The sequence below is a fragment of the Pteronotus mesoamericanus genome, unplaced genomic scaffold (genome assembly GCF_021234165.1).
Source record: "Pteronotus mesoamericanus isolate MK-2021 breed Mesoamerican mustached bat unplaced genomic scaffold, CSHL_Meso_final scaffold_54, whole genome shotgun sequence".
Lineage (NCBI taxonomy): Eukaryota > Metazoa > Chordata > Mammalia > Chiroptera > Mormoopidae > Pteronotus > Pteronotus mesoamericanus.
The window spans coordinates 21,605,700-21,749,072 of NW_026555321.1; the positions used below are offsets into that span (position 1 = coordinate 21,605,700).

The following is a 143,373-nucleotide window of genomic DNA, read 5'->3' on the forward strand; positions in this document are numbered from 1 at the left end:
GCAAGTAGAGCAAACAATCTGCATCAAATTTCTCATTAAGCTTGAACATTCCTCTGTGGAAACTATTGGAATGATTCAGAACATTTTGGGAGATGATGCAATGAGTGCAGCGCAAATAAAAGTGTGGCACAAACACTTCAAAGTTGGTTGAGAATCTTTTGAAAGTGCTCCACATTCTGGAAGACCTGCAACAAGCAGAACACCTGAGAATGAACACTTACAGGCTGCAATCAACAAAGACTGGCGACTCACTGTGTGAGAACTAGAAGCTTGGGCAATTCCAAAAACTACTGTGTCCGAGATTTTGACACAGGATCTTGGCATGAAGCGTGTCATGGCAAAATTTGTTCTCCAGCTTCTGCTAACAGAGCAGAAGGAACATCGTGCTGAAGTTGCTAATGACTTGATTCAAACCACTACCAGTGAACCAGATTTCCCCAAGAAGGTCATAACCAGAGATGAATGGTGGGTCTACAGCTATGATCCAGAAATGAAGGCCAAGTAATCCCAATAGAAGTCTCCTGGTTCTACACACCCAAAGAAGGTGTGGTAAAGCTACAGCAAGATCAAGACCATGTTAACTGTGTTTTTTAATTGGGAAGGTGTTGTCCATCACAAGTCTGCCTCTCCAGGCCAAACAATTAATACGGACTACCTCAGTGTTCTTTGTCAGTTGAGAGACGCAATACACAATACAATGAAAATGGCCACAGCTGTGGGCAACTGGTGATTGGCAGCTTCAACACAAGGCACCTGCTCATGCATCATGTCTCCTGCAGTTTTTTTGGCGAAATATCAAATCACCCAGGTGATTCAGCCCCCCTACAGCTCAGATTTGATGCCCTGTGACTTCTGGCTTTTCCCAAAACTAAAACCACCTTTGAAAGGGAATATATTTCAGACCATGGATGAGATTCTGGAAAATACAACAGGGCAGGTGATGGCTATTCCAACAAAGGATTTTGCAGAGTGTTTTGAACAGTGGGAGAGAAGCTGGGAGAACTGTGTGAGGTCCCAAGCTGCCTACTTTGAAGGGGACTGATGCATCCTTGCCTTGTGTACAATGTTTCTTGTATCTTCTTCAATAAATGTTTATTTTTCTTATTACACAGCTGGATACTTTATAGTTATATAGATATCTTCTGGATGTATATTTTCAGATTTAGTAGATATTCCCAAAGTAGTTGTTTTAAACACCAGTGATATATGAGAGTTTGAATGTTTCACATACTTGCCCACATTTAATATCGTAAGTCTTTTAATTTTAGATATTCTGGTGGATTCATAGTGATTTCTCGCAGTAGTTCTAATTTACATATTTGAAACCTAGGACTTAGAGAACGTGTTATCTATCTCTAAGTAGGACTTGCATTGTTTATGCCAGGCTCTAGGAAATTCTAGCAAGCTGGATTTTTTAAAATCCAATTTCAGAAACTGAGATGACCTGCAGCTGGACTGAAATCTCTGTGAGAGCAGGTCTACTTGCAGCCCAAACTTACTATGCTAGTTATTTGGGTTCTCATCTCAACATGAGTCCTAGGCTCTTAACTTTTCCCCCCATTCCTTTGAGATTAGCTAAAATCCTGCTCAGCCTCTCAGCTCCCTTGTCCAGAATTATTAAATGCCCCTAGGGCAGCACACTTCTGGATTCCCATTTTCTCTAAGATCTAGGCCAGCTACTTGACTACATTGTTCTCTTTCCAATATCCTAAGTACATTTTTTAAAAACTGTGCCTACTTTTTCTTGGTGTCCTGAATGAATTATTCTTCCATCAGAAGAGGCATAGGGTTCTTTTTATTACTGCTTCTGGTTCCTTCTTCATGTTACCATTATTCTCTCATATATTTTGAATATCTTTGTTATATTTATTATACTTATTTTACACTCTTGATCTGCCTGTGCATTGGTTCAGATCCTTGTATATATTTCATGGTGGTTTTAGTCCTCAGGTCTCTACTGATTTTGGCTTGTAATCTCGTTTCCCTTGCGGTTATCAGCTGCCCAGTCTGCTAATGTGTAAGGGATACAGCAAAGGTCTGTTTTTGTCCCTCCTGTGATTACGAAGAAGGAACGGGGATAAGCTCCAGGATGGAGAGCCTCAGGTACCCCTGAACTGCTATTCAACCGAGAAATTTCTCTAGTCTGGGATTTTCTTTAAATTCTTTGGTGGGAGGAGGGGAAGCCAGCACTTAAAGAAGATCAGATCTTTAGAATGGTCAGCCACCATTCATGAGGTCACTGAACATCCATGAAAAGGGTCATCTGCCATCCATGAGGATTCGAAGGAGAAGGAGGTGAAGAGTAAGTTCCCCGGGCATCTGGTCAGCCTTCATTTGTTTCTATTAGACTCTCTGCTCTGCGTAGCTCTGATATTACTCTGCCATTCCTGAGCAGCAAGCTTTGGCCACTGATTTCTTTCTTCTGGTGGCAGGAGCCACCCATCATCTTCCCTGGGGTGTGTGGGAGGGAAGAGTGAACAGAACTTAAAATCTCTCCATTTCCCTTTCTTCCCACCTCGGTATCTGCCTCCCCCACTTCAGATTGCTACTAACTTGTCGTTAGTTCACCCCAGCTTTAGTCTTCTCAGGGCTTAGTCATAGTTTTATATTAGTTCCTCCATCTCGTTTCTGTGATTTCTGCATTGTTGGGTTTTGGGGGAGGCAGCCAGAGACAGAGCTAGTTCACTTTCTTGTCGGGGACTAGTATTTCCCTTTTTCCTCCTTTCGCTCCTTATCATTATTATTACTATTCTTTTCTTCTCCTTTTCTCCTTTTTCACCTCCGAATTTGATTATAGTTTCCTTATTTTTATTTTGCAAATTAGTTTGCAAGAAAGTCTTCAACATTTATTTTTATTTCTATGCTTTCCCCTCTTGGTTTGTTTTGATTTTTTTTTGTGTGTGTGTGAATAGTCTTGATCTAATCATTCTAGGTGTGAATCACTCACCCGAATAAGAAACTGAGTTTCTCTTACTCAACTTCTTACTGAGGTCCATTGAACTGGAACTTCCAAGCTGTCTAACCTATAACAGAGGTGGGGAAAGTAGATATTAAACTACTATAGGTGTAAGTTGACAAGTTACATTCAGTGTTGGCTAGATGGCCAGAGGGCTAAGCAGTGGATGGATTGATGGAAGATTGTGCCCACATAAAAATACCAGGTCAGTGATGGAGAAGGTCGAAAGAAGTCCAAATATGGGCAAAATTTCTGCCTCCTGGAATGGGGCTGTAATCTTTGCTGATGGTTCTTCAACAAAGAAAGGATTGGTTACAGAAAGAAGGGGAGAAGTTTCAACAATTGGGGAGATTGTTAACAGAGGTCTCCATGTTTAATAAGATACCTTAAGATCCATAGTCTCTGTTGTAAGAATTTTCTTAAGAATGAGAGGTAATTAGGGTGTGAGTTCACAGGCCTCCTTATTGTGCTCATGGAGTCCTTTTGATGGCTGAGAAATAGCATGAGATGAGAAAAGAACCTTGGAAGACCACTCCCTATTCTATGAAGTCTGGGTTTCAGAGCTGCCAGTAATTGGGTAAATTGGTAAACTGGTTGGATGAATAGATGAATTGATAGAAAGGATAAAAGGGTCCATGGCAGATGTAATGGAATGATTTGTGAATGGGCAGCTCTTTGCAGGTGAGTAGATGGTAGTGAATATCTAGATGAGTGGATGTATTTGTGTATGTATCTATACATGGGTGAGTAGATGGGTGTTGGAGTAGATGAATGTAGAAAAATGGATAGACATGTGATTGGAAGGATGATGGGTAGATTGGTAGATGGAATGTCTGGATCAATGAATGGCTATGTATGTACAGGATGGGACAAAAGTAGGTTTACAGTTACAGAGTTTATTCTTGTATTATTATTTATTAACTATTGTATTATTTTCCACAAAAAGAACTGTAAACCTACTCTTGCCCCACTCTGTATGTATATAAGTTTGCATCATATGTGTGTGAACAGAGTAATGAAGAAGTAGGTAGGTATATGTCTGATGGAGAGGTGGGTGTAACGCATAGGTAGATGGGGTGGGTGATGGATAATGAGCAAGTGTGTAAGTAAATGAGGGCAGTGGATAATGGATAGATACAACAGGGTGAGCTTTGAAATTAGGCTTGTATTTGCATCCTATTTTACACAGTAGCTATGTGACAGTGGGTAAAATCTAATAATTTCTCTAAACCTTGGGGAAAAAATTAAATATTTAAGAAAATAAGTTACAAGATAGTGTCAATATTTTAAGGGGAAATCTTTTTGAAAATAAGTACTTCTGAGAATAAAAAAAGATTCAATTTGATGTAGTCCCATTTGTTTATTTAGTTTTTTATTTCCCTTACCTGGGGAGATATATCCAATAAAAAATTTCTACGAGCAATGTTCGAGATTTTGCTGCCTAAGTTTTCTTCTAGGATTTTAATGGTTTCAGGTCTAACACTTAAGTTTTTGATCCATTTTGAATTTATTCTTGTGTGTGGTGTAATAAGGTGGTCTAGTTTCATTTTCCTGCACATATTTGTCCAATTTTCCCAACACTATTTACTGAATAAACTGTCTTTAGCTCATTGTATGTGCTTGCTTCCTCTGTTGAATATTACTTGACTATAAAGGTGTGGGTTTATTTCTGGCCTTTCTATTCTGTTCCATTGATCTATGTGTCCATTCTGTATGCCAGTACTATGCTGTTTCGATTACTATGGCCTTGTAGTGTAGTTTGATATTAGGTAACGTGATTCTTCCAGCTTTGCTCTTCTTTCTAAGGTACACTGTTGCTATAAGGTGCCTTTTGTGGTTCCATATAAATTTTTGAAATATCTGTTCTAGTTCTGTGAAACATGTCACTGGAATCTTGATAGGAATTGCATTGAATCTATAGATTGCCTTGGGTAAAACTGACATTTTAATGATGTTAATTCTTCCTATCCATGAACATGGTATGTGTTTCCACTCTTTCTATCTTCTTCAATTTCTTTTTTCAGTGTCTTATAATTTTCCAAGTACAAGTTTTTTACATCCTTGGTTAGGTTCATCCCTAGATATTTTATTCATTTGATGCAAATGGGATTGTTTTCTAAATTTCCCTGTTATTTCGTTATTGGCATATAAAAATGCAACTGATATCTGGATATTAATTTTGTATGCTGCTACTTTGCTGAATTCATTTATCAGCTCTAATAGTTTCTTGGTGGAATCTTTGGGGTTTTCTATATACAATATCATGTCATCTGCAAATAGAGACAATTTTACTCCTTCCCTTCCAATTTGGATGCCTTTTATTTCTTCTTCTTGTCTGACTGCTGTGGCTAGGACTTCCAGCACCATGTAGAATATGAGAGGTGAAAGTGGACATCCCTTTCGTTTCCAGTCTTAAGGGGAATGCTTACCGTTTTTGCCCACTGAGTACGACACTGGCAATGGGTTTGTCATATATGCCCTTTAAAAAGTTTTTGCACAACAAAGAAAATCATCAACAAAATATAAAGACAACCCACAGAATGGGAGAACATATTCACCAATACATCTTATAAGGAGTTAATATCCGATATTTATAAAGTACTTACAAAACTCAACACCAAAAAAACAAACAACCCAATTGAAAAATGGGCAAAGGACCTGAATAGACACTTCTCCAAAGAGGACATATAGTTGGCCAATAGACATGAAAAAATGTTCAACATCACCACTAATCATCAGAGAAATGCAAATTAAAACCACAATGAGATATGATCTGACAAATGTTAGAATGGCTATCATCAACAAATCAACAAACAACAAGTGCTGGCGAGGACATGAAGAAAGGGGAACTCTTTTGCACTGTTGCTGGGAATGCAGACTGTGCAGCCACTGTGGAAAGCAGTGTGGAGATACCTCAAAAAAATTAAAAATGAATCCACCTTTTCACCCAGCGATCCCACCTCTGGGAATATATCTGAAGGAACCCAAAACACTAATTTGGAAGAACATAATCACCATTATGTTCATTGCAGCACTATTTACAAATGCGAAGATATGGAAGCAGCCCAAGTGCCCATCACTAGATGAGTGGATAGAACAACTATGGTACATTTACATAATGGAATTCTACTGGGCTGTAAGAAAAAAGAAAATTTTACCCTTTGTGACAGAATAGATGGACCTGGGGAACATTATGCGATGTGAAATAAGCCAGTCAGAGAAAGACAAATACCACATGATTTCATTCATAAGTGGAATCTGATGAACAAACTGAAGTAACAAGCAAAACACATAGACTCGTAGATTCATAGATGGAGAACAGATGACATTTAGTGGGGGGGATGAGGTGAGGGGGTGGAGGGATTGAGCAAAAAGGAAAAAGGACTCATGGACGTGGACAACAGTGTGGTGATTGCTGGGGGAAGGGGAGTTTAAGGGGATTAAATGGTAATGGGAAAACTTCAATAAAGATTAAATCAAAGATGTGAAAGATAAACAAAAAAAAGGATTCAAGAGATAAATATCATGCATGAGCTGAGAAGGGTAAAGGTCTTATCTGAAGTTAAATTTCTGTAAATCAAAATGAAGATTTCAGGAGTGGAGAAGCTGTGGAAAGACTTGGAAGTATTCAACTGTGAAGTAATATTAATATAAAACATTTCACAAATTACAGCTACAAACTAAAATATAAATACTATGTGTGTTTAAATATTAATATCACAGTATGTGAAAGTGCAGGAAAGGGAAAAGGAAGGTTCTGGATCTAAGGTCCTGATTTCTCATATCAGGGAGTCAAATGATAATGCCTGAATTGACATATAGAATGTAGCACACATGGAATCTCAATGTGTTTTTTCCTTCAAAATCTCTTTTGTAATTATAGAAGAATCTTTAAAAATAAACTCTCTTGAGGTGAATAAACATTTATTTGAAATTTCACAATTCTTTCAGATTCCTTTGGACTTCTTTTTCAAGTTTTAAATACAAATGAAATTAAATACAATAATATATATCTCTCTCTCAAAATATTTCAATATATCCATTTAGTCTTTCTGGAACACATTCCTGTAAAGCTTCTAGAATGATACCCTTCTAACTGCTAATTATTTATGAGCAGTGGCATTTGAATTTTTTAACCTCAATGAGTGCTTGAATAATTTATAATACATATGCATTCCTTTTACGAAATTCATACTGGTTTTTCTTCATATAAGAGGGGCCATTTTTTAAAAATTAAGTCTCTGCTTACCCTAATCTTGTCATCATGAGCTTGAGTAGTTTATTGTAGGAATCCTCTCTAAACTTCCACAGTTTAGGTTTACTGTTAATTCTCTTTGGAATGTAACCCTTAATCTCAAGACCATAGAAACTGCAAGCTTGTTTTATTTTGTATGTTTGTTAGAAGGAAAGTGTAGTTATCAAGATGCTTGTTATAAAAACATACATAACTGTTCATTTAGAGTTGCCAATTCTATTTATGATAGGAGATTAAATTTGCTCACGACCCCCTGACAAGTAACCCTTGCCTATGTCCTCTCTGACCTTGTTATTAACCTGAGAGTATATAAACTAAGTCGAGTCTTTGGAGAACAAGATATTTAATGGTAGGCTTTTTTCCTTAAAAATATTTATGCAAGAGTTTGTAACATATTCATGTGTAAGTAAAGCATAGAATCTCTTTTATGAAATTATGGACTCACGGAGCGCGGGTCCCTGGCTGCCAGGCGTGGAGCTTTTCCTGGTGGGACGCTGGGAGCCCAGCGAACTCCCTCGCCAGCTCAAAGCTACAACGGAGCTGACTTTACCTTTTAACCACTAAATCGTATGTAGAAAGGAAATGCCTTCTGCTGGCCAATTGGATCAAGAACCAAATTTTAGAAATCTGTCTCAAGGAAGTTTTCTTTAAGAATTTAGAGTTCTGGTGGAGAGGGGGTATATTGGCTTCCCATGGCTGCCGGAACAAATGACCACAAATCTGATCAGAAGTTGTTCTGACCCATAGAGAGTAACAGAAATTTACTATCACCGTCAGAGAGGCCAGAAGTCTGCCAACTGGGATCGGGGGGCTGAAATGAAGTGGTGGGCAGAACGGGCGCCCTCTGGCGGCTCCCAGGAGAATCTGTTCCTTGCCTCTTCCGCTTCTAGCGGGTCCTTGTCTCGTGGCCGCTTTCAGTCCAGTTTCTGCCTCTGCGGTGCTATTGCCTCCTCCTCTTCTGTGTGTGATCTGCCTCTGCCTCCCTCTTACAAGGCCACTTGTGATTTTATTTAGGGTTCACATGGATAATCCAGGAGAATTTCCCCATTTGAAGATCCTTAATATTGTCTGCAAGGTCTTTGCCACATGGAGTAGCATTCACAGGTTCAGGGGATTAGGGTGTGGACATACCACCGGCTTTAAGATTAAGGGAGAGCTAGAAAAGGTTCTCTCCCCTAGCACTGTATAAATTAAGGGTTCCATCCGAAAGCTGTGAATGTGTGAATTTACTCTGACCTGAATGCGAAGCTCCCACCCGCGAGGTTTCCATCCATGTCCCAGCCCAAGGGATAGGCCCGGGCTCTCCTCAGGGCTCCGCTGGCACCTACCGACCTCCCTTCTTGAGGCTTCTCTGAAGCTATAGAAGAAAAGAAGAAAGCCTCAGTCCGAGAAAATGCCCGTGCCACCACGTCGGACTGCTCTTTTGGACCCTCGGTGAGGACCGGAAGGCTGAAGGGGTGTGTTGATCCACGAACGGCCAGCCTAGGACTTCTTTGCTTCCAGCCCCTCCTCGTTTAACTGGGAGCCGGCCTGACCACAAATGTATATTTCTTTTTCCTAACAGTGCAAGGAGTGTTCGCGTGGAGCATAATTCACATTTAAACAATGAAGCCCACTATTAATTAGTAAGAACATAAAGGAGGGGCTTGCTGTGTGTCTCAGGATACATAGCCCCTCTTTGGCCGTTTGCCTCTTGCTTTGCAGCCCAGAAGAATCACCCAACTTGACTAAGTCCTGGCAGCACCGCATGGGTTGAGAGGGCCACCTGGGCCCTCCACCTGCACCAGGGCCTTGGAGCTGTGTTCCATCGTTTCAGGGCCAACCAAGTTCCTCAGGCGCCGGAGGTGGGCGGGGAAAGGAGGCGTGGCTTCAGGGATTCTTGCTCCGCCCACATGAATCCTGACCATAGGAGCCTATGATCCAAAAACGAGGAATAATATTCCAGGGGTATTCAGATAAACAGCACAGTGGTTTGTAGATTCCTGACTCGTTGCCTTAACAACAAAAGGTTTGAGGAGCATTTTCATTTCGCTCCTTCCCCGGCTGTCCACAGGCCCCTCCAGCCTCAGGGGTCCATCTCTGCCATCTCGCAGCTGAGTGAAGAAGTGTGATTTTTAAGTGCTAACATGTGTGTAAGCATATTAAGAGAATTTTTTAAATTCATGGATAGAAGACTACGCTTTATTAAAAACACCCGAAAACTTTGTTCTTGCAATAGGTAGCTTGTGAATATAAAACTGAATTATGTATTAATGATTAAGCATTCATCTAAGCAGATTTTGGGGGGGATAATGAATTATGACACTTTATGTTCCATATGAATTTCAAACAATAAAGATGAAAATGTTATTATAATTTATGCTGAATGTTGAAAATGATAATCCTATTTTTTTCCCCACATAATTTGATTTCCCCCTGTCAGGCAGTGCAGACTGAGAAAGGAGAGAACAAAAGTAACATCTTTTTTATTTTATTCAGTTAAAAATAATCAGACATTTGATTTGAAGCCATCTCTGTCTAAAATAAGTTCCAGGGCAGGTGGTACATTGCAGCATGGTAATATTGGCCGTCATTAAAAATTAATAAATATAAAAGTAAATTGGTAAAAATTTTATGATTGGAAATGCTTTCCATTTGAGGGCATGTCAATACAAAGACCACTTATTTTAAAAGACAGGAACATGTTACTTGACCATGAAATTATTACTCAAAAATTACTCAAAACTCCTAATTAAACTTTAGCAATACCACATCTTAGGTGTGACTTTACTTTAAGGATAATTTTGTGTTTAATCCCTGGGGTGATGGTGCAGCTTTAACAGTGTATGCCTAAATGAGATATTCTCAACATTTTGACACTCAAAACTTTGAACTATAATACAGAGTACATAAGGCGGAACCATACAGCTCAATGAGTTATCATGAAACAATGAACCCACCAGGAGTTCAAGAAGTCAAACACTGCCCCAATCACCGACACCTCCCTCATGCAGTTACTAAGCCTTCCTTCCTTCGGAAACATAACCACTTTTCTGACTTATAGCAGGGCAGTTAAGCTTGCCTGGTTTTGGGATCCCTGGGTATGTATTCTTTTGTGTTTCAGTGTTTCATTCAATGAAATGTTTGTAAGATTTATTCATGATGCTGTGGTTACTATAGTTCATTTATATTCATTGCTGTCTGTATTGTATGTGTGTGCTCATGGATGTGTGTGGTGTTGTTTCCAGGTGGGACTACTGTGAATGTCGTCGATATGAATCACCTTGTACATATCTCTTGGTGCACATACACAATGTATTTCTCCTGAGCATACGACTAAGAGTGGCATTTCCCGATCAGATGACAAGTATGCGTTCATATTTTTTAGAAAATACCAATGTTTTAAAAATGATACAGCAGTTTACACTCCCACCATCGATGTATGAGAGTTCCTATTGCTTTATATTCTTGTCAACACTTATCAATCTTGTTAACATTAGCAATTCTAGTGGAGATATAATAGACCCATATTGTAGTTTTAATTTTCATTTCCTTGATGACTCATGATTTTAAGTACCTTTTAGTCTATCTGTTGGCCATTTGAATATCCTCTTTGGCAAAGTATCTTTTCAAGTCTTTTGCCCATTTCCCTATTGGGTGTATCTTTTTCTTGCTTCTGTGTACAGGAGCTTTAGGTACCAATTCTGAATACAAATATTTTGTCTATTGTATAAGTTGGAACTCTCTTTTTCTTCTCTGTGGCTTGCTGTTTCACTCTGTTAATGGTGTTTCTGATTAAGAGAAGTATTTAGTTTTAATGTAGTTCAATTTATCAATCTTTTTTTTATGGTTAGTTCTACTTGTACCCTACAGTCAGTGCTGACTCCTCACATCTTCCACCTGGCCATTCTGTAGCCCTACCAGTATTCCCTGGTCATTATTTCTCAGACACAGCCTTTATCTCCTTCTCTGGGCCCCCAACTCCTGCACTTGTCCTTCTCAACATTCACCTGGATTTCTCATAGCTTAGCTTGACTCTTAAAGGATGTGTATATATGAAAATTCAAATATGCACAGGGACTAAGGAGGTGATCTGGGGATCAGCAACCCTAAGAATACAGGGACCATCTGAAGGGGTGGCCTCTACCCAGTTCCAGTCCCCTGTTATTAGGTGGGAGTGCTAGCCCCAGGTTTTTCAAGAGAAAATTCATGATTCAAATTCTCCCAATTTTTGTAGTGAATTTAAAAACATAAATGTCATGTAGGCCAATTAGAACCCATATGCTGGGTCCAGGGACAGACAATACTCTTTGTAAAAGGTACACCCTGGTCCAGGGACCAGCTCCAGTCTGCCAGTGCTCCGGGCAGTGCCCGGATGCTCCCGCTGCTTGCTGGTCCTGCCCTGGCCTCTGGACCCACTGGAGCGTCCCAGCTCTGATCTCCAGCGCCAGCGCTCCCCTCTCAGTGGCCATAGTGACAAGAAAAAGGCCTCCCTCCCTACATTTGCCAGACAGACTCCTTTCTCAAGCTCCATAGGCCTTTTAAACCCAAAAATCTGGTTGCACCTTGCCTCTGTTAATAGGCTCCCCATTACCTACAGGCAGTAAGTATCCCAGTTCCTAGAGGAGGTGTTCATGGTATACCCTCCTCCTAAAGCCTACCTCCCTCTATACTCTCTTCTGCCAACTTGAAACTGTGTGCCCTACCTATCCTACCTCCTGTCCCTCAGGCAAACATACAAGCTTTCTCATCTCTGAGCCTTCATTCCTGCAGTCCCTTCTGCCCAGAACACCTTTGTTCTAAGGCCCCTGATGAACAAAATTGCCCCTTCCTTCAAGGTCAGCTGGAGCTCACCTCCTCTACCCCTGATCTGCAGTCCCTTAGGGAACGGGCCTTTATCACTTTGGTGACACCACCACATGCCCCGACTTACCCCTGCATTGTGATGTGATAACTCATTGAGCTGCCTGTCTGCACTTCTCTTCCTGGCACTATTGCACCTGTAATTGGTAAGCCCATTGCAACCATACCATTGGTGTGCCTTCTTGGTTATGTCTGTCTTCCCAATTCCAAGGGGGAAGGGAGTCTCTCTGTTTGGTTCACCCCACAAGCCTGGTTCCCAGCACTTGTCCAGCGCCTGCGTCTGGGGCAGGGTGGGCACGTGGACACATCCCGAGAGGGACAGTGCCAGGGATACAGACGTAGGTTCCTCGTTGATGACCGCTCCGACTCATGGCGGGGCCCCAGGAGGTGCTCTGGGCACTGGAGGAAGGAGGGACCGGAGGCTCCCTACTGTAGCAACCTAATGATGACAGCACACTGAGGCCTGGTGACCCTAACCCTGCCCATGACGAGTCGGGAGGCGTGGGGGGAAGCCACGCATTCCCATTGCCACTCTTGGTGCTTCCTGGCATCTTTTTCTTTACTTCCCTTGTTCTTTAACGTGTCTATTACACGTTTGTCATGTAAATATAGATAAACAGACTGGTGCTTTGTCGCGAGGGGGGGAAAGAGGAAAATCTTTCAAGATCCTGACCGGCGAGCAGCCGCAGGTGGGCCCAGATCCCGAACACTCTGGGTGGCCAGAATAGGGGGATGCGTGAGTGGAGCGGGCGTGGGGGTGGGAGTGGAAGCCCCGCAGGACCGAGAGCGCCGGGTGGGGAAGCTGGGCTGTCCGAGGTTCGGGGCCTAATAGCCGGGGTGAGGCTCGGGGGCAGCACCGCGCACGGTCGGACGCAGAGCCCACCTCCCCGGCGACCCTCCGCCGGCGGGCGGGCGTGGTGCCTCCTCGGTCTCACGGCGGGGTCCGTGCCGATGGCGCGGCGCCCCCTGGTGGCCGACTTCAACTTCGCCCCATCTGCAGCCCCCTTCTCCGTGGAGATGAGACAAAAGGAGCCAAGACTCAAGTCGGCTGTGCCACAGGTTCCTGGATTGTGAAATGGCGTGATAACTGCATCTCATAAGGCTATGCTGACGATTAAAGGCACAAACTTACAGACAGCACTTAGGACACTGAGCGCTCAGCATGCCTGAGCTATAGAAGGACTGCAGAAGCCATTCTGGGATCTCCATGTGTCTGCAGAGGTGGTTCGGGTGGAGTAAGTAACCAGTGCGAAAGGTGCCTCGTTCCTTTTCCAGTTGTGGACCCAAGCGAGAGCTTCTACCTCATCCTAACCTCCCAGGCTGTGAGGTGTACCGAGGGCCAAGTTTTAAACAAATGTTTGTACCCACCCGGGACCTCCAAGGTCACGTTTATGGATTTGGTGTCCACAAAAGAAGATGCCTGGTGCTTGGCACATTGATGGAGCACAGAGCTGAAGCATCGGAGGCCTGAACTGATGTCACTTTAAATTAGCTGCCCCACCCTGCCTGCGACTGAGACTTCCAGCTCCGAGCCTGGGCTCCAGCCTCCAGACAGGGGGAGAGAAGAGGTGGGAGGGAGAAGAGGGAAGGGGATAGAGCAGCCTCCACCCCACCCCGGACCGGGATAGCCTGGGAGCGCTGACCATGAGGGAGGCTGCCGATGGGAGGTTCCTGCAAGCATGTGAGATAGGGGCTCCCTGTGCTCCTCAAGGTTCTAGCACGGCCCGCTCAGGAGTCCCTCTGAGAGCGTAAGCTCCGGGAGGCAACCCTGAGCTGGGAGTGCCTGCCTGGGACTCATTGGTTGGGGACTGAGGCCCTTCTTCTAGGTCCTGGGTGGGAAGAACCAGCCATGGATACTGACCAGGGGGTGGGTCCAGGCTTGCCGCACCATTCCTGGCCTGCTATAAGCCAGCCCTTGAGACCCTGCAGGAATCTCTGAGCCTGAACCTGACTGCCTTGCCAGGCTTTACCTCTGTGCTCTTTCACAGTCCCTTTGTCCAGTGAATTCTCGGAACTTGCACAGGTTTTCCTGCTGCCTTACCTTTGCTTGGCATGTCTTCTCCTGCATTTTGGAGTCTCTTGGAATCCAGGCCATCCCTCACCAGGCTAACCAGGTTCAAGCCCCTTCTCTGTTCTCTCAACTGAATGACCTCATGGCACTTGTACTTTGCCCTCTGTTAAGGTCTTATTCTTGCTCCTAATTATATGTTCCCGAAGGGTACAGAGTCTGTATTTGTAATCTTTTGTCTTTGTACACATCAGGTACTAAATGAACAGATGAAGGCACAAATGACAAGGGAAGGGGGCCTCGTTTGTGCCATTTACAAACAGGACTAGTTGTACTGACCTTCCAGGGCTGGCAGAAGCTCTGGGTGAGATCCCTCCACTGTGGATCTGTTCATCCCCTCCTCCTTCTCGGAAACCTTGCTTCAGGCTCCTTTGGCTCCTCAGCCTCCCAGATCCTTTGGCCCTTGACCCCGACACATCTCTCCCATCTCAAGAGGACATTTCCCTGACGCTGCATCTCTCTTAGCCACCACCCCATCTTTGCTTCCTCTGAGGCAACCTTCTCCCCTCCTCCCCATCCCTCTGCAGACTGCCTGTGGACTCGACCTTGTCTGGAAATTATCTCACGTTGACACTGCCTACTTTGGGAAACTCTTCCTGGCTGTATCTTTGCCCCCAACAGCCTGGCAAAGCAGACCTCAGTGGCCAGTGGGCACCTGTGTCTACCCAGGTTCACCCCAGTGCTAGAGGATTCCAGCGCTCATCCTTATCTGATGTTTGTCTCCTCGAAGCTCACAGGAGGATCGTCCTTCCCCATTCCCATGCCAGTTATGAAAGGACACACAATTAGTTCTGGCCAATGGGCTAAGGAAGCATAAATGATGCATGTTACTTCTGGGCCAAAACATTTACTTACCAGTGAGCGACCTTCAGAGACTTCCTGCCCCTGCCTTACCAATCATGGCGGCATGTTAAGAAACGGAGGAACCTCAGGATCCAAACAGTCCAGATTATCGAGCCACCATTTGGAGGCCACTGCCCTGGAGACTCACCTGGACCCGCAGTGGACTTTAAGTGAGCAAGATGTGAACTCCCACTGTGTCGTGTGACAGATTAGTGAGGTATGGGTGGCCAAGCCTATCTTGACTTAAAGGAGTTGGTTAAATGGATGGGCTTTGTGAGTTGTAAAGATCTGTGCACATTATAGTTATTGTTTCCAAGGTGCAGCAGATGCCTGGGGAGCAAGGACTTCAGCAAGGTAGGGTGACTCCTGTGTGGTATGGCCACCCTGCAGGGGTGAGGATGGGGGCGGGTAAAAAGTCGATGAATGGCCAGGCTGTGTCCTAAGGGAAAAGCTTGCTTTCACGTTTTGTCAAGGGCTTGGCCAGGACCTGTTTCCATATTTAATCTCTGAGGAAAGGTTATAATGACTCTGGTGCTATTAGTAGGAGATAGACACTTCTCTTAGGTATTTAATTCCTGTTGTTGTAAAAGATAGGAGTTCTCTCTTGGATTCGCAAGATTTCTCTCTCTCTCTCTCTCTCTCTCTCTCTCTTGCTCTTGCTCTCCCCCCACCCCGCTCACAGACAGCTCCTGCCAATCTTTTTGGGAATCTGTAATATAATATTTTAATATTAATTTGATACTGACTGGATTCAGCCCCGGCTGAACTGTATCTATCCATCTTTGAGACTGGTTGGAAAAAAAAAAAAATCACAATATGGCTTTGTTTCCTAAGTAAGAATCTGCTAACCTGTCACCAGGTGGGCTGTTCCCTTGAGGGTCAGCCTATGTGTAGATCGCTTAGAGCCTTTTCTCCTGGCAGCCTTTTCCTCATTGTCCCTTTTACTTGCAACTGTCCTCTAACACATGGTGTGTAGGGTTAAAGTAGCCCTGGTTAGTGAACAGTCGTAATGATCTGGCTACTTGAAGAAGTAAGAAAATGGGTTAATAAAATATTACCTGGTTCTCCCCACCTCCATTACCTATGTTACATGGCCCTCAGGTTCCCCACCCTCCAACCCTCCCGTGGGCCTGTGAACACCAGTGGGTACAGGGGGGCCTCCCCACAAGTTCAGCGGGGGAGATAGAGCTGGTGCTGGAGCTGGACCAGACAGAGAGGACTGGACAGCCTGGTTTGAGTTCAAGCCTGACCAGTTATTATTTGCACAAAGTTAGCCACAATGGTTACTTCCTTGATTTCAGATCCCTCGTCTTCAAATGAGTTCTTAAGGTCAGTCTGTTCCCCATTGTGGGGCTATGGTGAGGATCACTCCGGAGAGTTTTGAGCCAAAGAATAATTTATGGAGTTACGGCATTTGAATTCTCACTAAATTTTCCCTCTCTTAATGCCAAGAATGTTCAAGGAAGGATGGGATAAAAGGGTTCCTGCCGACTTTCCTTTCCTGGCTTTTTCGGTGAGCCCTGAGGGACTGGGAGAAGCATGGAGCGGAGGGCTGGGCTTCCTAGGGTGGGCCAGGAAGGGCGGCACAGGTGTGTGCTCACAGGGACGCTGTTCTAGCCCTGGGGCCTCGCCTCTGCTGGGTCTCGGGGCTCAGGGGAGAAGCAGGGGAAGGGCCTCAGACTGGGAAAGAAGCAAAAACCAACAGTGGCAGGACCCAAGGGCCCGCAGATGGCCCTGGGAGCCAGCTCCAAGGATGACTGATGTGGGCTTCCCAGCCAGCCAGCAGGATGGGAGCTTAGAGCCAGACATAATCGATTTAAAGAAATAGCTGTGACACATTTTGTACTCTCAAGCTCAGAGGGCGAGGATTCCCTTCTCAGTACTGGTAAGAACCAAATAAGCATGTTCGCTCTTGGACTGTTTTACAAGCCCACGCAGGAAGTCAGATTTGTAGGCACCCAGGAAGTCAGATTTGTAGGCACCCCCTTCGCTGTGTCATCCTTCACTGACACTTGAGCCCACCAAAGACCTATCAAGTCTGTAAATTTCTCAGTGGCCTAAGCCTGGGTGGGCATCCCCAAGGCTGGGCTGCCCTGCCGACCCTCCACACAGGGTTTGACAGCCACCCACATCGGCCTCACACGAGAGTCCAGTTAAAAGTGCCATTACCGGATCCGCTGAGACCCCCATAAATAGATGCAGAGGATGAGTGGAGGGGGTTGGAAATCTACCTTTCACCAACATCCTCTATGAGAGTCTGACACTCAAGGAAGTTTGTCAAGCTTTGTTTGTAGACGTGAAATGAAGGTGACGTCATAGTCCCTGCTGGCAGTTGGAAGGAAAGATTGGCTGGGGGAACGGTAATGTTGGCTGCGACCAAGTGATCACTGATGACTGTGATATTAATTCTGCTTTGCATTCTAGACTTAGCTGTTTTGTGAAGAACCCCACTGCTGGATATAAACTCAAGGGCTGGAGTGAAGCTTCCTGAGAGCCCAGCACTGTGGGCCTTCGGCAGTTCCCCGCAGGGCTCCACGGAAGGAACAAGAAGCACCTGCTCTGCTTTGCACCAGGATGATGGGCTGAGAGTTGCATTTCTGATCCCCACAACCATGGGTCCATGTGGCTTGTGGCATGGACTCCTCCTTTGCCCAGAAGGTGCAGGCTCCGCCTGCTCTCTGACAGGTACACATGGCAGTACACATTCGTGACCAACTTAACATCAATAGCAAAATTATAATATATTAATAGCAATATCATAACAGAATCAAGGTTTGGGAGGGCAGCCAATCTTCCAGACTCTGAAGGTTGGCATTCACTGTTGGTGTGCTTAGCTGAAAGGCAGTGCCTTCAGAATTTAGTTACATTGCAGCAAGAAAGACAGACCAGGGTTAGCGGCAGGGAATCATTTTCCAAGCAGGACCATTTTAAATGCTGAAACTGGCCCCTGAGGTTGCATGGGGTCTTCCTCCCCGAGTGAGGTCTTTGGAAATAAGGCTGGTGGCTTTGGAAATAAGGCTGCTGTAACAGTGGCTTTCACAGAGTTCAGTCTCTTGGAAGTTTGGCCATTGTCTTACATTTTTTGGCCCTTCTGGAGGTGGCTTCTGATATGTCTTTGGAGGAGTCTCGCAAGAGGAGTGGCCCTCAGGATATCCCCATGTGGCAATGACCAGCACCCAGCTGCTCCGGAGGACACAGTGTAGCCAGGTTCCTGTCTGGCCAAGGGCCAGGGGCACGGTCCGTCTGAGGGGGGAGGCATGGATGGTCAGGTTGCTGTTGACAACCTCTGGGTTTTGGCTGTGCCTTCCCCATTCCCCCCCTGCCCATGGAGCACACTCCGGGAGGAGCCCTAGTGTAGATGGAGAGTGGTGGGATCTCCGTGAAGCTCAGTGGAGAACCATGTACTAGCATTGCCTTGCACAAAGTCCAATAAATATATTAATGGATAAAGGGCCTCCTTTGTTGGCTTCTCACTCGGGGCCTCTACCACACAGCTGCCGTGTCTCTCCACTCAGGCCTATAGAGGGCGCCACCTCTGGAGGCTGGGTAAACGTCCATGAATATTAGGGTGCTTGAAACCCTGAAAGTAAACCTCGCCAGCCTCTATTTTGTGGGCTGCAGCTCACCATCCAGTTTGGTAGCATTTGGCCTTCCCTTGGCTTTGTCACTGGCTTCGCTGGCACCCCGGGCTCCTTCTCTTTATTTAGTGGCACCTGAAGTCCAGACAGAGAGGCTTGTGTGAAGCCGCCTCCTCAGCTCCCAAGGAAACTTGGAGAAGATCTTCCCATCCCTTTGCGATGAGGAGTATTGTCCCCGCATTATGGTGGGGGTGGGCAAGAGGTTGGATGCCACGGCAATTTCACAGACTTCTTCAGGTCCCCACCGTGGTGTGGCTTTCTTAGTTTGAAACACACCCCCAGAAAGACAGAGACGACCATGCACAGACCCATGTACAGAAGGATCTAGAATTAATGTGAACAGTGTTTGGATGACCTGTCCTTGGGGTGTCTTGGTCCCTGTTCCAGTGGGGGTAATGAGAGGGGACCCGTTGGGCATAGTTCCCCACATGGCAGCTTCCAAAATAGCCTCTTGGGGCAGGAGGCATGGATCTGAGAGGAAGGGAGCCGGCCCCTGTTGGGTTCTGTGCTGATGCTGAACCCAGATACCAAGGGGGCTACAGCCAGGCTCCCCCATCCCCTAGCTCACTCAGCCCACCCCCTTCTTTCTCTGGACAGATACCCCTTTTCTCTCTCCACTTAGAACCCCGCCCCCAGGACTGGTCAGGGCAGGGGCTGCCTGAGGGGGCATCCTCACCGGAGGACCCAGCACTGAGGAGAGTGTAGGCATGTGGGGGTCCCTCCCAAGCAGCCAGGGAAGACCCAGCTCCACAGCTCTGTGCCCACCCAGCCCAGGAGCACAGCGGCCCTAAGGAACCCTGAGTGGGGGCCTTTGGGAGGAGGCAGGAAAGGCAAATGGTGACTGGGGTTGTTTTCTTATCTAAAAAACCAAAAGGAAATGACTTATTAACATTAGTAAATACAGACAGGTGTGGAAGGGTAGGTCCACACTCTGAAGCTGGGGTCACCAGGCCAAGGGTCAAGGGTCAGATGAGGCCTGCAGCCTTCTCCTGCACATTGTATTCCTTGTTCTTCTTCACCCGCCAGCTGACGAAGAAGAGCAGCAGTGTGCCCAGCACCTTGTAGCCCACCTGCAGGCCCAGGTACCTGTGGGGCAGGAGGACACAGGACTGGTGAGGGGCTGTGGAGGCTCTGGAGCCTGTGTCCCAGGGCCACCAGGAAGAGCAGCAGCATTCTCACAGTGGACCAGGGATTGTGTCATCGCCACTCAGGGAAGGATCTGTCACCATCCAGGTGGGGACCATTTTCCTCATTCCTTTGAGCCGCAGGGATACAAGTCTCCCAGTGAGTAGATAGAGCCTAATTCACGGGTCCTCATCTTTGCACTGCTGCCCCCTAGAGGGCCAAAGGCAACACTGCAGCCCCAGCTAGCCTTGAGGGTCCTGTCCTCCTAGCAAGCCACAAGAGGGGCACCTTCTGGCTCCCTCTTGGTCCACCCCTCTCCCAGCCTTCTGTGCCACTTTGATGTTCCCAGACCCAACCAGCTCCCTCAACCCACTCTCCCCACTGTTCCTGGTCTGTGTTATGATAGCAGCAGGTGAGGTGGCTAGAAGGGGTACAGTACTCCGTGGCTCTGTAGCTGGGCTCAGACCCACTGAGGCCTGTCCTTGACCTGTTCTAGGAGCTGTGATGGGGCCCCCTCTCTCTGAGCAGGGGGAGGCTGGCCTAGCATCATCATTCCACAGCCATGGCCTCTCCCTTGGACTCTAGCCATCTCCTTTCCCTTTGACACATTTCTTTCTGCTGCTGTCCCTCCCAAGGGCCTGTGGGGATTGCAGATTGGGGGCCAACTCAGAGCAGGCCCTGGGCCTTGTTACTTGGATGATGCTCTGTGAGTGCTGAGGTGCCCATCACCAGCGGTCCCTGCTCCCTGTCTATGGCATCACCCCTCTGGTCTTCTGTCCTGGACGCTTAGACACCCCCCACAACAGCCACCAGAATAGGTGACTGCCCTTTGCTCAGGTTTGGGGCCTGGCCTCCGGGACACACGGCGGCTGGGCCCTCACCTGTCTCGGAGAGCGTCGTTGTTGTAGTAGGCACAGGCCCCTGGCCGGCCCGAGCACTGCGAGTTCCACCGGATGCAGGAATAGTCGATGGTGAGGCCGTAGAGGGATGGGGAGGGCAGCCAGGCTGGTGCCGGTGGGAAGAGAGTTCAGAGAGCTCAGGTCACACAGAGAGACAGGCAGAGGCGCCCAGCAGGATCGGAAGCCAGCCCCCCAACGCCAGTGCAGGTAGGTCACAGGTGTGAGAATAGCTCTGCCCCGCCCCTAGGAATCACAGTGACTTTGGGAAGCAAAATAGCTTTCTGTGAAGCCTGAATTCCCCCTTTGCTAGAGCTTAGAAGAGAAAAGGGACCTGCATGACCCTTATAGGGCAGAGGAAGTCACAGAGGTCACCCTGATCCTGCTTACAGACAACACAGTTCCCACACTTGGGATTGGTTCCAAGGGGAGGTGGCTGACCTCCACTGCATGGCAGGAGGCTCTTAAGGGCGTTGACTCCTCAGGGTCTCACAACAGTTGGAAGTGGGTGGGTGGGTGTCCTCATTTTAATGAGGAAGGTGGCTTGGTGAGCTCACCATCACAGAAGTAAGAGGAGGCAGGGCTAGACTTTGAGCCTTAGTTTACAGAGATTTGACTCCCAGGCTCACACTACACCTCCAGAAGAACCCCAACACCCTGGTTGCTTAGAGCCTCAGTCCCAGACCCCCTGAACTTTCTCGAAGCTGAGTGGTGACCTGGTCCAGCAGGGCCAATGCCTTACTGCTGTTACATATTCTGGAATGGCCCCTCTATTGTTAGCTACAGTTCTAGGCAGTCTCTAGACTGGGGAGGGGCCCCCCTAGGATCCCCACCCCGGCCAGGCCATCCCATTCTCAGGGGTCCCAGACGCTGCTTAGGGGCCTGTGAGAAGCAGCAGTCTTCTGCTTGTGGCTCCACCCATAAGTGGGAACCTTCTGGAACCTACTCAGGTGAATGAGAGACTGTAACTGGCCACAAGGGCTGACTGATTTCCCATGATGTTCCCTAAATAGAAACAAAGTCCAGAACATTTTCAACCAAATGCCAGTGGGTAATTTGAAACTAGCCAGGGTTCATAAATACAAAGTCTTTTTTTTTTTTTAAATCCCAGAGTGGAATTGCATTCTTGGGTGATGAATGCAATCCCCGCCCAGGCCTGGGCTTTCTAATAGTGGTCACATATTGAGTTATCTGAGCTCAAATAAAGAAACAAAAGCCATGGGAGGGCAGTTCTTCTGCTGGAAGAGGCAGGGCAGGGCTCTTTGAGCCCATCCGCTGCTGGCTGTGCTGGGCTGGCAGAATGCAAGGTTTCCTTCCCAGTGGAGGTTTATGAGCAAGTCATGAATGAGTTATAAATGAAAACAAGCATGACCATAGCGCTTCCAGAACAGGGTGGATCCCGCTGTCCTGCATCCTCTGTGCTCGTAATACAGGGTTTGAAGGGGCTGTACTGGGACTAGAGGAGCAAGTGGCCCGAAGCCAAGAAATGTCAATAAAGTTGATTCATTCTTCATCATCAGAACTTCTCACCCAACCTTGGCTGGTGAGGACCCTGCAAAGGCTCCCACTCAGCAGGCCCAGGAGGTCACTTCACCAATACACCCCAGAATGAAAATGGAAGACGCTACAGGGCCAAGCGCAGACGGAGCTCCTGGATAACCACGCACAGTGGGCTCTGTGGAAGCTCAGCGTTTGAGGTCAGGAAGTGCATCCTGGTAGTAACTGAAGTCCCTCCGCGGCAATTGCCATCCTCCCCACTGCAGTCCACACCCACCAGGCCCTTAATAAACACGTCTTCAGTTGAATCCAGTCCCTTTACTTGGTGTACCTGTCACTGCAAGGGTCTCCGTGTTAGTGCCATGTGTTTACCTAGTGCCAGGGTGTGTTAAGAAGGGACGGTTCAGCACACGCAGTCTGGGAATGAGCCTGCAGTGTACTAGTGAGACTCACACACAGGTGCCTCCCTCCAGGCCACGCACCGGGGAGGGCTGGTGTGCCGTGCTGCCTGGAGTTGGCTCACCCTCCCGTGTGCGCTGCTGACCACGTGTGTGCAGCTCTGAGCTGCTTGAGGGCCGGCAGGGTCCCCCCCGCACAGGGCCCCGCATGCACAGAGAAACATTCGCTGAATGGCCGTAGCAGGAGTGAATTTTGTAATTGGGAGGAAAGATTTAAAAACACCTGCCTTTAATTCTCTATTAGGTATGTTCAGTTGTGCCTGCTTTTCTTACATGATTTTGTTTGGAATTAACGCCATAGATGAAATCTTTTTTAACCACAAGTAACAAGGAAACTGCCCATAGAGGGTTTCGGCATTTGGGGTGGGGTTGATCGAGCACACCTTCTCTTTACAACGGAGATGAGAGGGGACTTTTCCCATCCCCACCCTGCACCGCATCCCCCTCAGAGGTCCTGGGGCCACTCCTCCAAAAGGGGGTGTCTCAGACACTTACCTAGCAGGCGCATCAGTAAGAACTGTACCCCAATGGCAAATGACTTCTCATCCTGGTTCACCACACTGAAAAAGGAAACAGGAAATGAGCAGCAGGAGGACTTGGGGCTGTGCCTTCCCTCAGTCAGGGGCAGCCAGCCTCAGCGGACTGGCAGACAGTGTTCACCCCAGCCAAGTGCTTCTGTGGTTTGTATCAGTGGTTCTCAAAGCTTGATCACTGGACCAGCAGCATTGGCATCCCCTGGGAACTTGTTAGAAATGCAGATTCTCAGGCACCACCCCAGACTTTACAATCAGATACCCTGGAAGCGGGGCCTAGCTATCTGTGTTGTGTGAATCCCTCCAGGGGATTCTGATGCACCTCAAGTTTGAGAACCGCTGGTCTCTCTGATTGTCAGAACTGCCTTGAGCCCCCTTCAAGAGGTAATGGGCAGAAGGGGCTGGAAGCACAGAGGATACTGAAGCACGTTTTCATAGTAGCAAGTCTGAACGACCTGTTTTGCAGCAATAAAAGGCAGCCCTGATACAAAGTGTAATTAGGGCCCCAGGGCTGTTGGCTTCTGTTTGCAATTGAAAGAATCCTCTATCTAGTGACAGCTTTGTGGGCACACAACCTGCGCAAAAGGTCCTCCCCTCAGAAAAGCCCTCTGTTTGGTTTAATGCTCTGCTGTGGCTGTCTTGAACTTCTTAATCGTTTTGGAGCTGGGAGCCTGGCGTTTCTTGCAAATTATGCAGCCAGTCCTGCCTCTCCCCTTTCTTCCTACAAGAGGGGAAAAGTATTTGGCTGAGGAAGGAGATTGGGCCGGGGGAGCATGTGGAGGTGGTCTTGCCCCACTCTGACATCCCAGAGGATGTGGAGCACTTCCAACTTCCAAGTGCACCATGAATTCGTGGTGGGCGGGGCCTCCTTTTCTGGGGACCTCCAAAAAAGGGTGAGAAACCAGGAGCTGGCCCGCAGGGGCACCTGGCTTCTCTCTGTGTGAGCACACACATTCCCCTGTGGGTGTTGTTGGGGAAAAGCACTGGGGGCTCAGGGGACAGCAAGGAAGGGAACTAGAAGTAAACGGGAAAGGGACCTTCTTCCAGTGTCTGTAATGGGTGGCCTAGTGAGAGCAATGCTCACTGGGGTGTAGCAGGGGACTGAGGCATCTGTGGGCCTCCTCCCCAACTCCCCTGCAGTGGAAAGGGTCCCACATCTCAATCTAAAGTCTGCTCCCTTTGAGCCTACAGATCCCTCCAATGGCCCGATCCATAATTGATGCCTTAGTCCTTATCCCTGGGCAGACTCCCCTAGTTTCTCAACTAAATGGGACTTGGGCACCTAGTTTGGCTTTTGATCGAAATCTTGAGACCTTTGGTCTCTGTCCCCCTAAGCCCTGAATTAATGCTGACTTTCTGGCCACTCTCTCTCCTTCTATATTTTCAGTGAATCTTCTCTCCCAGCCTATATTCCTATGCCTAGCTGGGGACCAGGACTGATACAGCGCTGCTTGGGTTGCCTACAAAGTCATCTTCAAGCCTCACTTTCTTTACATTAAATAGCATCCATTCTTTCAACCTTCCCAGTGGGATTTAGCTTTAATCCATTTTGGGGTCCTGGAGCCTCCTCTCCAGCTTTGCTCCAGCCCCTGACCAGACTTAGAAGGCAGAGATTTTTCTGGAAAAGCCCATCCTGTGGTTGAAAAGATGCTTTCCCCCATAGCTTCCCCATCCCTGGGGTGTGACAGAAGTCCCCTAGGATGTGACCTCCCACCCCCTTGAAATTTCCTCATCTTTTTCCCTCTCCTTGTCGTGGCCACCCACAGATCTTTCTCAGGGTTAGAGTGTCTCCCATGGCCCATCTGACTTGGGATATAAGAAGGGGTCCCCCTCAAAGGGCTTAGGTGAAAGTGCTGGTCCTTTGAATGCACAGGATGGGGAGCCATAGAGAAGAGGCAGTGGCAGTACTAGGAGAAGCACGGGGCTCTGAGCATCTCTGCACACTCTGGAGGGGTGTGCTCAGGAGACAGAGTGCTGACGGCTCCTTTCCCAGACTGTTTCTCAGGGCTGTGGTTGCAGTGAGCAACCTTGAAACATGAGGTAAAGTCTTGTCCTGGACCAAGAGCAGGCTTGGTCTATAGAGTGGTGGCTCTCCCAAGCTCAGTGTTCCTCAGCCATGACATAAACCACTGCACAAGAAACATGCAGCTGGGCACCTCCATGTCAGCCCCCAGGACTTGAGGGGCAAGGAGAGATGATGCAACATGAGGTCCATGCTGCCTGTTGTGCTACGAGTAACAAAGTCCTTTGACCCAGGAGTCTCCTGCCTTCTGCCAGCATCCTTGAAACAGTAGTAGAAATAGGAGCTTGGTAGTTTGCAAGTTAACTTGTAAAGAGGGTAGAATCCCAGACCCTGACAAGTGACTACTTCTGCTTCCTCCTTATCACCTAGGCTTCTGGGGAAAATAGGTCATTGGCACCTAGCTAGCTCTTAATAATAATAATAACTACTATTATTAGGTGGTTAATAATGATAATTAACCAATATGTAGAGCACCTCGTATTTACAAAGCAATTTGCCATATAATCTTTCCCACCAGTTCTTTGAGGTCAATATCATTAACCTACTTTCATAAACGAGGAAATTGAGACTCAGCGAGACTGGCAACATCCAAGGACATTGAACCAGTGTATGGCAGAGCGGGGCCTTTGACCCTGGGACCCAGCATCAAATTCTGTGTTTTTCACTCTTGTTTGTGAGGCAGGTGAGGACAGGAGGGAAGCAGGGAGGGGTGGGTTAGGTGAACTATGTTGAAATGTTGTTTTCTCTGCAGAGAGTGAGGTGAAGGAAGGGTCATTCCCTGTCAAAAGCTCAGAGGCACCGAGGTGCCATGGCAATGGGACACCACTGCCCTCCCCTCCTGCCTTGGCCAGTCTCTCCCTTCTGACCTGGGTCCTGGCTCCCAGTCACTAGCTTTTTTCATTTTCATCCTTTCCCATAGCTTTCATTCTGTTTCTGGAACTGTCCCAATTTTCCATCCCCGATTTCATGCATCCAACTGAATTCTCCTCCTCCTCTCAGTTCTTTTAGGATTTAAAAATAAGTGAATTGACAGGCATTTCCGAATTGTGGAGCCAGGCAGCCTGGCTTTGGCACGTGGCTCAACTATTCCAGCTCTGCCCTCCTGGGCGGGTGGCCTCCCACGTGCAGAACGGAGACACTCCCAGGGCGAGGAAGGGGAGATGCAGTGGGGAGGTCTGCAGCAGCCCGGCATGGGCGGGGCCCTGGCACTGCTGTGTTAGCGTCATCTCCCCATTTCACCCAAAGAACATTGTACATCATGTTCAAAGGGCTCTGAGGACCAGGAAAGGGAGTAGAGCTGACAAATGGGCGGCTGGACACAAAGCGAAGGCAAAGGCAGGGAAGGAGAGGCGCGCTCACCGCAGAACCATCATGTAGAGGGGGTTGTGGGAGATGCAGGCGATGAGGGACACGAAGGAGATGAGGAAGATGGCCGGGAGCAGGAAGTGGGCACAGGGGATGGGGCATGATCCTGTCTTTGCTGAAGCAGATCCCCCGGTCACACAGCTGCAGTTCAAGTAGGTCTTGAAAAGGGGAGAGAAGAAAAGGAGGAAATGTGTCATCATTACTTTGCCTGCACACATATCAAACGCCTGCACGAGCTCTTGCCAGACAGTCCCTCAGGTTTCAACCCTCTGTCCTCTAGGTCTCCTGGGGAACTGGGTGAGGCTGGATTCGGGCATGGGAGAGGAGGTCAGCTCAAGCTTCCAAGGTGTCCTGTGGATCCTACCTCTGACCACAGAGACAAATAATTTTTGTGTTTGGGCGACACAAATAATTTTTACGGAAACCAGCTGCCCAGCGTGGGCTGGGCTTCCGCAGCAGTTACGCCCACACCAGTCCATGCAGGATCCTACTGCCAGGGGAGGCACACCCCGTTTGGGACAAGCGTCTGGGAGGGCTCTTCTCTGCGCCAGGCCACCCTATGCATGGGCAGGCCATGGTTTGGTGAGTTGTTTTTGCTGTTTGTGTGTTTATTGCAGGGAGGGTAAGGAAGGTATAAATAGGAAGAGATAACAGAGGAAACACAATGGAATCCACTGTATTCTTCACCTCTCGGGGCCTTTGCCAGAGAAGAATTCCTCCTGCCTGTAAAGGCCTCTAGAGAAGCAGGTCCCCATCTCAAGCCTGCAAGTCCACATGGCTCAACACTATAGTACAACTCAGTCACCACCCGCTCCAAGTATCTGATGGATTAGCCTATGGCCATTTAAATGTCAAAGCAGCTATAAAGCCAGGATTGGGACTAATGAGGTATGTGGTTTTTTCTACCAGACAGCAAGAACTATGCACCTTCTTTATTTCTGCTGCTAGGAAGCTCAGAAATAAGTTATATACAATATGGCCACTATTTCCATAGACTTTTTTCCTTATAATTTACTGTTTTTTTTTCTTGATATTATGCTAATGGATGGTGATTGTGTTGTTTTTGGAAACTTGTCAAGATTATTTCTGCAAGTAGATGAATCAGAGGAAAGTAATAAAGATAAGAAAACCACAGAGGCTACCACAGACTCCTCAGGCTAGAAGGTGACAAAAAGAACACCTTGTCCAAGTTCCTTGTCCTCCCTCAGCCCAAGATTCATGGTCCTCTGCACATAGAGGTGGCCATGGAAGCAGCTTTCCCTTTCCTTGGAGAGGAGGATGGTAAGTGAGGGCTGGCCTTGCCCCTGACCTCCACGCAGCCTCAAGGGGATAGGGTGCATTCCACTCCTTGGGGGAACTGTATAGGCTTCCCGCTGCTCTTAGGAAAAAGAACACCTAAGCCTGGCCTGCCCAGCTCCGGCCCCTGCCAGGTCCCTGGCCTGGCTGGCTGTGACATTCCTCCTCTCTCAGTGCCAGCCTTTTCTCCTATGCCCAGCTCATTCACGCCAGGGGGCTTTGGGCTTGCTGCTCCTTTAGTGGGAATGTTTCACCCCCAGGTCCTTTTGGGGTTTTCTTCTGGCTGTTCAGTCCTAAGGTCACTTCCTCTGGGAGGCCCTCCAGGCACACTCTGTCCAGTAACTTTCTTGATGGCCTGAGTTACTTTCGAAACCTATCTTGTGCATTTATTTGATAGAATGCAAACTCCATGAGAGCAGGACTTGTCCGATGGGTTCACCACTAAACCCTCAGCATGCATGGCTGTGCTGGGTGCTGCCTATTTGTTGAACAACTGACTCATGTTAGTTTGTTGCTGGCAGGAGCCATAGCACTCAGGGGTCTGATAGGACCTCTCCAAGTGAGCTAGTGAATGTGGGTTGCACGAGTGGAAGGCTGGTGGCCAGGAGATACATGATCTTGAACAGAAGAGCCCCCACACTGAGGCAGGGTCCTGGGTTGTAGGCTCAAATGTGCCCCTAAATAACTGCATGACTTTGGACCAGTTGCATGGCCACATCTGGGAGCTGAGGGGGTGAACCTAATGCCCTTGATCACTGTTTCCAGTGCAAACCTTCCAGGCTCACATCTCAGAGGACCCCCTGCCCTTGATTTTTCTGGACCTGTCTGTGTGGCTTTAGCACACAGCCAGGAGGCAGGACCCAAGGATGCCCATTAGGACCGCTCAGGGTGAGGCTGGAAGGCCTCAGCTGAAGGAGTGCTTTGGTTTCGGCTTCGAGCCTCAGGAATGAGCATTTGTTGAACACCGACCAATCTTTAACTGACTTTTGGTTGTAGGCGTCTGGTCCTGACCTTAGGGAAGGGATGAAAGAGAGAGGGTGGGTGTGGCCCGGTGGCCAGGACAGAGTGGCTAGGGGCCTGCCCATCCTGGAGCTGACAGACATCTTTGAGGGCACACACTGAGTGCGGGGACCCCGTGGGGCCCCTCCTGCCCTTACCCGCTGCTTGGAGGCTATGGTGCTGACGTTGACGTGGCTACAGCCTGCGTGGCACGGGGAGAGGTACTCTACCCCGTTGTCTCCGCAGACCGGGTGGAAGATGGAATCCGGGCACGAGCAGCCCCTGCGGCAGGCAGGCGGCGGCGGATATATAGAACTTGATGTGCTGCCAGAAAAACAGGAAACGGGGACTCAAACAAAGCCAGGCCGAAGAAAAACCTCTCCGCTCCAGTCCAACGTGAGTTTCCACCGGGCCAGCGTGCCTGTGAGGCTCTGCCTTGGGCCAGCCCTTCCCCCGCCAGGATCTAAAGTATGCCTATCGGGGCCAATGGTGAACTGGCTGCTGGTCGGTGCTCATGGCACCTCTCCATTTCTTCTGCCACTAGGGGCCCAAGCCCACCAACTGCTAGTCAGAAAGGATTGGTCGGCAAACCCCCCACTGCAGAAGTGGTTGAGACAAATAACCAACCAGGACTCTGATGAGAAGGCAGCAGATGCTACGCAAAAGTCACAGGCAATATTTCTCTTCCCTTCTCTATCTGGGCTCAGGCTGAGGGACAGGTTGGGGCCCCTTGAAGCAATCCAGGGTCTAGATGGCTCCTGTCTCTAGGTCTGTGCAGACATTGCCCAAGGCCCTCTATCTCCCTGAGCTTCCACCAAGGAGACTTCAGTGGCCAATCTCACCAGCCCACCATTCTTCATATCTCATATTCACGATCTTCTCTGGGGAGGGCTGGCATAGGGCTGACAAACCCCAGTCCAGAGCTTTGCTAAAATAATGATACTGATGATAGGTAACATTAACGGGGCATCTCTCATGTGCCAGGCATGTCATCACAATAACTCTGTAATTATAATGCTCTTTCTATGGATAAGAACACTGAAATTTAGATAAGTTAAGCAACTTTCCCCAACTAGTAAGGGCAGGGATGGAACTAGAACCCAGTCTGATGACAAAGCCCGGTGTGAACTCCTAGTGAAAGCCACCAAAAGGACCGGGGCCTGCTCAGCTTCTCGCAACCCACAGCCAGCCTGCAGAAGACCAACTGCTTACCCCTTCTTCCCATCCCCCACCAAAGACAGAAGAGGTTGTTTCAAAAAGAAAGACAGAGAAAACACTAAGGCTGAATGGCAGAGCATCTCCAAATGTTGTAACGTCAACAGTGAAATTTAAAAGAAGAGGTGACTGAAAGGTGGCACCCAGAAAAAACCTAAATGCTCCCTGCTCAGCGTCCTCCCTTCACGAGGCTCTAAAGCTCTTCCTAAACACAAAGCCAGACTTAAAACTTAGGACCCTGTTGCTTTATGCAGACTGACAGGTCTACTTCGCCTGCCTTCTTCCTCATCTGCCCTTATTTTTAGGTCTGCCATTACTTTCATTGTTCTTTTCCAGATCTTTTCAAGTCTCATTCTCTCATCTTTCTTCAGCAGCTCCATGAAACACAGTGTATTTCCTGGTTCCTGAGGCTCACAGCTCTACAGATTCACCCTGAGACTAAACTAATTAGGTTTTGGTACTTAAAAAAAACCCCAAAACAAAAACCAGAACAGAACCTCATGGCCCGCTAGGACCATGATTTCTGATTTCTTATAATTCAGCATTTTATTCAAGACCTTGTTTTCTAATATCCACATGAGAGAGCAGATCAAAAAGTGAAAGGAGAGAAGAGAGTTGAGGAAGCAGAAAGGAAGAGGTATGGCAGCCAGATCCAGGCTCTGACCTCTGCAAAGGGTACCTTCTCACCCCTCATTCCCATTACCTAGGCGGGTAGACCTCCGCCACGATGGGGCTGGAGCATCCCATGAAGAAGAGAGGGACACAAAGAATAATGGAGATGGTCATGATGGTGGCAGCCACACGGGGAATGGTTTGCAGAGAGAAAACAAAACGCTTCATGAGGATTCCTCCAAACAGCATCCCCAAGGCTGCAGCGGGGAGGTTCACAGCACCTGGGTGGGGGTGGGGGTGGAGAGAGAGAGAGAGAGAGAGGCTGGTCTGTGTGCACAGGCCTGGGAGGGTGTGTGGACACAGACATTGAGGTGGGCCACGAAGAAGTGGCACAGCTTCCTGAAGGAACATTTGATATGTTGCATTACAATATGATACCTCACATTAGTTGAGCATTGACTGTTTGCCAGGCACATCTGCAGAGTGACCTTGACCTAGGGGATTACCTTGTCTGTGCAAAGGATAAAGAAGGAAGTGGAGCCCTTGCAGCCAGATGGATGTGGGTTGAATGCACCCTTATTTACTGCCTTTCCTTGCCTGACCCTTCATTGCATCCTCACTGTGACCACAGGGCAAAGGAAGGACCTGGCGGTGCCCTCTCCCTGCTAGTCAGAGGCCTAAGGCTACAGAAGGCCACAGCCAAGGACCACACAGGATGTCAGGGTTCACACCCTGACCGCTGTGTCCCATCTATACAGTCAAGCTCACCAGTGGATTGGGCCCAATAATTCACTTGGATACTTGGTGGGACCACATCAGTGCTTCTCAACTTCACTGGCAAAAAACCCCAATGCCGGGCCCCACCCAGGGTCTCTGATTTCATTGAGGGGGGCCTGAGCATCTGCATTATTTAAATCTCTGCAGGGGAGCCCAAAGTGCAGTCAGAGCTGAGAATCCCTGGGTCACATACTCCCTCCCCAAGCAAATGTATTCAAGTCCTTGAGAAGAAGGAACAAAATCAGGAGCATTTCACCTAACACCAAACTGATGCCCTCTCTCACCTCTGTTGCCCCTGATGATGGGGGGATCTGTCAGGCTTCCAGCCGCTCTGACAGGGAGGAAGGCAGCTCCCAGCTTCTCCCCACCCCAGCCTGGGAGGATAGGGATCCCAGATATCTGCTAAGAGCACTCTAGATTGCTGATCAAGAAAATTGTCCTTAAAATTCTTTCTCCTGGGCAAGTCCTCCTCTGGCTCCTGGGTGTCCGGTCTGTCCAGGACTCACCAATGAGGAAGTTGGCGTAGGCTGCGGAGGCGCCATACTGCTTCTCCAGGAACTTGTTGAGGAATGTGGAGAGACCGGCGATGACGGAGGAGAAGGTGCACTGAGCCAGGACCACCAGCATGAAGAGTGGGTTCATTAGGAGCCTCAGGAAGATGCGGGGAAACCCTGCAACCAGACTGCGGTCAGGGGCCAGGCCTTCTTGGGCCGCGGTCATCACGCGGAGTACGGTGAGACTGGCCGCCATCTGCCTCCTCCCTCCGCACAGCGCTCCTTTCTTCCTCAGGGCAGAGGCTGGGGCACCAAGGAGTTCAGAGGCCTGTCCAGAGCCACAGAGCCTCTCAGATCCTCACTCAGCATGCTCATGGGTTAAATAAAATGAGAATGTGTCAGGAAGAAATCAGGCAGCGGGCGATAGGTATAAGACTAACAGTGGGGACATTCGCCTCCAATGACTGCACCCTCCATGTGAAGGGAGGAGAGAGAAGAACATGGGCTGGGGCTAGCTCTGCTGGAATCTGTGTCTCCTGGTGGAACCCCTCCTGTGAGATGGGCCAAGTCATAGACCACCTGCCCTTAACGCCCTTACCACACACAATACCACATGGGCTTGGGTCCTCCTCGCTGCCGTGCCCCCCACCCCGCCCAACCTAGGGCTTTGCCAGGTCAGTCAGTTACGTTTAATGAAATCCACCAGGGAGCCTCCTGGCTTGACTTTCATCTTGTTCGCCTCATCCACTACGGCAGAAGACCTCTGAAGGCAACAAAGGAGATGAGTGTTAATGGCCCAGGCTCCCTGCAGCCACGCTTCCTACCCTTCGGGTCTCAGTGGCTCAGGGATGGGCAGCAGTGAGCAGCCCCAGGTGTGAGTCGGGGACGTCCAGAGGACACTCTCTCAAAGTAAGTGCCACCTGCCTGTCAATGAGCCCAGGGCTTTGGCTGCTGACCAAAATGCTTCCAGGCCAATGCCTCTCAAGATACCTCTGGGTATATTATTTCCTATCTAACTTCCCCACGACTGATGCCAAAAAGGGCCTGGCCAGATCTCACCCCTTGCTTGTCTGTTGTGGCTACATTTCTTCCCTGTCCTCAGATTCCAGGGGCCGTGGGCTTCTGAGACACTCTAGTCTAGAATGACCTCTATGTCCAGCTCTCTTTTTCTATATCCCTATGGGGTCTCTTCTTCCTTCTGGGCCTGAAGTTGAGTCCTGCTCAAAGCTCTGTCCTGGCCCTGTGCCCGAACTTTCTGTGCGTATCACCTTACCTCAGTGAACTCACCTACTTCTTTGGACTCGTCAGGCATAGCTGCGGACCACCACACAGACACGAGGCCCCCGAGCCCTGAAGCCATTAGGCTCTCCCAGGAGAACTCAACCAGGCGCAGGAGCCACCCTTCATGAGCACTTCCCCTACGCTGGGCACTGTGCCTAGCGTTCCGCACACATGGTCCCACCCCTCACAACCCCCTTCTGAGACACCTACTCCACCTCCAAGATTTTGAAGGAAGGGAAGCTTAGGAACGAGGAAACTTGCCTGAGGGCACTCACCTAGTTTATAAGCAGCAGAGCTGGATTCACACTCAGGTTTATTTGACCCCAAAACCACCACGATGTGCTGCCAACCTCTGAAATTTTTCCCCAAGACAAGCCCAGATCCTCCTACCCACTCCCCCACCCCCATCCCCAAGGCTTGGTGGAGATCTCACACACCTCAGTGCTGAATGTCAAGTTCTGCGTCTGGTTCAAAACCTTGGTGCTAACTGTAGCCCCTCTTCCCCAATCCAGGTCACTGCTGAGTCCTCAGCACCGCCTCCGAGAACATCTGTCCTTGCCCTGGCCTCAGTGGCTGCAGCCTTTCTCCTGGCCTCAGCCGCACCGGCCTCTTCAGGTTTCTAGTCTTCCTTCCTGACTCCCAACCTCAGCCTGACTGCCATGTTGCCACCTGACTGGTAACCCCATCACTGTAGCACCCCAGAACTTATGGGATCAGAACAGGTCTAGACTCGTCACCCTAACATCAAAGTCCCCGCCTAGATTTCTTGTCCCTGTTTTCCATTCTCATCCTTCTCTGATTTCCTTCCCCAACTGACATGACTGAAAGATGTGCGGAAGGTCTGCTCAAACTATGCTCCTCTCTCAGCCCGCCCTCACCCTCTTTAGCGCTAGGACTCTCTGCTCACTTGGTCCTTCAGGCTCAGGCATGATGGGTTCTATGCAATACGAAAGTCAACACGCCAGGTCACATATTCAGTTTTTATTGGATCTTCACTCTTTATCCCAATTTAGATGAGCTTGGTGTTTCCTGAGCGATATCCCTGGATGCTACCACAGGAAAGGCACACTGATGAGATGGCACCTTTTGTAAATTCGCCCACACTCTCACTTCTCAAAGCCTCTGAGAAGTCCTGCGTCATGAAATTCATTTAGATTTCACCCAGAATTTGCTTAACTTGCTACAGCTTCTCAGCTGCTCTCACCTCCCTTTCTTAAACTGCTATAGGCAGAGTTATGGGCTCTCCAAACCTTACCTCCACTCCTCTGGGCATTGCACGAGGAAAGAAGAAAAAGGGGAAGGAGGTGAGAACCAAGAAGCCTGAGGAAATGAGCAGGCCCAGCCACCAGGCTCCAATCCATCGAGGGTCTCCGGGGCTCAAGTTAACTAAGGATGAAAAGAAAGCAAAGGACACAAATGTTTGTTGAATGAATGCATGATCTCATCTTACTGTGAAGAGACCCTCTGGTCAGAGGGACCTTTGCCCCATGATGGAGAAGAGGTAAAGCCATGAACTAGGACCTTGGTCAAGATCCTATCCTTGACATTTTCTATCCTGGCCATTCTGGTCTTCCTGGAAAACGGAGGCCACTGAGCATGAAGTGGAGCACCAGAGAATCCCCAGGCTGAAGAGATCAGAGCCTTGGCTGCACTTTAATTTATTCCCAGTCCTTGGCAGTGACTCTCCTGAGTCTTACCATGGGCCAGACACAAGATCACATATTTATGTTTCTTATCCTGTTGGGTTCTCCCGACAAGTTTAAGAGGTAGGAGGAGCTACATCCACCTACTTCCAACCAATCAGAAAACTGAGGCTCAGAGAGGTTAACCTTGCCTTTGTCTAAGGTTAAGGTTATTGATCAAATTCAAACCTATGTCTTCCAGGTGTCCAAATGTGAGCTCTTAACCACTGAATGCTACAGTTGCCCAGTTGTATTTGATCCCTAAGGAAGGAGGCCTCAAAATCCTTGGGAGCCCAAGGAAACAGCCCCCCACAGAGTCAGATGCCTGGCCTCCAAGAGAATGCTTTCTCCTAGCAAGTCTCCTGTCCACGTCTAAGAGTCTGTATTGCATTTCTCTCTGTAAGGAAACTCCCGAGGCATGGAGGGGAGGAGAAGGAGCAGAATGGTCCTCAGCCAAACATTGGCAGGCATCCCTGGGCACAGCTCCTGGTGTACTGGGAGCTTAGTTGGGGATCTTTTGATTAACCAAGAGTCAGGAACCAATGCAGGATGTGCCAGTAAAAAGTCAATGATGGCTTGACCCTGAGGCACGAAGCTCCCTCTGGCTTTCCCCTGCTGTTTGAAGTAGAGGCAGAGGACACCACGCAGGTGACATCATGGTCTGATGGTCGCGGAGACAGGAGTCTGTAGGCTCTGGCAGCATGGGCAGGTTTACCACCTGCCCATATTCTTTGTGAGATGGGCAGACTCTGATCTGAGTGCTGGGCACAGGCAGGGGTGTCACTGCTGAGGGTCTGGCTCACACCTGCTTTCCAGCCACGTCTGACTGGCAGGAATGATTTTTAATCACCACCATGACAGGCAGCTGTAGTGGCAATATCTGGGGTCCCTTCTTACATCTCAAGGTTTCTCTGCAGGTGACCTGAATTGCACATTTCTTGGGGACAGAAAGTGTGGTTTATTTTTTTCAGCAGTGCACCTGCCTTGTTGCTAGCATCCAACATGTGCCATGGCGAGGGGAGGCACATGCCATCTGCTCCTGGCCGTCTGAAGGACAGCAGGGTGCTCACACAGAGCACGTAGGGCTCACATAGAGCGGTGAGCATTTGCAGTTGAAGTTTCATTCTCTGCCCTGATTGGCTGGAGGTGGAAGAGGGGGAGACAGGGAGGTCGCTTCATGAAACTGGCGATGGGATGGGCATCATCACACACACTCACCTGTGTCCACCCTGCCATAGTCCACAAAGATCTGCAGCATGACAGAGCCCAGCAGGTACCCAAAAGCCGGTCCAAATACGGAGATGGCAAATAAGATGGCTGGAAAGAAGAGCAGGGGAAAGCAGGCTGAGGGGGACCGAAAAGGTGTGGCGGCCTCAGGCTCTTTCCCTAGCTGAAGGATTCCTGAGCTGTCACCCCATCTGTCCCTGACCCTGACAAGTCCACACCTATGGCATTTCCCACAGACAATGCCAGAACCACTCAAGATCCTAAGATGTTCAGAACCAAAGCTGTTTCTCCTCCAGGCAGCTGCCCAAGAGATCCACTTGCCAGGAGGGAAATGCCTCCCTGGCATGTACAGATGCCGGCCCAGAGAAGTGCTGGTGGGCAAAGCTCTCTGCAGGGACAATGTTGGAGGCCCTGGCAGGAGCCTGTGAGGCCACAGAGCCAGTGGGTATAGTCTGTCTTGTCCAGGGTATAGGCCCTGAGGATGCTCAGTGTGGCTTGAGCTAAGAGAAGGATAGGAGCACTCAATTTCACATGTGCTTCTTTGAGGCCAACCTGTCCATAAGTGGATGGCTCTTATAAGTGGAATGACATGTGTGCCCTGGCCTAGGCCTGGACGACTGACCAGTACCAGTAGCTGCTGCTGGATGAGGAGCGCCCCTCTGCCCAGCATGGGGTTAAATGGTTACAGACATGACCTCAGGTAATCCCACAGCTGCCCTGTGCACAGATGCTGTCAGCCCCATCCTGCAGACGAGGAACCTGGGGCTCTGGGGCTCAGCCAGCTGCCCAGGTCACGCAGATGGTAGTTAACAGAACTGGCATTCAAACCAGGTCTATCTGCTCCCCAGGCCTCTGCCCTCATTTGCTGTGTTGTGGGGCAAAGAGGGTTAAGACCTCGATTCAGCCCCTCAGCACTAGGTAAATGTCACACCAGCACCCCAGCCCTCCTGCAGCCCCCTTCACGCCGGTGACTCACAGATATACAGGGGCGAGTTGTTGGGCTCCGAGAAGTCATCCACGTAGGAGATCCCAAAAGGCTGAATGGGCACTGTCCCAATGCCCGCCAGCAGCTGAGCGACCACCATGAGCCCCCACATGCTGCTCGTCTCCTTCCGGGTGTCCTGGGTAGTGCTGTGGCACTTACTGGGGGACAGGTCCTGCCCCTGCTTCTGGCAGAGCTCGGTTTGGAAGAGGCTGCCGTTCCCTGCAATGAAAGTGCCAGCCTGTCACCATCACCCCGGTCTCCCGGTTCCACCGGCTGGCCTCCGGACCGGGCCTTTCTCCCAGGCCTTTGGGGAGCGACTCTAGAAGCGAAGGTGAGGGAAAGGTGAGAGCATGGGCTCCCCACTCCAAGTGTAGCCCTTCTCGGGGTGGGGGGCAGGGAGAGGGCTCTTCCTCCCCTGGGTATCCGTTCTTCCTACTCTGCGGGTCCAGGCAGGGAGCTGAGCATGGAGGGATCCATCCCTTCTGCCCTGGATGAGGGGACCACCCAGCTGGAAAGGGGTGACCGAGATAAAAACCCAGGCTTGTCAGTGCCTGTGCTCAGCCTCAGGCTCAGGATCACAGGATGTGGTCCTCTTTAGCAGGACAGAAGCCAGTCTGTCCCACAGAGGGCGGTGTCATCCCTGGCCTGGGATGTGTCCCTGCTGGGTCATCCGGCGGCCTGGCTCCTGGATGACCACTGCTTCACACTGGAGAGCCTGCTGCCAAAGGCCTTTAATTCCCTATGAAACCTGGGCAGCTCCCAAGAATCAAGGGATACTGGCAGGGACTTCGAGACCCTTTAGTTCAACCCATCCTATTGCAGTTGGAGAGCTGAGACTGCACCCATAGGAGCCAGGCTGCACCCTGAGAACCTCTGTGAGGGTTCCAGAGACCTGCAGTGTGGTCTGTGGGCACCATGATGCCTGTGGCTGCGGGGACGCAAACAGGCTGTTTTTAATTTGGCTCACGCCAAACAGTCGGAACTGTCAGCCGTCCAAGATCCTGAAGGTTCCTGAGGGTCCCTTTCCATGAGGTGCCTTTCTATCCAGGCCAAAGGAAACCACTGGCATTACTGCTCTTATTCTTTGGCTTTTTCCATTTAGCACTAACAGGATTCAGTTTCATTCTCATCTGGTGCTCCCAGGGAGAGTATAGCTCTGAACTAGGTAGGCCTCAAAATGCCACAGAGAACACTGAAGGCTGAGAACTAGATCTGCCCCTCGCACGGAACTCTGCCCAGTGCTGCTGGGCCGCCCTGGACGGCGGGGTGGGGAGCTGGGGGGAGGGGTCGGCCCTCCCCCTGGTGCACGCGCTGCCCCTGGCCTGGCTCCACCATCACCTGTCCTCTCTACTGGCGTTTGTACAGGACTCACTGGAAAACTGCTGGCCTAGGGGGCTCCCCCATGGGCCAGAACGGTTGGGAAAGGCCAGGGGGGCCAAAACACCTGCCTGGTCAAGGTCATCCAGAGCTGACATCCGCTGTGTGCAGAGAACGGAGCACCCAGGAGAGTGACCAGTCCCTGGACTTTGGTTAGGGTCCCTCTGTACCTTTCTCCTCTCATCCCACGCCCATTGTCCCACCTCTCAATGCAGAATTCAGAAAGAGAGTGGTCCAACCTCATGGTGAAATAGGAGGCAGCCTCCTAGAGTCAGGGTGGAGATGTAGCCTTATTAACATGAGAAGACAGCTGTAACATCTTATAGGTTCAGAAAAATAACTTCCTGCCTGGAGAAGAGTATACGCCCTCATTTAGAAAACTTACGGGGACTAACTGAATGTGCAGAGAAAAACTCAGGAAGACTCTGGCTCTCTCGCATGATGGGGCTGCAGTGATGTGTGTGTGTGCACCTCTGTATTTCCTGATTTTTCTATAAGGAACACATGATACTTTTAAAATAAAGCAACAGCAAACGCTTTTAAGTTAAAATTTTTCATCAGTACATATAGCCAAAATTTAACAACATCTCTTCCCGTCTTGTGTCTTCGTTGCCATAACCACTGCCCTTCCTTCTGGCCTAGGCCTTCAGTCAGAGCTGTGTTTCCCTGTCCCCCAGCCCACCTCCTCTCCCCAGTGGGGCATTGAACCTTTCCCCAACTTACAGGCTCTACTGTAGAGACCTAGTTCTTGCGCCAGGAGTTTTAAACATGTACTTATTGCACAGGCAGACTCTGCCAAGGCTGTGACGTACATTGACTCCTGCTCACAGCAGTTACTGGTCTACCCAAGTGGCTGGTTGAAGGCAGAGCTGGCATTTGGACCCGCACATGTCTGACTCAAAGTCCACAATAAAGTCGAACCTGAAATGGTGGCTTTGCAAAGACACAACACACTTTATGCAGGGACGGAGGAGCTTGGCCTGGGGAGAGTTTCCCTTGCCTGGCTATGTTCAAACACATGGGCTCTCTGAACTCCGTAGGTGTCTGGGGCCCTACACTTCCTTCCTTCCCAGTAGAGGTATCCTAGAAAGGGGCTGGCTGCTGGGAGTTCTGATGAAACCTGAGACAAGACAATGAGATGAAACAAACACACAGTCTAGGGAGTCAAGAAAATGGTTTTAGTGAAATAAGCCAGACACAGAAAGACAGTATGATCTCACTTAGATGTGGATTCTAAAAAAGTCAAACTTGGAGAAGCAGAATGGTTGCCAGGGGCTGAGGGGAGGGGAAATGAGGAGGTCAAAGAGTATAGAGTTTCAAGTATGCACGATAAATTCTGGAGGTCTCTGATACTATAGCTTAGTATTGCATTATATACTTAAAATTTGCTAAGAGGACAGATCTTATGTTAAACCTTCTTTACCCCCCTCTACCATGCACACACAATTAAAGAAGGGGTAGGAAGAAATTTCGGGAGGTGGTATACCTGTCTATGGCCTTGATGGTGGTGATAGTTTCAGGGGTATATACTTATTCCCAAACTCACTGAATTGTATGCATTAAATACATACCATTATTTTTTACATGTCGACCATGCCTCAATAAAGTACTTTGAAAAGAAGAAAGAAATTGGTTTTAACCCTAGGTAGCTGTGCGAACTCAAGCAAGTTTCTAAACTCTTCTGAGCCTCAGGTTCCCTTGAGGCAGAGCCCACATGGTGGCTGGATAGGGAAGCTCCCCATGAGTCATTAAAGAGCTAGAAGGCTAAGGGTCCAGAAGGCAGTGCAGGCATGACAGCCGGGCCCCGCCGGACAGGCTGCAGGTGTGACAGCGGTGCCTGTTCCCTCGAGGGGAGGCTGGTGTGGCTCAGTACCGCTGCGGGGCCCGAGTCCTGGGGCAGGCACTGAGTCTGGCAGCACAAAACTGTGAAATATTTCTGCTGTGAGAGACACCATGGGGGCTGTGTAGCTCACTCCCCACCCCACTAAGGAATCCTACCACCAACGCTGACCCGTGCCCAACACCCGGAAGCAGGGGTGTGGTGCTGCAGACTCACGCTGTTCTCCACAGGGAGGCCCAGGTGGCCCTGGGCAGGCAAGGCCAACAGATGTTGAAAGGACTGGATTGGGAGCTTGGGACCTGGGTTCTAGTCCTGAATCCATGACTCCCTGTGCCAGTGACCTTGACTTAGAGAGACCTCAGAGGATTCTAGGGAGGGCCCAGCACTGCAGAGAGTGGGAGTCTCCCGGAGGGCCCAGCTGGCGGAGCGCCAGGCCCCCTGCTCACTCCCTGCCCTCAGTGCGCAGCCACGCGGGACACCCCAGGTGCATGAGCGTTTACACACCGTGGGCTCTGCTGGCCTTTAGAAAAAGTGATGGGCAAGTCCTGAGACCTCTATGCCCTTCTCAAGACCAAATGGCATGTTCAAGAATGAGGGTATAGCTGGCTGCCCGGCCTGGGAAACCGCCCTGACCCCCACCACCAACTGACCAAATGCTGCGGCGCAGTCACTCAAACAAATCGGCACACACACACTTGTCTGCTCACTTCCCTAGGCCAACTCAGTCTGAGTTGATGCATTTCCAAAGGGCCCATAAATGCAAGACATGCTGTCAAGTTTTCAAATGGCATTTCTTCCCAGAAAATTCAAACAATTTTGAGCATATTTCATATAAGGAAGTGAGAAAAGTTTGAAGTTCCCTAAAACCGTGGGCTGCTGTAGCTTGCCAATGTAGGTGACTGAGCCGCCTGTCTCCTCTGTCTAGGTGTGTCACAGCGCCTCCCTCCTGCATGTCTTTTTGTAGGTTGGGAGGTGGCAAGGCCAGGTCAATGTTAGGTGCAGGAGTGGTTTAAAGGTCACCTGAAGGCAAAAGCATTGTCCCTTGCTCCCAGTTCAGCCCCTGAGGGAGCACACCCAGGTCCGCCAGAGCAGAGTGGGTGATGCCTGCTTCTCAGGGGGACGGCTTGGATGCTGAGTTCTGAAAAGACGCCTGGACCGAGTTTCATTCATGCTCGGTTGTTCGGCTACTTGGCCGTATTTGACTGTGGGCAGGCCCTCCGCTGGGGCAGGAGGCGTGGAGCTGACTGAAGCAGTTGCAGGGGCAGGTGATGACGTTACAAACCTTCAGTCTCCTGTGGTACACACATCGTCGAAGAAGCCACCGCACTATTGCCTGGTCCAATCAAAACCACAATGAGATGTCGCTTCTCACCCATCCGGATGAGTATTACCAAAAAACAGAAAAGAAGTGTTGGGTAAGATGTGCAGAAATAGAGCCCTTGTATATTGCTGGTAGGAATGTAATATGGTGCAGCCATTGTGAAAAACTGCATGGCAGTTCCTTAAAAAAATTAGAATTATAATATAATCCAGCATTTACTCTCCTGGGCATGTGGCCAAAAGAATGGAAAGCAGGGACTTAAACCGGTATTTGTACACCAGTGTTCATAGCAGGATTATTCACAATAGCCAAAAAGTGGAAACAACCCAAATGTCCATCAACGGACAAATAGCTAAACAAATTGTGATGTATATCTATATATGCAATGAAATATTACCATTCCCTTAAAAACAAGGGAATTCTGACACATGCTGCATAAAAAGTGGGTGAACTTTGAAGGCATTATGCTAACTGAAATAAACCAGATACAAAAGTACAAATACTGCATGATTCCACTTATGAGGAACTTAGAATAGACAACTCATAGAGACAGAAAGTAGAAGGATGGTTGCCAGGAGCTGGGGGGAGTAGGTGGGGGGAAGTGGGGTTCAATGAGTACAGTTTCAGTTGGAAAAGATGAAAAAGTTCTGGAGGTGGATAGTGATACTGGTTGTACAGCAGTGTGAATGTACTTAATGCCACTGAACTGTATACCTAAACACAGTTAGAATGGTAAGTTTTATGTTATGTATATTGTATCATAATAAAAAAAACCCAGCACGGTACACACTGAGTTGAGAAAGAACAGGGTGTGAGGGAGCATGTGGGAGAGCGTTTGGGAAGATTCCTGGAGAAAGTGACCTTTGAGCTGGGAGGAATGAACAGGAGTAGACAGAAGACTGGTGGTGAGGAGGAGAGAGGAACAGCATACGAAGGGGCTCGGGGTGTGGGAGGCCCCCTCAATAACACAAAATGAAGTTCAGTGTGGTCGGCAGGAAATTCAGCCAGGGCGAGGCACCACCACTCCTGGAGGGCATGTGTGTCCCTGGAAAGGGCCTGGATTGTATCCTAAGAAAAATCCCAGAAGGGTGACAATCATCGGGGAGGAGGCAGCACAATGAACCCACTGGAAAGATGAAGGCCAGTTTTCAAGGCCCATGAAGTAAAGAGGGAAAATGACCCAGTCCAGAGACATTCCCATGGTACCACAGGTGATGCTGTGCATTGCAGGAGGGGCAGGGAGTGCTGGCTGACTCCACGGCTGTGTGGATGGTGATGCACAGCCCAGAGCGGGTGTGTGAAAGATGTGCAAGGCCAGGCCTGTCCTGGGAGAGCGGGAGAATCAAAGGGCCGGAGAATAAGTGTTGCTTTTAAGAATTCTAGTTCCTGCTTTTGCTGATTCTTATTATTTACTAAATTCTCATTTATTAGAACATCACTTTTGGCTAAGCAGGCTAAATTTTATATATATATATATATATATATATATATATATATATAATTTTATTTATTTTCAGAGCAAGGGGAAGGAAAGGAGAAAGGGAGGGAGAGAAACATCGATGTGTGGTTGCCTTTCATGCGCCCCCTCCTGGGGACCTGGCCTGCAACCCAGGTATGTGCCCTGACTGGGAATCAAACTGGCAACCTTTTGGTTTGCAGGCCCGTGTTCAATCTACTGGTCTACACCAGCCAGGGCTAAATTATATTTTTTGTGGGACATTTAATGGTCATTGAAGATCATGAAAATGTTGACTGGCTTATTAAGTCTTTTTTTTTTTTTAAGAGAATTTTTATGCGCTCATTTGAGCCAAATTGATGACATATGCCAGCCAGTAAGCAAGATCTCAAATGCTCCTTTATTAAGTCTTTACATGGCATGTTGCGTGGTCTGCCAATGCCAGAAAAACCTTCATGTAATTTCTCTTAATGAAGTGTCCAGGAGGCCAAACTCTCGGGAGACCATTTAACTGTTATTAACTTTTTAGAATTGATTTTCTAAAAGGAAAAATCCTTCCTCTTCTTAAAAAGAGAAATAGGAAGGGAGAGAGATAAGAAAACATTGATGTGAGAGAGAAACATTGGTTGGCTGCCTCCCGGACCAGGCACAAACCCACAACCTAGGTGCCCTGATTGGGGATCGAACTCGTGAATTTTGGTGCATGGGACAATGCTCTAACCAATCGAGTCACCCCAGCTGGGGCTATTATTAACTTTTAAAATGTCAGATTATATGTCAGAAACTGCCTTTATTAAAAGTATGTATTTTAAAACACAATTGTCCCAATTAAATCCAAGTCTACTGAGTTCCTCTGGCTATTCTGTATTCCACATTGGCACAAGATCTTCCAACAAACTCTCTTTTCATTATGCCAGCCTTGAATGCAGCTAAATCCATCCCAGAATCTGACACATGTGGATGGGAAAAGGGCTTTGATCACCTGCAGAGAACAATGCTTCTTTTACTTGGGAGTACTGTCCTCGGGGAATCAGGGAGGCAGGAAGCCTGGGAGCCAAGAAGAGCAGGGTTCGGCAATGGGTAGGACCGGCAGTTCCCTGGCTTGATGTGAGGACAGGGACAGGCATACCTCAGAGATAGTGTGGGTTTGGTTCCAGACCACTGCAGTAAAATGGGTATGGCAATAAAGCTAGCTGTAATCTTTTTGCTGATGGAGGGTCCTGCCTTTAATTTCTAAAAAAAATGCAACATCTGTGAAGCTCGACAAAGTGAAGTGCAATAAAATGAGGTATGCCTGTATTTATGTCAGAGACAGACACTGTGTGGGCTCCCCATGAACTCATGCCTGGGGCTCCCTGCAGTGGGTGGCTGTGGCCAGCTCATTCTGGGGAGAGTGAAGTTTTCTAGAATGTAGATCCTTAACTAGACTCTTCTGATAAAAATAAGGGGACAGGGAGAGGTGAGTCCAAGGCCCAGGAATAGGAGGAGAAAAAACCTGTGTCAAGAGCCTTCCGCAGAATTGGTGGGGTGGGCTTTCTTTGCCCCACTCTACCCGTCTCCTCTCTGGAGTGGATGGCTCAGATTTCTTCAGGAGCTCGGCCCATGTGAAGGAGCAAGAGCAAGCAACCTGCCCCCACTTTGCAAGCATTCTAGCAAAAACCTGGCATCCAGCTACTCTCCATGGACTTTTGGAAGCACATCGCCCTCCTTCCCAGAGGTGGCTAGCTCTGACTGGCCCCCTACCCCATGTAAACTGAGAGAAATGCCTGACTGCTTCAATCACCAAACTTCAAAGGCTGCCTGCTCACCCAAGGCCACCTGCCCAAGGCTGCCTGCCTCCATCTTGGAGGGCCCTGGGAAAGGCAGGGAGGGGAATCTATTCACTGGCTGGATATCAGTCTGTTTCTCATGTTCCCTGAGGCAGACTTCTGGAAGGATTAAGTTCATCAGAGCACATTCTTTTACCCGCAAGACACCAGAGGTCTGGCTGTGCCAGTTTTCACAGGGCTATGAAATGCTAACTAGAAACAGGCTGGGACCTCTTCCCTCCAGCTACCCCAGCTGCACAGAGTCAACCCTCTGACTCATCATCCCACAACTTAACTATGCAGAATTTCAGTTCTAATTTCTGGACCCCTCGGTGGGTTTGGAAAGCTAGGGGACTGCTCCCTTGCCGTGGTCTACTTCCCTAGAATGGAATCCATGGAGATGGGGCAGACCACAATCTGGCTACACCATTCGGTTCAAGGGCACATGTTCCAGGTGTGGCCAGGCCGCGGCGGGCTGGAAGGCTGTCAGGGTATAATAAGAGGTCTCTGCACAAAGTTCCAGAGTTGGGGCCAAGAGAGAACCCTAGAAGGGTCAAGCATCGTAGTAAGGCCACGGCAAGTGGGCTTTCCTTTGCCTAGTCATTCTCGTCATTCTGGTAGAGGAAAGAAAGAATTCTGCCAGGAAATAGGAGGGCAGCAATGACTTCTCCTTCAAGCCTTGGTTCTTGACTACCACCGTAACCTCTCTGATGAGAAGGGGGCATGGCTTGTGAGTGAGTAGGATCAAATGAGGTAGAGGTTAGCAAAACCCACTCCTCAGAGGCAATCCATGAGAGAACAATAGGGAAAGGCAGGGGTGCTTCCGGAGAATTTTCTGGAATCATGACCAGGGTGCCAAACCTTTGGGCTATCAGCAACCTCCTGGAACACCATTCAGAATGTTCCACTCTGAAGGACCTATTTCCTCATCCTTCTAAATCCGGCTACTCAACAGTTTTACCAGAAACTCTGGCTACTCCCACCAGCAGGCCTGGAACAGGCTGTCCCAAACTCACTCATAATTTGAGATCTCAAATTTGTTTGTAAAGAGGGCTGTTTGCACATCAGAAGTGACTGAGTTCCCAGTGGAGTTCACCAAGACTTACTAATCCATAACATGCCTGTAATAACATATGTTCTATGCCAACTAGACTAAGCTTCCACTTATCATTTCTATGGGCACGTGCATTCTGAGTTTCATTTTGGGAAAGTAGTAGAACGTACTCTTCTGTACAAGCAGAAATCAAAAGAGTTGAGATTGACAGCCTTGGTCACATCATGGAGTGATGGAAGGAATTCACATTTTGAAGCCAGACAGATCCAGGTTCAAATCTAGGTTCTTTTGCTCACTGGTTAGGGGCCTCTCAGAACCTCAGTTGTTTTCATCTCCAAAACAGATAGAGTAGCCCTGCCCAGCGTGGCTCAGTGGGTTGGGCGTCGTCCCTGCTGGTTTGTATACCTGGTCGGGGCACATGCCTGGGTTGCAGGCCAGGTCCACGGTTGGGGATGTGTGAGAGGCAACAGTGTTTCTCTTTCTTTCTCCCTCCCTTCGCCTCTCTCTAAAAGTAAATAAATAAATAAATAAATCTTAAAAAAAAAAACCCCAGATCTAATAATAGCTACCTTGCAATATTCTTATTAGGATTCAAAATAATGAGTATATTGTAACTTGGAATATAGTGATCATACAATATGATCAATTTTCATCCAAAGAGGCCAGAAATTTTGAGAAATTTAAATGGATAAGGGAAATGACAGAACCCTGGAGACAAGCAGTGTTGCCCAGGTTTTTAAGAACCTGGGGACTGGGTTCAGAAACTAGAAAAAGTAAGATCAGCACTGATCAGCAGCAATGCCTGGATTGTAATAAAGGAGCTGTGAGGCACGTGGGTTACTTGAGAGGGCTCATTCACATCCATGCAGAAAAGAGCAAGTTCAGGGGTGGCGGCAGAAGGACAGAGTTCCTCTGCTCTGCTCTCAGGACTGAGTTTCCAAGGCTGAAGCTGGACACGCCTTCCCACACTGCTACCGGGGCCCTAGAGGGGGCGATTGGGGAAAATGCCTGTTGTATTGAGGTGTCCATGTGACCCACGAGACGGGTGTCAGAGGGCGGTCCATGGTGCACAGTGCAGCACGGCTGGGCATTACACTGCTGGCAAGGGTCTTTCCCCACCACGTGCCTGCACCCTGAGGAATCACCACTAGGCCAAAGAAGGAGGGATTGCCTGGCTGGGCTCATCATTGAAATTGTTACTTAGAGCTTAATTCACACCCCCCCAGTAGGGAGTGAAGCAGAACTTATTGTTCACCAATTTGTTCAATAGGTCTGATGGGGAGCTCTTTGAAGAAGAAATAAAGCAATTAGCTGAGCCAACATGAGTTCATCAAGAGCCATTCGTGCCAAACCGGCCTCATTTCCTTTGTTGATAGGGCTCCCAGACCAGCAGGAAGCTGTAACACGGTGTTACTTGACTGAAGGAAGCCTTTTGACAAAGCTTGTTATGATATCCTGGTAGACAAGTTGTGGACACGTGCCTGGAGAGTCCGCTGGGAGAACTGGCTCAAGCCATGCCCAGTGCAGGAGTTGATGGGCCAGTGTGACCTAGAAGACAGCAGCCAAACTGTATGCCTCTCATCATTGTCATGGACTTGGGTGAAAGTGGGGAATAGCTGACACACTTATGAATGACACAAAGCTGGGAGGAATGGCTAATAAGACAGTCTAGAGGCTGGAAATTCAAAATTAGACCCAAGACTGTAAGAAGGGGCCTCAACCAATGAGAAGGAATCTAATGGAGTCAGTTTGGGGTGCTGTACCAAAGAACCATAGACTGTGTGGCTTATAAACAACAGGAATCTATTTCTTATAGTTCTGGAAGCAAGAAGTCCAAGATCAGGGTGCTGGCAAGGTCCAGTTCTGGAGAGAGCCTCTTGTGGGTGGCAGGCTGCTGATGTCTTTTTGTAACCTCACATAGCCAAAAGAGAGTGACCTGGTTTTCTGGCCTCTTCTTATAAGGGCACTAATCCCATTCATGAGGGCTCCACCCTCATAACCTAATCACTTCCCAAAGGCCCTGAACTACTAATACCACCACTTTGGTCCTGATTTTTCTTTGCTCTTTTCCCCATTTTTAGATCTCTGAGCCTCACACCTCTCTGATGGTGGCCAGTCCAAACGCTGATTTCTGAAAAGTCCTTTTGTTCTTGAGAATAAGAACCTGCCCCCACTGGTCTCCTGCCTCCTGGTGAGTAGCAAATTGCCCAAATGCGTCTGGTGGTTCCCAGTTCAAGCCTTTGGTCCGCAGGAGGTATCTGGGCACAGCCAGCAGCCTTGGCTCTACCGGGTGCGGCAAGAAGAGCAGACAGTTCCTCCCTGTGTCCTCTGGGGAGCCTTGGGGGGCCCAAGGCCTCTTGCAGGAGGGAGGGATCAATGGTTTCTTCAAAACCCCATTCCTGCCCTGGCAGGTGTGGCTCAGCACTGGCCTGAGAACCGAAAGGTGGTAAGTGTGATACTCTCTCCGGGCACATGCTTGGGCTACAGGCCAAGTCCCCAGGTCCCCAGTTGGGGCCATGTAAAGGGAGGCAACCGATTGATGTTTCACACATTAAGGTTTCTCTCCCATTCTTTGCCCCTCCCTTCCCTTCTCTCTAAAAATAAATAAAATCTTAAAAAAAAAAAACCAAAAAACCAAACCAATCACATTCCCCAGAAGGATAGGGGTATGCACCCGGTTTCTGCGGGCTATTCCCCACTGTCTAACAGTTTTTCTGGGGCACCCAAAGCCACTGGAATAGTAACCAGCCTTCCTTTTCCACCCTGGGTGCTGACTCTCCCAAGGAGACCCTCCCCACTGCCATAGGCGGGCCCAAGGCACACAGTCTGCCAGGGGTCCTAGAGAAGTGACTGTCCGCAGGGGAGCAGGACACTGGAGGCAGCTTGCTGCCTAGGCCTCCCTTCCCCCACCAGACCCCAAGTGGGCCTGCCTCCCAGCCTCACTTCTGAGTGTGGGAAATGACCAAACAAGCTCGGAGGGGCCGACAGAGAGGGGGAGCCGCACTTACGTTTCGGCTCAGACCTGAGCTGGAGACCCAGAACACGGGGGCACGTTTCTAGGCTGGCCAAGGTGGGGATTGTGACATGCCCACAGAACAGATGTTAGAAGAGCCTAACAGAGCATCAGTTACTCTCCTGTCACAACTGCTGGGGCCTGCGGAGAGGCTGGGCGCCATTGCCATGGAGACGACCTGGTCGGCGGCCGAGCTCCAGCCCCTCTCCTGGCCTTTCCCGAATGTCCAACCACAGCAGCCTAGTGCTTTCTATCATTTCTCCATGTTGGTTTCTATTCTTTCCTACACTATGCATGAAAAAACATGTTCCACATCAAATCGCATTAGGCTTTGTTGTGCTCATCTGTTCGAGGCTATTTTTCTCTCAGTTGACTTAATAATACCCATGTGTTCTATAATTTTTTTTTTTTTGTACCCCTCTTGTTTTCGTTTTCAGGTTAAATAGATCCAACTGGCCAGGCTGTGCAGCTCTCGCTCTGGCCATCCTCCACCCACTCACCTCCTAACACGCACACCCACGCTCCCCTTCACCCCCAAATTCACCTCCGCCTCCACGCACACCCCCAGCTCCTGCCACACACACCTTCCCTCACATACACCTTCCACAACGTTCCCACCCACACCCACACACCTAGTTATCTCGAATTGCTGCCCATCCCTACCCTCCCCATCTCCATATCCCTCTGCCTCCTCTCCACACCTGCACTCCTCACTGCTCCACTTCATGCATGGAGAAATGCCTCCATGTTCTCTCTCCATGCTCTCTCTCTCTTTCTCTCTCACGATGGACCCATAAACACACTCACACTTCCCTGCACACAACCTCTGAGCTCACTTACCTTACACCTCGGCTGAGCGTTCTCCATTGAACAGCCCTGAGCTCACTGTCTGGGAGCAGTTCCCTCAGTGGAAGGGCCCTGCGGAGCTCCCAAGGGTCAGTGGAGTGCGTTCTGCCCTGGGGGTTGGCGGGGCTGATTCCGGGCCCTGTGTGTCCTCCACTGATGAAGGGACACAGGCACTCAGGAGCCCGGGGCTGCTGACTCTCCCAAGGAGACCCTCCCCACTGCCATAGGTGGGCCCAAGGCACACAGTCCCTTTCCATGCCCTCCACCACCCTCCTCTCCGGGGACACCCTCGGGGTGAATGAGCGTGGGCGAGGGGCTGGCAACTTCGTGAATAAAGGACTAGAAAGTGACTCTTCCCTCCCTTTCTTTTCTCGGCTGTTCCAAAAATACAGTCGACTCCCTCTCCTGCTTATCCTACAGGAAGCTCCCTGCCTATGCACGTCCATTGTCTGCCTGGGGAGAGACTTCCCCCTGGACTTGGCTGAGGAGCCTTCGCAGGTTACACCTAGTCCTCCCAGACACTGGCTTCCGAAGACACTTCTCTTATCTCCTGGGAGAGCTGGTCTCATGTTGGCTTGTTTCCCATGCACCAAAACCTCTGGGAGCCTTCCAGAAGTGGTCTGAGAGACTTTGGCTGTACAGTTTGTCTTTTCTCTAAATAAGCCAGCAGGACACATTTCTGGACCCCACAGACATTTAGAAAATCTAAACATTCATAAATGTCTGCATGGCCTTTTCAAAATTGGCAATTAGTTGTTAAAGGTCTCCATGATTCCCACAATGTTCAGCCCCTCTTTAATTATTTTTTCCTAAAACACACAGTTACTCTTCATTTCCCATGTTCATTTCTGGCGTGTGTCTGCTCCAAGGGGAAGAAATCCTCAATCAACACATGATAATAATCTGGGGGTCATTCCTTATGAGTAACAGATCTCAAATACCACAACAAGGGGAGAGGAGGGAGGTATGTCAAACAGCTGACATGGGACAGGCACTTGACCTAAACTGTTTTGTTTTGATTTTCCCCTCAGAGCACCCTGAAAGCGAAGGGATTATTGTTCCCATTTTACAAAGCGGAAACAGGTTCAGAAAGGCAAAGCAGTGGCTTGCCTGAGGAAACTCAGCAAAGAAATGGTTTGAGCTGGGAACTGATTGTCAAAGTCCATGTTCTTACACGTCATACCAGGCTCATCCAACTTGAGGATCTGGGAAAAGAGCAGCCGAAGCTTCCACAGAGAGGAATCCCACAGACTCATCTGTGAGGACATGGCAGGGCACTTCCTCATTGGCAACCCTAGTTTACCCAGGGCAGTACAGGTTGTCCCTACCACCGCCAGTGACAAGAACCACCACTTAATGATTGCTGCATGGACCAGCCACTAGGCTAAATTTTGGATGTTCATCCTCTCAGCCCTTGCAGCCTTGCAGGAGGGGGTCTGTCTCATACAGGGAGAAACTGAGACTTAGAGCTGCAAATAAAGTGCCGCAGGCCATGCTGTTGGGGAATCTCAACGTGCAGATTCAGACGAGGACCGCCTGGCTCCAGATGACAATTCAGATTCATGACACCATCTGGAGGGTGCTTTTAATGAAATGCGTCTGTTCTTGATGATCTTGCATAATTCAAAACTCAAGTTCTCAGAGGAGTATGTTTGAAGCAGGAGTCACATTTCAAACTCTTCCCCTGAAGTGAGACTGCGTGAACATTTTTGTTTGTACATATTAGCAGAGCACGCACCTGTGTTGCCCCGGCACCCGGTGCACAGCCCCAGCTGGGTCCCACGGACATGGTTCCTGGGCCCAAGTCCTCCCCGCCCCATCCCCTAGCACCAGGAAGATGTCCTGAAGGTAGCGCAACCTTGAGCACTTTTAGCTGCTGCTCTGATCCCAGTCAAAGTCAGAGGGACTGCTGTGTCCTATTGTTGCAAATAGAATTCACATAAACAAAAGGAGCGACACAATGACCAAACTGTTCCCTTTCCCAGCCAGTTTACCGCCCTGCAGGCCCAAGAGGCAAGCCATGGCCCCCCTCAAAGTCCCCTTGGGTTTCTCTCTCTGTGGGGTTTGGCTCAGACCACTGAGGTCAAGGCAGGAATGGCAAAGGGCAGGAAGGGTCATGGTAGGCTGAACCAAGTTATGGAACCATCCCTAACAAGGCAGAATGATTGCTCTCAAAGCCCCCCACCCCCTGTCTCTAAGCACCCTCTGTGGTAGCTGCTCTGTGCGTAGCACATGTCATTGGGATGAGGCCCAGGCTGTGGGGAGCCAACTCATCAGGCTCAGCTGGCCACCATGTGTGGCACCTGGCAGGATGCCCTCCGCTTGGCCTGGCCAAAGTGCCCTAGGCTCCCTTGCTGATTTCATTATGCTCGTCTCCACGCTGCTGGAGAGAGGCAGGCATCTCAGGTCTGGAAAGATGACAGTGCAGCAGGCCTGCCTACCGCCTCTGAGAGGGTGGCCAGCAATTCCTGACTCCCCTTCAGAGCTGGCCTCACACCCCCACTCTGTGTAGACCAAGGAAAAGAAAGAGCATGTCAGGACCCCTAGGCTCAGGTGTGTCTTCCTCCTCTGCCCACTTGAAGCAGGACTCTGCCCTATGACAGTCCAGAAGGATCCAAGGCCACAGTGCACAGGGAAATGACTAGTTCACAGGCGGTTTACAGAGAGGTGGAGAGAAGATTCCCATGACCAGAACCCAGATGACACTTTGTCACTAGACATCCTTGTTCCTGCTGCATCTTTTTCCATTCCTGCCATCAATCTGTCTCCCCTGTGGGTCTCACAACCTGTAAAGGAATCTCATCTGTCATTCTAAGTGCTTCCTCTCTTGAGCCTGATCTGTACATATGACTTAAAAAAAAAAAGTCTGGCATTTACATACACAGGAATCAATTACCCCCTCAGCACATCCCTGGGTGGCTCATTTATCTGCAGACATCTTCAAACTAATACAGTGGCCCAAGGAAGAGCATTTACAGGCTGGGCCTGGAGGGGTTGGAGGCCACTTACCGACGCTGGCCAAGGTGTACTGGTAGGGCTCTGAGAGGAAGTGTGGGAGGGTGAGGACAAAGGCGCCCGAAGCCAGCAGGAGACCCCCAATGCCAATCAGCCGCGGACGGTGCACCCGGCTGCCAAAGTAGCTGACGAAGATGATGAGGATGGCGTTGCTGATCTGTGGAGAGAGCAGAGGGGCCAAGTGAGACCAGAGACTCCGTCCTCACCCACCCACAGTGGAGACCTGACTGTACCTTGTCCTGCAAAATCTGAGAGGCAAGAGGCTGCCCAGTGTCAGGTGGGGCCCAAGCCGAGCTCCAGGCCAGCTTTGCCCAGAGAGCCCCGCAGTGGGCCAGGCATACGTAGCGTCAGCTTTTCCCTCTTGTCAGAAACCCTTCCCAGCCTCAGCTTTTAAGACTAAACCAAGGGAAGTATCGAGAGACAATGAAATACTCATAGCCTTAATTTCAACCACCTTAGGCCCAAACCCTTTAGGGGAGAATCCAAGGATGCCTCTAATTCTGGCTGGCCCCTGGAGATAGCATGTGTTCCCTAACTGAGCCCCCTAAAACCTTGGGCTTGGTAGTCAGGATAACCATCAAGCAACACGCTCCATCTCGTTTCATCATGCAACAGTGCTCATTGTACAGATGACAGAATCGGGGCTCCGAGTGTTAAGTAACTTGTCCAGGTCCATAAGGGTAGGTGATGGCTTGAATAGCTACTAGGTTTTAACTAAGCTAGTCTACGGCCTCTTGGAGGAGTGGGTTTTTGTCCTAGGAGCTCTGCTACTAACATGCCCCTGGCCCTCCCTGGGCCTGCTTCCACTTCTGTCAATGAGGGACGAGGACTAAAGCACCCCGAAGTCCTTTTCTGGTTGGACACACCAGTAATTCCATATTGCTGGTGCTTGTTGGAAGGTTTGCTCTCTGAGCCCCACCCAGAGCCAGGGAAGGGAACCCAAGGCCTCAGCTTGGGGAGCAGGGCCATAAATGGGGTGCTGGCAGATCTTCTGAGTACAACTGCATACAAAGACAGGAGCCTCGGTCCCAGAGCATTCGTTTACCTGGATCTGAGGAGCTCTGAATGTCAGCACCCACACAGCCCTTGCCCTGGCCACACCTCAGTCTTCTCCTGGATGGAAAAGCTGGGGCCCCTGTCTCAGGAAATAGGGGCCCCAGGCTTGGTACATGGCTCTTGTCGAGATCACCAATGGCCTCCTCTTTGCCAAATTCACCGGTCAGTTCTCAGCTCTCTTCCTACTTGACCTCTCAGGTCCATTTGATTCAGGTAACCCTTTCCTTCACTTCTTTCACTGGGTTTCCATGACACCACCTTCTCCTAGTTTCCTTTCCCTGGTTGCTCCTTCTCAGTCTCTTTGACTGAGTTGCCCTCACCTCCCTGAACTCTCAGCTCTCAGAGCTCAGTGCCTATTCCTCTGCTCTTGTCTCGGTGAACTCGTCCAGTCCCGTGGTTTCACGTGTCCTGTATACTTCTAATTCACACCCCAAATCTCACTCCTCATCTTTGCCCAGAAACCTGGTTCTGCCTCCCCAGACCTCCTCATGTCAATAAAAGTCACCTCCATTCTACCAGTGACTCAAGGAAAACATCTGCACACCATTCTTGACTGCTCTTTCCCAGCCACATCCAACCATCAGCAAAGCCCACTGACTGGACCTTCAACAGCCACCCAGAAGCCGACCACTTCCCATCACCTTCTCATTGCTCCCACATCAGCCCCATTATAACCTGTCTAAATTATTGATGTTGCCTCCTAACTGGGCTCCCTGCCTCTACTCCTGCCTCACTGCAGTCTATTCTCCACCCAGCAGCAGAGTGATCCTGTTGAAGAGTCAGACCATGTTCCCTCTGCTCCAACCTGCAAGAGTAAAAGGCAAAGTCTGTCCCAGAACCTGCAAAGCCGTGCTGAGCCTGGCCCCCTGCCCTGCTGTCGCTGTCCTCTGCTCTCCTCTCTTTGCACGTCTTCCACCCTCCACTCTGGCCACCCTGTTTCCAGCTGCTCTTTGAACACAGCACAGGAATGCCTCCCGCAGGCCTTTTTACTTGGCTGCTTCCTCTGTCTCCCTTCTCATCTCACCTACTTTAGACCTTTGCCCAGACTGAACCTCTTGAAAAACAAGGGAGTATTTGAAATGGGTGAAGAGAGTCAAACGTTACAAATTCCAGTTATAAAACAAGTAAGTCATGGTGACTGTAGTTAATAATGTTGTATGGAATATTTGAAATTTTCTAAGAGAGTTCTTAAAAGCTCTCATCATGAGAAAAGAAATTGTAACTATGTGAGTGCTGGATGCTAACTGGACTTATTGTGGTGATCATTTTGCAAGGTTTACAAATACAGAATCATTACGATGTACACTTGAAACTAATATAATGTTAAATGTCAAGTATATTTCAATAAAAAGGAGTTATTGAAATATAACATATTTATAATAGTTAACAATAATAACTAATTGTTATAATATGTCAATTAATTAAGAAAAGCCACTGCTTCACTGGGCAAGATGCCCAATGTCTTCTCCTGTCACCCAAGCTCCTCTTCCTGCCACTGGCCTTTTATACCCAGCCCTCATTTCCCCTTTGCCTCCCCGCTGGGTGTCCATAAGGCTTTGAGATGGGCTGCAGCCTGAAGGCTCACATGCCCTGGAGGCTGTCCTACTCTCCCGGTGCCCAGATGGCCTCATCTTCCCCTCCACCAGGCCTGGCTCTCATCTCACACCCCTCAGGCTTCTGACAGGCAGCCATCTTGTGGTCTATAATACCTTCAATCTTGTACTCAAGCAGCTGCCAAATCCTGCCTTTTCTCCTTTTGGAGTATTGCTGGGGTCCTCTTCTCCCCAAATCTCTCAAGCCTGCCTTAGTGGCACAGCCTCCAAGCCAGCCAACTCCTGGGTGCACTGTCCTTCACCTCTAGTGTCTCCCAGTGTTTTCTTCCAGAGAGTTCATCTTCATGAGGCTGTTCTTCCTGCCACAGCTCTGCTCAAGAAGCCATGGTAGTTATTACCTACCACAAAAGCTGGGAACCTTGCGCTTGACTTTGAAGGTGCTCCCTGGTTTAGCTGCCCTTTCTTCTCCTAGTAAGACCTCTACTTTACTACTTGGTCTGTTTCTAAATGCCTGGGGCAGAACCAACAGGAAAATAGAAAGCTCTATGGCTAAATTCCTATCCTACCTTTTCTACATGGCCCCATAATAGACACACAGAGAGGCACACAGACATAGACAGATACACACAAGACATGCACACATAGATACACAAATACATACACATACACAGATCACAGGTACACACACACAGTCATACACAAATACTCAGACACACACAGATAAAGATACACAGACAGATACACAGTCACACAGAGGCACACACACAGGATTGTTTGTCCGAAGAATGAACTTTCTCATGGTATTTGTCTAAAACCATACCCATAGGCATGGTTTAAAACCAGATTCTGGAAAAGCTCATCTGAGTTTGGGAAAGATAAGAGGTAATGGGTGAATTACTTTCATTTTTTATTCAACCAGAGCCTGGGGAAATATTATGTCCCTTATTTGTCTAATCCTGTTGTAGACTCTGCCACATGTCCCAGCTAGCCATTCCCTGTGCCGCTCCCTCCCCACTCCCGGAAAAATCCAATTGTTCCTAGGCCCACGTTTTTGCTCCAAGCCTAGAAAAATATAAGTGAAAATTTAGGCATGGAAGATCATTGATTTGTTTATCATCTAAGTGATCTAAGTATCTAAGTGATACTGCAGCTCTGACACTGATCAGTAGAGGTGCCTAGGCCACTCTGTTAAGAAGGATTCAGAGTTTTAGACTCAGGAGGAAAAAGTACTGTGGTGGGCTTTGGTTGGTGTGACTCAGTGGATTGACAGCTGGCCCATGAACCAAAGGGTCACTGGTTTGATTCCCAGTCAGGGCACATGCATGGGTTGTGGGCCAGGTCCCTAGCAGGGGGCATGCAAGAGGCAACCACACATTGATGTTTCTCTCCCTCTCTTTCTCCCTCCCCTTCTCTCTAAAAATAAATAAATAAATAAATAAATAAATAAATTTTTTTTTAAAAAAGAAAGAACTGTGGCGTATTAGGGATGCCTTCTAGGGTAATGGGATAGGATTATTGTGACACAAATATCAGAGATTTGTTTTCCCTGCGTTCTTCATGAGTGAGGACAACATGTACCAGGGGCATTAGCAAAGTCATAGGCCAACATTCAGGATTATGTGTGAGGGGTGCCAACCTACCTTTACAGGACAGTGCAACCTACCTGGAGGGGCAGACCCAGTCCCTGAGCCCCCAAAGCTCCAGACACACACTCAGAGAGACAGAGATATGTGCATGCTTACATGCGCATGCGCGCACACACACACACACATACATACACACAGAGAAAGCAGTGGAGGCATACACATGGGCCTGGGTGTTCAGAGGAGGGGGCCTGAGGCCCATTAGGTCAGCGGGATGGGCCACAGGGCTCTATGTGTACAGGTACATGTACGTCACAGGTGTGGGGGAATAGCCCATGGTGGGGAGTGCGGGCAGAGAAGAGTAGAGATTCCAGCAATGTGTTTGGAAGACAAGATTTGTGGTCACAGGTCTGGGAGTGGTAGTAGAAGAGGTAGGTTAAGGATTCAGGGGGAGACCTTAGCATGTGGCTGTCAGGAAATCCTGGGCTCAGATCCTGGCTGCACTGTATACACACATGAGGCCAGCCTGGGAGGGGTACTTAGGCCTTCTGAGGCACATTTCCTTGTCTAGAAAATGTGACTATGAAGAAATGCCCCCTCCTAGGATGAAGGGGATCTGGCACAAGGGAAGGTTCCCAACGGGTGAATGGCAAAGGAGCGATACCAGCTGGGAGCAGGCAGGGGGATGGGCAGACTGCAAGGTGGTGGTTGGAGGTGGGTGTTAGGAGACATCCCGCCTTCTTTATAGCTCCATCTTAGAAGCTATCTTGGGAGAGCCATGGTCTCTAAATTACTACATTGACCTGAATTTCATTAAGTCAAGAGAAGATTTAGCTACATTCCAGAGGAACAGCTGGCCTCCCGGGATGCGGAGGCTGCCGCCTCCATCCCAGGACACTGGGCTTCGTGAAGAGAAGCTGGACCTGGGAACCCCATCTCCTTACCTGGAGCTGCCAGTGTTGCTGCCATGATGCGGGGCTCTGCTGCCTCCCACGCTTCTTTCTCACTGGCTTCCAGGGACTCCTAGGCACCCTGCCCTCTCACCTCCCACCCCGACCTCTCGACCCACACTATCTTATCTAACTTTGATGTGCAGTCACTGGAGAACAGTGTGAAATCCACATTGCTGGGTGGCCAGAGAGACCTGACCTTTCTGAGGGCCAAGGCCACTGAGCAGCTCTGTCTGGCTCCTGTAATGCTCTTAAGACAGGAGCTGCTGGGCTTGGTGTCGCTCTCCCAGCTGCATGTCTGGGGCTCATCTCCTCCTGGACTGGGGATGGGCAGGGGTCACATAAACATGTGGGTGGTCATAAAACTCAATTAGAAACCCAGAGTTTGGAGGCAATAGCCCTGCATACCTGGCACAAGCTGCTGCGCTGGCTGAGCCGGTGCCCTCAGGTATCAGGTGGGAGGAGCAAGCCAAGCACCTGCTCACAGGGCCGCTGCGAGGAGGCCCAGGTCAGGGATGGCGAGGCCCCTGCCTCCATCCCGGAACAGTGGACCTCATGGAGAGGGAAGAGAGGAGGTGGGCCTGGGAACCATCTCCTTACCTGGAGCAACCGGAGGCCCTCAGCTCAGTGCCCGGTGCCGGGAAGCCTCAGGAAAGGTAGCTGCTTTCACCATGCTCATTGCATCTGGCTGTCCCCTTTCCCCATGTGTCTCTCCGAGATCCCTTCTCCTCTGTTCTTCCTGGAACCCCTCCCAGGCCCCGTAACCAGGGTGCACGAGTGCGGTCTGATGGGCCTGAACGTCCTGCTTACCTCATTCAAGCTGGAAATGAGGCCCGAGGAGGAACTGGAGAGGCCGAAGCGCTTCTCAATGGTGGTGAGGCTGCTCTTGAAGTAGGCGCTGTACAGGAGCTGGCACAGCTGCAGGAGCCCATGGCAGAGCACGAACACCTGGGGAGACACCGGACAGTGAGCCTTGGCCGCCCACCTTGGGCCTGGCGTTGTTTTCTCATCCGTTACTTGGGAAGGCTGATTTTATCAGGTGGCTCTGAGGGTGAAATGCCATCGTGGTTCCACCGGGAGTCACTCAGTGCGTCATCAGCCATCCAGTTCCACCATTCCTGTCATTCTTAACCCTGTTGCCATCAATGGTCCAGTAAACCACAGGGCTGGAGAAGTACCCCCTGGGAAAGGCCTGACTAATCAGTCGCATTCTTGACTTGTTTTCTGACAACACCACAGTGCCCTGTGGGTTGCCGTGGTGTCCTTCCTCCCGTCCAAGTCACTCCCGAGGCACGGACACGCCCAGGCCCCATTGCTCCACTCCTTTTGACCTGCTCTCCATTCCCCTGCCTCCAGCAACATCTATCCACCAAGGCCCACCTCTCATACCCCAATGACTCACCAGGATGGGTTCCCGAGTCACCTTGTTTTAATGAATGCCCCCAAGCTTGTTATCACCTCTTGTTAAGGATCTGTGTGACTGTGCGGCCTCCTCCCTGGGGTGAGTGATAAGGCCTGGGGAAGGCCCAGGCCATTGTCTCTGCATCCCATCCTGCCCCGTAGACCCTGTCATGTGGGCATGAGTACATATGAATCTTGTGATTGATGGGGACAGATACACAGCAGGGAGGGTGGAAAGGAGCTTGTGGCATCTGGAATCAGCTCCATGCTGAGCTCTGGGCCCACCTGCATTCTTAGCTCTTTGGCTGGGACACAGGAGGTTCAGAGCCAGGAGCTGCACGTCCCCGAGCCCCCTGGAAGGTGGCCCTTCTGGAGACTGTACTTTTCTTCCAAGAAAGGGCGGGGTGCCATTGCGTTCCGTAGTTTGCCAAAGGTCTTCTCTTAATTGAATGGCTGGCGTCTCAGGAGAGCAATTGGCACTCCACTTTCAATTCTATTTCTTTGCAAAGTTAATCCCATGCCCTCTGCAGGGGCCCCACTCCATGCTGTGGGGCCAGAGCTGACAGTCCCTCTTCCACCTTCCAGGCCAGAGTCTCTGTGAGGCCAGCCCAGGGCTCCCAACAGACAGGGAGAGGGAGAGTGACAGGGTTTGTGCAGGTCAGATTGTTTTTGGTGGACACAGGGCATCTGAGCACACTCAAGCCCTGAGCCCCTGGTTCAGGCCAAATCCAGGAAAGAGGCAACTGGATCTCGGATGCCTTGTCATCCCTTAAAGGCTAATACCCACAAAACTCCGTCTGCTGAACATGTCCATGTGAACACTTTCAGACCCTACAGACTGATCACTTCCCAAATAGGGTTCATCATCCTCCCTCACAATCCTCTCCTGTTCTTTCTTCACCCCATCACCTTCACTCAGTTCCCAAGCCAGAAACTGGGACTCCTAGACATCCTGTTCCTCACCCCCTGGTATGTGGTGCCATTGCTAAGCCCTGTGATTTCTCCTTGGTGTCTCCCAGTCTTGACTCACCCTCCATCTCGGGTAGCGCCTTTCCTCAGACCCTCCTCTCCCTCCTCTCCCGCCGGTTCACTACGACAGCCTCTCGCAGGTCCCCTGTCTGCCGCACCACACCTTCCACTTCCCTCCCCAGGCAGGGCTTTCTCAAACACAAACCGGGAGCAGGCGACACCTAAATTAACACCTCTCCCTGGCTCCCACTTCCTACAAGATAAAAACCAATGCCCTTGGCATGGTATCCAAGACATTACAGGTCCTAGACCTCCCGGGACTCTGGCTCCATACTTTGCGTGGTTAATTGTATTTTACAAAGATGGCTACACTATTATCTCCTGTCCCATGTACATCCCCTTACAATGTGACAATGGCATTCCTTCATCAAAAAATGGAGTCTCTGTTCCCTCCCCTTCAACATGGCCAGTCTTAGCTGCTTGCTTCTAATGAAGAAATTGAAGCAGAAAAGACATTGTGTGACCTCCGACGCTAAGTCCTGAAAGTCGGTAGAAAATCATCCACCTGGCTCTTTCTCTGTTGGGAGGCTCAGAACACAGATATCACATTGTAAGGAAGCCCAGACTTTCCCTTTCATGGAGAGGTCAAAGGCTGGTGTTTCAGCTGGAAGCTCCAGCTAGTTTCAGCCTGCATCATGTTACTGAGCGAGCTCTTGGAGGATACCAGCCCCAACCTCCAATACCAAGTGGAGCAGACATAAGCTGCCCTCACCAAGCCTTAGATGGCAGATTAGCAAACAAACTAAATGTCATCATCATTTTGGTTTTTTTTTTTAACTCCTCACCTGAGGATAGGTTTATTGATTTTAGAAAGAAAAGGAGGGAAGGAGAGAGAAGGAAAAAAAAATCAGTGTGAGAGAGAGCATCGACTGGTTGCCTCTTGCATGCACCCAGACTGGGGATCAAACTGCAACCTAGATGTGTGTCCTGACTGGGAATCGAACCTATAACCTTTTGGTGTAAGGGATGATGCTCCAGCCAACTAAGTCACCTGGCCAGAGTAATGCTGTCATTGTTTTAAGTTTGGGGTCGCTTCGTTATACAGCACTAGATAGCTGCAACACCTGCTGCCACACACCTTGCCCTTCAAACTTCCTCAAGGTCAATACTACTCAGGTTCCCCACAGCACACATTCATTGTCTATGTATTTGTGCTCACAGTCTGCACAGGATCATCCTCCCCTTTTCTGTCTGGAAAACTCTTCCTCGCCCTTCAGGGGCCCTCTTGCCCAGCATGGAGTTCAGTTATGTGTCTAGTTCAAGGTTCCTTCTAGAAATCCAAGCCCCCTCATGCTGACTTCTGCACAGGGGCATCTTGGTGGCTTGGCACTTGGCTGGCATTAAGGGAAGCATGCAGCAGAGGAGTGAGGGCTATCTTAACAACCTGGGAGAGACACAGTAGGAGATGGACCAAAGGCTGGGAGAGTGCGGATTTGGGGAGGGAGTTCATAGGAGCTCTCAGAGAGGCTGAGTTGACAAGGCTGTCCCTGATTCGAGGTGGAAGAAAAGGGACAGCGCTCCAGCCTGAGGGCAGGAAGGGGGCAGGGCCATGTGTGGAGACAGGGGGCCCAGGAAGAGGCAGATATATGGAGAGGGAGGACAATTTTGGAACACCTGAGTTTCTGACCATGAAGCTCAAAAAAAGACCAGTTTTCCTCTAAGTAAATCAGTAATGAATTAACAGGAGTGACTAATCCTGCCAAATTCCCCAGCAGTCTCATGAGAGGAAGGTAAAGACAGTGGAAGGAAAAAAACTGTCTCAGAACTTTTCCTGAAAGACATGCCTTTGCTCCTTCCAGTAAATAAAGAAATTCCCCATTTTCTCCCCACAAATACTAGGTGGAAGACTCCACCTAGAGTCAGCTGGCAACTTTCCACATCCCACACCCCTTCATAGAACCGGCTGCATCGCCAGCGTTAGCCACTGAGGTCCCGTGAGGTCTGGGCGCCTTATGGGTGCCCTGGCAGAAGCACTGGCATGTATCTGTGCCCCCCGTTTCCAGTGGATTCAACAGATTTGGGGGAGCAAGGTTCATGGCTACAGGGAGGGATGGGTGGAGAGAAAATGCCAGGAAATGAGAAAGATGTAAACGGATAGTTCCCGTAGAGCTTTCTGGCCAGGGCCACACAAGGTCATCAGAGCCATCTGACCCCACCTACTGACCATAGAGCTTCTGTGGACAGGACCCTGGGACCATGACCCAGGCTGCTCGAACTTACTGAGTTCGGCATGAGACGAGCATGAGACAAAGTGACAAACACCTGCCACAAGCAGGACTAGAAGTCCACCCCTGGGGACCATGGGGTTTAAGAGTATATGTAGAGGGAATGGCAGGAGAAGGAAAAGGTTTGCTGGGTGGGTTGCAACCCACCCTCCACCGCCATTTAGACAATACAGTGTTGGGGTTTCGATGGTTTGGGCTTTGGAGTAAAACAAACCTAGGTTGAAATTCTTACTTTTGGCTACATATTTGTCCTCTCTGTTGGTGGTTTCCCCTGTAAATGGGGGCTATAATAATACCTGTTCTCACGGCTGTTGTGAGGCTTGCTTGAGAGCATGTGTCTAAGCACCTGGCATTCTTCCTGGCCCACATGCTAGAAGGACTTCCACTGTTTCCTCCTGCCCAAGTAACTGAATGTTTCTGATGTTTTCAAGTCTCCTGTGGCATGAGAACTCGGCAACAGAAGTTCTCACAACGTGCACTTGGAACACCACCTGCTTGCGGTTCTCCAAGCTGAAAGGATTCCCAGGAGAAGTAACTCAGGATAAGTTTGCATATTATAATCTTCCCACATGTATATTTATAATTCACATTAGCATATTAAAGACTGAGGAAACCTTCAGTGAAGACCTGCTTAACTTTGTTTTATCCAAATATCTCCGTAGTTAACCATGGGACTCCCTACCTCCATATATATATATAAAAATATAACAGAGATGAGTACTCTGCAAAAAAATACTTTAGGGAAAGATACCATGTCCCTTTTAGAAAGTAGCTTATGGTGGAATTTGAGTCTTGTGATTTCTTCACAAAAGGAAAAGAATGAAGATATATTACATGGGCAATATTATCTTCTTTAAAATAACACACAATCATTCTCTATCTCCTCACTCTACTTTTTTTTTTAAAGCACTATTGCTTACTACAATTACATCATACATTTGATTTCTTCTTATTTGACTTCTCCCCCAACCAGGGTATAGACTTCATGGAGGAAAGATAACGTGTTTTTTAGGATGCCCCCTCCCTGTTTGTCACCTAGTCTAAACTGGGGCTCAGTCATTACCAAATGAATGAATGTGTCTTTAAATACTCTAACTGATGGACCCTTGCTCCAGAATGTGCACCCGCCAGAGTAGCTGTTCATTCCAACGATCTGTCCTCAATCATTTATGGATTCCCCCTTCAGTGTTGCCTTCCACCTGTCTATGAGCCATGGAATTTACAAGGCACAAAACAGCTTTTTTCAGGTTAGCTGTCCACTTATTTACTTGGCTCAACTCTAACTTATTTTTGGATATTTCTAAACCCAAACTAAAAAGTTAAAGATTTGTATTATGTATGGAGGGACTTTCTGGAGTGGTAGAAATATTTTATATTTTGATTGTGGTGGCATTTGTACAGGTATATACATTTGTCCAAGCCTATCAATCATTTAAAATCTGTGCACTTTATTTGCACTTTATTATATGTAAACTCTACCTCAATAAAGTTGACCTAAGGAAAAATTAATTTTAAAAAGATTTGCAACCATGAAGGTATTCAAAATAATGCTCCGAGGCTTTGAAGGGAATTCCACAAATCTAACAAAAAAAGAAATATTAGGAGCATTGGTAACGTCATTGGAATAAATTTATTTATCCAAAGGGCCCACCTTGAAAGAGTCAAAACTATGTAAATGTCTAAGTTTGTATGTGTGTGCGTGCGTGCGTGCGTGCGTGCATGCGTGTGTGTATTAAAACTACATGTCTTAGGCACACGTTGTAGAAGGAAGCTGGGAGAGAAAGCTAAGGTTGGGGAACAACATTCTTGCAAGTCACAGTGGGCGGGAAGCTCTAAGATTTCAAATGCTCAGGCCCATGGCTCCATTCTTTCTCCAAACCTTGGGACATGAAGAGGAAATCTGGAAGGGAAGGAAGCGGGGAAATTGGATTAGTCATAAAGATCCTTCTTCTAATAAAGAGGGATCTTTTCTCCACCTGTGCCACAGAGCTAAGAAAGGCTGAAAAGATGCTGAGAGACCGAGTGGAGGTTCAGAGATGTGAGTAGTACCATAAAGGGCAGACCATAAGGACAAGGAGGGAAACAGTCACAGCTCAGGATGAATGAGAAGTATCAAAGGGCAGACCTGGTTTCCTTTGCTCTACATGTTTGTGATCCTTTTTTCCAAACTAAACATTGGTATTATGACCTGAGGCATCTAATCATAGTGATAGGGACACTGGGCAGAAATTCTGAAATGTGATCCCCACAGGGTTATTTCCTGTTTGACCGCTAATTCGGCTGTTAACCAACACTGATTTTGTCCACATGCATCCTGGAGGAGGCAAAACTCTAGAAAAGTCACCTCATGTCTTGTGTCCACTAAAATGTGATGTCTGAGATAATTTAATACACTGGAGAGCCCAGGAGTCAGGAGAAGACCATTCACCAGCAGGAGAAGGGGCTGGACTGTGACATAGGCTGTGACCTCTTAGCTCGGAACGACTGCTTCTACCCATTACTGACATCTGTCCGCAATGTGAATGGCACTATTCTTCAGAAAGAAGGAAGGAAGGAAGGAAAATAAATAGGTAGGGATGGAGGAAAGAAAAGGAAAGAGGGAGGAAGAGAGAGAGAAGAGAAGAGCAGAGCACAGTGGAACCCTGCTGTCACCCTCCCCAGGAATGCAGGAGAGTCTGGTGTGGAATGTGTGCAAAGGGCCACTGCAGTTCTCTGGGTGAGGGAGGAGACTCCAAGGTGCCTCTCGCTTTCGTTTCTCTAGCCTCTGGGGGTCAGAATCTGGCCCCTGAGCCCATTCTGTTCCTTCTCTCTCTAGGCTGGGGCTGACTGCACCCCAGACAGGCAGGCACATCTCCAAGGCTCGCATATCTTGTGGGAAACCCCAGAACAGCACAGCCACGCTGACAACTCAATTCGAGCAACACTCGGCATTCAGAAGCTCCTTTTCACAGTCAGCTTGAACCCCTCCTGTGTAATCATAAATCCATTTACATTTATTTTCACTGTTTCATTTTCTTCCCCATCAATGCATTACATGCATATGTCTTAAAAATCAACTCATATGAAAGGGCTTAGAAGGGCGAGACTCAGCCCTACACTCAGCTCAAGCCTACTGATCGCACTGTGACACACCACCTCCATATTTAGCTTTTCTGTTGCTTACAGGTACGTATCTCAAAACCATAAGCTTGTTCTGCAATTTCTTGATTCATCCCTTGTGATCGAAGCCATTACAGAAGAGGATTTGGGTTACTTGTTCTTGCATCTCCCACCCCTCTCTCTACTGCTCCCAACTTCTAATCATTCTGCCAGTATTTGTACCATGACTAGATGGCTTCGCTTTGTGGCAAGCAAACTGGGAGCCAGAAGGAGCAGGCTTCCCTCCTGGGTGCACACGTCCTCGCTAGCTGACTTTTCATCCACTGATAATCTCTCTCCCTTTCTTTTGCTGTTACTGGTTTTCACCACTTTTTTCCTCAAAATACTTCCATTATAATGAGGGTGTTGGAGATAAGGGAAGACAGACATGTGCCAAGTCTGTCGCCTTGACTTATAAACCCGATCTATTTCCTGATACTAAGTCTAGCAAACAAAATAATTATGTCCCCACTTTTTCAACGGGGGAAAAGAAAGTAGCATACACTTGTCAGTGGACTAAGTAGTCAAACCAAAAAGTGTACGTAAGTCCCTCTCCACCACCCTCCTTCCGCTCCATCCCACTGTACTTGTGCATCCTGGTAACTCGTTTATTTGACTTGAACCTTCCAAAGTGGTTGGTGTGTCTCCAAGAGAAGGCATATGGCCAGGGTGCTGCTGGCCCTGGGTGTCTGCCCATCTCCACTTACATCTCTATTTTTCAGTATCTCTACCCTCGTAGCCCATTCTCAGTCCTGGCTGGCAGTTCACCAAATGGGAGGGGGAGCCTGGGAGGGGGAGTCTGGGGCTCAAGAGGCCCTGATGCAATGCAGACAAAGAAGGGAACTTGGAAAGGGTAACCGCTGGCAGTTTCCCAATGACCTCAGAGAGGCAGGCATCTGAAAGGGGCGAGAGTGTCTGGGTTGGCTCCTTTGAGGCCCACCAGCAAGGCCCCTCAGAGCTGCAGGGAAGAGGGGGACCCTTTTCCCCTGTCCTGTCAAAAGAAGAAGAAGGAGACCAAGCAACGACTCAGATGTGTCCCGGAAGGAAGGCTTCCTTCAACCAGTCAGCCTGCTTACCCTCTGGTACTTTCTAGAAGGGTGTGACTTTGGACTGAAATCATGGCTTGGGGCCCCAAAGGAGGATGTCTCTTTTAAGAAGTGATGCAGGAAATCAAATATGTTCCCATGCAGGAAGAATGCCTGAGCAAGATAAAGTTCAGAGATTCAAAGGAGCCAGGCTAGGGCCAAAGTTGGTGGTATTCATAGCAACAATAATAAAAGGTATCTTAATATTATTAGTATCATTATAAACTAGTAAAAGCCTTTGATAAGATAGATCCTGGCGGGCCTGGGAACTATAAAAATCAGAACAATCTAAAAAGAAAAGGAAAGCACATAGATTCCATCACAGCTTCGTTGTTCCTTAGAGGGAAGTTGGAGAGTTGGAACTGGGAGGGGAGGCCCGCTGAGGCAGCCCCCACCCCGGCATAAGCCGCCACACAATTCTCACTCACAATGTAACGGCTCTCCAGCACCCCTTGCTAGCCTCTGCTGTCTACAGAGTCACCTTACTGTCTGTCAGGGTTCTCCTAATATGACCGGGAAAGGCCACTCTCTGAGGCCTGTGACAGCTGCTCCAGAGAGGTCTGGAGCCTCCAGGGAGGCCAGGAGGCCATGGGACGCCACCACAGGCTCCAAGGAGCACCATGCTGAAGTGGGCTCTCTCCCACGTTTCATACTGCCCGGGGCGGGGGGTCCTGGCCAAGGCATGTCTTTGGAGCCAGGTCCCAAATAAATTGGATGAAACCAGGATCTTTCGGCCATTTTTTTTTTTTTTTTTTAGTTTAGTCTACTTAGTGTAAATGAAATATTACCTGAAGCCCTGGCTGGTGGCTCAGTGGTTGGAGCATAGTCCAGTAACCGAATGGTTGTGGGTTTGGTTCCAGTCAGGGCACATACCTAGGCTGTGGGGTTCAATCCCTGGTCCAGCCACATATGATCCCTGGTCTGGGTGCGTACAGAAGGAAACCAATCAATGCTTCTCTCTCCCATTGATGTCTCTATCTCTTCCTTCCTCTCTCTTGAAAAGCAATGAAAGAAAATGTCCTCAGGTGATAAAGTCCCTATCTCCACAGTTCTGTAGGTTTTATTGTTATTTAGTGCATGCACATTTTTGTATTATGAATTAGAGAAGGCCTTGGATGAGACAGGGTCCTGGGGGCCCTTGGAAGTGTAAAGATCAGAACCCTCTATAAAGAAACACATGGATTTTCACTGCAGAGTCCTTGTTGGAAGGGACACAGGACACATAAAAGGAAGTAGATGAACTTTCTAGCTCTTAGTACCACGAATCCCCAAACACTGTCTGTCGTGTTTGTTTTTCTATTGTTGCTTCCTCCTCAGCAGTGCCTGTCTGACTTCAGCTGGAGAAGGCAGGTATTCAGACCTGAAGATGAAATGGAAGAGCTCAGGGAAACTGACTGCCTGAGGCAACGAAGACCTGCCGTCTGATCTTCAGAAATCATAGATTAAAAAAAAAAGATTCTGGGAGAGATGGAACATGAAGGCATGAAACTAGACAAATGTATCCGATTAGCTAGAAGCATGATGCTCAAGGTTTCCCAGAAAAATAAAAACTTCAAAACAAACTCATCACTGACATTTTTTGTATGTGTCCAAACTCTTCTTCAGAAACTCCCAAAGCTGTTTCTTTCTTTGAAATCAGAAAAGCTTTCCTTCACGGAGGACAAGTGCCATGTGTCTTTTTTGGAAGTTGTCACAAGAGTAATTTGTTAGGTTGTAATAAGGCACCATTAGGGGAGCTGCTTTTAATCTGTTTATGGCAGGAAAAGAACACTCAGACTATGTTAATATGGAAACCTCCCGTATTTTATGTTTTTCCAAGTCTTTGCAGTTATACGATGGGATGTTGATATTTTACTTCACCCCCCTCAAGGGTTTGAAGATTATGCCTTTTCCTTCCCACCCTCAAGGAAGGGAAAGCTAGTTTTTCAGAGAGAGAGAGAAAGTGGGGATTGGGGACATCCTACTAGAAGAGCCCAGGACCCTGGGAGCTATTCCCCAGGAAGCCGGGCAAGAAGGAAGGACCTCATTGTCCAAGAAGGCGGGCTCATGGCCACAGGGAAGCACTGCGGGGCTGAGTGTTATCTCCACCTATCTTGTTTGTTTATTTCTTAATTTCTGTTTCCTTGTTTGTCAGTCTTGGTTATCCTGTACCTTCTGACTATCTGACACATAAAAATATTCAACAAATATTTGTTGCATAAAGTTAATCCATATACCACGCTGAGAGGTAGGTATATGGTAATTCCTTTTGTTTATGGGTGAAGAAACTCCAGAGAAGCTTACAAAATTGTCTCATATTACACAGTTGGTAAATGAGAGCAGCTACTGACTCCAAATAAGACGCTTGTTCTTCCCTACCTTGCTGCCCAGTCTCAAGAGAGTTTGGGGAAGGAGGCATCACAGAAACTGTTTTCACCACGATGGCCAGTTACCTAACTGCCCCATCAATGGGCTCTCTAAGGGCGGCAGCATTTGACACTCGGTTGTCCCTCCCCATCTGCGATGTCACTTGCCTTCCCAGTGCTCTTGTTCTCCATGGCTGTTCCTTCTTAGAAACCCTTGTGAGAGCCTTCTCCTCTCCCCATCCGATGCAGGTGATATTTGGGTCTGTCCTTGGGCCTTTTGCCTATTTCTCTACACATCCTACTCATCCACGCTGGGGTCATCCCCAGGGGCACGCTGGAGCTGCTGGCCCACAGCAGAGTGCGGACCACCCTCCTCCACCCCAGGACTCGCAGTAAACTCCATCCCCCAATCAATTTCAACTCCCAGTCAATTTCTGAAACCCCTGCCCCAAACCGCCACCGTTACCCTGCACGGTCTCCTCTCAGTTCCAGTTCTTGCACTGGTGGATGCTTCAGCCTCCAACCCAAGCCCTGAATCCGCCCCATGCTCCCCATCCCCACCGCGCCCAGGTCGCTGTCAGGCCTCACACGGCCACCGTCACAGGTCCCTGCCTTTCCCCCAATTCTACTCTTTCGCCCTTCCAATCTAGTCCGTCACCAGCAGCCAATGTCATCTTTTAAGAAACTTAAAGTATAACACTCACATAAAAAGTTACAAGTCCTATGGATACAGCTTGATCACACCTCACAGACCGGGGACACCTGAGGGACCAGTGCTCAGATCGAGAAAGAGCATATTCCCAGCTTCCCCAAAGCTCCCTAGTGCCCTTCTCAGTCACCACCCACTTGCAGGGGGATGACTCTCCTGAATTCTAGCCAGACAGGCTAGTTCACCTGTTCCGTATTTTGTAGAAATGGAACCATAGAGTATGTTGGTGCCATCTTTTGAGAATGGAGACCGGAGCCTGTCGTGACCCTGTCACACGCCCTCCAGTGAATTCCCACAACCTCAGGTGAGAACCAGGCAGAGCATCCCCGCCTCCAGGGCCCTTCCGCTCCAGCCCGGTCCACTTTGGCTCTCACTGGGCTCCCCCCACAATGGCCTCTTCTCAGGTACGAAGCTACCCGCATTCATCTGTGGTGATAACGCCGCTGGAGTTTGTAGCTGAGTGGAAAATTCATGGCTGTGTGAGATGACGCGTGGCCTCGGAGTCTTTTGGGGTGGGGCCATCCTCTCCACCTGGGGTTCTTCACTCCTGACCCCTCCCTTGGGGAGCTTCTACCCACCTATCTCTCCGGTGGCAAAGAAAAAAGTCTTTCCTGTTACACATCCTCTATTGTTCCTCCAGGGCATGGAGCCCAGACTGCAATCATACCACCTTGAGTGCAGCAGTCTTGGCACCCAACAGGCACCTGTCTAGTCAGCCAGCAGGGCGGGGGAGGGAAATGACCACAGAAGCACGGCTGCTACTTTATGAGGAAGCGGCAATCCGCTGGGCAAATATTTGTTGTTGAGCAAATCAGTGCGAAAGAAAAAAATTCAGTGAGTGACACTACGGGTTATCTAGGCACCCATGAGTAAACGGATGTAAAATTACCAAAGTGAACTGTAAAGTCCTTGTCGAAATAGGTCATTTTCCTCCCTTCTACTGTATGCATTTATTGCCCCCCACCCCCAACCCCGCCAACCAAGTTCTAGAGGCTGGCAAATTACTTAGCAAAGCCTTGCAAATTCCTTCACTTTCATCAGAATTACCCTCAAGGCCTGCTCCACATCAGAGCTCCTGCCTATCTCCATTTGGAGGAATGAAACCCAGTACACTTCTTTAGCAGAGGAGGGACTAGAGACTCACTCTGAGCAGTGAGGAGGGGGGATGTCTGGGCACTCGCCTGGGGCCACCAGCGAGGCGGCTGAGGAGGGAACAGAGGGTGTCCTGCAGGATGAGGAAGGAGACCTCCCCGGGGAAAGCCCTGGCCCGGCAGCCCGTTCCCACCCACTAGCAGCCTGGCCTCAGCAGCAGAGGACCATCCCACAGCCCCCTCCTAGGCTCCTCCTGAGTGTCTCACAAACCACAGCACACCCAGCCCCATCAAAGCCACCGCGGAGGGCTGAGAACAAGGCTTCAAGCATCTATAATAGAGTCAAAAGCAGCAGATGCTTGAGAGGAGGGTGGGCAGGCTGCGCACCACGAGAGGCCTGGGCAAGGATGTGCATGGACACTTGTCCACCTTGACTTCTGTCATGATGCAGGGCCTGCTCATTGTCAGCACTGCCCCTGCTCACAGCTCTGGTGTCAGAGGTCCTCCTGAGGCTACAGCATTCTGGAATTGCACACGCATGCTACAGACAGGCTTGCTCAGCCCACCATTCCCACCATGTGTGCTCGCAGTGGCGGGTAGGATCTCCCCGGTAACACACCTGTCACTGGCAGAGAAGCCGTCCCCTGCACGGGAACATTCTCACACACCGTCCTAGTCACCTTGGCATTCCCCTGCCTGCTGAGGGACCTGCGACTCACAACCATGGACTGTTCTCACAGATGGCCGCTCGCTCCCAGGACCCCATCACTCTGAAAGCAATGGCGGTCCCTAAAGACTCGTCCCATGCAGAGCAGGCCCTTGGCAGCCGGGATAAGGTGCTAGGGGTGGGGGGACCCTCATCTTGCAATAGAGCAGACTGCATTCCATCGCTCTGTTTTTCTGGCAGGAGGGGAGAAATGTCACAAGGAAACATTCAAACCTCTTTCCTATCAGATAACTTGAGAACAAAATGTCCTCCGTAACTGCTAAGCTATGAGTTCAATTCCAGATTCCACCACTTGACCTCTTGCAGATCATAGGAGGGGCATGTAACTTGGTAGTCTCTGTTTCCCCACTGACTAGCAACAGTCAAAATACCAAGAATATGGACTCAAAGATTAAATCATCTTAAATGACTCTGGGCAGGGAAGCCAAGACATCTGTCTCCACCAGGATTCGTGTACCTCCACTTCACTTCCCACAAGGCCCTCTCCCTTCCAACCCTGCAGGTGGTCCCCACACAGAATTCTGTTATGGTCCCATGATTGATCTCATATCTCTTCCCAGCCTGCTCCCTCTGCCTCTGGGACTCAGAGCAAAAGGCTGAGGGCACTCTCTACCACCTACCCTGCCCCAGCCTTTGTGCTGGATATCACGGGTTGAACTGTGTTCTTGCAAAAAGGTACATTGAAGGCCTAACCCCTGATACCTGTGAACATAACCTTATTTGTAAACAGGGTATTTGCAGATGTAATCAAGTTAAGGAGAGGTCATACTGGAATAGGGTGGGCCCTAGTCCAATGACTGGTGTCCTTATAAGAAGAGGAAATTTGCCCTGAGTTGGAGCATTGCCCTGGACACCAAAAGGTTGCAGGTTTGATTCCCAGTGAGGGCACATTCCTAGGTTGTGGGTTTGGTCCCTGCTCAGGGCACGTATGAAAGGCAATGGATTGATGTCTCTCTCTCTCATCAATGTTCCTCTCTCTCTTTTTCCCTCTCTCATATCAATAAACATATCCTCAGGTGAGGATTAAAAAGAAGAGGAAATTTGGATACAGAGAAGTACAGGACAATGTAGGCAGAGAATGGAGTGATATGTCTACAAGCCAAGGAACACCAGGGATTTCTGGCAATCACTAGAAGCGCAAGGGGCGTACTCTGTGATCCCCTTGGTCCTACTCCCTCAGTTCAGTCAGTGACAGAATCCTGTCCCTCTGGCCCAGATGTCCTCAGCTGATCCTACCAAAAACCTGTGTTGCCTTTCCTGGGCCTACTGCATTCCTTTCTGCAGCTCCAGGGAGAGCCTGCTCATGCCTTGCTGTCCAGGTGACTGAGGAAGCAGCTTGCTTTATTTTTTTTTATTGTAAGAATCTGTCCGAAGACCCCCAGCTATTTCCTTATTTCCTCTATTACTCATTTATTGTTCACTGTGGACAAACACCGTGACAGCCAAGGCCTCCTGTGAGGATCACCCATTTCCTGCTCCCACCCTTGATCTGTCTTGCCTTTGGGCACCACTCCCTACCCAGTGGGCCCCCTTTTCTCCTTCGTAGCCTCTTCTGCCTTCTATCCTCAGCTGGAAGGCCCTGAGTGATCAAGTTCCACAAGAATTTTCCCCAGATGCATAGACCCCTCCTCCAAGAGCCACATAGTTACAGGAAGCCCATGTGAAATGGAGGGGGTCCTCTCTCCATGAGCCGAAATTGTTTCCACTCCTGACTTTCAAAGCTACTGTGCAGAATTCTCTACCTTCTTGGCTGATGGCAGATCCTCACAAGTATCAGAGAGTTCATCTGCAGGTATTTCTCCAGAAGCTGGAGACTGTCTACTCACCAACTTTTCTAGACTTTATAAAGGACAAGGCTCCAGGCCGATTTGCTTTTCTAGACTTTTTCAGATTCACTCTAACCTGTGTCCACCAGCATACCCACCTGTAAGAGGCCTCCTTGTCGCACATGGCTGCCTCAGGGAGGCAGCAGCACAGTCACACTGAACTTGGGTCTATTCCTTGAACACATGCCTCTTCCCCCAGGTTCTGACTCCTTGTGCACGCTGCCCTCTGCCTCTCTCCTGCCCCCTGCCCGCTCTCTTGCCCCCTCCCCCACCTCCTCGTTGGCCTAGCTCCGCTCCTTCGGCTGAGCTCTGTCTAAATGTGCCTTCTCCAGGAAAGCTTCTCAGTCCCTTACGTAGGCCACTCCCTTGCTGGCACACTCTCACAGGAAACCTGTGGGTCTCTCTCTTTAATGTCGTCACACTTGTGATTCCAGGGCAGTCATGGTTATACAGACACCCACTCCCGAAGACCTCACTTAGTTCAAAACACACACAACTGAAGACTTATTCTTCGCTGGATGCTGTGTCTCCCGGTGACGGATGAAAGGACACCTTTTTCTGGCAAAGGTGCAGACACAATTTACAATTCCTTGGCTTGACAATTTTGACAGATTTTCCTGGGGGCGCTGTGTGTGTGTGTGTGTGTGTGTGTGTGTGTGTGTGTGGTGATGGGGGTGGGGTGCATTATTGCCAATTTTGTCCAGAAGAAACGTTTAAAATAATGTGATAGGGAAACACTTATTAAATATCGTTATGGGCCAAGCATGTTCTAGGGAAGACCAAGGGCCAAAGAGGGCTGGAACCCTGTGGAGACACTGTGTTAATAGATGAGGTGCATGTACACAATAGTAGTAACTATTCTCAAGGCTACATGGCAAAGGCCAGCAGAGCAGTGCAGGTGATGTGCTAGAGGCACTGAGATTGTAAGAGGGTAAGGAGCAGGGCCCTGGAGAAAGTGAGGCTGGGGGCGGGTTTCTGAGGATGAGGGGGTATCAGAAAGTATAGAGGGAAGAAGGGGTCATCCTGGGCCCAGGAGACAAGATGAGGAATGGAAAAACACAAGCATGATTAGGGCTCAGAAAGTGTCTGGGCGGTCAAACAAAGTTCTGGCCGAGTGGAAGGAGAAAACCACCTCAAGAAAGAGGCTTGGTGACCAAGAGGACTCAGAGAACATTATCTCTCTATTCATCACCGAAGATTTCTGAGAAGCGATAATATACATTAAACATTTTTTTTAAAAGTTTAATCTGTACCAGAGGGAGAGGGAGAGGAAAGAGAAGACAGATCAGAAGCAGGAAGGTGAGAGAAAGGTCTTGGAAGAAAGTAGACGGAGCCTCTGATCAGGGGCTGGTGAGGGGCTCTGGAGAAGGCAATGATTTGATGATCAAGGAGAGGAGGGTGGGATGCAGACTGGTGCAGCTTCTGTGGAAAACAGTGTGGAATTTCCTCAGAAAACTAAAAGTGGAACTGCCTTTTGATCCAGTGCTCCCACTGCTGGGTGTACACCCTAAGGATCCTGAATCACCAATTCAAAAAAACTTTTACACTCACTGTTCATAGCAGCACAATTTACAAAAGCCAAGTGCTGGAAGCCACCTAAGTGCCCATCAGTAAATGAGCAGATCAAAAAACTATGGTACATTTATACAATGGAATACTACGCAGCAGAAAGAAAGAAGGAGCTCCTATCTTTTGGGACAGCATGGATGGAGCTAGAGAATATATTGCTAAGTGAAATAAGCCAGGCGGTGAAGGACAAATACCATATGATCTCACCTATAAGAGGAATGTAATGAACAAAACAAAGAAACAAGCAAAATAGAACCCAGAGGCATGGAAACAGGGAACAAACTGACAGCAACCAGAGGGGAGGAGGGAGAGGGGTGGGGGTGGAAAGAAGGGGAAGGGACTAGTTTAGGAACAGTTATGAATGACTCATGCACAGGGGACAACAGGGTGGGGATTGACTTGGTGCGGGGGAAGGAGCAATGGAGAGCAACAGGGAGAAAAATTGGGACAACGGTAATGGAACAACAACAAAATATTCCAAAACAAAAGGAGAGGTGGGGGATGGTGAGTGAGCATCTTGAAGATCAAGGAAAAGGAAGTAAGGAAGTCAGTCGACAGAGGAGAGCAGGGTGAGTGGCGGGAGGCCACATTAGACCATGGGCTAGAGAAGACCCAAGTGAATGGCCAGGGAGCCACCCCTGTGTTTCAGGCCAATCAGCAGGTGCCCAGGAAGAAAGGGCCATATGGGATCCAAGGACCAATCCTCAAATTGAAATAGTGACTCAGAAGCCGCATTTGGGGTCTGGAAATAAATCCCCTTTGGGCTCCATGCAATGTTGGCACTCCTTGAGCAAAGCTGGGCTGTGAGGTGATGTCTTATCACTTAATCTCTGTTCCCCTGTGCTCCTGCTCCCCAAGGCCAGAGCCTCCCGCCTCCTTAGCCTCCGCACAGATGCTCAGAGGGTGTGCCTGAAAAGGAGCCCCAGGGAAACGCCAGCAGAACCTTACCCGGAAAATCTGCAGAAGAATCAGGAGGACAAACAGGACTTTGCAAGGCTTTCTGGGATGTCTGACGCTGGTTTGAAAGACAAAAGATCTGGAGGCTGTTTGATTTCAAACGCCATCCACGATTTGGTCCACGTGGAGTCTCTGTCTAGCCTTTAGATAGGCAGAGGTCTTCCCACGGAGCCCACCCTGCCCTTGCCCCAGGGCAGGCGGCCCAACCAGTGAAGGTTGCGTCAGGATTCAGGTGGTCAGGCCATATGCTTGATCTTCTCCGGTCATCCCTGGCCAGCCTCTATTTCAGCTCAACTCTCTCCATCACTGCAACTTATTTCTGGACTTTTCCAGACAAAGGGCTGCACCTTCGGTAGCCTCGCATCTTTGACTTTCCTATGTGTCTCCCAAGGTGGTCCCTCTCTCCCCCGCTTTGTCTGTCTTCCTTTCCCTTCCGTTCCTAGATGAACAAGGAGGAAAGGAGAGGGGGGAACATTTGCAGGGCCTGGGGGGAGGGGGAAGGTAAAGAAACTGAGTGGAACCCAGTCTTCAGACAGAGAGAAGAAAGAGGCCTTCAGTTGGAAATGCCCACAGAAAAAGCCCAAAACCTTCCTTGGAAACAGTTGCTCAAGTCCCTGGCTGGCATGACAGAGGAAAGGACACTGAAAGGTCAAGACAAGAGGTCAGGCCAGGCATGCTAGCCTCTTTCCCATCAGAAAGCTCTGTTTAGATAAGAGCAACTGGGACATCCTTCCCCGGTACCCACACCCTCTGGCGCTCCCTACAGCCAAGGACCTCAGGGAGCAATAAGGGGAGTGGGCCACAGAGATTTCCACCATTGCTGGGAGGGGTCATTCAGGATGCCAGGGTCTTCTCTGGGCATGACATGTCCAGTCTAGACACAGGAAATGAGCGGGGGCGGGGGGGAGTGGGGACAAGGAGAGAAGCAAGCCAACTTCTCAGATCCCCTGTTTACTTTAGGTATTTCACTTTAAGCTGCAGATATTGGTAGTAAGAACACCACTGCCTTCAACCTCCGAGCATATCTGCCACCACCAGACGACCTGTGGAAAAAAGTGACTGACATGGAACTCAGCCCAGCCCAGCAATCCTGTGTGCCCAGAGAACCCCCAGAGATTCCCTGAATTCCAACATGTAGTGTTCGGAGCTCCTCCTGGCTGAGAAGGCTCTGCCCTCCGCATCCTCCCCATCCCCCTTCCTCCTGGCCCAGAGGCAGGTTTCAGGGCCTGAGGTTCATAGCCCATGCCTTGGCCCCAAGCCACACACAGAAGGAAGCTCTGGGAGGCCTTTGCTGGCCAATCGAGGATACTCCCCAAAGTTCCTCCATCAGTTACAACTCCACATGAGTGACTCCATTCCCTAGGAACCATTTCAGTATAATATGATTATTTCCTAACTTTAACGAATGTCTTGGGGACAAGGATATCACAGCCACTTCACTGACCTCGGCATGTGTCAGCGTACTGATTCACCTGTCAGGGTACTGCATGTGAATCAGTACGCTGACACATGCCTCGCCTTACAGCAGAGGTGCCTAAACGTCAGGGTGCATCGGGATTCCCTAGAGGGCTTGTTGAAACAGCATGCTGGGCTTCCTCTCCAGTTTTGGATTGGGGTGGGGCCCAAGAATCTGCATTTCTAACAAAGCTCTCTTGTGATGCTGATGTTGCTGGCAGGAGGATCACGCCGTGGGAACCACTCCTTAGGCTCAGGTAGGCTCACCTAATCCTTCCTTCCAGGCATCTCTTTCCTTCCTGGAGACAAGGCCCAAGCTTTATCCCAATGAAATGGGGTAAAACTAAGACAATCTCTGCTCTCTCTTGACCATCTGCCGATTCTGGGCACAGGGCCTTCTTACTCAGTGAGCGTCTGGCTGCATTGTCGGGGCCGGCTGAGAGGCCCCCCCAAACTAGCCCTGGGTGTGCACTTCCGCCCACCTCTCAACCCCTCTGAGCACTCCACACTGCCCCACCTGGAGCTCTTGAAGGCAAGTGCAAGGGAATGTGGTTTCATCATTCATACCTGGCTGTTTTTGGCTGAGATTTGTACCTGCAGGGTTCGAGACTCCTGCATGAAATCATCAATAAGATGATTTAGATGAGGAAAGATTAGCTAAACAAATACTTACTGACTACCGCCAGCCAGCGGCAGCTCGGCAGCTCGGGGAGCGGCAGGCATGAGCTCATTCTGCCCAAGACCACTGTCAATTCCCGACTGCAGCCCGAGGGCATGAGACCTCTCAGCAGCAGGTCACAGAACAAATACTGGACACAACACAAAGAAGGGGCACCTAGACACTGATGATATGCTGGCCATCTGAGCCGTGCAGGGGAGGGAAGCAGACCCTTTACCATGGGATTTGCAAACTCTGGGAAGATTCAGAGGGAATGCCCTATTCCAGGCCTCCTAGCAGAAGCTCACCTCTAAACACACCTTCCTCTCAACAGTGACTTCAGCAAAGCCCCTCTGATCCCTGCACCCCTTCTTTTGGGGTTGCCTATTGACCGTTAACGTGCACCTCTCTTGGAGCTCTCCACCGGCTGCTGCCATTTTTTGTGCCATATTTTTCCTGACTGTCGCTGCCCTTCGAACCTGGGACGGTGCTTTTGATGTGTCAGTTTGGTTAGACTACGGTTACCAATTATTCAGCCAAAGACTCCTTTAGGTGTTGCTGTGGAAGGAGTTTACAGATGTAACTTAATACATATAAAATAAGTTGACTTTAAGTAAGGAAGATTATCCTAGAAAATCTGCATGGGCCACATTCAATCAATTAGAAGGCCTTCCATGCAGGACAGAGTGGGAGAGGAGAGAGAGCAAGAACTATTGTGGACAGCAGCTTCAGCCCATGCCTGTGATCATCCTTTCCTGACCGCCTGCCCTGTGAAATTCGGTTTTGCTTATCCAGCATCCACAATTATGTGTTAATTCCTCGTAACAAATCTCTTAATGTCTATACATAGACATACATGTTGTGTGTGTATTTTCTATTGGCTCTGGTTTGATTGAACCCTGAAGTTGACAAACTAATGGCCTCCCCAACGTCCACATCCTTATACACAGAACGTGTGAATACGTTGCCTTACATGACGACAAAGACTTTGCAGATGTGACTAAATTAAGGCTCTCGAATAGGGAGATTATCCTGGATTATCTGAGTGTGCCACTGTCATCCCACAAGTCCTTATAAGAGGGAGGCAAGAGTGTCATTCAGGACAAAAAGGTGAGAGGAAGAGAGATTTCAAGATGCTAAGCTGCTGACTTTGAGGAGAGAGGAAAGAGCCATGAACCAAGGAATGCAGGGGTCCTCTAGCACTTAGGAAAGACAAGGACACAGATTCTCCACTAAAGCTTCCCAAAAAAGCACAGCCCTATTTACACTTTGATTTTAGGTCTTCTGTCCTCCAGCACTATAAAACAGTAAACTCATGTTGTTTTAAGCTACTAAATTTATGGTGATTTCTTACAGCAGCAATAGGAAAATAATACAAACCCTGAATCATACCAACCCTTCCCTTCCTCCCCACTACCGATGCCCTCATTCAGACTGTCTCTTTTCCCTCAGCAGGACCACATCTCCTCCTTTTTGGTGTCTCCATGAGTCTGTTCTTTCCCTCTCCAATAGGAAGTCTCAATTGTCTTGCCTGCTCAGCCTTGAAAATAGTACTCCCCCTTGTTTCAGAGAAGGGCTCCTACTCAACCACAAGGTTCCAGGAGAAGCACAACCTCCCCCACCTCCACCATGTCAGAGTACCTTGCCCTGCCTCAGGGAGGGGCACATGACCTGGCTGAACCAATCAGAGTCCTGCCCCAGGATTTTTTCACATTGGAAGTAAATGAAAGGCAGCAGATATGCTGGTTGTTGAGCATGTCTCAGCTATGAAAAAGGCAAAGGTTTACAATGGAAGATAATGACAGTGACATTCAGAGAAAAGTAGAGTGTAGACAGCCCAGCTGACACCCCAGTCCACCTGCCCAAATCCTTCACGTATTTTTCTAATATGTTTCTTATCTTTGTCTTGTTGATTATCAAGAGATCTTTATATATTCTAGGAACATTCTTCTCTGTTAAGGTAGATAAATCTTTCTTTAGTTGGCATTCTCCTGATATATCTTCTTTTGTCCTTTGACTTTCAACCTTTTTTTTTTTTAAAGAACATGTAACTAGATTCTCTCTTTCTCTTTCTCTCTCTCCCCCATCTCCCCCTGCCCTCATTATCCAGTTTGAGATTCTCTAGCTTTGAAATGGTAAGAGTAGTCCATTTTTATGTGTTGTAATTTCTGAGATACACAGATTTATATCTACTTCATTTTATTGTGCTTCCACTTATGACATCTTTTGTTTGTTTGTTTTTTCCCTTTTATTTGCTCTTTTTCCAGGCTTATGTTGGTTTAATTAGGTCTCTACCTTTTATATTCTTCTTCTTGGAAGATATAAAATTGACGTCTTTTTTCTTAATGCTTACCCATACATTTTCACAGATATAACTGACTTAACAAAGACTAAAGTTAATGAATTCTTCCACTCTCTTCCCAAACAAACCAAAGACTTCAGATTTTAACTCCAATTTTCTTTTCCATCTTTTCTGCTCTCCATCAGTCATTATTATTTTTTGTCTATCTATAATCAATAATTACTACCACTTTTTGCATGCTTTTCTTCTGCGTTTGATTTCTTGCATTGTGAATTTCATCCTTTATTAGTTTATTTTAGTGAAGAATCAGGATTACTAAATTCTCTGCCTTGGTTTGAATATCTCTATTCTGTCCTCTTGAATGATTTAGTTATAAAATTTGAATTTGGTTGTCATTTTCTCTTAGCATTTTGAAAATTATTCTATTATTTTCTAGTATTTATTCATATTGAGAAGCCTCTTGTTGGTCTAATTATTGATTATTAAAAGTAATCTGTAATTTCACTTCAGTAGTTATGAAAAGTTTTCTGTCTACCATTTTTCAGTTTCAGTGTAAGATGTGTAGGTGTGATTTTGGGGCAAATTCCTGCACTTTAGATCAAGGTACTAAATGTTTTATGAATTCTGAAAATTCTCTACAGTTTTATCCAGTACTACTTATCAGGTGTTAATTCTATTCGCACTCATTTCAGACTCACCTTGGACTTGGTCCTTACTGTCTAAATATTTCTTAACCCATCTTTCACAGTTCCCACTTCTTTATTTTTCTGTGCTGCATTCAGGGTGACTTCTTCAACTCTGTCTTCCACGCACTAATTATCAGTTACTGCAGATGTGATTAAGTAGGGATTTCAAATTGGGAACTTCTCTTATCTGTTATTTAACCATTCGGTGCATCTAATCCGCTGCTTAAGCATTAGCTGAGTTTTTATTTTCTTTATCAATATTATTTATTACTAGAATTCCCGTGTGTTTCTCAAATCTGCCTATTCCTTTTTCATAGTGTTTGTTCTTTCCTGGTGTTCCATTTCATCCTGTACCTCTTTAAACATATTAAGGTATTTTTATAATCTCTTTTAGAATGTTCCATTGTGTTAAAATCTTGCAGTGCTAATCTTCCTCATTGATGTATTTGCTGCTTGTTGCTTAAGGTGCATTGTTTCCTTGTGCAGTTTTTAAAAATTGATTTTAGAGAGAGAGGAAAAGAGAGAGAGAGAGAGAGAGTGAGAGAAAGGGAGGGGGGAGAAAAACATCAATTTGTTATTTCACTTATTTATGAATTCATTGGTTGTTTCTTGTATGTGCCTTGACCAGAGACTGAACCTGCAACCTTGGCGCATAGGAACAATGCTCCAACCAGCTGAGTTATCCGGCCAAGGCCTCCTTGTGTAACTTTTTGTTACAAGCTCCTCTTCCATGGACATTGTCTTCTCTTGGGGATTCCAGTCAGTCTGGACTGTGGAAGTATCCTTCCAGAGTGGTTTTACTCTGGTGTTTACCAGATAGCAAAGAGTTATCACCAGCCTAAAAGCAATGGTTTATGCTAATTTATTTGCTTAGAAATTCCCTTACCACATGCTTAGGACAATCCATTTCCAGTGCCATATAGCACAGACGGGGTTTTGATTTCTCAAAGGAATTATTTCACCCAGAGTTTGTGAAAGATAAGTCTCTTTGCTGTCCCTAGGGTGGTGGGTAGACTTTTATTAGCTCCCTTCTCACCAAGGGGCCCAGATTTATGCACTAGGAGTTTCTTTAGGGTTTTTTTACTGGTCCAGTCATACCACACACATTTTCCCCAACCCCTGCTGCAGGGTCAGCTGGTATACTCATTGTTTTGGTGTTCAACTCATTTCTTGCACCTAAACATTTCACTTTCTTTCTTTCAAGCTCAGCTATGTGTTTAAATATTGGTTCGTGTTCTATGTTCTGTAACATTCCTAGGTATTTGTGGTAGGAGGGTCCCATGCTATGTGAACCTGTCATGTTGAGGGAGACTATAGTTCACTATAGTTTTTTAAGATCCAACTTATCCCAACTAACCAGAGCCCTTGGAAGATAGAAACCTAGCCTGATTCATGGTTTTGTTCTCCATGCAGAGGTTATACGTATTAGCAATAGTTGGACTTTTTCCAGTCTTTGTATATCTCTCATAGTCCACACTGTTCTGTTCATTATTGTATCTCCAATCGTTGATGATAGGTGATCAATAATTACCGGTCATGTGAATGAAGGTGCAAATGGATGTGTCTCGTGCAGACATTCTGACATCATTCATGGCCTTGGGGTTTTGAAACCTGTTTACAACACTAGCAGAGCACTGTCTGCAAACAGTGGGTAGTAGGTCAATCAAGGCTCACCAAGTGACTGGTTGAAAGCCCACTCAGGGATGACCCCACATCCTCCCAGGTGCTAAACTCCGGGCTCAGCACCCAACCCCTGGCAACACTTAGCCGATCCTGTCCCAGCCTCTGTCCATACTGCTCCCCTTAATGGCACAAAGCCAATCAGATACACCCACTTCTCTGAGAAGTTTGGCCAACGCTTTGGTCTGGATTCCCAAACTCTGAGCCAACCCCTGAGAGAGGGCACCAGAAGAGCAGAAAGGGTTTCCTGGATACAAACACCTCTCCTTGTTCCCAGAAAAGAAAATGTTCCATAGAGTCACCTCTCTTTAAGAGTTAAAGTATTGTAACCTCATTTTCCCTTCATTGCGGAGGAACTATAAGGCTCCAATATGACAATATACAGGGTCTGGCACAAATAATGGCCCCCCTTTTTTTTTATTACAAACTCTTTTATTACAAAATCATAAGCATGTAATTCTGTAACACAACAATATCACACTCAAGCACACCCTAGGACATTTTAGGTGAAGCATTCAAATTAAAACTATAAATTATTATACCCATATTATTACCCTACCAACCACACTCAAGCAGGCCTTACTTCTGCCGGACCCCGTATGTCAATGCGGTGGGAACCTTGATGGACGCTGCAGGAAGGGTCCTTCCAGACAACCCATCCCCCCGGCTGCTGTCCTGGCTGCATCCTAGGTCCATCTTCAGGGACCTCGAGACCAACCACCTCCCGCTTTACATAACATTTCATTTACCACAGTGAGATATCTCATTGCACCCAGCAAAGGTGGGTGCAGGGGCAGCCACAGATATTAGGGCTTTTTAACTGGTAGTTTTTTCTAATTATAAATACAGGACATGTTTATGGTAGTAAAATAGAAAATATAGAAAGTCACAAAGCAGAAAAACAAAACCACATGCTTCCAAAACAGAGAACTATCTCCGTTTAGGTATACCTTCTTCAAGTCCTCTTAACAATTTGGATCATCTCGCCCTAGCTAGGGCAGTTGATCAGTTGGTTAGAACATTGTCCTGATACACCAGGGTTGCGGGTTTGAGCTCTGGTCAGGGCTCATACAAGAAGCAACCAGTGAGTGCATAAATCCATAAATAAGTTGAACAACAAATGGATGTCTTTCTCCCTCTCAAATCAATACATTAGAAAAAAATGGATCATCTCTACATATGTTGTCCATCTTGCCACCTCTTCTTAATATTATAGAATAAACCCTTCCCCCAAGTTTAAACTTTTCTCAATAAAACTTTTTAAAATGATTTGTAAATATTCCATTGATGGGTGTCCCAGGGTCTATGTATTGACTCTCCAACAGCTAGATATACAGGTCGCGTCCTCACTCTAAGTTTCTGAGTGAAGGAGTTACATGGCTAAACGTCGCTCGGTTGGCTAAGTTCCCCTTTTATTCTCTCAGGAAGTGTTTCTAAGCCCCTTGCTTGCAGCCCTCACTCCACGCTGCGTCCCTGGTCTAAATGCTCGTGTGCTGAACAGCCGGAGTTTCAGTCTAGCCTCATGGCCATGGGTGAGGGAACGTGCAGCAAGAGAGGAAACCTGAGGAACAAAGACTTTCGGGTCCACCATGGCCAAGATTTGGCTTGGGGAAATAAAATGATAAATATAGAGAAGCGCCCTGCCTGTGTCTGTAGGTATGAAGGACTAAAGTAGCAAAGCTCCGGCTCAGCTAAGTTAGGGTTTGTGCTGGGATGTGAATAGCAGCCATAGAGGAGTCTTAAGACAGAGCCCCCACACCCTTGCTGTGTCGCTGTGCCATGTGGCAATTCCCCGAGGTGCCTCCTAATTTCCCTCGCTATAAAATGTGGACAATATCCACTTTGTAGCACCAGAGGTAGTGTTTAGTCAGATTGCATTTCTGAAAGGACCAAATCTTGTCCGCTTATTAGTTCACTAAATTTGGCACATAATGGGTATCCCCCCCACGCATTTGCATTCATAACTAAATATCCATATATTTACCATACATGTGTCCTACTAAAATGTATCCATCTTTGGGATGATAGCTCAGAAAATCCTAATTGCTGCTAAACAGGTATTGGTGCTGAGGGTGGGATTTCTGAATGTGTGTAACTTGAAGGCAATCAAAACAGGCTTGATGGATGCCCGTCTCTGCTCCTTGCTAATTTTACACATGTGTATGTTCAATACCCAGGTTGATTCAGGGGGCCCAGGTTTTGCTGGGACACAGTACTAAGAAGGAGGCTTGATCTGCAGCAGGGCCAGGGGGACAGCCTCCTGATAGCAAGGGTGACGTGCTGATGAGATGGGCAGGGACAAGGCCCTGCAGGCTCACTTCACAAGTTAGTGACAAGATCCAGGGGTGAAGATGGTCCCATGGACAAGGCTGGTTCTAACTGGTTTGGCCCCTGCAGTCTGGGGTGAGTCAGATGTGTGGGATGCAGTGCTGGGGCTCAGGCTGGAATCCACAGGGTTGCTCTCACTGGCATTAGGCCAGGTCCCTCTGTAAGGGTCTCTGTTCGGCCCTCTGCTGATGAAATCCGGGCACGCGGTCTCCCCAGTGAGCCCCTTTCCTTCCTCCAGAGAGACGTCATCTAGCTGGAGGGTGGACTCAATGGCCTGTCTGGGGCTCTTCCAGGCTTGGCGCGGACACTCCATGAAAGCTCCCCACGTCAGGGAACAGTGAGAGCCGGGAGTGAGAACAGAGAGAGATGGGGGTGAGAAGGAAGAGGGTGAGAGACGGAGGGGAAGCTGGCCTTGGCGCCCATGAGGCGTAATGAACTTGCAGGGCTTGATGGGTGGTCTCTGCTGTTCTAGGGACCCCTGAGCCTAGAGGTCTCCCAAAGCCTGAGGTCTCCTCATGAGTGAAAACCCAGCTCCTTGCAGTGATCAGAACCAGCAAAGAAAGCTTTGTGCTCTGGGACAGTAGGAGTCCGGGCCCACACATGGCCTTCCGTGACACCCACCTTCAGTGCTTGGTTTGGCTTTTAGAGAAGGGTGGCTTTTTTGTTTGAACCTTGCTGAGAAGCTCCTCATTTACCGGGGCTTGTGGGAGAGGAGAGACTGCTTTCTACAAGAAACAGAGAGGACAGTGACCAGAAGAGGGGGTTCTGCGAGCTTCAGTCTGGGGGATTTCCAGGCAAGACCAAGGGCAGATTTCAGCTCCGCAAAGGAACGACTTGCTAAAAGCCTGTGGAGCTACCAGTTAGTTGCTGGGCCTGCCTTGGGATGTGGTGAGTTCCCCATCACAGGGGCTATGTAAGCAGAGGACTCCTGCTTCTTTGAGCAGATTCACTTGCTAGTCACTTCCAATTTTAAAATTCAGTAATTCTATAAACCAGGCAGTACCATCTCTCCATGGCTCAGTATTATCATCATTTGCATAGATTCTAGATAACAAAAAGTTTAGAATGTCGTAAAAATCACGGGGGAGGGGGCAGTAAAGGCAGGACGGGCTGGAGGGCTTCCCGCACAGACAGGATGGAGAAGCGGGCCTGGCTGCTCTGTTGCTCTCTCCTCTCGGGAAGCCCCCGGTTTCTTCCCACGACAGATCCTTGAGGTTTGTTCCCATTCCTGGGCACCTCCCTGATCCTCCTTGGGTGCCTCCCCTACCCCACAGTCAGAGGGTTGCATTCCATTCTTGTAAAATGTCACAGCAAAGGAGGCAATAGGGTGACCCACTCGTCCCAATATGCCCAGAACTTCCCCAGTTTTGAAACTGAAAGTCCTGGGTCCCAGGAACCCTTCCTTCCTGGGCAAAGTCCTGGGCAAGTCATGGCAGCTGATCACACTGGGGAGCAGGGGACTTAGAGGCAATTACTTCTTGGGAGCCTCTCAGGGAGCCACATGCCAACAGAGACGCCTGGGAAGGAGCCTCACATGGGAGACCCTCAGTAAAGGCTTATGCACGCGGGGGGGCCCAGGCTCCGGCACCGACTCTCAACTGCCGCCACGTCCACTGTGCTGAGACTCAGGTAATGCAGAAAGCTGTCAAAAGGCCCTGAGGCGGCAGGCAGGAATCACTTACAAAACAGACTGAGAAAGTGGTCAGTTTAATCCTATCTTGCAATCCCTTGGTAGGACAAATGGGACTCTAGATACCTGCTCTCTTGTCTACCCCTCCCCGTTTTTGCCATTGTCCCCTTTCCCGAGGCCCACAGCAGCCTCACTGCATTCTCTAGGGTGCTCCCGTCCTGGGGTGTCCCACAGGGCTCAGCCCAAGGCTTATCTGACATCCACACCCTACATCTGTCCCACTTAAACTTTCTGGGCGCCCGTTCCCTTTGCGCCAATGAGCTGGCTGGGAGGACTAACCGGATAGACTAGTTCTGACTTGAGTCTTCCTGTGCTCTTTCCCAAAATGGGTCTGCCTGTGCTCTTTCCCAAAATGCTTCACCTGGGACCACATCTGCCAGCCACAAGCTATGCACGCATGGCCTTCTAGAGCATTGGTTTTACACCAAGATCTCAGGGGAAAGACAACATACTACTTGGAAGCACATAGATATTGTGGGAAAACTGTAACATTCCCTTAATCTTAAGATAAACCATAAACTGTCAAAAACTGAACTAACAAGAAAAATAGAGACAGACTCATAGAGAACAGGTCAACAGCTGTGGGGCGGGGGTGTCGGGGGTGGAGGGAATCGAGCAAAAAAGAAAAAAGAAAGAACTCACGGACAAGGACAACAGTGTGGTGATTGTAGGCGGGAGAGGGTGGAGGTAGAAGAGAGTATGGGGGGATAAATGGTAATGGAAAAAGTACAATAAAAAATAGAAACAAAATAACATAAAATAATGGAAAAGCAAAAAATAAAACAAACTACCACAGAAATGTAATAGTTATGGTTTGTCAGGCCCCGTCTAGAGACACCTCCCTTCATCCCCTTGTCCTGCCACCGTGTGGAAACTGGTTCACCCCCCTCTAGAATTGAGGGCCTCGTGTGGGGCCGTCTGACAACCCTGGCCTATTATAACTTTCCCTGTGACATCTGCGAGGCCACACCTCCCAAGGGCGTGGGACGGAGCACTGTTCAGAACATAAATAAATAGGTAGTACTCATGTTTGGGTAAACAAAACGAGACTTGTCATCAGGACTCCCAGGTTCTTATAGGACTCAGGTGCACATTAAACCTCTAGGAAGGGGTTAGTTTGCCCACATTTCTAGAGGCAGAGGGGACAGCCCAGTGGGGCTCAGTGCCAATGCCCACCAGGCTGAGTGTCCCAGAGGTCACACGTCTTGAGCTGGTGCCTGGGCAACCTTAACATTTCCATTCAACAGGGTAAAGAGGCCAGGAGAACAGCTCAGCTCAGAAAGAGGGCTTCCCGCTGCATAATATCATCCCATCCTTCAACCCTGCAGTGGAGTCTGATGTGTCCTGCCTTGGTTTCAGTCCCTGCCCCCGATCAAATTTAATCCATTCCACATCCAGGGAATCGAGATCCTTAACCGAGAGCGAGAGCTGGGGATTGATCAAAGACAACCTAGCCAGCCCCCACTGTCCGCTTTCGCCAGGTTTCATAGCAGGCAGACCTCCCAGCGAAGCCCAGACCAAAATGGCCCTGCTCCCACTCTCATCTCAGTCAGCAACAGAACAGCAATGAGATGAGAATCTGAGAACTTGAAAGGATGTCAGAGACCATCGAGCGCAGGCCCAGTGTTCCTGGACTAGAGGTTACAGAACTGGAAAGATCCCTGGGGAGTGATAAGGCCCCTGGAAGAAAATCCTGCTTTGATATTTGCTGGATGTGTGGCCTTAGAAGAGCCTCGATTTCCTCATGTGAAATGGAGATGCTGATACCTCCCTTGCAAGGCTTACGTTTGGGAACATATACTTAAACATCAAGTTCAAGGGAAAAGACGACCATTAAGCAAAGGTCACAAGAAATGCTGGAACACATGTTAGGTGTAAAATCCCATCCAATTACTAAAAGTGAGCTTGAAATCTGTCCTTAAATCTTCCTAAAAGGCAAAGTACAATAGAAGAGAAATTGAATGGCATATAAAATTTGGCATCTATAAGATAAACACATACCATTGCAGAATAAAAACCAAGCTTTTACGTGATTTCAAGGCTTGCCGTATAGCTACAGTAATCAAGACAGTGTGGTATTGGCAGAGATACACGTACATCAGTGAAACAGAATGGAAAACCCAGAATAGACCCAAATAAGTAAGGCCAACTGATTTTCAACAAATTTGCAAAGGCAACTCAATGGAGAATGGTTAGTCTTTGCAACAAATGGTGCAGGAGTAATTGGATAACCATAGACTAAAAAAAAAAAATTAACCTTGACCTAAACCTCACACCTCTACCAAAATTAACTCAGAATGAATGACAGATTTAAATGCAAAATTGGAAAACTTTCAGAGGACCAGGGTCAGTGAAGAGTTCTTGTACATCATACCAAAAGCAGGATCCAGAATATTAAAAAATGATAAATTAGACTTAATCAGCATCAGAACCTTTTTCTCTTTGAAAAATCTTGTTAAGAAGATGAAAAACTACCACCTGGGAGAAAATATTTTCCAACCACATGCCCAGCAAAGGATTTATATCTTGTAAGTATAAAGAACTCTCAAAAAAATGGTAAAAAAAATCCAATTAAAAAATGAATAAAACAATATGAGCAGACATTTCAATGAAAAGGAAATACATATGGCACATAAATACACAAAAAAGATGTTCAATATTACTAGCTATTAGATAAATGCAAATTAAGACCATGATGAGAAGTTACTACATACCTATTAGAATAACTAAGATAAAAGTAGTGATAGCACCAAATACTAGCAAGAATATGGAGAACTTGGATCTCTCATACATTGCTAGGGAAAATGTAAAATGGTATCACCACTCTGGAAATAGTTTAGCAGTTTCTTTAAAAAAAAAAAAAATCAACATGCAACTACCTAAGACCCAGTAAATGCTCCTGGACATTCACACCAAAGAAATGAAAATTTATGTCCACACAAAAACCTATACACAACTGCTCATAGCAGCTCGATTTGTAATAGCCCCAAAGCAGAAACAACCCAAATGCCCTTCCACAGGTGACTGGGTGAGACAAATCACAGTACATCCATGCTATGGGACACCACTCAGCAATGGAAAGGAACAAACTGGATACATGCAATGACCTGGATGGATCTCACAGGCCTTGTGCTCAATGAAAAGAGCCGATCGCGAAAGCATGACCTTTTTCCATTTATATAACATTCCATTTATATAACATTCCATTTATATAACATTCTCCAAATGACAAAATGATAGCCATGGAGAACAGGTTAGTGGTTGTGAGGCATTAGGAAAAGCAGTAAAAGGGGCTGGTGCGATGGTAAAGGAGCCCTCTGTGGTTGACAGAGCAGTTCTGTCCTGAAGTGGTGGCGTGGTGGTTCCATGAATCTGTACATTTGATAAAACGGCGTGGTGCTCTACATATGCGTTAGAGCAATGTCTGTTTCCTGCTTTCGGCGTTACGCTGTCGTTTCGGGAGATGGAACCGTGGGGAGAAACTGGGTGAAAGTACACAGGACCTGTCAGTGGTCTTTTCTCTATGAATCTATAATCGTTTCAAAATAAGTTTTTTAAAAACTCAGAAATAAATTAAGCTTTGTCTGGCCCTAAGAACCCAGCTTTCTCCCATGGTCCCTCATAAGGAGACCAAGCACGGTAATGGCCACACGCCTGTCCTGGTCCAGTGGGGTAAAGACTCATGTAAACTCACACAGCTATTTCTTCACACCCCCCTTCAACAGAAACAAAGAGTGCAGTGCCCAAGGACACATTCAGTGAACTCACAAAGCAGAATAAGGGCCAAACTAGCCCAGCCCCACCCAAGATGTGAAGGACCCATTCGCCCAGGCTCACACCCCCGACCTCCCAGCTCCGCCATTACTGTCTCTTGGGCTTTGGCACATAACTGAAGGGGCTCTCTGAAGACCAGCACCTCCACAGACAGAAAGCAGGGAAAATATGGGCAGCAGGTGGTTAAAACCATGGGACAGGGTAAAACCAAGCAGGGGTGTGAAGAGGGGGAACAAGGAGGGGGTTAGGCCACCCATCTTCCTCTGCGTGGACCATAACCTACTCCACAAGCAGAGCAGAAGAAGAAAGGGGAAGCCACACTGCATCCCAACATCCCAACATCCCAACATTGGAGCCTCCCAGAATGGAAAGAAAAATAGTCACTGTCACAGGCAAAAGAGAATGATCGGCGAGATGAAATGAGCTACCTACGTTATTTGTTCTGTGGCAGTATAGGCCGCAAATTCATCACCAGGAGAGAAATGTAAGCTAAGAAAGGCTTGGAGCATCCTGACAGGAAGAAGGGGTCTGAGTGACCTGTGACCTGCACCCCACCCATTCCCATTGTTCTCCCTGCCCACCCCCTCAAGTGGGGCAAGACTGGGACTCATGCCAGGAAAACAGAATAAATGCTGTCCTCAGGGTCAGAGAAACCACCCCTGAGGGGAACAGGGCATATCTCAACCTGCAGAGTCACTTAAGAAATTCTTTGGCCCTGGACATTCTATTGAGTCTGTCTTCCTGAGCACAGATTACAGGTTGTTGGGATACAGCACTTTCCTCTGGAAACTGGGAGGTTAAGCCCCTGGCTGGGCCCCAGGGACCTCAGGGGCCCAGGCCAGGGAAAAGTACCTCTCCCTCATTTTTTGGCCCTCCCTGCTAGGTCAGAGGTCACCAGAGCCAATTCAGGCCAGATTTGCCTCTCCTTTTCTTCCCACTGCTGTCCCCGTCCCTCCGCCTGCCCCATAAGATGCTCCCTCGCTCACTGGATATACATTGTTTCACTCCACTGGGGCATAAGCCCCTGAGATGTGGGAGGCAGTCACCAATGAGCCACTCCTTTCATAAGATGACCTCAGTGTGGCCCCAGAGTTTCACTCTAAGGAGAAGCAGATCTCCTTAGAGGCTGCCAGGAGAAGGCAGTCACAGAGGCTCCCTCCTACCTTGCCCCCTCGCCCACCCCCATAATTGTAGAAGGAACCTGTTTTTAATTTAAAAACTTAGAGTTCTGGATGCGGAACTGCTGCCTCTGACAATGACTGGTGAGCAGGTCGCCTACTTTTTAAGAATCCCGCAAAGCCAGAGACCACAGACACCGTCTCTGGATTCATTGCCCTGGTATTTACTCCTACAGAAGGAGGCAGAAAGAACTCACCACTACAGTGAGAGTTGCCAGGCTCTTTAGATGAAGGGTTAGGAAGAGGGAAAGGTATAAGCCTGTTAGCAAGTGGGAGCAGCCACGCCGCAGCCCCCGCAGTGCCCTGGTCATGGCTGGGAGGCGTGGGTGACCGGGCCTGGAGAAAGCCCTGACCGCTGGGAGTCAGTGCAGCCATGGTGTCCCCACGTGCTAACCCGGAGTGAAGTGCACTGTGTGATGGCGAGGGCCGGGATGCACAGCCTTTGGGGTCTCTGACTCTGTATTATCACCCCACCCCCTTCCTGGCTATGTCTTTACACAGGAGGCACCTGCCTTACTAAGCCTTGTTTTCCTCATCATTAAGGGGGAAATAGCGTCCACTTGGGAGTGTTGTAATGAGGATTAAATATGGGTAAAACACTTGCATAGTTCCTGGTACATTCAGACAGTTCCTTTACTGTTAGCTATTACTATTACGTTAGACATTATTAACTATAGTTTCTCTTAACTATTAACTATAATTAGTGGAACAATAGATCCTAAGTGATGTTTGAATGTGTAGTCCTGTGTGTTGAGGCAAGCACTAGCCTGGCATGGATGCCAACCCCAGGGAGCCTGGCATGGTCCACCAAGCCTTTCCCCGCGCCTCATCCCACGCCACCCTTGCGGAGCTCCACGAGGCCGGAATCGCTCCCGTTACCCAGTGTTTTCATGTAAGGACTCCAGGGCCCAGGACAGGTGAGAAATGCTTCCCTGTGTCACCTAGTCTGTAAAAGGCTAGGCTGGATCTTAGATCTGTGTCCCCTGACTTCCTCCCCTTCCCCTAAAGCACACAGTCTGTGTGTGGAGGGTGCTGCAGAAATGTCATAAAGTAAATTGGTTCATCTGTCCCAGGAACAAGGAACCTGGAAAATGGACGGCTTCCCCTGTCCTCCCCCTTCCCCAGGTCATACATACCACATGTCACACACATCCCACGGGGAGGGTGCAGGGAAGCCACCCAACCTCTCATAAGGAGGAGGAAATCTCCCATCAAATAGCAAAGCCCCTAGAGAGCCAGTAACACATCCTGGAAGAAAAGGCTGTTCCAGTAACTTTAACCAATGAAACTCCAGACTCCATGTTTTTATGCATCCTTGTACCTGGTGTCAGGCTGATACAGGAAGCCAAATGAAGTCTCGCCAAACTCTTCTTAGAATTACAGCGGATCAACAGAGGCACTAATTAAGAAAATCTGGGTTTTAGAGTTAAGAAAAACTCTCAACTGGTATGAGACTTTAGGAGGCCAATTGGCCTGGGCCCAGATATCAGGCACATGTAGCTAAAGCATCAGCATGTGAGAAATTGTTTTATTTTTTCAGGTCTTCAAAGAAACTGCTGCCATACATGCATTTATTTTAGGGACTCAGGGAGGGTCTAAGTGCATCAGCCTCAGTTGGGGTCGGCCTCACCGTCAGCAGTCTGTTCTGGAATAAGTTGTCCTTCCTGCCCTTCTTGGTGCAATAGCGGAAGTTGCCCCCACCCTGGCTCCCTCCTGAGACCCTCTCTTTTCAGACCACCCAACCATTTCCCCCACCATTTCCTCCCACCCCCTAAGTTATAAACACCCAAATTTCCGCCACTCTCTGTTGAAACTTCTCCAAGACTCTTTTAAAGGGTGGGATCAAAACCACACACAGTGCTCTTCTCCAGGTCTGACCAAAGGTGATGAGATCTGAGGATTCACTTTAATTATCTCAAAATTTGTGTGTCTTAATTTACATCCAACCGTGACATCAATTCAGCCTTTATGTACTGTGGTGTGGGAAGGAAGCAGAAGGAGCGAGGATCCCAGTCCACTGCCAACAATTTGAGTAAGTATATACCGTATTTTGCCATATATAATGCGCACCCACATTTTTGTGTGCATTGTACGCAGGAATATGTATTCATTATACCCATGTATAATGCAAATCCTTATTTTCCCTCAAAAACTTGGGCAAAAAGTGTGCACTACACATGGCAAAATACGGTAGGTGAGATCCACCGAGACCTCCGGATCCCGTTCTGTTGGACACTCCCGTCTGGGTTCCCCCCACAGTTGCCCCACTGGAGGCTTTACCTCTAGCCCCCAACCTGATTGTATGGTTGTCCGAAACAACCGCTCTGCCCCATAACCCCCACCTTGACCCCAGGGAGCCCTGCCGCGGGCTCTGCAACCTCCCACATTCTCATAGCTGCGCCCCCTCAGCAGGTGCATTCTCCGTTGCTTTGACCAGCCAGAACAGGCCAAAAAGCCTGAGGGCGGATTCAGTCATTCCGGGTCCCCCCTAGACAACAAGTGAGGGAGTGGAAAGCATGCCTGACTCCTGGAGAAGAAATTGTCCTCACCTTGCAGCTGCCCCCGCTCCCTCTCTTCACCGACTCCCCAGAACTTGAATAGCCCTTACTGAACAGGCTGTCGGAACCCACTTGCTTTCCTGGGGCCCTTTCCGGACCTGGAAAGCTGGCCCCAAGGCACAGGATGGAGAGCCATCCTGGGGGAATTCTGAGCGTTGCAGGCAGGGAGATAGTAGCGCCTCCACGCTGCTGCTCTCGGGGAAGAGAAAAGCCTGGGGAAGGAGAACCTCCATTCTCACACCCACCGCCGATGAGTTAGGCTCTCAGCTCCTCCGTCTCCGAGGGACGACGGCCTTCCCCGACGAGGCGGCAGACGCGAGCACCTCCAAGCACACTCCCTTTCGGAAGTAACTGCCTGCAGGAGGTCTCGTAAAAGTGCCCCACGAGATGTTCTTTTTCAAAGAACAGACCAACTCCCTGGGCTAGTGCCAAGACTATCTGAATAGAGTTATCCTGATAAGCAGGTACTTTACTATCCTGTACAACACAGACACACACCCAGCACGCGCTCGCCCGTCCAGACTTCCCCTCGCCCGCAGTGCCAGGTCCCGGGGATGCGTCCCGGAGCGCGGCACGGAGGGCGTAGCAGACAGTCTGGGGCGCATCCAGAGCCTCCTGGGCTCCGCGAAAGGTGCGCCGGGCGCCGCTCGGGCCGGGACGGTGTCGGGTTCTCCGCTCACCTTAATGTTGCTGAAGATAGAGCGGGGACAGCGGCCGGCTGGGCCCGAGGAGGCGCGGCTGCCCTGTCGCGCACCAGGCTTGGACAGGAGCCCCATGGTGCCGTGCAACTGCGGGGCGGGCGCGGGGTCGAACGGCAACAGCGGCGCGGGGCGGCGTCCCGTCCGGCCCGGTCCGGGCGTCGGCGGCAGGGCCCGGGGCGGGAGACCAGTAGGGCAAGGGCCGCGCGCCGGGCTGGGGCGGCCCGGCGGAGGGGTGGCGTGCGTGGCGGCGGCGGCCCGAGGAGGTCCGCAGAGCGGGGACTGAGCGAGAGAGTGCGCTCCCAGAAGTTTTATAAGTGGCCGCCGCGGCCGCCGGCGCCGCCTACGAAGAAACGCGCTCTCCCTCCTCCTTCTCCTGGCTTGTCAAAGGCGCTGCGAGCCCGAGCCCCCGCCCCCGCCCCGCCGCTGCCGCCCCCTCGGACAGGTGTGTCGCGGCGGACCGCCGGGCTGGACAGCGTTCTCGGCTCGGGATCGTGTCTCTGCTCCAGGACCTCGGCTTGGACCCGCGAGGCCTGACCCTTCGGAGAAGGGTCCCGCCTTCGGAGAAGGTCCCGCCTGCCCGGAGGGGGTTGGGAGTGCGGCGGGCCCCGGGGAGGGGAGGTAGTGGCTGGAGGGGCAGGAGGCTGCGGGAGCGTGGGGTCGCCGGGTGGACTGGCGGGGCGGGGGTCGGTCCAGGGGGGACCCACTGGCGAGAGGCTGAAGGGGACCAGAGAAGGGGTCCGCAGGGCTCTGGGGGCAGGGGGAAGCCGGTGAAGGACCGAGGGGTTCGGGAGGGGCCAACGGGAGCCAGGGGCGTGGGAGGGGAGCCGCGGTTCCTGGAGAAGAGGGGAGCCCCCGCGCCCCTCCCGATGCACTCGTGGAGATTTACTGAGCCAGTCTCTGCTTGTTTGCACTCGCCGAAAGAAAACCTGGACTCTCACTCAGTTCCGGTGATGGCTCTGAGACTCGCCGAGGTTCTGTTTGTGTCAAGGACTGATTTATATTTAAACTGTTCTTTGCGCTGCAGAGGGGGGCCGGTAACAAGGTGGAGAAGTGGGGGCCGCCCGGGACTGGGCCGAACTCTGTGGACCGCCGCCAAGGTAAACTGCAGACGCCGTCAAGTGTCAGCTCGGCTGGGCTGGCCGCGCGCTGCGTGGAAGAGGGAGAGAGGGGGTGGCTGAACAAACAGACGCACCCCACTGACCTCCTTCTCGGGGCTGGAAGAGAGAAGCAGATGTATTTGTTTTCCCCCAAGATATTTTTCCCACTACGATTCTTAGTGCAGGGAAGAGAATGGTGAGGCTTTTCAAGAGAAAAATAAGGAAGTCCCATTAAAAGGAGCTGCAGTAAGGAAGCCAGGTGTGGGGGTATTTTTCCAGCTTCCTGATTCCCGTAGTCCCCAGCAAAGCCAGCCTCTGCAGCCTACCCTCAATACCCAGGAAGCGGTCGCTACAGCAAAGACCACAGGACAGATGGACCACATAAGGTTTCTTAACTCTACCCAACGACCGATGCCTTTCTGGGCCTGATCTGGGCTGTCCTGTGTCCTGGGGCTTCTCCTCTCTCCTATCCACCATCCTGCTGTGTCCTGTGGTCCAAGGACACTGGCTGGACTCAACAGCATGCAGCACTGAAGGAAAAACCATTGGATGGTGGACGACCTCTGGCCGCTTTACCTCCCCGCAGCGGGCAGGGGAGCCAGAGGGGCTTTCCTGAGCCTGGCACCAGCCCCAGAGCCAGAGCCCACGTGAAACCCCAGGACACAAGTCTGCCCTCTTAGAAAACTTGGAACCGGACAACTGCCACCACAGAGCCCTCAAACTGTGCTGGGCACTGGGCTGTGACACCCATGGTGGATTGTGCCAGGCATTCTGCTGGGCACCCACATGTGTGATTCCACAGAACCCAGCATTAGCCCCGCAATTATAGGTACTACTGCAATCTGGATTTTACAAGCGATGCTGCTATATGTAAGTCAACTACAAAAAGTAGTCGGAAGACACACAGCTACAAAGTGATGGAGCTGGAACTTGAACCCAGCTTTGTCTGACTCTACACCTCAGACTTGAGCACTATGCCCTTTGAAAAGTTATCTATTCCAGCAGCCTCATTTCACAAGTGAAACCAAGCAGAGAACGGAGAAGGCCAAGGTCCCAGGCACTTTAAGGCTGCCATGGCCGGAGCCTCTTCCTCAAACCCGGAAGCCTTGCTAGGGGCCTCTGATGGAACCCCAGGCAGGGGCAGCTTCTCCAGCCCTCAGCTCGCCTGCCCCACTAACCTCGCTCTCTTCCCACTGGCAGGACCGGCATCCTCTTCAAAGGAAGGGCCAATTCAGAAATGCTTACGGGTGGTTATCTGCCTTCACCTGCCTCTATTTAACTCGGTGGACTTCAGCTAAGTGTAACGGAAACCTAAACAAAGTTGCTTCAGTGAGATTTATTTGTCTCTCACAAAAAGAAGTCTGCTAGTGGCTCGTCTAGGGTGGCCATGACCAAGGCCCCTTCAGGGTTCCTTAGTGTGTGGCTCTCATTTTCAAGGCTGGCTCACCATCACAAGATGGCTGTGCCACCTCCACCTCCAGCCTCCTCTCCTAACTCCAGGAAGGAAATGAAAGACAGGAAGTATAGGAAAGGGCTGTGCTTACATCAGGGAAGCAACTCTCCCCCAAACATGCTTAGCTACGTTTCACTAAGTCTTGGCTCAAACTGGGTCACATGGCTACCCTGTGTGAAGGAGGCTAAAGACCGTAGTTAACACAATTGCTGCCTCCTGAACAAAACTGAGTCTATATAAGGGAAAAGGGAAGAAGGTATATTGTGTTTTTGACTTTCAGTGTCTGCACATGGAGTAACCCACTTCCCTAAAGGCACCTCAGGGTCTGCTTCCAAAACCCTTCCCAGATCCTTTGATATCAGCAAATATTTCTTAGCACTGTAGAAAAACAAACCACAAGGACAATCCCTGACTTCAAAGACTGCATGGTCTTATGTGGGGAGTGAGAAAGCATCAGTGTGGTGTAGGAAGAGAGCTCTTGTGCACAACTGCTATGGCAACACAGACGAGCAGCCCTAACTCACCTTGGAGCAACAGGAAGGCTTCCTGGAGGAGGTGAGTCTCACACTGAGCCATAAGGACTAGTGGATTAGGAGGAATATGGTGAAGAAAGGTAAGTCTGCTTCATGGTTTTGGTCTGGCTGGAACATGAGACCCAGGAACAGTGGGAAGGTGTGCGGTGAAGAGGCTGGAATACCGAGGGTTGTGCTATGAAGTGTAGGCCTTATTCCAAAAACCAAGGAGAGCCGTTAAAAGCTTCTGAATGGGGGTGACCTGGGTGGATTTGCATTTCACAGAGACCTCTCTGGCATTTTGGGTTAAGAGTGCAAGGAGGAAGTCTGTGGAAGGAAACCCAGGAGCTAAGATGAGGCCTGTTGTGCAGCAGGGAAGGAGAAAAAGACGCTGAGATATTGAAAGGAGAGGATATCCAGGAGTTATCAAGGGAGACATTAGGGCTGATTCCCAGGATCTGACTTGGGCCACCTGCACTGGTGATGCCAACCCCTGGCAGAGGCGCCCAGAAGGAGCAGCAGCTCCGGGGGGGAATGCGCTGAGTCCCCCGGGCTCATTTTGCGTTCAGACTGCCTGGAGTACATGCAAATCACACGTCTAGCAGGCAGTTGTGTGTGGGTCCAGGGTCAGGTGGACACTGGGCTCAAGGTGGTAGCTCGGGCACCCACACAGAGATGGTGGGTAAGCCTTGAGAATGGATGAGTCTCCCCGTGCGAATGTATTGACAAGAAATAGGTCCAGGACCAGCCACAATAACAACCAGAGGTGGCACAGGGGATAGGGCCAGCAAAGGAGACAGAGGGGAAAGTCTAACGTGGAGGGCAATATAGCAGTCCAGGGGTGGTGTTTCAAAGAGAAGGAAGTCAAGGGCACAGGTAGGTTGCTGAGGAGGGAAGATAAGACTTGAGGATGACCCCTGGGCTGGCAACAGGCCAGCGACAGGCTGGCACTGAGCACCTTGACAGGAGTGTTTCCAGCGGGCGATGGGTGCAGAGGCCCAGTTAAGGGGGTGGAGGAGGAACTGGAGGGGAGAAGGCCACCAGCCTCTTTCCAGGTGTTTCAGGAGAGGAGAAAGAGAGGGAGGAGCTGAGCAGCTTCAGGCTCCTCCCTGCCGAATGGCCCCCAGCTTTCTCAGGTCTCCTGCACAGCCACACCTCCGGGCCTGCGCTCCTGTTCACGCTCCTCCCCGGCCTGCGCCGCAGGCCTCGCAGCTCTTGGCTTCTGCTCTTCAAGTGCAGCTGCTGCGACTGCCCATTTTGGGCCTCCTAACAAGTGTAGAAACGTCTTGCAGCGGTACAGACCTGTTACACTTCTTACCTCTTGTCACTCGGGAAACTGGAGGTCATATTTTCCATTTTACAGATGAATGAACAGGCTCAGGGCTCTCCCCTTTATTGTCACAGGTCACAGTGGAGACAATGCATGAGGCGGCTAAGTGCACAGACCTTATAGTCGGACATGGATGCTGATCACTCTTCACATCAGCTGTGTCACTTTAGATGGCTTGCCGAACCTCTCAGACCCTCAGTGCCTTCTCTTTGAGGTGAAGATGTTAAGGTCCACCTCCAATGGCTGGCGGTACTGACCATAGTAAGGGCCTTTTCTCTCTTCTTCAGCTCAGTTGTGGGCTCCTTGGGACCAAGTTCTGTGTTAATTCCCCTTGTGTCTGTCATTTGGCCCAGCATATCCTGTTGCTTAGTTAAAATGGAAATAAGCTGAAATGAATTCCAGAAAGACCCAGTGACGGGGGGAGGCCTACTGTCCTGGGGCCTCCAGGCCCTGGCTGTCTCCATCACCACCCCCCGGTCCGCCCACTGCCTGTGTTCTCAGGCTCGTCCCTTCTGACCATGCCCCCCCCTTCATCGGCCTTGGTGGCTGGCCGTGGGCCCTGGGGTGTGTTTTGTAGTCCATGGGCCACATTCTCCACTCCCGAAGCAGCTGATGAAGGTCCGCTGGCACTCTGGGTACTCAAATGTCATTATGGATTAACTCTGGCCTCCTGAGTCCTTGTGCACCAACAGGTATGAGGGGTCCCACAGTGAGTTACTGCTGCCAGGTGGAGGGCATCTCTGCAGCCGAGTGCTCCACCGCTTTGTCACTGTCACTGGCGGTGCAGCCTGCTCTCCTTGTGGGCTGCCCTGGTCACCAGTTTATATTTAACAGGCACACAGTGTTGACAGCCTGCGCCTGGGACTGGTGTGAAGTCCATGCGTTTAATCCTCAAAACAACCCAAGGAAAAGGGTTACTTTTATTAGGGCTCTTTTGTATTTGGAGAGACTGAGGCACACTGAGGCTGAAATAACCTGCTGAAGGCCACACTGGTAGTTAGTGGCAGAGCCAGGATTCAAAACCCCTGTAGCCGGGTGCAGAGCTTCAGCGCCTGGGGCTCCTGCTGCCCTCATGCCGGCCCAGTCCAACCCCATCCCCAGGACGACCCTGCAGGGGTCTGAGGCCCACCTGCCCCCTGGGAACCTCTGCTGCCGTTGCCACACCCAGCCCTAAATGAGGGTCTGAGCACCGGCTGCCAGGGCCCTCCTGGATCCAGCTCCAAAACCTCCCTCCATCCTGTTCTTTTCCACTGTGCGCATTCCATTCCTGCAGCATCCACCGCACGCCCTTCTCTTCCCTGGGCCCCACCCCACGCCCTTATCACCTCCACGCCTCCCTTTCAGGACCCGAGGCTGACTTTGCCCCTTCTGTCCTAAGGAAATGCAGCGAGGGCGGGGGAGGAGCCCCGCAGCACCAGGCTGTCCTGCCTCCTGGGAATCCGGTCCCTCTGCCTATTATCTGGGGGTCCCCCGATGCTCGATGCTCGGCACAGGGCGGGGCACACAGTGATGGGATTTCCATTTTCCTCCAGGAAGGAAAGGCCTGGCTGACACCCAATTTCACGTCCCACCCAGTGGATGTCGCTCATGGCTTTGGCAGGAGGTGAGCAGGGGTGGGAAAAAGAGAAGCCCCAACAGGCCTGGCCCTGCACCTCTCCCACATCTGCTCTCTCGGAGGCCTCCTCCCTGCCGGTGAGGGGCCCGCCCGCCCTGCACTCTGCACTCCACCCCCCCCACCCCGTCAGGTCATCCCGAGGGGTGCTTACCTCACGCAGCCTGCCCTCCCATGCCGGCTCATCACCAGCCCTGCCCTACCCGTCAGCCACCCCTAGAGAGCTCGCACTTCACCTCCGCCTCTGGGTCCTGCTGGGGCCCTGCGACACACATTCCGAGAGCACCTGTGTTGTTGTCCTTGACCACGTGCGGGCCTGGGCCCCTCTGGATCCCGTCATCTGGATGTTGCCAGGTAAACAGAAAGTCAACACTTTGTCTCTTTGCCATGTTGTTTGTTTTTCAACTTTATTAATTTTTATACTCTTTCAAAAATACTTTAACTGTATTTTAACTCTCCTGGGAGAGAGAAAATACCCAATTGACTCATTACTCCAGATCACTATTTAAATTTTCTATTTTTTCTAGTCCTTTCCCATAAGCACATCTTTACTTAAAAAAAAAAAAATCACAGTATACCCCTCATCTCCTACTTTTTTACAATAAACACTGTTTCATGTCGAGAGGGGCCTGTCATCACCTCTTTGAATGGCTACACGGGCAACCGGGAATCATTCAAACCTCCTCTCATGTTGAAGATTGGAAGCGTCTCTCACTTCTGTATTGAACAAATAGTGACCTGACAGGTAACTGTGTGCAGAAATTTCTTCGCCTCACAACTGATCGCCAGCAGCGGAATCCGAATGCCCCTAGAAAGTGTCCTCTGTGACAGTGAAAATATTCCTTATCCTGAATTTGCACTGCTCTGGTCTCTTCGCCCTCACATGTGACGCCCTCTGGCTGCCTGGGTAGAGGGAGACCAGCACCCTGGCGGGGACAGCGTGACTCTTCCAGCTGTAGCGTCCACCAGGCGTTAAAGTCTCCCTTGTCCCCAGTAACCCAGACAAAGCCCTGGAGCTCAGGCAGCCAACTAGGGGCTGGCCCGAGGATGCCATGGGGTGTGGCTGCCTTGGTCCAAACCCTTGTCGTCTACCCCTAGTTCTGGAGAAGGAACTCAGCACCCAGGACTTAGGTTGGAGGCCCTGTGTGGGCACCTTCCTGGAGAGAGCTGGATTCCTCACCCCTATCATCGCGGCCTTGGACTTCATCGTCCAAATGGGGGTTCTCCTCTTGTTCTCTCCCTGCTCTGAGTAACTAGCTGTGTGACCTAGGACAAGTCACTGACCTCTCTGTGCAGCACTGCGTGAGGAGTGAACTGGACTCACAAATCCTCAGTAACGACCATCATTATTACTGTTGTTTTCTCCTAATTCAGCAGTGCTTCCTTGTGGTCCCCTGTTCCCCACCTCAGCTGTCCCTGCGTTTCTTCTTAGGAGACTCTGCCTTCTTCATAAGAGCATCTCCCGAAATGCTTCTGCTTAGTGGAGCTGGGGAGACACTTAATCCAAGCCCCATCTACGGAAGCTGAATCTGGGGGCAGTGGGACTGTCACCTGTCATCCCAGGCCAGAGGTCATGGAAGGCATAGAGGGTGCAACAGAGTGGCAGAAGGCAGGAGCAAGTCGGCCCCCATCCCTGCAGAAGCTTAGCTGAAGCCCCATCTGCCCCTAATGTTGGGGATGGAGCTGGGGATCAGGAGGGCAGCTGCAGGATTCCTTCTGCCTCCTCCCAGGCCCTGCTCTCCTCTCTCCTGCCCCCTCTGGGCACAGCCCTGGAATGCCGCCCCTCTCAAGTCCATGGCTGCAGCGCGCACACACATGCGCATGCGCACACACCCCCCTCACAGACAGGCTTCCTTAGAGCCCTCTTGGCATTTCCTGCTCCGGGGTGCCCCTCCCTCCCACCCTCCCCTCTCCCTTTCCTTGTCCATAGCAGGGTCAGCTCAGAAGCCCTAATGGAGGTGTCTGAGCATTGCTTGTTTTCTAAAGCTCCCGGCGGCCTGTATTACAGTGATAATCACTCTGGGGCACCCATATCCTGCCCTGTGCCCTGCCCTGCCCTGTGCCCTCGTCCTGGTTCTGAATCTAGGTCTGGGCTCCCGCTCCCACCTGACACAGCCCCTCGCTTCTGGAAGAATCTCCTCTTTCCTCAGTCTTGCATCTCACCCTTTTTACTCCCCCTTTACGTGCCCAGGTCTGCAGCCTCCTGTTCTCTGTGTTCTTCCCTCGCACCCTCAGCACCCAGTCCTCGGACCCACAGGGATTCTGAGGCCTGTTTCTCTCTAACTCAAGAAGAGGGAGCCGTCCTGCCCTGTGAGCACACACCCTCCCTGCGCTGTGGGCTGACACAGTATCAGGTGGATTGCGAGCCTTCAGGGCAGGGACCAAGTATAAACACGGGTAAGATAGCAAGATGCCACCTGCAGGGGACTGAGCAGGGACCCTGCGGTCAAAGGAGCCTGCCTCTCCCCTCCTCAGGCATGAGGGACTGACTGGTGAGGGGGTGCTTATGGCATTCATACCTTATTTCCCAACTGAACAAATGTCACGGGGAGGATGCCGGGACCCCCCAGTTCCCGGACCAGCCCAGTAGCCAACGGTGGCTCTGATAATCACCTGTTCTGCAGCCCTGGCCTCTCTCTGTGCCGTCCCCTCCGCCAGCTCACCCGGTCAGTCTGTCAGCTCATCAGCTTGGCTTTCTCAGCTGTAAAGCTTGGGGCCTATAAAGGCCTGTGGGGCTCTGGGGCTGGGGTCCATAACACACCCTGGGCCGTATTCGCCCTTGTGCTGAGTCATCTGATGAGGTCACTGGGAGTCAGGCCTCCTCCCAGGTCACGGGTCACAGGGACGGAGCTCCTGGGGGTGTGGCCCCACGGCTGGGGATTCGGTAGAGAAAGTGCACAGCCTCCCTGCGCAGCCAGCAGGAGAGGAGGCTGAGGAAGGTGCTTAGGGATCATCCAGACCTGAGGCTGGGGAGACCAAAGCTCTCTTACACCGGTGCACAGAGACTGAGCCTCCCACGGGCGCCTGGCCTCACCGGCTCCGATATTAGGAACCTCCCTCGGGCCCCAGTATTAGGAATGATGGTCCATGAAGTCTGCTGCTGGCCCCTCCCCGAGTCTGTCCCACTTCTGGTGAAAGCACTTGACCTTCCTTTGGGGTACCATGTCCTGCCCCTCATGCACGATGCTAGGTAGGCTGACCTCACCAGGGTGGGTGGCCATGGGGCCGGGCCTGGCCCCTCAGGCCCTTGGCTGCAGCAGTCAGGACAGTGTGCAGCTGTGGGGCACCTCCCCCAGCGTTGGGGTCTGGAGCATTCAGGGGAGAATCTGCCCCAGGATGGGGCCAGTGAAGGGGCAGGAATATGGAGCGGAGATCTGTGACCGTGTCCTTCAGGCTCTGGGTCCCATTGGGCCTCTGCATCTGCACTTCGCGATTCTATGAGCCACTAGATTCTCTTTATGGTTTAAGTTTCATTGAGCTGGATTTCCTGCTGTTGCTGGCATCTGAAAAGTTCCGATGAATCCAGAAAACCGAGGTTTGGACAACACCAGGCAATTCCCAGAGTGGCCTCAGAGCCAGGATCTCACTGAAGCTCACAGCTGCCATACAAGTGGGTCTGGTTGTTATTGCCCCTGTTCCAAAGAAGAGGAACTAAGGCTGAGAGGTGAGGGGCTCGCCCGCCCTGTGGGAGGTGAGCGTGGCCTGGCACCCAGGTCTTCGCAACACAGGCCGTGTCCCTCCGCTGGGCCTTGCGTGTGGAGGAGGTGCTTCTGCCCTTCTGGGGCCAGGCCCCGCAGACACTGGGGCACAGGCAGGACTGCCCAGCGCCGGGGGGAGGTGGCCGAGCTGCAAAGGGCTCCGAAAACACGTGGAGAAACAGCTTCATGGGTGTGAATAGCCACTGAAAATTATGCTCATGAAGAATTTGTGATGATGAGGAAAATGCTTATGTCATGAAGTCAAATAAAAAAATCACAAATTTATAGATTATATACACACAATACTTGTGATTATGTTTTTCAAAAAGCTGATGCGTAGAAATTTTTTAAAGATTTTATTTGTTTACTTTTAGAGAGAGGGGAAGGGAGGGAGAAAGAGAGGGAGAGAAACATCAGTGTGTAAGAGAGATGGGTTGCCTCTCACAAGGTCCGCAACTGGGAACCTGGCCTGCAACCCAGAAATGTGTCCTGACTGGGAATCGAACCAGCAACTTTTCATTTCACAGGCTGGTGATCAGACCACTGAGCCACACCAGCCAGGGTGAATTTTTTAAGACTAAAAGAGAATAACCCTGGCTGAGTGGCTCAGTTGGTTGGAGTGTTGCCCTATTCACCAAAAGGTTGTGATTCCCAGTCAGAGTACATATCTAGGTTGCAGGTTTGATCTCTGGTCAGGGTGAGTATGGGAACTGCTGATTGAGGTTTCCCTCTTGCATTGATATTTCTTTCTCTCTCTTTCTCTCTGTCTCTCTCTCTCTCAAATCAATAAGCATATTCTTGGGTGAGTATTAAAAAAAAAAACTAAAAGAAAACATACCAAAATGTTAATAAAATGATCTTTCCATGGTGGGAATATGAGGGTTTTTTTTAAATCTTATTTTTCAACATCTTTCTTATTTTTATGATGGATATTGCTTTATAATGAAGTAAATATTATAAACTACAAAAGAAGAAAGTAATCATTCAGTCGCGTAGCAATTTTCTGTAAGTACCATTATCAGAATTGAAACCAAATCAATCCCCTGTCTGGGTGGGTGGCAGGGAAGCTGCTGCTGGTCCAGCCTGGACTTAAACTCTGCCGAAATTCACATTCACTCCGTTCTCCCAGGCGGGGGCTCGGCTGCTTGGAGCGCTCACGTCAGACCGTCTGACACACTGCTGCTCCACGGAGGTCCCCTCACGGAGAACGCGGTCCCTGTGCAGCGTGTTCCATCCTCACAACAGCCTGCGGGGAGCCCCAGTCATTGTGCCCCTCTCACTGCGGGGGAAACGGAGGTTCATGGAGCCCAAGAACTCACCCTCTGCCACCGGGCTAGTGAGGGGCAGAGCTGGAACTTGAACTACAACCCATCTGATTCCAAAGACCTTGCCATTAGCCATGCTAGGACACTGCCTCTATTCCCAAACATTCCTGGGCGACTTGTTTATTTATCCCTTTCACAAATATTTACTGAGCACCTGCTGTGCACATGACTTGATGCTTGTTCACAGAGGAGACACGGAAGAAATATGAGACAGCAGCATACCACAGCCGCTCCTAACACAGCTCAGCAGTCTCAAAGGGGAGCGTGTGTACCCTGCTAGGGACTCAGGGCCATCCAGAGGGCAGAATACATCACCACCCCCATTTATAGCTATTTTCTGTCTCATAATTTTTAATTTCTATTTTTATGTATTTATAATTTGCATGATATATTGAAATAGTAACATCCACATAAAACATATGTGATAAATCTTTGTTGGTGCATTATCAGAAAAGACCCACAGCATTTATTTGAGTCTAATAAATTACATGGAACTGTATATCAGGATGATCAGGAAATGCTTCTAGAGAGGGTGTGGCCTGCATTAAGGTGGGTGGGCCTTATCCAGGCGGAAAGAAGGAAGAGGGCCTTGAGGGCAATGAGAGAACGTGGCCATCCAAGGCTTCATTGTGGGATGGAACCAGCATAACTCAGGAAATGGGATAGGGCCCCTCTGTCCCTGCTTCTTTCCCAGCCTCAGAGCCTGCAGAGCATCAGCTACCCCTGCTGAGCCTCTGGGCTCTGTGGTTCCTGCCTGTGCCCACCCAGGCGAGCAGCCAGGCCCCATCCTGGTCTGGGATGTGGCTTAAGCTCTAGGCTTGGATCCAGATCCTCCACCTCCTCCACCCCCAGGCTGTTCTGTGCTTCCTCCCAGAACTACCACTCCCACTGCCCTGTGCCTTCTAGCCCCTCCCAGCCAGACTTGAGCTCTGGATTTTATTTTCTTTTTTAATTTTTATTTATTAATTTGAGAGAGAGAGAGAGAGAGATGGAAGAAATATCAACTTGCTGTTCCACCCATTCATGCATCCATTGGTTGATTCTTGTATGTGCCCTGATCAGGGGTCAAACCCACAACGTTGGAGTACAGAGACACCCTGAGTCTTTTCCCCATCCCCCACCTCCTCAGCCTGGGTCCCCTCTGCTCCTTCCTCCTGCATCTCGCCTGGAAAGGCAGCACCCACTGCCTGTGCCCTCCTCAGCAGAGCTGCTCCTTCTCCATCCCCCGGGATCAGGCAGTGGGTGGGGCAGGGACAGGGTGCCTGACTGGGGGGTTTCTCCTGGGTTCCTGAGGACACCTCTGCTCCTTGAGCTCTGCCTCTGGTGAGGCTCAGACATCCAGCTCAGCCCTCCTCAGCCTCTTCCTGGTGAGAACAGATACTACAGTTGATCTTAACCTGAGAAGTGATGAGCCTCTTCCTCATTTCCGTCCTCCATCCCTCTCTGGGTCCCTCTCCTCATTTTTCAAGGCTGCTGCTCAGAACCAGAGCTTTTCCTCTCGGCCTCCACCCACCCCACAGGATCACTCTCCTGTCCCCACGCCCTCAGTCCTTGACCTCCGCCACTTTGGAGGCCTTTACCTCCCAGCCACACTGGTCACCAGTGCCCACTCCGGGCCACCTCTTCCAGGAGCCGCTCCACCTCTGGAACGCTCGCATGCTACTCTGGCCTCATTCCAACCTTGCACTTCATAGGGGAGACACACGGTGCTTTCATGCCTTGGATTCTCCCATCCATCTGTCCCCACCTGTTTCCACTTCCTTTCAACCTAGAACCCAGAGCATTCCTTGAAAGGACTGTCCCTCTTCTTGTTTGAGAGTGACCAACACCCTGGCCTGTGCTCTGGGTCCATCCCCTTTCACTTTTGGGGGACAGTCATTTGCTCCTTCAAATTTCCTCCCTCTCCCTGGTGTCTTCATCTCTTTTTCTTTCTATTTCGAACCTCTCCCTTCAGCAAATTTGCTTACGTTTCCACGTTTCCCCACAGTAATAACAGAGCAACTCTTCACCCCTTGGCTTCCTCTTGCCACTGTTCTGTTCTTTGTCCTCTTTTATGATGACTTGCTGAGATTGCCTTTGTTTTTCTCACTGTTCACGGCTCAAACGGCTGCACCCTGGCTTAGAGATATCACCATCACAGCAGAGTTGCCTTTGACAAGCTCATGAAGGGCCTTGTTCACATACGTCCAGGACACCTGGCTTCCGCTCCCGGTGGGCGCCCCTCCACAGCCTGGCTCCTTCTCGCGTAGGAGCTTTCTCCCGCTTAGTCTACACCCTGCCAACCTCCTACTTCTCCGGCCCGACTCTGCCTGCTTCTCAGTGGTGGCGCGGTGTTTCTGATGCTCTCAAGCCCCAGAACCCGCACAGCACCAGCGGGGCTGCAGATCCCCCTCCGACGCCAGCGCTCTGATCTTCATCATCCCGCTCAGTGTCTCCCTCAACAACCTCAGCTTCCAACTGCTGTTGCTAGGGACTCACACTGGTTCTCTAACCCAGATCCTCTCTGACCTCCAAGCCCCACACCAGGGTGCCTCCAGACCTCTCACCCAGACAGCCCCCAGATGCCTCGAATTGAGCTGAGTGCATCCATGTTTCTCCCCAAGCCTTCTCATCCTTCCGCTCCCCAGCAGCTCCAAGGCCGAAATCTCTTGAGTCTTGCTCGACGTCTCTCCCACTCCTCACAGCCAAGCAGTTGCAATAGTAGCAAATAGAAGTGATAATGCTCATGGCACTGTGCATCCCCAACTGAGATAACTCATCCTCTGGAACCAGGCTAGAGTGTCAAGAGTGGGGTTTCGCTGCCCGCACTGCGATGTCGCTGCTATGGGCGTTATATGACTACACGACCCCCTCTCTGCACCTCATGCTACCCTCAATCATTCCCCTCCACTTCTGTCTTCTTAAAACTCCTTCTGTCTCCCTCAGGTTCCCATTTCTCCCGGAAGTCAGTGAGGCCCATGTTCTCATGCCCTTGTAAACTTCCACAGACTCTGGGTGGGGTGTGAGTCTTGGCCATTCTCTCTTTGTACAACAGCTTCACTATAGTGGAGGGGAGGAGGCATTTAGACTCCACTGATGGAAGAGGGTGGAAAGCTCTCAGGACATCCTCTGCTCCAGCTGCTTCTCCCAACTTGGGCGGGCCTGAGACTTCAACTATATCCTAGGTAACTCCTGTGCCAATTACGCAGGATTCAGTCCCCTAGCAAACAGGCCATTTGTCTCTTCCCTGAGCTTGGTATACCATGCAAAACCTTTTTTCTTCCACCTGTCCCCGAGAGACAGCATCCCGGGTCATACGGAAGGCTGGCCCAGGTGGTCTCCCTGGGAGCATGTCTCAGGATCCATTTACCTCTGCTGCTCGGTTTTCTTCTCACAGAGGAGCTTCTGGGAACATTGGTGAAGAGAGGCCAGTGGGCCGCAGCAGCTCCCCGGGGAGCCCAGGGCTTCGGGTCCCTCACTGAACCTTGGGATCCTCTGTTCTCATGTGTAGAGTACGTGTGCCAACACTGGCCTGGTGCAGCTGCTGTGTGGAAGGTGACAGGAGGTGTCCTTGTAGAACAGTGGGTCTCACATGTGAGTGTACATGAGAAACAGGTCACTGGGCTTCTGAGGCAGTGGTCTGGGGTGGGCTGAGAACTTGCGTTTCTAACAACCTCCCAGGTGATGCCGTTGCTGGCCCGGTGACCACACTTTGAGGACCACTCTTTTAGAGGGAAGCACCTCAGCAGGCTCATGCAAACATGGACCATGCCCACCTGAGCTGGAGGGGCGGTTTTGGCCCTCCGCTGTGGCTCAGGGACAATGGCGAGTCCTGTACCATTGGCTTGTTCATGTGCCTGGACTCACTCTTGGCTCATTTTCCAGCTTCTTCTTGGTCATTGTTTCTATTGCTGGAGAGCAGAAAACAGGTACTAAAGGTCATCGGTGGTGTGCGCGGTGCAAGGTGGTGGCACCGAGGCCATCAGAGGGGCTTCTGCCTTCTCCCAGGTCAGACTCAGACCTTCCTTCCTTTCTTTGTCTTCATTAAAACCTCAATTTATTTTTTTAATTTTTAAAAAATCCTCACCTGAGGATATGTTTATTAATTTTAGAGAGAGAGGAAGAGAGAGAATGAGAGTGAGAAACATCGGTCGGCTGCCTCCGTTGTGCCCCAGCTGGGGATCGAACCCTTAACCTAGGTATGTGCCCTGACTAGGGATTGAACCCACCACCTTTCGGTGAATGGGATGATGCTTCAACCAACTGAGCCAGCTGGCCATGGCCAGACCTTCCTTTCTGACTGCTGCATTTTCTCTATACCCCATTCAAGTGAGTATTTAAAGGACACAAAGACATGCTTTCGCAAAGGCCTAAAAATGTTATCAATTACATTTGGGGTACTTTCTCAGTTTCCTCCAGCAGCCAGCCCTGAGCTCCCTCCGCAGACCCATATCTGGGGCTGAGAGTCAAAAGGACCATCCCCACAGGGCAGATGCCAGCCCTGGAGAGGAAATGGCGTGAACCCATTTGCTGAGGTAGGAGCGTGAGGACAGTCTTAACAGTGAGGCCAGCGTCGCTCCTCAGGGGCAGAGCCTCAGAACCACCCAGCTCCTTCCTCTCTGCCTTCTGTCCGCTCGAGGGACTAAATAACTGGCCTTTACCTTGAGCCCCCTGCCAAATGTCGGCCCTGTTTCCCACGGTCTACAAGGGCAGATCATATCTGCACAGGAAGAAGGGGGCTCATTCTCAGAGGGCTGACGCACGTGTGTTCATTAATGTTTGAAGTTGCTGGGGCAGGGGTTGAATTTCTTCAGATGGAGGCTAAAAATATTTGATTTATTTATTTTCATTTTTTTTTGGTAAATACTGTAATAAAATGGTACTGACTTCCTTATTGAGACCCATATCTGATTCAATCATTCAAAACAGCCACACTTTTATAAAGCCCATGGAGCAGTTCTGGGTCATTGCTTGGCACTCAAAAGATGCTCAATAAATATTTGTTGAATAAATGAATGCATTTATTCCAGGATAAACTGTGCATTCCAGAAGATCTTACGTGATCCTAGCTATTCTTATCTAAACTGAGTTTTTCCTGTTTCTTTTAACCCTTCCCTTTTTAAAGTTCTCAGATGGGGCATAAAGCAAATTGTCTTCCATCCTGCACTTGGGAACAACAGAGCATACACTCAGCAACGCACAAGTGAAATTCCCCAGCCACGGGCTCCCTGTCCGCTCCGTCAACCCCGCCCTCCTGCCACTGGCCCCACCTCACCTTCTGATGGCCCCCCAGCTGGATGGAAGGGCTGCCTCCCTTCCACCAGCAATTTAAAGCTTCAGGAATCACAAGGGCAGGTGTCCCCTGATGACTGTCACAGGGCCCCTCCCCTTGTAGACATCCCATCTAGTGGCGCCCTCCGTCCCCAGGCCTCTGGAGATTTGGGGCCTCAAAGGAGGGCTAAAAAAACAGGGAAAGTCAATGTGTGGGAGCCAGGGACCCATAACAGGCAGATGAAAGATTTTCTTTTTTTAAAGAACTAATTTAGTCACCAATATGTACAGCAAGCCTCCCTTGCAGAGCCAAGAGCGGATCTGCTCATGGCTCTGCTTCCGTTCGTGCCTAGTTCGCTTGTTGACCAGGCTCTTGAGGCCAGATTCATACCAACACAGCACAAGCCCTTGCCTTAAGAAAGTCACAGGCTCTCTGGACAGATAGATCATCTACCTAAAGTGGTAAAGTAATGTGATGATATAGCAGAAGTTAAAGAAATCACTCTACAGTGTACCATGGTAAAATAAGCAATTGTTGTTGAGTTTGGTGTCACAGTTTTCTAGTTTTGAATAAAGTTGAAAAAAATTTATAACCATGTACAAAAATGCTAAGTTTTTGTACCTAAAATCATGCCAAATGTCCCTCCTTTCTTTGAGCAATGTTGTCCCAGGTCCCAGGCCACGGAAGTGATAGAGGACTCAAATGTTGGACAAATTTTAGTTTCAGGTAACAGCTAATAAGCTTAGTAATCAATGTATGTAAAAAGCTTTTGTTTCAGGAACTGAAGGTATGACCCACCTTGACTCCAGAACACCATAAGCAGTTCCACCTTTGTGCCTCAGGAGGCCTGCAAGCCACCAAGATGGCATCTTAGCCACTGTGCTCCAGGGTGAGACTTCCACCTCCCAAGACACAGATAAAGGCCACTGTCCAGAGCACAGATGAAAGAATGCTACAGCTTTTATCTGATGAACTTTTCCCCTGAATTCCAAATCCCTTACCTATATTTTTCTTCTTCTAATAAAAAGGGTTGGTTTAAAATGGAATTTAAGATGCTCTGTTAGGGTACAAACCCGCCATCTTCTCAGATCACTGACCATCTGAATAAAGTGCCCATAAAGATTCAATCCCTGTCTCTGTTTATTGGTTCTGGTAGTGACAGGCAGCATGAACACCAGCTTTTCCGGTTTCAGAAGGATCCCTGTGTGTTTCTTCAGAAGATGAGAGTTGTCCCCATGTGTGCCTCCCTTCCCGGCCAGTCCAGGCACACACAGCTCATGCTACATGGGGTTGGGCAGTGCTGCCCATCTGGGCCGTGTGTCCTGAAGTCACATCCCCAGGTTTCACTCTCTGGGCTCAGCTGTCAAAGTGACTTCTTGGAGCAGAGCTCCTGAGAGCAGAGCCAGCAGGAAGTCTGTGCATCCAGCCTGCCAAGGCTGGGGTCCACCTGCTGCCCTGTCATCTTGGCCCTTTGCCTGCACAAATAAAAGGCAGTGCAGCTCCTATCCTTCCCACTAGTGTTTGCAACATCTGATCCAGCCTGTGACCTGGCACTTCAGGGAACCTGTGACTAGAAGAAACACAAGGTTCTAGCAGGTTTGCGAACCAGTGGTTTCAGCCAAGGCTGACCCCACACCAAGCTGGGAAGCAGGCAGGAATCCAACCTGTGATCCCCTCCCAGGGCAGACCGAGATGTTGATACATCTCCCAAACACTGTGCAGAGCAGAGGAGTAGAGCGTGCTGCAGACGTTGTATTTGGAGCCATCGTCCCAAAGCGTTTCATAAGCAGATGAGTAAACAAATCAGCCTAAAATGTGACACTTTGCAGGATAAATGAACAAGATTAATCTAAGTTTTCAAATACTGAATATTTTGCAATACACATTGATTTTGTTTGTGTATCTCCAATCCACATGTTACTAATGGGGCTTCAAAGTGTTATTGAGCATTAAGATAAAGAAACATTATTTATTACTTACTTTACAGATGTGTATGATGGTGCTATTAACCTGGATATTGTCACACCGAGGTCCAGCTCTGCTCACAAAGATATTCACAGCGTTATCCTGCCCAAGTTCAATGTCAAGGTGGAAGTTCTTGCCAAACTGTCTTCATCAGGCTTACCTCATCCTTTCTAAAAATGTATTCATGAGTCTCAGTCCATTTGGGATGATATAACAAAATTCCATAACCTGAGTGGCTTATAAACAACAGGAATTTCTTTCTCACAGTTCTCAAGGCTGGAAAGTCAAGATCAAGGCCCCAGTGAATTGGGTGTCTGGTGAAACCTGCTTCCTGGATAATAATAGACGGCTTTCTTCTTGCTGTGTCCTCATTGGTGGGAGGGGTGAGAGAGCTCTCTGGAGTCCCCTTTTGAAGGGCACTAATCCCGTTCATGAGGGCTCCACCTTCATGAGCACTTCCAAAAAACATTCCTTGGGGGTTAGGTTTCAGCATGTGCATTCGGGGCAGACACAAACATTCAGTTCACAGCAATAAGCAAAGAAGAGAAAGAAAAGCAAAAGAAGTGGTGGAAGTAGAAAGCCTGGAGCACTATGCAGCTGGTAACTGTCACTAATGCACTGAAGTGACCTCCGGGGTCAGACTGGGGGTCTGAGCATCAGTGAGATTGGCCAGGGACTGTATGCTCTTTCTATTACAGAACCCAAGGGAGAGGCACGATTCCAGGACAGGCCTGCGTCTGTCCTCATATCTAGATCAGTGACAGTCCTCAGTTCTTTATTACAGGTTCCTTGCAGAGCCCCTGATGCTGGACAGCACACACCAGGTGAGGGGTGCCAGATAAAATATTGGAGGCCCACCCAAGTGGTTGTGAATTTCCAAGAAATAACAAGTATTTTTTAGTAATAAGTATGTCTGAAATGTCGCATGGGCAGACAACAGTGTTGGGAGCCACGCCGTCTGGCAAAGACTGTTAGCTCCCACATTTATCTGTCGGCCAATCAGCCAGATGTTCTCCACCAATGCCAGGCCTGACAGTTGGCTCTGGCCCCAGCTCTGGCACCAGTCTCGGTGTTACTTTGGACAAACCCCGCCTCTTGGGTGTTGTTTTCTCAGCAGCACAAGTGAGAAGGCCCAGGGAGCCACGGTTTGGTGTGCCTGGGAAGTCAGCGTCCCTCACGGGTCGGCCTGGCGGGCTCCTCACCGCCATTGATTCGTATGCACCCAAGGCCGGTTCCTGAGCCCGCTCTCTCTATGCGGGATGGCCCTCAGCCATGGCCCTCGCTAAGGCACCTGTGCGGGCACAGCACATGCACTGCCGAGCCTTCCTCAGCATTTAAGCAAGGGAATTTGAAAGCAAAGGCAACTGGAAGTGAAACTGACCTCTCTCCCTCCCTGTGGGGGAGGGACAAAGAAGCAGCAGCAAGTCCAAGTGAGAGGCAAAGGTTACTTCGTGACCTTTGAAATGAAAACACAGAGAAACCTTTGGGACTTCCTCATTCCTTGTTTCCTGTCAGCAGTTCCTGAACGGCCTGGCTTCTGGCTGCAGCAGGCCCCACACAGGCTGCCCACCCAGCCCTCTCAGCCAGGTGACCAGTGGGCCTGCCCCACCCCTTCAGCACCAGGGCCAGCTGAGCCCCTGAAAGCACAGGGTTGTTTCCCCACACGCTTGCCACACACCCATGTGCAGTCACACACATGTCCCTCTGCACACAGGACCCCACTCACACATGTGTACATTACCCCTCCTCAGGTACACGCACTCAGGACACCCTGCCCAGCTCTCCCAGGTGTAAGAGCCACACACCCCCATCTGTCCAGCCGCACCCTTATATATAGCCGACATCTGTCCTGGCACAAGCACACCTGGCCATCCCTGCCACGCTCACGCCCAGTTCTCTCTCTCTCTCACACACACACACACACACACACACACACACACACACTCACAGAGATGCGTGACCACTGCCGATGGATGTGAGGACCCTGGGGTGCTGCTGTTCCTCCTCTGGATGGGCCGGGACATTGGTGCTGTCTGTCCACCAGCTGGGAAGTACCCATGACTGCATTTCAATGATTGCGCTCACCCAATGGGCACTGAGACCCAGTCCTTCCAAGGCCAAGCCATCCCCTACCAGCTGCTTTTCCCACGTGTTTGACACAGAGTGTTCGGGGAGCCAGGCATCCTGGCCACCTGGGCTCTGGAAAAACCTATACAGTTCTTTGTATTTCCACATTAAACAGGCTCTTCTGAAGCCGCAAGAAACATAGACACTCTCAAGTTAGTAGAGTGATGGCTGTTTATTGGAAAGGAAGAAAGGACAGACAGACAGAAATACATGGGCAGGACCCCCGCAGTGCCCTGCAGCCAGGACTCGGGCTTGGGTTTAATACAAAGGCAGCCTTAATAACGATGATAGTGAGCGTTTATTGCCCTGCCTGGGTCCCAGATATGGTGCTAGATGTGAGGCAGGAGATAGGCAGGAAGGAGGAAACTCTGGAGGTGCCCCAGGGCCAAGACAAAGGACATCAATCCAGGACAGAGATCCTGTTCTAAGAGTGGTTGTTCCTGCTTTCTGGAAAAGCACTGAATCATGGTGAGTTATGGATGCACCTGTGAGAAGATACTACAAGACCCCTGCTTCATTATAATAGCATTATAATAAATTAACATTGCAGAACCCCCTTCCCCAGTGACCAGTCAAGGAGAATCATGGGAGACCACACGCGCAATAGCTTTAAAGTAATATAACTACTTGCACATGTGCAATAAAACCCCACCAAAACTAGCCAGGAAATATTTGCCCTATAAGATAGAATCCCTCCAGCCCCTGAGGTCAGTCTCTGCTTGGAGTTGACCACTCCCAAGTTCTGTGGAGTATACTATTGCTTCATAAATCTGCTCTCTCTGTCTTTCTGCTACGAACTCTCTAACTGTTCGGTTCAATTCTTTGTCCGTGATCACCAAGAACCTGGTTACCTGTGCCCACCTGCGGCAAATGTTCTGTGTGCATTATCATGAGATGTTCAACAGCCTTATAGAATAGATTCTCATCATTGTCCATTGGAGGAGGAGGATGTTGAGGCTTAGAGAAGTGTGTGACTTGCCCAAAGTCCTACAGCTGGTTGTGCAGCTAGTAGTTCAGAGCCCGTCAGTATAAATGGGGCCCAAGAGAACTGCTCTACCAAGGCGAACCCAATCTTGTTGCCCCTTGTGGTTGGCATCTGGGGCTCTCACCCTGGATCTGCCATTCTCTCAAGGTGACTCCCCCTCACCTCCGCAGCCCCTCTCCCCTTCTCTCTCCCAGCCAGAGCAGATACACTCAGATAGCACAGCACCGGCCAGACTGGACCTGTGCGCCTGGCTCCTTTCTTTCTCACCAGCAAGCAGCTGCCTAGGGTGGGACAGACAGCTGCCGGCGGGGCAGCCAGCCACAGTAGGTCAATATAGGAGGCCCTGTGGGTGGGGCCGACACGCTATTGACTACAGATTGTCCATTGCGGTTTCAAATGCTGTTATTGGAAATCTTTACTGAACATATTTTTCATTTTCTGGATTTGTAAGATTCATCTAGTAAGCATAATTGAGTTTTTAAAAAATTAGTCAGACTTTTCTGATTCCTGGGACATCATTCTGAAATCCAGCTGGATCAGGCAGCAAAAGCAGGAAGTGAGGAGAGCTGATATGTGGTATCAATGAAGAAACTCCCTAAACAGCTATTTAAAATATATTCCTGATTAGCTCTTTGCCTTCCCTTTAATGTGAAGCAGAAGGAAATTCCCTGGCAGTGGTCTTCCAGTGAATTTAGGCATCCCCATGGGATTGGCCACGAATGCGGGCAGACCTGGGGGACATGTGGCTTCCTTCTCCTGGGACTTCCCGGGGGCAAGGGCTGCCAACAGTAGTCTGTACTAAGGGGCCTTGGGGACTCCTCAGACATGCGGGGGACCCTTCCTGCTGCCAGAGGGACAGAAGATGGGGTCTCAAGGTCACTCAGCCGCAAAACACCCACAAGCACAGGCTGCTAATCCACTCTTGGAACTGTCAGCAAAAGCCCATTTTAATTTGATCCTTCACACAAACGGATTAAAGGCCCCAGACCTTGACATCTGTGTGTTGTCCAGCTTTTGTTAGAAAACAACCATGTTTATGGAGAAGCATGAAGGAAGGAGCAAAAGGTCCAAAATCCTCAATCAAGCAAAAGTGCTTGATTGAGACCAAATATTCACACCCAAAGCTACAGTCTGAATTCTGAACACTGGTCCAATGCCAAACAGGTTGCCAGTGGATTTGAAACCGTGTGTTCCAGCAGCCACTGTGAGGCTTTGATCCGTGAAGGACAGTTCCTTCGGGGTTTGTCCCCCACGTTGCCTAAGGGCAGCAGACCTTCAGTCTTCTTCAGCTCGGGAGGCAACTGGGAGCAGGGCTGTGGGGCTGGAATTCAGACCCGTCTCCTCCAGGGTCCCAGGGTGTGCTGGTGTGGGGACTGCGCCAGGCCTGGGGGACTGTCGGCCTGGACACCGAGCTCCCCTTTCCTAAGTCAGCAGTGAGTCAAATGAGGAGATTGCATCCAAACACTACTGCAGGGTGACACTTACAAGACAGTGGCCAACTTTCAGTTACACCAGGCGGGCCAAGATTTTGAAGGGGATCGTACATGGGTGGCCTTGTTTTGCTGAGAAAAATCTAGTTTTCTCCCCCTTACTCTGCAGAAGAAAAAGATGAGATTTTCTACCAAGATTTTACAGGATTTCTGCCCCAGTATCTGACATGGAAATTCCTCCAACAGGATCAATAGTCACAGTGTTGATATGTGGGTCTCATTTCCCTGTTTGCCTATATTACTGACCAAAGCAGTTAAGGGGGTATGGTAGCTTGCAAGCGGGGCAGGGTAGGGTGGTTCTGGGGCAGGCCAGCAGACCCCAAGCAATTTCATGACTAAGTGAGCCCAGTGCGAGAAAGGAGGGTCTGGAAGTGAGCTGCCCCCGCGGTCGTGGTCCCTTAGAAGAGACGCGAGGACACTCCAGCAGCCTCCCGCAGCCTGAGCTCTCACGAGGACAATCTGAGTTGCTGTGGCTCGGGAGCAACCTCTTGACACAAACACATCCCCGGCCCCTGACAGCCCGGCATGCCCAGAAAGGACCCCCAGAGCGTGTGAAGGAAGAGGGGGTTTGGGCACAGGGCCCTGGGCATCAGCCTGGCCCTTCCTAGGGGATGTAGACTTCTCTCCTCTGACTGCCAAAAAAAAGTTCAGCAGAAATTGCATTTTCCATTTCAATCAATGTGACCAAGACCCTACCAGAAAAGCCCCTCCTCATGGAACCTTAACAGACTGTGCTCCTGAGGGTCTCTGCCCAGAGATGGGCCCCAAGGGGCCACCAGCACTCTTCTTGAGCTACTTTCAGGCTGAGAGACCTACCCAGACATTGCCAGGACCTGGGGAAGGAGAAAGTGAACGCAGGGCACTGGAGGGCTGATGTTTGGGGCCACTGCGTCCGTGTTTGTCCGTGTCCGTGTGTGTGTGTGTGTGTGTGTGTGAGTGTGAGTGTGCGTGCATGCACGGGGGGCGGGGAGGAGTTCTGAGTGGGACAGGAGCAGAGCAGCCCGATGCTCTGGACTTGCTAGTGTTCGCTGAATCCCATCCAGACCTACCGCATTCGGTTCCAGGCGCCGCTGTCACAGAGTAGCACAGGCTGGGCTGAAGCAACTGACATTTATTTTCTCACAATTCTGGAGGCTGGAAGTCTGAGGTCGAGGTGTTGGCAGGGTTGGATTCTTCTGGGACCTCTCTCCTAGACTCATCATCTTCCCTCTCTATGGGTCAACATCCCAAACTCCTTGTCCTGTAAGACACCAGTCATATGGAATTAGAGCCCATCCTCATGACACCGATTTGTCTGTTTGCTTGGTTGTTTATTTTTTAAAGATTTTATTTCTTTATTTTTAGAGAGAGGGAAAGGGAGGGAGAAAGAGAGAGAGAGAGAAACATCGATCAGTTGCCTCCCATACACACCCTGACTGGGGACCGAACCCACAACCCAGGCATGTGCCCTAACCTGGAAGCGAACTGGTGGCCATTCACTTTGTGGAATGATGCCCAATGAACTGAGCCATACCAGTCGGTCAGGGCAGTGACATCATTTGATTTAATCACATCTTTAAAGACCCTGTCTCCCAGTGTGACCACATTGTATGGTGTACTGCGCAAATGAATCTCAGGGGACACAGTTCATCCAAAAACACCTGCCATATGAGCAAGGTCTTATTCAGGACCCACAGCTCTGCATCCCAGCAGCCAGCAAAGCCACCCCACCCACAAAGGCAGACCCACATTCCCACAAAGCACGTTCTCATGTGCTTTCTCCCTCAGTCCTTCTAACCCCCTGAAGTCTACAGTATTCTTGTCTCATCTCATCGATGAGAAACTAGAGGTCTGAGGAGTGAAGCTGGCGGCCTCTAGGCCCCCTGCTAGGAAGGGAGCGAGCTGGGCTGAGACCAGGTTGCCTTGCTCCTCTGCAATGCTCTTCCAGACTCACAGCATTTGGGACCAGGCATTTCCCTCCAAGGAGGGAAAAACAGGTTTCTTCAGACAGTTGCACACCTGTATCAAGTGTGCAGGCACTCACACTAGTCGTCCTATATTTGCAGGAGTTGCACCTCATAATGTACATTAAATTGCACATGATGTGTACAGTTTGATGAGTTTTGACATGCAAACACATCTCCATACATAATCATCACCATTTCTTTCACCTCTAGAAGTTTCCTGGTGACCTTTTGGCATCCCCTTCTCAGCCCACACTCCAGGCAACCACAGGCCTGCTTCCCATCACTATTGATTAGTTTCTGCGTTTATTTAAGGTAGAGTTGACGTGACTGGCTGATAGATTGGATGTGGGCTGTGAGAGAAAGAGAGGGCGACTCCAAGATTTTGGCCCGACACCTGGGAGGCTGGAGTTGCCACTCTTTGAAATTAGGGCAGAGCAAAGTTGGGAAGCCCTTTCAAGCTCATCCTTGGACGCGTGTGCTAGCTGTCAAGTGGTCCCCATGTGGGGAAGGATTGGTGGCAGTTGGCTGTAGGAGCCTGGAGTTCCCGAGAGTCTGGGCTGGAGACATGCCGGGCTGAAAGCCAGGGACTGGCCAGATCTCCAAGGAGCAAGTGGAAGTGACTACTGGGCCCTGGCTCTCCCGCACTAAGAGGTCAGTAGGGTCCGCCGTCTAGAAAATATAGTTTTGCTGCCGAGCCTGCTTCCCTTCAGGGCCAGGCCTCTCTGGGCTCTGGAAAGGGAGCCTGTGGAGGACAGCGCTGTGCCGTTCCCTCCGCCTATGTTTGCTCGGTGCCCGGTCCCTGGTGAAAGCTTGGCTCATGCTTGTGAACACCAGGGCTGGGAGGGCAAGAGAAACTCTCCCCACCTCTGCACAGTTCGTGGGAACCTGCCTCTGCTTTCTTCCCAGATCCATGAGTCACGGGAGCAGGGTTTACCATCTTTTACCATCAGCGGAATGGCATTACCAGGATAGTGATGACAACTTTCCACGGGTCAGGAGGGCTCCATTCTCTGGCTCTCACCCTCTGGCCTGCAATTCTGCAGAGAAGGAAAAAGCAAAATGACATTTGATTCCTCTTTCTAAGGCATTTCCTTTAACTGGCCTCCCAGTAACCCCAACAGCTAGGTCTTGTCATCCCACGTTACTGAGGAAAGTGGGTCTCCAGAGAGAAGGCGGGGAGCAGATCTGAACCCACGGCCATCTCCCCGCAAGGAAGAGGTTCTGCTGTAAGGTGGAGACCTTTGCTGACACAGTACAAAGGCTTGGATCTGCCTTTGGCTGTCCCCTGCTGGGCACTGTCCCCTCCACATCTCTCTCCTCTCCCGTCAAACCTGCGCTAAGATGTTTTATCCCACAGGACAAGTCACCCCTCTGGTCTCTTTGCCCAGTGCCAACCGGGACACCCCACCCCGGCCTGCGCTCTCAGTGTGTGCCCCACAGGCACCCTGCCCTGACCTGTCCCACACGACCTCCTCTGGGCCATGCGTGCCTCCTCCCACCCCGGGTGTGTGTGAGGCCTCACTGCGGTACCTTCTGGAAACTCCAGTCCTGCTAGAACATTCAACTTCCCAGTAACACAGTTGGAGGGCTCTTACCGGATCTGGCCTGGCACTGTCCTAGGCTTCCTATGGTTGGAGAGGAGGTCAATGGATCAGCCTCAGTCATTAACCCCGGCCAGGAGGGGCGCTCTGGAGAAAAAGAAGCAGGGCCCCGTGATGGAGGGACCAGCCATCCAGGGTCCATGGAGGCATCCCAGGGACATGCAGAGAAGACTGGGGCAGATCTGGGCTGTGAGGGACAGAGGTGGCCTGTGTGCCTCAAGGGAGACCACGCAGGATGAGGTGTCCAGAGAGGGAGGCATGACCAAGACCTGTGTGTTGTCCACTAGCAGAGAAACAAGCCATTCCCTCAGCCAGTTCAGTGGCTGGGGTCCAGGTACGGGGAGCTGGCAGTGGTCTGGGGCCAGTTCTACCCTTGAGGAAGGAGGTTCCTAGTTCAATTCCCGCTCAGCCAAGGCCAAGCAGCTCCAAGAACTTTGCCCGGTGGAGAGGAGGCTGCTGGTCCCCACACCTGTCCACCGTCAGCTCCCGGCACAGCTCGGGGGAAATGGAGACCGTCCATCTGCTCTGAGGCAGAAAGGCTGAGCCCCAGAATGTGCTGACCTTTGCCTCCTGCAAGACTCAGGAGCTAAGTAAGACGCATTCTTTCCAGCACCAAAGCCTACTGAAGGCAAAGGGGGTGGGGCCTGGCACTGGGCAGGCCACACAGGAGTGTCCACTTCTCTTAGGATGATTCCCAGAAAGGCTCCAGCTCTCCCCAGAGCCTCCTTCACCCTCCCCAGCATCTTCGGCTAATGAGGAAAAGAAGGCCTCTGAGGCCAGGGTCAGCACCAGGTCGTCACCGGGGAAGTGTGGGCTCAGTGCTTCCTGGGCAGGGCCCTGCGGAGCCTTTGAAGTTGGAGGCCCTGGAGCTCCTTCCAGTAAACTTCACAGTTGGTTTTGGAAGCCACTCGCGTCACAGAGGAGCAGGGCACATGTGTCTTCTGAGAGAAGTCCCCCCACCCTTCCCCACCGCCGCCCCAGTGGAAAAGGAGAGGTTGTGAAGAAAGCTGTGAGGCAAGGCCTCGGCATGGGGAGGGCACCCGCCTCAGAGGGAGCCACCCTCGAGCACCACACTTGCCCTCTCCGAGCCCCACGGGCCTCCTCTGCACAAGGAAACCATAGCCTCTCTGCCAACGCCGGAGGAGAGGGTTGAGGTGGGAAGCTGCAAGGTGCTTTCCAAGTGGGAGGCAAGACTCTTGTTAGTTTCCAGTCACCGGGGTGTGATATCCTGAGGTATGCTGGAGACAGCCTTCAATGTGGAGCAGAAAGTTGCTAAGCTGGGGCTCTTCGGCCACGAGGCACAGCAGGACCCCCGGAACGAGTCAGGCAAGGTCTGAAGAGCTCCTGTGCACCCTTGATGGAGAAACACAGCTGCCCCAGGGGCCTTTCCTCCAGGAAGGCTGAGCTTGGAACTCTTTCCTGTCAGACCAAGACTTGAGCTTGAACAAGGGCTGGTGGCTCTTCAGGAGTCCTCTGAGAAACTTCCACTGGACCAGGGAATGCACACGCAAATGCTGGGAGTTCAGGAAATCCCTAGGGTGGGGGATGCACAGGGATCTGGGCTTCAGGACCCCTGGGTGGGCCTGTGGGAGTCAGAATTAGGCTGGGATTTAGAAGGAGGCAGTTCCCCTCCCAGCAACCAGCACCACCCTCTACCTGTCGCTGTTCTGTGTCTGGCCGAGGTCAGTGAGTTCTCCAGGGCATGGACCACGCCTCATCCTCCTAGAACCTTCGGTGCATCACAGAGCAGGGCTCCTGCAAGTCTGCTGGGGAAATAAAGAGGACCAACGCTTGGTAAGCTCTCAGGACTCCTCCGCCTTTTTCTTTAGTACCTAGCACAGCACCTGCACACAGCTGGTGCTCAATAAATGTCTGACAGCTGGCTTTTTGCTCCCCAAATAAACCCTACCCCACAGTCAACGTGGACTATTCAACTTTTGCCAAATTTCTCTGTTTTCTAGCCTCCTGGCCCCTTGCTCTTCCGGCTGTGTGTGTGTGTGTGTCGGGGGGTGTTCCCAGGCCCCTCATTAGCAGCTGACGCTCCGAGCATCCCTTGAGGACCTCCTTTTTCCCCAGGACACCTTCTCTGACCAGCCTGACCCCAACCCAGCACCACACCAGTCACAGAGCACCAAGGATTTGCTGGGTCCCACACAGGACTGCCTGGCTCTCAGCATCTGCCCTGACCTGCAGCGCTTTCTCTAGCCTGTCCCCTGATCCCAGCGCTTCACACAGTGTTTGTCTGGATATTTAGTAGTCAGCAGTTTACAAAGAAGTGTAGGCACCATGTTCACTCTCTCCGTCACACCAGGGCACACACACTCGCACGTGTGCATCCATGGACACACTCGCTGGGACACTCTGGAGAAGGTGCCCTCCCCCATCAGCAGGCAGGTGGTGATTTTAGAGAGCACTGAGCTGGGGGTCAGGCCACCCGGGCCGTGACCTCAGAAAGACACGGCGCTGAGCCTGAGTGTCTGTTAAATGAGGAGTTGGACTGCGTTATTGCTGAGGTCTCTCTCGGCACCCAAATCTGATACATGGAAAGTGGTCAGCCGTGTCACAAGAATGAGAGAAGGCGAGAAGGGGGTGCAAGGCACTCTGTGAACGAGGTCCTTGCCCTCCAGGGGCGTGTCCCAGCTCCCTCCAGAACTGCTCCAGAGGCTGAGACCACGACCAGTGGGTAGTTGTCGGTCCCCTGGTAGGGCCTCCGCCGTGCTGTGCTGCGTCCATTACCAATCCCACGGATGTGGCGAGTCCTGGCCTGTGGTTGGCTGTCCCACCGCATTTACCTCAACTTCCCAGGAACAAGCCGTGGGGTTGGCTCCTGATTTCAGAGGAGGGAGAACAAATTGATTCCAGTGGGGAACTATTTCTTTCTGGAACATTAAAGCCAGCTGTTGTTTCTGTAGCCTGTGGGCCTCCCACCCCGCCGCCCGCAGGGCGGCCAGCGCCCCCCACCCTGGGGAGCTGGGAAAGATGCTCTCCTCCATCCCTTCAAACACCACCACCCTCTCCATTCCAACCAGCAGCCCTTCCGATGGGATTCTCCACCTTGGACTTGCTCCCGGGAATTTCTGAAAGCATCAGATAGTGCAAACAGATTGTTTTCATTATGATTATTCTGGGTTTAACCTCCTGGCCCTGCGTCACCAAGATTATGGGGCCCTTTCTTAAAACGGCGTGGGGCGGCAGGCCCTTTTCCCCTTCGCTCACCCCCTAAATCAGTCTTATTTTCCTTCTCTCCAATTCTGGATCCTGTCTTGAGAGGGCCCCCGTCCTCCATGTGCCCTCCCTGCATTTTCCAGGTTTTGTCTGATGAAACCTCAGCGTCTTTGGGGCAAAAGAAGTTGCAGTGACCCTGTCCTCCCACCCAACCCGCACTGCCATCAACTCCTGGCCTCTCTACGGCTGCTTCCTAATATGACCCCGGTATCTCTGAACCTCCCTCCCAAACGGCTTGAAGGGCTGTCCGACCTTTTGGTGTCTCTGTGCCACAGTGGAAGAAGAAGAGTTGTCTTGGGCCACACATTAAATACACTGCGACACGTGATCACCCAAAAAATCTCATAATGTTTTAGGTAAATTTACAATTTTGTGTTGGGCCGCATTCATAGCCATCCTGGGCCGCATGCAGTTAGGGGGTCTGCTAACGTTTGGTTTGAATGCTTTTAATAGGAAGATTTAACTGTTGTCCAAAACTGTTATTAAAAACAACGCACGCACACAAAAGTAACACATACAAATTTAGTACATTGAAAACTACAAACAGCACATTAACTTGGGCCGTTGCATTAGCTTGCTTTTTGTACAGACCTTTACAGTGAAATTTCTATTTAATTAAAGGTGGTTCTAGAAATGTCAAGAGAGCTGATCAAACACACACACACACACACACACACACAGACGTGCGCACACTTGCAAAGCTCCTTGCCAATTGCAAGTACTTTTGCAATCAAAATAGATGGCAGTGGTTCTCAGCTGGAGCAGTTTTGCCACCCAAGGGACACCTGGTAATGCCTGGAGACATTTTTGGCTTTTGCCACTGAGGGGAATGTTACTACTTGTATTTAGCAGGATGTTGCTATACATCCTACAATGCACAGGAAAGGGCTCCATGACAAAGAAGTATCTGGCCCCAAATGTTAACGGTGCCAACGTGAAGAAACCCTGATGCATGGGAAGTCATTGGATACCTAGGTTGCATAAGACTCTGATTGATTTCTCTAACCCTGGATTTCAAGTGGTTATATTGATCAAAACTGCCTTATTGATCTCACCATTTGGTTTAGTAAGTAAATACCACAATTAGGAAGGCATCGAATAAAGTTATTTTAATAAAACACTCTTTACATAGGGTTCCAGGTAAGATCCTTTACAAACAGAAATTCGTAGCTGAGAGAGTCTGTGACCAGCTGGCCTGGCTGCGGCTCGCAGCGCTGCTGACAGCCCGCCTCTCCTGTCCCTGCCTGGCCCCCACAGCCGCCCTCTCGGCTGCAGGAGAGACACAGCCCCTCCGGGGAGCCTCCCCCCTGTATGGGGGAAGGGGATTTATCATGCCCTGGAGTGTGGGCTCCATGCAAGCCGGGGCTTAGTCTGCTTTGTGCCCGGACAAAGTAGGCGCTCATTAAATATTCATGGCATGAAAGCGAGACTTACTCCCAGTGTCTTCTGGGCCTGAAGTTCTCCCTGGCCCTTTTGAAGGGCAGAAAGGTGTGTTGGCCTGTCCTGAGAACCCCTGCTCTGTGCTGCCCACTGTTCTTGGCCCGGTTGGGCCCATCACTCCTGAGAAAGTCCTGAACACCTGTCCACATAGATTAGCTGCTTTGAAAGAGCCTCTGGACATCACAGGCATAGTCCTCTCTTTACGTGCCCTGGTCGGTCTGGACACCACCTGGAGCGGGCCTCAAGCCTTCCTGTCCATCTTCGGAGGTGCCTCCCAGCCTCCCGTGTACTACTCTAAGAGCCTCATCGTGTGGGCTCTGGGCTGGTGCTCAGAGGCCCATTCGTCCATGGTTTCTAGGATTATTTCCAAAGTACCATCCCTTCCCAGGACACAGGAGAAGCCCTGGTGTCATCAACAGAACCCACCTGTGCGTTCTGAAGCCTTACCTAGGTGACCCAGGCACGGTGGCCATGCTGATGGTACAACAGCCCCCTGCCCTCCCCCTCAATGATCTACATTATTTGTTCGATTGAGTCTTGCCAGACACCTATAGTGTGCCAGGCCCCATGCTTGGCCTGTGAGCAAAAAAGTCAATGGCACTCATGGTTCACCCCCATTCAAGTTCAGGGTTAACCAAGGTAGGGAAGAGCTTTATAATGTCTAAGCCCCAAAAGGCAGGTAGCTCTGCCCATAATGTTAGCTTCCCAGCAGAAGTCATTTCTTCACTCTTGCCCATGGAGGGAGCATTATGGAACAATGACTGGGCCGGGGCACTGGTCAGGATGGGAGGCTTAGCACATGGTGTTTGCTCGGCTCGGCCATGAGCTCCCTGAGTGCAGAGACCGTCCCCACTCATCCTTGAACCCAGGAGCCGGGCCACGTGTGTCTGCAAAGCCTCTATGCTGTGGTGCCAGGAGGGCTGACTCCCATGTGCTGGCACTCCCCTGCCCTGGCCCAGACCAGCCATCCCCACAGTCTCTCTCATTGGCTTGCATGGGCTTCCACCCTGGCCCCTCCAGTCCCGGATGGTGTGACCTCAGGCACAGTGCCCAATTTCACTAAGCCTAGATTTCCTCAACTGTAAAATGGCAACAATAACACCACCTGCCTCAGCGGCATTTGTAAGAATTAGATGATATAATCCAAGCCAAACGTTTAGAACGCTGTCAGGTGCACAGTGAACCCTCAATAAATGGTAAGCACCACCATCACTATATTCCTGCAGAGTACAGTAGCCTGCGGATCAGAACTGGCCATGGGAGGACAGCTATTTACCTCCAGATTACTGGGTCCTTGTCTTCCTTCATTACCCACAGCCCTGACATGACTTCTTCGAGGAGGAGGGCAGAAGCACCCCACCAGGCAGCGGTCAGCCTTTTGGGAGGCATGGTTAGGTGGCCAGAACAAAGCTTCAAGCAGCAGTGTGCAGAGACTCAGACACCTGAGGATCTCTCTGCTCCCCAAACTTACAGAGAGACCGGCAAAGGCCCTCCCACTTCCTCACCAAAAGCCAGAGTCCTGCCTGGGAGCTGGCAGAGCTCTGGGCTCAGCCCTGACCTCTGACTTCAGGGGAGGAGCCACCCCTTGAAGAAGACATTCAACTTGCAGAGACCTAGCAGGACGGGTGAGGGGACAACCCAGCCAGGACACCCAAGGGGAAAGAGTGCTGTTTTCATTTCAGTGGGCTCTGTTGTTTCGAAGGACACAGTGTGGACATTTCCTACAACAGTGGGGGGATGTTAGAATTCCTCACGCCTTTCAGTTGAGGGTGGCCAGCTGGGCTGTTTGTTTATAGTCAAAGTGATCATTTACCAAAGTAGTCAACCAGCGGAGTCTAAAAACTACCTTCCAGCATCAAACTGGAGGACTCCGACAACTGAGCTGACTTGCTATAGATGATGTTCTCGCCAAGATAGACCAGGCTTTGTCAGGCTGTTGGAGGGACAAGAGCAGCCCAGCAGGGTGCCCTACACTCACGGGAGCCGTACTGCACTGTGAGCCCCAGGTGGGAGCAAGACTGGGTTTTCTTGAAGCCTGTATCTCTAACCACCACCAATGTATGGCTGTTAGCCTAGGGCCTGTCCTTGACATCTGTCCTTCCCTGCCTCTACCTTCCAGGTGCCAAAGACAAAAATCTCGGGGTTCCACGGGCGCCTCTCCCTCTCACACTTCCCACACCTCATCCATTAACACCTCCGGCTGGCTCTTCCTTCTGTATCGATCCAGAATCAGCCAACCTCCACCACCTCCCTTGGCTGCTACTCCAGCCCGAGCATCACCTTCTCCTATCTGGGTCATTGCCGTGGCCTCCTCACTGGCCTCCCAGCGTCTGCCTTTGCCCCATCTACACAGCTGTCCTCTATGCAGCTGCAGAACAATCATTTAAAATGTAAGTCTGATGTTGTCACTCTTCTAGAATGTTCCAGAGTCCCGAGGACCCTTCCCAGCACACACGGAGTAAAATCCAAAGTCCCTTCTGTGGTCTGAACAATTTGCTGCCTGCTCCACGCCTACCCCAGCACCCTTACCTTGGACCTCACCTCCTACCACTGCCCCTCGCTCCTCCCTCCAAAGCACACCAGGCCCTCCTCTCCTCTGAAGGCCCCCAGCACAGCCCAGCTATTCCCTGTGCCCCCAGGACCTGCTCCCAAACAGCCCTCCTCACTTGGACCCCTTCATTAGAGAGGGCTTCTCTGACCATCCTGACAAACTGCCCGTGTCCACCCCACTGCATATCCTCGTTGCCTCTGTTTGCGCCACAGCATTGCTGACACATTAGCTATAGGTTTATTGCTAATCTGTTTATTGTTGGTTTCCCTCCCTAGAACATCAGATCCTCAGGCCTGGACACGGTGTTGCTCACAACTCTATCCCCAATGCCCAGCAGTCCACTGCAGGAGATCCATTAATAAGCTGAGTAAGTGATGGTTAAGTGAGTGAACTCAGAGAGCGCAGCCCAGACAGCCGTGATCCCTCTCCTCTGCTCACAGCTGACAGGGTCGGGTCACATGGTGCATGGTGCGGATTTAGGGGCCAATCTCATATCTGCCTCTAGCTCCTTCTTTCTCAGGAGTTTAGAGAGAAGGTTAACCAGGAGATAACAATAAAGAGAAATTACCTGCTGAGGGTTTCCAGCTCAGAGAAGGTTTCTCACATGGGAAGATCACAGATCCGTGGATGAGGCTCCAGGCTTGTCCCAGCCTTCTGGCTCCATGTGCTATTGGGAGCCATCAGGACTGGATGGGACAGTTCCACCCATATGATGTCGTTTCTCTGGCATCAGTGTCAGGATTGGGATTAGTGTCAGGGTAGGGTTGCCGTGTGTAAGTGCCAGGGCCCGGGCAGTCCTGTGTGAGACCGAGGAAGGCCCTCAGTGGCCTCTGGCTTGTCCGGCTGGTCAGGGGGAGCATTCCAGAGCAGGAGGGCCAGAAAGCGTGCTCGTGACTTCAACAGGCGATAATGAACTAGGGAGAGTATTGCAGGTAGAAGAAACAAAACACAACAAGAAACGACAAACTTGTTTCTTGAGCAACTGTTGATCATCTGGGAAACAACCGCTGAAACTGGCTGAAGTGTAGGATTTGTGTTGGAAGAGACGATCACGTGCGCTTAAGTATCTACTGTCTGCCTGGCCCTGTGCTCTGTGCTGGACCAATGAGGCCTGATTTCCCCACCCTATTGCACTGTGCACAGGGCGAGGGTGTCAGAAATACGTGTGCAGCCAGCATCCCATACACGTGTGCATTTTTGCACTCACACACATGCACTCTTACACTCACAGAGAAGACACACTTGAATGAGCTACAGCACAATGGACTTTGAAACTGTTTCTCCCAAGAGAAAGCAGGCAGTGGTGCTAGGAGATCCACAGGGCAGCTCACAGGCTGCACCGGCTCCTGTCCCGCAGACCCCTGGAGGTCAGCCTCTCACCCTAAAATAAGCCCTTTTGAGTGGGTGGGTCCTTGTTCCTTCCAACAGAACACCCACCTAATTCCTCCCATCAGAACCACTGAGACTCCAAGACATCCGTAGGGGGAATAGCATGCAAGTAGGTGGCTTCAGTTTATGACATTAGGTCACCATAATACTGGATGTGCAGATTCCCTCTGGAAGGAAACAAAGGCACGGGCGGCCTGGGGTGGGGGACAGGAGTGGGACACAGGCTTCATTTTTATGGTGTTTTATTACACATTTTGAATCTTGCTCCAGATTTATATACATGTATATTACTTAATGAAAATAAGAAATTAATCCAAAAATTTTTTAAATTCCTACACTCAGAGGAACCTCTTTCACGAACAGGTTCCCAAGCGTGGTGGCTCACAGACCTTCCTCACCACTGAGGCACTGAAGCGCTGTGGCCCCAGGCACACACCGCCGGCTCCGGTTCTGACAGGAAGGCAGGTGGGAGCCCTGGGAGGCAGGGGGCCTGGAGAGCCAGGTCACATCTGAGCCACTTCTGGAGTCACAGGTGGAGTGGGCTGCAGTCCAAACATTTGCTCACTGCTCAAATGGCTCTGTTGGGGAATCAAGGTCCCAGGAGAGGAAGTACCACTGAAGGGAGCGGTGCCCACCTTGGCTGTGTCAGGGTGATACTGCGGAGAGGGTGGGCATCCCACCCAGGCCTGGGGTGACCCCCTTTAGGGCTGCCCACAGTGGGAAAGACTCACTCACTTCACTGGGCACTGTTCGGTGGCAGGCCACCACAAGTGGCCAAACATCCCCCACAGAGATGACAGGACACAATGCACTTGAAACCCGGCGAGTAGGGCAGGGCAGGGAATGGAACGGTGGATGGTCAGATCAAAGGAAGCAGGGGAGTGAGTAACGGGCCATAAGCAACTACACGCACTTCCTGTGGACTGAGTGCCCTTGAAGAACTGGTAAACTATACTGAACATGAAATTACAATTTCAGAGGCAATTAATGAGATTTGGTTGCCTGGCTCATGTTTTAAGTTCCTCGGGGCTAAAATCTGTGAGCGCCTGGGACTGCTCCTTGGTCCTTAGCAGGAACGAGAGAGCTGATAGCAGGCCGTGCTCCTGGGAGACTCAGCAGCCCGAGAACACTGGAGGCGGGTCAGTGGGCCCCAGCGCATTCCCCCGCCCTCTGGCTGAGTGGGCCTACTTCTTGGCAATCTTGGGGCACCCAGCAATATGGGAGGACATTTTTCTTTCATGAAAATGTTGGGATAACTGGAGCCAAATGACACAAATCTGGCATGAAAGTCCCTGTAGGGAGTCCTGAATCTCAGGCTGCCAATTACCAATGTTCTTGCTTGCTTGGTCAATATTAAACAATGACTTATCCCAGTGAATAGAGATGACTAAAAATGATTTCATGGGATTGTTTTTTATAACAGTGAGTAGGCTAACTATACACCTCATTATTATTATCAATTATCAAAAAAATATTAACCTGGCAAGGGGATTTTCAGGCATAGTTGATACCCGAAGGCTAAAGGCCTTACAAAGACCTATTCCCAGCCCCAGACAAGAAGAAAGGGGCCAGGCACCCCTGCGTCCCCCTGGTGGTTCATCCTTTCAGGCTGAGGGCCCCCTTTTAACATCAAATCATTTCCGGTCCTCCCTGTGACTATAGCTGTTTGTTCTGCCACGTGACCTTCTGAGAACAGCAGGGTGGAGCTGCCTCCAACTTCTGTCAGATGTCCCTGTGGCCCTCATCCCATGCCTGTTTTCCTGAGAGGGTGACCAACTGTCCCAGTTTTCCTGGGACTGAGGGGGTTCCCAGGGCATGGGACTTTCAGAGCTAAAACCAGAAAGGTTCTGGGCAAACCAGGGCAAGTTGCTCAACCTGCCCCCTGATCGTTCAGTCACATCATAGCTGCATCTTCCACACAGACCCATGAGGATGGGGAGGGGCAGCGAAGTTCTGGCAAGAACAAGTCAACTGTAATTTCTCCCACATGGTGGTCCACCTGCTCCAGACTCCGTGCCAGGGACTTTTCATGCCTTAGCTCACTCACACTATCTGAAAATGCTTTCCCCATGAGTCCCAGAGATGTCAAATGATGTATCCAGGGCCACTCAGCCAGTAGATGGGGGGCAGGGGAAACAGGTCTGCCTGTTCACCCAGGAGCAACACGAGTATAAAAAACCAATTATTCCACACTCTCTCACACCAAAACTTGTCTTCAAATTTTGCTTGAGACACCCTAAAATGTTTTTGAAAAGCTTTGTACTTTCTCAAAATTAAACTCTAAAGTATTTTATCATATGCTTAAATTGATATATATATCAATTAATTATATATTAAATTGATATATATCAATTGATTATATATATTAAATTGATATATATATATATAATCTGATATTAAATAAAACTATCACATCACTCTTTAAATGTATCCATTGATAATAGCACAGACCCTGTGAAGGGGGATTTGGTCATATCTAGCAAAATAATGTGTTTATGCCTTTACTCAGCAATCCTACCTCTAGGAATCTACCTCCAAGATACTAACAAAAATGACAAAATGACATATGTAACACTATTTACTGAGGCACTGTCATAATAGTAAAAGACAGAAAATCCACATCAGCAACTGGGGACTGTTAACAAATCACAGTATGTCAATATAATGGAGTGTTACATATCTATAAAAAAGAATAAGGAGTGTTTCTATATACAGTCTTGGTATAATCTACAGGTACAAAATATAATTCTAAATGAAAAAAGGCAAGGTGCAGGATCATGTGCATAATATAGTATTTTTATTAATATATAAGAGCTAGCAAAACATATATATATTCATATTTGCCTATATTTTTAAAACAAAAGCAGGAATAGTTGAAGAGAAAATTCAAATGGTTTCCTATATGGGGGGGCGGGGGCGAGGAGTGTAAAGGATTTAGGGGAAGAGAATGGAAGCTGAATTTCTCTGAATTTACCTGACTTTATAGCTTTGACTTTGAACCATGTAGATGCTTTACAGAATAATTACACAAAATTAAGTCAGGAGAAAATGCACACAGGAAAAAAATAAAACATAAAATTTAAAAAAAATGAACCTAACTGGGAATCAAGTTGGTGGCTTAGCCATATAGAGAATTATTAGAGTGGTTTTAAAATATAGCAATCTGACTTCTCATCAAGATGGAGGCACAGGTAGACACTCTTCTCCTCCTTGCACAACCACAAGAAGAAGCAAACTAACCTCAAAACAAAAAACACCCAGAACTGCCAGAAAATTGAACTGTATAGAAGTCCAACAACGAAGGATTTAAAGAAGCCAAATTCATCCAGACAAGTAGGAGGGACAGAGATGGGGAGTCAGAGTGGAGAGGATGTGGTGTGGCACAGAGTGGCAATGGTGGTGGAACAAGCAGTTCCACATTCAGGGGTAGTGGATAAAAATTGGGAGGGATACCTCCCAGCCCCAGGCCAGACAATGCAACCCAAGATTCCAGCACCAGGATAATAAAGCCTCACAACTTCTGGCTGTAAAAACCAGTGGAGGTTGGGATGGTGGAAGAAACTGCCAGTTTTGGAGGAGAGTTTGTTTAAAGGGCCTGCACCGACTTAGAATGTATGCAAACCCACCCACTCTGGGAATCGCCACCAGCATTACAGTTAGAGGGGCGCCCCTCTAGTTGCACGCAGGAAGTGGATGAAGTGACTAGAAACCAGGCAAGTGTTGGGCAAGCCTCCAGAAGCCAGGCAGCTGCATTGTCCCCTCTCTGACCTCCCCGCCCTCAAACAGAGCCACAAAGTGGTGAAGTGGGTTGCGCCACCCATGCAAATACCTAAGGCTCTGCCCCATACAATGTAACAGGTGTGCTAAGACAGGGAGTCAAAGCAGCTCTACTCACTACACAGAAACAAACACAGGGAGGCTGCCAAATTGAGGAGACAAAGAAATATGGCCCAAATGAAAGAACAAAACACAACCTCAGAAAAAGAACTAAATGAAATGGAGATAGTTAACCTATCAGATGCAGACTTCACAACACTGGTGATTAGGATGCTCAGACAACTCACTGAGTACAGCAAAAATATAAGGGAAGAAATCAAAGCTACACTAAGTGGAATAAAGAAAAATCCACAGGGAATCAACAGTGAAGGGAAGGAAGTTGGGATTCAAATGAACAATTTGGAACAGAAGAAAGAAAGAAACTTGCAACCAGAATAGAATGGAGAAACAAGAATTCAAAAAAAAAAACGAGGAGAGTATAAGAAGACTCTGGGACATCTCCAAAAGTGCCAACATCCAAATCATTGAGATGCCAGAAGGAGAAGAGGAAGACCAAGAAATTGAAAATTTATTTGAAAGATTAATGAGAAAAAAAACTTCCCTAAATTGGCGAAGGAAATAGACATACAAGTCCAGGAAGCACAAAGCCACAAACAAGTTGGACCCAAAGAGGACCACACCAAAACACATCATAATTAAAATGCCAAAGGTTAAAGATAGAGAATCTTAAAAGCAACAAGAGAAGAGCAGAAAGTTCCCTACAAAGGAATCCTCCTAAGACTATCAACTGATTTCTCAAAAGGAACTTTGCAGGTCAGAGGGACTGGCAAGAAGTATTCAGAGTGATGAATAGCAAGAACCTACAACTGAGATTACTCTATCCAGCAAAGCTATCATTTAGAATGGAAGTGCAGATAAAGTGCTTCCCAGATAAAGTAATGCTAAAGGAATTCATCATCACCAAGCCATTATTACATGAAATGTTAAAGGAACTTATTTAACAAAAAGAAGATCAAAACTACAAACGTTAAAATGACAACAAACTCACAACTATCAACAGCTGAATCTAAACAAAAACAAACTAAGCAAACAATTAAAACAGGAACAGAATCATAGAAATGGAGATCATTTGGAGGGTTATCAGCTGGGTGGGGAAAGAGGAGAATGGGGAAAAAGGTACAGGGATTAAGAAGCATAATGGGTAGATACAAAATAGACAGGGGCATGTTAAGAACAGTATAGGAAATGGAAAGGCTAAAGAATTTATATGCACAACCCATAGACATGAACTAAGGGGGGGATTGCTGGAGGGAAGAGGGGTACCCAGCGGAGGCGGGCAAAGGGGGAAAATCGGGACAATTGTAATAGCATAATCAATAAAATATACTTTTTTAATATTTTTAAAGATTTTAATTTATTTTTAGAGAGAGGGGAAGGGAAGCAAAGAGAAAGGGAGAGAAACATCAATGTGTGGTTGTCTCTCACATGTCCCCCATTAGGTACCCAGCCTGCCACCCAGGCCTGTGCCCTGCCTGCGAATTGAACTGGCGATCCTTTGGTTCGCAGGCTGGCACTCAGTCCACTGAGCCACACCAGCCAGGGCTCAATAGAATATACTTTAAAAAAATAAAATAATATATAGCAATCTGGTTGAATATTCCAAATAAGGCATAATTGCAAAGAAATTTTAAATTGATTACTTCATTAATCATATTGTGGTAATGATAGTAATAATATTATAATATTTTGAAACTATTATAATTAGGATAAAATAATTATGTTAGTGTTAATAGGAATAAAAATTTTTAGCATAAAAGAGATATAAATACGAAATTCAAAGAATTAAGTCAAATTCTGTAATCTTAAAGTTTAATCTGTTATATTAACATTGACTCCTAATTTATTTTTATATTTTAAAACAAATACCTATTGTAGCCCTGTCCCCTGAAAAGACCTACAATCAATGACCCACCCAGTAGCAATGAGCATCCGTAGCACCAAGATTTTGTTTTCTAAATATCACCCTCCAATAAAGGGCTTTTGGAGAAATGTCTGTAGGTCTGAAGCAGGAATTTACAGGGTAAGGCTGCACCACCCAAGACTACTTGAGTCATCTCAAAAAATCACAGAAGTCAAGTCCCTGTGGCCAGAGATGGGACAATCTGAGCATCAAAAATAATTATCACTGCGCTTGAATAAAATATATCAAATATATTAAAAATAACTGAGTCCCTACATGATTAAAAAACAAAACAATCGAATTGAGGCCATGGTCCTCAGCACCTTACATGTTCTTGCTGGGAGCGTGAAGAGCGCAAGGCCCTGGCATCTCTTTCCCCAGGCCTTTTATTAGTGTTATGTTAGCAGAGAGCAAACTCGCCCCAAGTCTGAGTAACATCTCCCTCCAGGACAAAGGTGACTCCTCATCCTCAAAATTCAGTGTTTCTCAGCTCTGATGCAACCCACTGCGTGGATAGCATCCACCCAGGGGACGTGGAAAACAAGGGGAACTGATTTGAACATGAAGTTCATGCTGGTTGCTGAGTAAATGTCTTTTGTCCCTGATCCAGGAGTTGCATGTCTTCTGCAGACCTCCCTGAAAGTGTGGCAGGCTACCTTGGTGGCTCTTAGCAAGCCAAGATCCCAGTCACCCACCATCTCACCAGTCACCTTGGGCAGTTACTAGAATGCCAGCTCATTATTTTGGAAATTGGTAAAAACAAACAAAAAACACAAAGCATTTATTGCAGTTTCTGTGCACACTGCATTTCAGGGTAACTCAATAGTTGATGTAGGAAAGTTCTTTAGAGGAAAATTTTTAAAAAATCAGAAGGGACGGGTAGAATTTGAAAATCATTTTGCATACTTTAATGTAATAATGAATCTGGACAATGTTCATTAATGACTGTCTTTTAAAACCACTAGGTAAAAGGTTAATGGCAAATTCTACAATGCATCACTCTATAAGGAATGTTGCACAAAAACAGAGACAACAGTTTTGTGACAACAATTATGTGACTCCTGCTGTGAAAAGAATTAAAGTATACTATCTATGAAATGTTCTTATATAAAATTGTCCATGAATTTGATTAAACTTCCAGATCTAACTACCATTTACAGGAAAAACTGGGAACGGAGAAATATATATTTAATGATACCAAGAGGGCACAATCAACTAAGTCCAGAATATGGAGAACTCTACAGGACAGACGACTTGGTTTCTTTAGTAAATAAGTGACAAGGAAAAAAAAAAAAAGTGGGAGGCAGAACTGCTAGATGTGACAGAAGACATTAGGGGTATGTTTACCAGATGCAATCAGTGTGCGAACTTTGTTTGGATCCTGATTTAAACAAACCATCTGTAAAAAGCCATTAATGAGACAACTGGGAAATTCAAATATGATGGGATATTTGGGGCTATTAAGGAATAATTGTCAACTTTTAGGTGTTATAATAGCATGTGGTTATGTTTTTGAAGGAAAAAGACTGAGTATTCATGGATGAAATGATATGAGTCAGGAGAAGGAGAGGGAGTGGGGGCTGGAGAGGCAAGATTTGTCCTATGTTAGTAACTATTAGAGCTGGTTATGGGCACCTGGGAATTTGTTTTACTATTTTCTTTACTCCTGTGATTGAAATTTTCCATAGTCAAAAAAAACCCCGTATTTTTAAGCAACATGGTACTATTCCTGGGTTTCTTAAATATGCAGCTAAGGAAATCCAAATACATAATAATTATGTATTTAACAGTATTAGAACAGTACATCAAATGTGAGAAGGAATTAAACCTATTGAAATGAAGCTGATTTTCTGAAGGTTGTGGGATTTCATCCCAAAGAATGTGTGGGACACATTTTGTCCCACGCCTACACCTAAGTAGACAACCTGCTTTTAATACTTCCTGGAAGTTACTAACGCAAAGAGAAGGTGAAAGTAGTGTCAGTCATGTGAAAGACATCAGATTTTTGAATATTGAAGGGGAGTCAACACACTTGAAAGACTGGAGCCCCCTGGGCTGGGAGTAAGCAGGAGGGTGCCCCCCGAGATGCTACCCTGGCTTCTGCCACCGGGCCTCCCACCCATCTCTGAATCCACTGGGTCCCCTCACCGTGCCGCTCTGCCCGCACCAGACCGCTGCCATTGGGCCCCCAGGCCCTGTCACTCATGTTGGTCCTCCCCTCTTCTCTCTGTTTGCCCATCTCTGCCTCCTGTGTGCAGGCCTGCAGCCACTGGCATGTGACACAGTGTGGGAAGAGGCCGGACTCCTGACCCTACTGTAAATTCACCCAAAAGCAAGAGGCCCCAGTCCTTCCAGACCTTGGGGAAGGGCCATGGTCTTTGACCCCCTCGCCTCCGCGGGTCCTGGCCTCCACCCTCGCTTTTCCTCCTCTGGGTCTCCAGATGGGCCTTCCCTCACCATCCTTATTGGGAAACGCAGCCTCCTGTGTGTTCCCGAGGACCCAGCAGCAAACCCGCATCAGCTCCTGCAACATGCTGGCCTCCTGGGCAAGCTGGCCAGGCTGGGACCACCCAAGTACCCCTCGTCCTCTGCAGGCTGCTGCCTTTGAAGGAAGAAGAATGAGGAGGTGCACGTGGAATGGGAGGGGACAGAGTGGAGGGTGACAGCATGTGGCAGAAGGAAAAGGATGGGCTTAGATGCCCCCCAAGAGGGCACAGTCTACAAGTACTCGAAGAAGTAAAAGCCGAGCCCGGAAGCTGTCCGCACGGGGCCTGCAGGCTCGCATTCGCAGGCCGTCAGTGTGCCAGGGCACGCAGCGCCGGCAGGAGGGAGAGGGGGCCGGTCCGTTACTGATTCACTTATTCCCAAAATCACCCAGGCTGAACTGCAGTGCACGTGACACAGTCCTGCCGCTGAAGGCTTCCGTGTAAACGTGACGGAATTTGATGCCTGAGGGGCCAGAACCAGAGCACAGGCCTGGACGCCCACACCAGGGCTCAGCGCCTGGGGCGCCCGCACCAGGGCTCAGGGCTCCGGGGCTTGGAGGAAGCCACCGGTCAGCGTCCCAGCATTTCCAAACCTTCCTGATTACAAGGCCATAAAACCCTCTCCCAGCACCCAAGCTCCTGCCCAGAAAATTCTGGCTGGCTGTACAGCGGGATCAGGAGAAGCGAGGAAAACAAAGGCTCTCCTCCCCAGGACTCTTGCCTGTGCAAGCAGTGCAGCCAATGTGCCCCTGCAAAGAGGAGGAGCCACCAAACAGGAAACCCGCCCCCTAGGAGGGCCGGTGACTGAGAAAGCTGGCAGAACTGTGCCCTGGAGAAGCTTGCCACCCTCGACCCCTCTCAGATGCCCCACCCCCACTCCCAATGTGGTAGCACAGGCAGGCAGGATGAGGTATGCAAGGTCACCATGTCCACAAGAAAGCCCCTGTGAGTCCACAACCCCAGTGCCTCTCACTCAGGCACGCAGAGCCCCGACGCACTCCTAGCCTTTCTCCGACACTCCCCTCGCCTCCCGCTCAGGCTTCCCTAGGGCAGAGGTGGGGTGGACACCGGGAGTCAGATCCAAGAACAGGCCGGCCAAACGCAGGAACACTGGGTCGGGCTGGCAAACACGCACACTCGTGTCCCACACTGGCTCTGCCAGAGCTGCCTGCTCCCTCCGCCCCCGCTGCATCACGCACTGACCGTCACAGCCACTCTGCTGCCTGTCAGCCGTGAGGACGTGTCACTTGCACCTCCTCGTTTGATGCAACAGCAGCAGAGGGCCTGCTACAGAGGCCTGAGTGATGGAAGAGGAATGAATAGAGGAACAAAGGCATGGGGTGGGACCTGGGCCAAGGGATTGCAATGTGCAGCCACGACAGGGAACCCCTGGCCCAGCTCTAATTTCACTCTCACCCCCCAACTTCTCTTGAGCAGAAATGTGCAAAGGTGGTGCGGAGGCGGGCTGGCAGGTGGGCCTCTGACCCGGAGACATCCTGGCCACCTGACTTACACTCCAGGGCCATCCCTCTCGGACGGTGCATGGCAGTGTCCCGCTAACTGTCCTTGTCTCCAAGATTAAACACAGATTCCTTAGCCTGGCACAGAGCAGAGTACCCACTGTCCAGAGGACAACATTGAGTGGGGCCGTGTTTGTTCTGGAGCCTCTGGGTCCCCTGCTCCTGAGGGTGCCAGAGGAAGGGAGAGAGGGCAGACGGGACCAGACTGTAGGGGAAGAACATGGACAGTTTGGGGTCAGTTTGGTTTCAAATCAGACTCTGCAGCCTTGAAAAATGAACCTCTCTAGGCCTCCTTTCTTCTATAAAATAAGGACGGGAACTCTGACGGCCTCAGAGCTTTGAGGTGAGGGATGTAATAAGAGCCCCTGCCTCTGCCTGGCACCCGGGAAGGGCTCGAGACAAGGGAACTGTCACTGACGTGGGCCTTAGTGTGTTGCCAGTAGCGAGGGGAGCCTCTTTGGGGAGGGGCTTCGAGTCAGTCCAGCTGGCTCCCCTGTGACTGGCGAGCAGGAGTGCTGGGCAGGAGGCGAGGGACCTAGGGTTCACCCCCGAGCTTTGTTCCTCACGGGAATCGGCCCACCCAAATCTCTCCTTGAGGCTGAGTAAGAAATCTTAACTATGAGTCACAGCCCTGGCTTCTCAGACTTCAAGGCCAGAGGCTGTGCGAGGAAGACACAGCAAATGTCACTGTTCCCGTGCTCAGGAGTGTCAGAGAGCACAAAGAAAGATCCCACGTTCTGTGGGAAGGGCTCGCCTTCGGGAGCCTGGCAGGTCCTTGTACAAGTACAGGCTTGACCTCTTTCTAGCTGCATGGCCTGGGACAAAATATAAGGACAAACATAACCCCTCTGAGCCTCAGTTTGCTCATCTCGGAAATGGAAGTAATAACACTGCTGTGCAGAGCAGCGCTGCAGACGAGCAGTGAGCGATCACTTGGCTGTGGGCCAGCCCAGCATGGGGGCACCCGGTGGACGCCCTGTGCCCCTTGGGACGCCTCTCCTTTCTGCTGTGCTGGGGGTGAGAGAGCCACGGCTCTGGGCCAGTCTGTTAGCCAACCATGCTGATTCATACAGAACAGCCAGGTGGCATTGGCGCAGGTGTGGTAAGAAGTGGGTCACAGCAGTAGGCTTATCAGAACTGTGGGAAAGGAAATCTTCCAAGTCTCCATCCCTAACAATATCAATGAAGACTGGTGCAACTTTTCTTCCTAAGAAACTGGGCATGGCCTTCCCCGGAAGGTTTCCCTGATCACTTGTGGCATCCCCAGGGTCCGGTGGGGCCCCCCTCCCAAGTTCTTGCTGCTCCAATCCTGCCCACTGGCCATTTGCGTGTCTGTCTCTCCACTACACGTTAAGCACTATGCGGGCAGGCTGTGTCTTATCCATCACTGTGTCCCTGGCACCCAGCACAAGGGTCCTTCCAGTGCAGCCTCTGGGGCCCTGACCGTGGAGGGAGAACATTCAAACACCAGGCTAGACCCTGACCCATAGATGGCGCAGCCAGACGCCTCCCTCCCTCCAAAGCAAAGGAGGCTGCGGCTGCAGTGCTCTGACCCCAGGACCGGCAGACAGGACACTCTCCGCAATAAATCGGCCAGCTTGGCTCCCAGGCAGGCTGACCTCTCTGGTATCTTCCCAGCTTGCTGGTCTGGCTTTCGAAAATGGGCTTGGTGCCCATAAACCTTTGAGACTGGCCTGTGGCAGCAGCGAGACCCTGTTATCTCAAGGTGAAGCCAGGAGTTTGGGCTGGGAAAGAACACCCTTCCTGGAGCGTAGGGCAACTCCACAATGGGAAAGGGCAGCTACTTCTAGCTGCCCTCAAAATCTCACACAGCCTCCCGCGGAGCTACTGCATGTCCTGTAGTCCACTCCCTGCAGGGCAAGTGTTTGGACAGCGAGTCCACTCCCTGCAGGGCAAGTGTTTGGACAGCGAGTCCACTCCCTGCAGGGCAAGTGTTTGGACAGTGAGGCTGGGGCTTCCATGGAACCCCCTCAGTTTGGATTGACAGCAATTGTAAGGCTTTTGACTTTACTCTGAATGAAATGGGAACTGTGTTGTGGGGTGGGGCTTGAACTGGAGAATGATAAATTCTGACTTAGCTTTTAACGGGATCCATCTGGATGCTGTGTTGAGAACAGACTGAAGGGCTTAACGTGTGAGACCACTTAGGGGGCTACTTGATATAGAAACTCAGTGTGCACTTCCCAGGAGCCAAGGCTTAATCCTCAGCAACACAAACAATGAAGTGGGTGTGATTACAATCATGCTTTTTTTATAAGTCAGGAAGTTGAGTCAAAGAGGTTAGTTAACTGCCCAAGTGCACATTGCTAGTAACTGGCAAAGTCAAGATTTGAACCCAGGCATTCTGGCTGCAGCAGACACATGTAACCAGCTCACTAAATAGAGTTATCAGAGGTCATCAGACTCCTGGTGTATTTATTTCTAAGGAAGAATAAATGTGATCTAAAAACTGCATGATGTAGGGAATCAAGAAATAAATCAATAATTACTCTAAGATGTATTTTTCACCCCTTCTATTCAACATAATACTGGAAGCACTATCCTGGGCAATGAGGCAAAAAAGAGAAGTAAAAGGATAAAGATTAGAAAGGAAAAAGTAAAACTGCATTTATTTGCAGACAACATGCTCCTATACGTTGAAAATCCTAAGAAAATCTACCGAAAACAGTGAATAGAAGCAATAAGAGAATTTTAGAGAGGTTACAGGATACAGGGTCAATACACAAAAAATCTATTTTCTTTCACCCTGACCAGTGTGGTTTAGTTGGTTGGGTGTCGTACTGCAAAGTGAAAGGTTGCAGGCTCAATTCCCTGTCAGGGCACATGCCTGGGCTGCAGGTTCAGTCCCTGGTAGGGGTGCCTACGAGAGGTAATCTGAGCAATGTTTCTCACGTGCATCGATGTTTTTCTCCCTCTCTTTCTCCCTCCCTTGCCCTCTCTCTAAAAGAAAATAAATTAAATCATTTTTAAAAACTATTTTATTTCCATATGCCAGAAATTAGTTGAAACATAAAATTTTTTAAAATGCCAATTATAATAGTATTAAAATATATGATACATTTAGAGATAAATTTAACAGAATATGTACTAGCCCTGTTTACTAAAAGTTACAAAATGTTATTAAGAGAAACTTTCCTGGCTGGTGTGGCTCAGTGGATTGAGCGCCAGCCTGCGAACCAAATAGTCACAGGTTCAGTTCCCAGTCAGGGCACATGCCTGGATTACAGGCCAGGTCCCCAGTAGGGGGAGCGCAAGAGGCAACCACACATTGATGTTTCTCTCCTTCTTTCTCCTTCCCTCACCCTCTGTCTAAAAATAAATTTAAAAAAATATTTTAAAAAATATTAAGAGAAACTAAAGAAAACCCAAAGAAACAAAGAGCTATACCAGGTTCATGAGCTGGAAGACCCTATATTATTAAGAGGTCACTTCTCTCCCATTTGAACTACAGATTCATTACTAGTCCAATCAAAATTCCAGCTGGCTTTTCTTATAAGAGGAGACAAGGAGAAGAGAGAGATCCCCCAGGTGCACATGCTTAGGAAGGCGAGGTAGCAGTGA

At 49.7% G+C, this 143,373-nt stretch overlaps 1 protein-coding gene across 2 annotated transcripts; it reads right to left on the reverse strand.

The window, feature by feature from the left end:
- Positions 1 to 16,882: 16,882 nt before the first annotated feature.
- Positions 16,883 to 95,158, reverse strand: SLCO2A1 (solute carrier organic anion transporter family member 2A1). 2 transcript variants are annotated; one of them, XM_054594966.1, is made up of 14 exons: positions 95,031 to 95,158; positions 58,750 to 58,887; positions 52,792 to 52,954; positions 37,059 to 37,286; positions 36,074 to 36,172; positions 34,429 to 34,559; positions 32,580 to 32,655; positions 31,905 to 32,069; positions 30,713 to 30,902; positions 28,953 to 29,118; positions 26,494 to 26,657; positions 23,074 to 23,138; positions 20,609 to 20,664; positions 16,883 to 19,688 (listed from the first exon to the last, which is right to left on the reverse strand). In XM_054594966.1, exons 1-14 carry the CDS (start codon positions 95,124 to 95,126, stop codon positions 19,494 to 19,496), a joined length of 1,932 nt encoding a protein of 643 aa, XP_054450941.1. In that variant the 5' UTR covers positions 95,127 to 95,158; the 3' UTR covers positions 16,883 to 19,493. The 2 variants fall into 2 exon arrangements, with proteins under 2 accessions (XP_054450941.1, XP_054450942.1); XM_054594967.1 differs by having other exon boundaries at positions 20,609 to 20,732.
- Positions 95,159 to 143,373: the final 48,215 nt, after the last annotated feature.

What these genes read in the sequence shown, in the direction of transcription:
- SLCO2A1 (XM_054594966.1), bottom strand. Translation starts at nt 95,126, where the DNA reads ATGGGGCTCCTGTCCAAGCCTGGTGCGCGACAGGGCAGCCGCGCCTCC. An exon ending in CAATGCCCAGAGGAGTGGAG is followed by an intron (nt 32,656 to 34,428) that starts GTAAGGTTTGGA and finishes TGTTGCCTTCAG; the next exon opens with AGGTCTTCTGCCGTAGTGGA. An exon ending in CCTGGTGGATTTCATTAAAC is followed by an intron (nt 32,070 to 32,579) that starts GTAACTGACTGA and finishes GTCTGGTTGCAG; the next exon opens with GGTTTCCCCGCATCTTCCTG.